General features: G+C 42.0%; 3 protein-coding genes and 1 pseudogene across 3 annotated transcripts; all 4 read right to left on the reverse strand.

Annotated features, from left to right (window-relative positions):
* Positions 1 to 4071: 4071 nt before the first annotated feature.
* On the reverse strand, positions 4072 to 6486 carry LOC147464034 (cytokinin hydroxylase-like). The gene is made up of 2 exons (XM_086530035.1): positions 6040 to 6486; positions 4072 to 4503 (listed from the first exon to the last, which is right to left on the reverse strand). The coding sequence occupies exons 1-2, from the start codon at positions 6484 to 6486 to the stop codon at positions 4072 to 4074; spliced, it is 879 nt and encodes a 292-aa protein (XP_086386161.1).
* A 1511-nt stretch (positions 6487 to 7997) lies between these two features.
* Positions 7998 to 19105, reverse strand: LOC147464035 (cytokinin hydroxylase-like; annotated as a pseudogene).
* Positions 10185 to 10506, reverse strand: LOC147464036 (uncharacterized). The gene has a single exon (XM_086530046.1). It carries the CDS (start codon positions 10458 to 10460, stop codon positions 10185 to 10187), a length of 276 nt encoding a protein of 91 aa, XP_086386172.1. The 5' UTR covers positions 10461 to 10506.
* Positions 19106 to 24984: 5879 nt separating the features above from the next.
* Positions 24985 to 68113, reverse strand: LOC147464037 (protein NDH-DEPENDENT CYCLIC ELECTRON FLOW 5-like). The gene is made up of 5 exons (XM_086492496.1): positions 67439 to 68113; positions 35156 to 35644; positions 25553 to 25703; positions 25411 to 25443; positions 24985 to 25337 (listed from the first exon to the last, which is right to left on the reverse strand). The coding sequence occupies exons 1-5, from the start codon at positions 68000 to 68002 to the stop codon at positions 25282 to 25284; spliced, it is 1293 nt and encodes a 430-aa protein (XP_086348622.1). The 5' UTR covers positions 68003 to 68113; the 3' UTR covers positions 24985 to 25281.
* Positions 68114 to 144179: the final 76066 nt, after the last annotated feature.

Raw genomic sequence — 144179 nt, forward strand, 5'->3', positions numbered from 1 at the left:
GATGCAACTTGGGAGGACGAACCAACGCTCATAAAAGATTACCCAAACACATTCTTGAAATGAGGACATCTCAAATTCTTCACGTTGGGGAGGTTGTAAAGTCTCTGACCCCGAACAGAAAGAGCACCATTGTACCATGGAATGAACATAATGAAAAAAGTTACTATTTTTGGTAGTTTTTCAAATTCTGACGGTGCCATGATGTTTAGAATGTTCTAAAGCTTCAAAATGTGAATTGAAATAATTTTTGTGAAAATTTTTCAAAAATAGTAAGTTTTTGGTCACCCAATCCGTTTAGTTTTGACCGTCTCAAAAAACTACACCAATACCCCGAATTTGAAAAAAATACATTTTCGGACCTCGAGGGTTGCTAAATATGGCAGGTATTCGGATAGATACACCTTAGTTAGAACTTAGTATAGCAATTTACGACATTAAAATCCGACTCGTATGGCCCGTTTTAGCCTAAAACCAAAATTTCCTAAGGTTGTGCGTGGAGGCACCGGGGGTCGAGGCTGTGTGGGAACAGGTCCCAGGCCACTCAGAGCTTGCTTTAGTAGCTAGGGGGCGCCCTCTCTTCTTTTGGGAGTTGTGGGAGAGTTTCCATGCATGAGAGTGATTGTGAGAGTCAGTTACACTAGCTAACTGGAAACTTGGTAGGCATGTAACTGGACTTGCCATGCATAAGTGGAGTAGCTCTCAGATGCAAATAGCAAGCCAGGTCGATTTTCAGCATGGAGAGGCCTATTAAGAGTGTGCTCACACACACACACACACACTTGTACACACATCTTAGGGAGATGCTGCCGGCACACATAGTTTTTGGAGAAGAAGCAAAGGAGGGAAGTGCTACCCAATTTTCATCTTGAGAACTCCATTGGATAAGAAATTCGAGTAGATTTTTCAACCCCTAATCACGATAATATCGATTTAATTTATGTTTTGCTGCAAATCTCTCCATCATTCTCTTGATTCCTCAACTATGATGCTTAATCATAGCTATATTTCTTAATAGCCTCTCTAATTCTCCATATCATTATTCTATTACATAATCATCATCCAATAGTTAATTATGCAAGCCATCAATCTCTCCTAATCATAGATAAATGCATGATTAGTAAGAAGAAATCTCCCGCTAGTCAGCATAGTAATTAATTGTCAAGCCAGTAATGATGTGGATTTGGTCAATTTCATTCTATTACCACACAATATTGGAGTAACTAAGTTGGATTCAATTTATTCATAGATTAAGATGTAATTAAGAAATATTGATCCGTCATTAATCCACTAGGAAGGGAATATTCTCTCACCTATGCATATGATGATTTTACATTTCTCTACTTACTTTAGCAAGGTGATTAAGCATGTCTAATTCACCTCTCTAGTAATATAATTAGTAAAAATCTGAAATTCTTAATAACCTAAGCTAAGTATTTAAATTTTAGAGCCAGTTCCCATAGAACAAGTAAGGTGTTATCCCTAAAATTGCTATGTCTTAAAGAAAATCTAACCCCTCGTACAAGAGTGATTGTTCAGTGATTCTAATCTGTCATCTTGATTGTTATAGTACTCTCGGACATTAGTTCTTTTCTCCAAGTTGTCAATTAATTAGTGAGTATAAAATGACCCCGGTTAAGAGAACTCGCTTCGGTGGTACCCACGACCGCGAGGCGGGAAGAAGCAACGTGAATGGTAAAGGAAAAGCTCCCATGGACGACCAAGTACCGGCCATCTCACGGGCCATTGACGAGGAAGTGGGAGGTAGGTCACATTTTCATTCAAGTTGTTTAATTTAACATTGCATATGATAAGTTAGGAAAGAGCATATCCCTAACATGTAGGACAAATCCGACGAAAACCTCGGCATTTTAATTCAATTGTATATTAAAGTCTAAGTAGGAAAGAACGGTTGATGGATATACTGTTTGAAATAGGAAAGAATGTCTACTAGGAAAAATTTAGCTCGGCATGTTCTATTTCCAATGTTGAACTAGTCCTAATCGCGTTGATAGTAGGCTCGAACTCAACTCACTTTGTGATGAGAGATTGTCCGCTAGATGAACCCTGAACCACTTTGTTTGCTTCCACTATAGATCTAGTGGCCACCAGGTTTACCATCAGATCCGCCGTTTGAGACGGCGGGGTGGGGACCTCACAATATACTGCATATTCTAGTGGTATGGGACACTAGAATAGGTACTATATAGATGACGACATGCATAAATAACGTTGTTTGGTTTAATAATTTATTTATTTTTATTATGAGATGTTTCTAACACAAAATACTAATCACTATCTTTGACCAATATAGTTTGCAAATTCTTATCTTTGCAACTGGAGGATAGTGCTTCCCAACAAAGAGGTATGTAATGGAATTGATATTTTACTACTTATTGTAGCTGACATGTGGAAAAGACTTTACCAATCTAAGCCTATGTAAACGGATATATATTTCATATACATTCTATTATTCAAGTGCTCTTTTATAAGCTTTGGCCATTTATGACCGGTCGGCCAGTTTGTACTCACTTTGACCATTCAAGAAGTCTATTAAGTAAATACATGCAAGAGAGAAATGGTCACTCTTGCACCGGTTTGACATAAGTTTGTTATTGAAATCTATTTGCGTTTTTTAAATCTATGTGCGCTATTGTAGTCCAATTGCGTTATTTTACTTCGTTTGTTGAAGTCCTTTTGCTGCTAACACTAAGCGGTTAGCCCTAAGCGTATAACCTTCAACGATCTAAATACGAAGAAGTCCGTCCTGAGCGGTAAGCGATTAAAGACCTAAGCGGTTACCTTTAAGCGGCGAGCCCTAGTAAACTGTTTGAATACCAATTAAACTTACACGACTAGCCCTAAATCGCTAAGTGACCAAATAACAAAACTAGACGAGCCGTGTGTAGGACTAAGCGGGTCCGGCTAAACAATTTAGTACATAAGCAACTAAGCGCTCTAATTAAGCTACGTCTAACCTTCATCGATCTAAATGCGAACCAATCCTAAGCGATGAAACCACTTATTACTTAAACGGTTAGTGTTAAAGGACTAAACCTAATTAATCGAATAGCCTACGATAAGTCTCAATTACAAAAATAGTAATATAATTTTTTAATTTCTAAATTTATTTATAAAAAATAATAAAAATAATTATAAAATAACATAAATCAAAATATATCTTTCTTTTAACGATAAAATATCGTTATCTTTTTTAGTTGATGATGATTTTTAATTAATATTATTTACAAAATAAACAAAAATTTTGAATTAAAAAATGTGTATGAGTCATATATAGTGTGTTTATACTGCATAATGTGCATTTTTATTTACTTGCGTGTATTTTTATGTCAATGTGTGTGTGTGTGTGTATTTGTGTATGCAACAAAAAAGAATGTTAAAGCACTCACATGCGGCCTATAATTTGAGCAAGAAACAATTGGCAAAATGTTCTCAAACCTGCAAACACACACACACACACACACTATGTTACACAAAACACAAAAGTAAACAAATCCACAAGGAAACTTGAAAAGAAGCTTACCTTGTTGATGGGGAGCAGCATACAAGTGAAAATCTCAACTCCAACAAATCGTGAGGCAGCAGATCTACAGAAAGTGAGGAGGAGGAGGGTAAGAGAGGAAGAGAAGAAAGGCGCAAAATACGCAAGAGAAACTTGCGGTTCTATTTTTGCAGGATTCACCGATGTAGATGTCAGTATGTGTATCAGTACAAGCGTCGGTATACGCACCGGTATAGACATCGACTTGCACATCGGTGTGCACTGTTTACACGTCAAAAATCTGAAATTAATTTAAGTGATCTCTTGTAGTGTGCTCAATCAATTATATCAATTAGTGCTAGATCACATTGTTCCCTTTCAAAGGCCCTTGGTGCTTTCACACGGTCATGCTCAATAAGTGAAAATTGTATAATTGCATGTCCATTGTATTTGTACAAAGTATGGCCACTAGCTACAAATTGCTTTCTCTAAGGATGTATAGCTTTAGTGTATAGATTGATGCCTCTCAAGTCATGTTCAACAATTAATAGTTTTGACAAGATTTAATGTTATCACGGTCTAAAATGTCGAAGAATGATAGGCACGCCATGCTTAGGTTGCAAGGTGAGGATACAAATAGGAGCATGTCTATACGAAGGAGAGAGATGAAATGTGAATTGTGAAAGGAGCATGCAAAGAACAATCTTAGCCTCCATCATTGCAAAGTTTTGTCCAACACAATTTCGAGGTCCAAAAGAGAAGGGCATAAAGGCCATTGGATTTTTGCAAGCTTTCGCTACTCCCTCTGAAAAACGCTCCGGCTTGAACTCATCAGCATCTTCTCCCCATATGGTCTTGTCATGGTGGATTGCAAGCACAGGTACCCACATCGATAACCCCTTTGGAATTTCAAGATCTCCAACCTTTATACTTGAGAAAGCCTCTCTTGCAAGAAGTGTGGCAGGCGTGTAAAGTCGTAGGGACTCCAATAGAATCATACCTAACTGCACATAAAAATACACTATGTTAGAAACTTTCTTGACCTCTATTAAAAACTTTGAGAAGCTTTGAGATACTCTTTCTTGAACTTGATAACACTCACCTGCTTCAAACAAAGTAGATATGTCCTCCAACTTACATCCCAAGTTATGTTTATACTCAATTAGCTCGATGAAACACAAGACTATTTTAGAAACACATTAGGTCATAACTTATAGGACCACAGCCATGTACTAGTACATGAGAAGAACTCTTTATGTATTTACTGTTATATATACAATATCAAATATCTATGACATCCACTACTTTTTGTTTTCGAGCTTTCAAAAATAGTTCCAAAGAACAATAGAGTCAGGCAGGCATAGTTGTCTTGATGCTTTTGCCCCAAGTCTTAAGTAGTTTTCTAATATAGCTGATGATCTCCTTAAAAGACCCACAATTCATCAAGTTTCTCTTTTCATTTTACAATATATAGTAAAATAGAACCCTTGGCCATATTTACAACCTTATGGTCAGAAGGCCAAGGGTTCACCTTAAAATATATAAGTGTAGCACGTGAGTTTGGTTGGAGGGGTTTTTATATTTCAAAGTGCTAAAAAATTGTATATACAAGAGGGAACGTGTAAAAGTGATTTTTTTATTTATTTTAAGTACAGGTTTATGGAATAAAAGGGGTCTTTTAATTCATAGTGTGTAGAGGGGTTTTATGAATATCTTTTGTCAAAGAAAACTTTCAATCCCTAGAGAATTCCCAGAGTACCTAATTATGTCATTCTATACCAACTTAGAGCAGACAAGTTTCCAGGATTTAACGTCAAGCATGTTAGATGTTTCATACCTTGCTTTAATGGGTACATCTCTCTCTCTCTCTCTCTCTCTCTCTCTCTCTCTCTCTCTCTCTCTCTCTCTCTCTCTCTCTCTCTCTCTCTCTCTCTCTCTCGGGGTCTAGGCTGTCTTCAAACAACTTATCCCTGATGAGCTTCCTAGGCAAAGCGAGACTGCAAAAGTTGTGCCAATCAAACAAAGCAGAGTTTCTGGAAATCCACAAAAAAGAAAGCATCCATACTCTGAGAAAACCAATACATATACAAGTCCAAGCCAGGGATGAAGTTTGGATTGCACCAAATAAAAGCATGAACTTTGTGACTTTAATCTTCCAATAAAAGATATATATATCATATAAACATCCCCACCAGGCAAGGCATGCAGTACAGGGCAATTCCGAAACAGGTGTTTAGTTGTTTCTAGTTGCAGACATCCTCTTCCTTGCTAAGTGCTCTCCAAGAGGGAGGCCCCCTGTCCAAATCCTCCAAAGGAAAACTTTATGCTTGAAAGCTAAGTAGACTTCTCTCTCTCTCTCTCTCTCTCTCTCTCTCTCTCTCTCTCTCTCTCTCTCTCTCTCTCTCTCTCTCTCTCTCTCTCTCTCTCTCTCTCTCTCTCTCTCTCTCTCTCTCTCTCTCTCTCTCTCTCTCTCTCTCTCTATGTGTGTGTGTGTGTGTGTGTGTGTGTGTGTGTGTGTGTGTGTGTGTGACAGTGCTTACCACTTTAAGCCTGCTAAGCATGTCGAAGTCGGGCATGTCGCCATGCTCGTGTAGGAAGAGTAGAGCCTCCTGGCGGGCACGATGCTGCCAAGTGGGGTTGGAGGCCAGGAGCATGAACGTCCATGTCAACAACAGCCACGTCGTCTCGTGGCCGGTGAAGAAGAAAGTCTTGCATTCGTCCATTAGCTGCCGAGAGGTATACATCCGGCCCAGCTGCTGACGTCGACGACGCTGGCCGCACAGTGGAGGCGCAGCTTCTAGCTTGGCCGCTTCCATCTCTGCCAGCATCAGCCCTAACAGGTCCTGCCCATAATAATCATTCTTCTGCTGCCCATCCTCATCATCAATATGTCCTGCCATGGCTTGCAGTGCTGCTGCCCGGCGACCCTCGATGATTTCCATGAACAGCGACTCCACCTCCTCCTTCAACTTCCGTATCCTACACATATAAAATATAGCATAGCATTGTCTATTCATCCAACCCCACACACACACACACACACACACACACACACAGAACTTGTTTGAAAAAACGGTTCATGCGAAAGATCAAAATAGGACAATTAAAGAATTCAAACCCCGACGTATATATTACAAGAAGTTTTGGACAATTTCCCACATTGTGATTTATCTCAACATCATGAGCTTCTCTGAGGCTGAAGGTGTGAGGGAGGCGCCGGATACTTAGCTAGGTATGATTGGGGCAAGGGACCACCGGTCCAGTGTAGGGCCGGTGGTCCCCTACCCCCACTCGTACCTAACTAGGTATGCGGTCCTCGTCACTATATGGCACGGTTCTAGGCCAGAGGGGATCTAGGGCTCAAATTTGAAGGCGCGAGGAAGCTTTAATCTCTGCTATCGGATCATAAAGAGAACTAGGGGTGAACTGTGGATGGGTGAACTAGGGGTGGAACTAGGGGCGGATAAGCTAGGGGTGGGTGAACTAGGGGTGTTTAAACTAGGGTGTGATCATGTGTCATGCCAACATGGACATCGACGCGCGCTAGCGTGGTGATAGAGCATTCGTGTGACAACCGAGACGTTCGAGGTTCGACCCACACCCCGCGAGGCAGGTGAACTAGGGGTGAACTAGGAGTGAAAACTTGGGGCGCCCATTTGTGCCCGAGTTCACCCTAGTTCACCCCTAGTCATTTAAAGTGTGTTTATATTGCTTAATGTGCATTTTTATTTACTTGCGTGTATGTTTATGTCAATGTGTGTGTGTATTTGTGTTATGCAACAAAAAAGATTGTTAAGCACTCACATGCGGCCTTATAATTTGAGCAAGAAACAATGGCAAAATGTTTCCAACAAAATAAATCTAAAAACCTGCAAACACACACAAACACACACACACACACACTATGTTAACAAAACACAAAAGTAAACAAATCCACAAGGAAACTTGAAAAGAAGCTTACCTTGTTGATGGGGAGCAGCATACAAGTGAAAAATCTCAACTCCAACAAATCGTGAGGCACATATCTGCAGAAAGTGAGGAGGAGGAGGGTAACAAAGGAAGAGAAGAAAGGCGCAAAATACGCAAGAGAAACTTGCGGTTCTTTTTTGCAGGATTCACCGATGTAGATGATGTCAGTATGTGTATCGGTACAAGCGTCGGTATACGCACCGGTATAGACATCGAATTGCACATCGGTGTGCACTGTTTACACGTCAAAAATCTGAATTTTTTTTGTAAAAAAAGACTTGATTTTCCTCCAGATTTATCTACACATATATCCGACGCCCGCCATTGTCGACGTCAATAATCTGACGTCAAAATTTAAGTGATCTCTTGTAGTGTGCTCAATCATTTATATCAATTAGTGCTAGATCACATTGTTCCCTTTCAAAGGCCCTTGGTGCTTTCACACGGTCATGCTCAATAAGTGAAAATTGTACAATTGCATGTCCATTGTATTTGTACAAAGTATGGCCACTAGCTACAAATTGCTTTCTCTAAGGATGTATAGCTTTAGTGTATAGATTGATGCCTCTCAAGTCATGTTCAACAATTAATAGTTTTGACAAGATTTAATGTTATCACGGTCTAAAATGTCGAAGAATGATAGGCACACCATGCTTAGGTTGCAAGGTGAGGATACAAATAGGAGCATGTCTATACGAAGGAGAGAGATGAAATGAATTGTGAATTGTGAAAGGAGCATGCAAAGAACAATCTTAGCCTCCATCATTGCAAAGTTTTGTGCCAACACAATTTCGAGGTCCAAAAGAGAAGGGCATAAAGGCCATTGGATTTTTGCAAGCTTTCGCTACTCCCTCTGAAAAACGCTCCGGCTTGAACTCATCAGCATCTTCTCCCCATATGGTCTTGTCATGGTGGATTGCAAGCACAGGTACCCACACCGATAACCCCTTTGGAATTTCAAGATCTCCAACCTTTATACTTGAGAAAGCCTCTCTTGCAAGAAGTGTGGCAGGCGGTGTAAAGTCGTAGGGACTCCAATAGAATCATACCTAACTGCACATAAAAATACACTATGTTAGAAACTTTCTTGACCTCTATTAAAAACTTTGAGAAGCTTTGAGATACTCTTTCTTGAACCTGATAACACTCACCTGCTTCAAACAAAGTAGATATGTCCTCCCACTTACATCCCAAGTTATGTTTATACTCAATTAGCTCGATGAAACACAAAACTATTTTAGAAACACATTAGGTCATAACTTATAGGACCACAGCCATGTACTAGTACATGAGAAGAACTCTTTATGTATTTACTGTTATATATACAATATCAAATATCTATGACATCCACTACTTTTTGTTTTCGAGCTTTCAAAAATAGTTCCAAAGAACAATAGAGTCAGGCAGGCATCGTTGTCTTGATGCTTTTGCCCCAAGTCTTAAGTAGTTTTCTAATATAGCTGATGATCTCCTTAAAAGACCCACAATTCATCAAGTTTCTCTTTTCATTTTGCAATATATAGTAAAATAGAACCCTTGGCCATATTTACAACCTTATGGTCAGAAGGCCAAGGGTTCACCTTAAAATATATAAGTGTAGCACGTGAGTTTGGTTGGAGGGGTTTTTATATTTCAAAGTGTTAAAAAATTGTATATACAAGAGGGAACGTGTAAAAGTGATTTTTTATTTATTTTAAGTACAGGTTTATGGAATAAAAGGGGTCCTTTAATTCATAGTGTGTAGAGGGGTTTTATGAATATCTTTTGTCAAAGAAAACTTTCAATCCCTAGAGAATTCCCAGTGTACCTAATTATGTCATTCTATACCAACTTAGAGCAGACAAGTTTCCAGGATTTAACGTCAAGCATGTTAGATGTTTCATACCTTGCTTTAATGGGTACATCTCTCTCTCTCTCTCTCTCTCTCTCTCTCTCTCTCTCTCTCTCTCTCTCTCTCTCTCTCTCTCGGGGTCTAGGCTGTCTTCAAACAACTTATCCCTGATGAGCTTCCTAGGCAAAGCGAGACTGCAAAAGTTGTGCCCATCAAACAAAGCAGAGTTTCTGGAAATCCACAAAAAAGAAAGCATCCATACTCTGAGAAAACCAATACATATACAAGTCCAAGCCAGGGATGAAGTTTGGATTGCACCAAATAAAAGCATGAACTTTGTAACTTTAATCTTCCAATAAAAGATATATATATCATATAACATCCCCACCAGGCAAGGCATGCAGTACAGGGCAATTCCGAAACACATGTTTAGTTGTTTCTAGCTGCAAACATCCTCTTCCTTGCTAAGTGCTCTCCAAGAGGGAGGCCCCTGTCCAAATCTCCAAAGGAAAACTTTATGCTTGAAAGCTAAGTAGACTTTTCTCTCTCTCTCTCTCTCTCTCTCTCTCTCTCTCTCTCTCTCTCTCTCTCTCTCTCTCTCTCTCTCTCTCTCTCTCTATGTGTGTCTGTGTGTGTGTGTGTGTGCGTGTGTGTGTGTGTGTGTGTGTGTGTGTGTGTGTGTGTGTGTGTGTGTGTGTGTGTGTGTGTGTGTGTGTGTGTGTGTGTGTGTGTGTGTGTGTGTGTGTGTGACAGTGCTTACCACTTTAAGCCTGCTAAGCATGTCGAAGTCGGGCATGTCGCCATGCTCGTGTAGGAAGAGCAGAGCCTCCTGGCGGGCACGATGCTGCCAAGTGGGGTTGGAGGCCAGGAGCATGAACGTCCATGTCAACAACAGCCACATCGTCTCGTGGCGGTGAAGAAGAAAGTCTTGCATTCGTCCATTAGCTGCCGAGAGGTATACATCCGGCCCAGCTGCTGACGCCGACGACGCTGGCCGCACAGTGGAGGCGCAGCTTCTAGCTTGGCCGCTTCCATCTCTGCCAGCATCAGCCCTAACAGGTCCTGCCCATAATAATCATTCTTCTGCTGCCCATCCTCATCATCAATATGTCCTGCCATGGCTTGCAGTGCTGCTGCCCGGCGACCCTCGATGATTTCCATGAACAGCGACTCCACCTATCTCCTTCAACTTCCATATCCTACACATATAAAATATAGCATAGCATTCTCTATTCATCCAACCCCTCACACACACACACACACAAACACACACACACAAAACTTGTTTGAAAAAACGGTTCATGCGAAAGATCAAAATAGGACAATTAAGAATTCAAACCCCGACGTATATATTACAAGAAGTTTTGGACAATTTCCCACATTGTGATTTATCCAACATCATGAGCTTCTCTGAGGCTGAAGGGTGAGGGAGGCGCCAGATACTTAGCTAGGTATGATTGGGGCAAGGGACCACCGGTCCAGTGTAGGGCGGTGGTCCCCTACCCCCACTCGTACCTAACTAGGTATGCGGTCCTCGTCACTATATGGCACGGTTCTAGGGCAGAGGGATCTAGGGCTCAAATTTGAAGGCGCGAGGAAGCTTTAATCTCCGCTATCGGATCATAAAGTGAACTAGGGGTGAACTGGGGATGGGTGAACTAGGGGTGGAACTAGGGCGGATAAGCTAGGGGTGGGTGAACTAGGGTGCTTAAACTAGGGTGTGATCATGTGTCATGCCAACATGGACATCGACGCGCGCTAGCGTGGTGATAGAGCATTCGTGTGACAACCAAGACGTTCGAGGTTCGACCCACACCCCCGCGAGGCAGGTGAACTAGGGGTGAACTAGGTGGGGGTGAACTAGGAGTGAACTACACCAATACCCCGAATTTGAAAAAAAATACATTTTCGGACCTCAAGGGTTGCTAAATATGGCAGGTATTCGGATAGATACACCTTAGTTAGAACTTAGTATAGCAATTTACGACATTAAAATCCGACTCGTATGGCCCGTTTTAGCCTAAAACCAAAATTTCCTAAGGTTGTGTGTGGAGGCACCGGGGTCGAGGCTGTGTGGGAACAGGTCTCAGGCCACTCAGAGCTTGCTTTAGTAGCTAGGGGGCGCCCTCTCTTCTTTTGGGAGTTGTGGGAGAGTTTCCATGCTTGAGAGTGATTGTGAGAGTCAGTTACACTAACTAACTGGAAACTTGGTAGGCATGTAACTGGACTTGCCATGCATAAGTGGAGTAGCTCTCAGATGCAAATAGCAAGCCAGGTCGATTTTCAGCATGGAGAGGCCTATTAAGAGTGTGCTCACACACACACACACACACTTGTACACACATCTTAGGGAGATGTTGCCGGCACACATAGTTTTTGGAGAAGAAGCAAAGGAGGGAAGTGCTACCCCAATTTTCATCTTGAGAACTCCATTGGATAAGAAATTCGAGTAGATTTTTCAACCCCTAATCACGATAATATCGATTTAATTTATGTTTTGCTGCAAATCTCTCCATCATTCTCTTGATTCCTCAACTATGATGCTTAATCATAGCTATATTTCTTAATAGCTGCTCTCTAATTCTCCATATCATTATTCTATTACATAATCATCATCCAATAGTTAATTATGCAAGCCATCAATCTCTCCTAATCATAGATAAATGCATGATTAGTAAGAAGAAATCTCCCGCTAGTCAGCATAGTAATTAATTGTCAAGCCAGTAATGATGTGGATTTGGTCAATTTCATTCTATTACCACACAATATTGGAGTAACTAAGTTGGATTCAATTTATTCATAGATTAGGATGTAATTAAGGAATATTGATCCGTCATTAATCCACTAGGAAGGGAATATTCTCTCACCTATGCATATGATGATTTTACATTTCTCTACTTACTTTAGCAAGGTGATTAAGCATGTCTAATTCACCTCTCTAGTAATATAATTAGTAAAAATCTGAAATTCTTAATAACCTAAGCTAAGTATTTAAATTTTAGAGCCAGTTCCCATAGAACAAGTAAGGTGTTATCCCTAAAATTGCTATGTCTTAAAGAAAATCTAACCCCTCGTACAAGAGTGATTGTTCAGTGATTCTAATCTGTCATCTTGATTGTTATAGTACTCTCGACATTAGTTCTTTTCTCCAAGTTGTCAATTAATTAGTGAGTAAAAATGACCCCGTTAAGAGAACTCGCTTCGGTGGTACCCACGACCGCGAGGCGGGAAGAAGCAACGTGAATGGTAAAGGAAAAGCTCCCATGGACGACCAAGTACCGGCCATCTCACGGGCCATTGACGAGGAAGTGGGAGGTAGGTCACATTTTCATTCAAGTTGTTTAATTTAACATTGCATATGATAAGTTAGGAAAGAGCATATCCCTAACATGTAGGACAAATCCGACGAAAACCTCGGCATTTTAATTCAATTGTATATTAAAGTCTAAGTAGGAAAGAACGGTTGATGGATATACTGTTTGAAATAGGAAAGAATGTCTACTAGGAAAAATTTAGCTCGGCATGTTCTATTTCCAATGTTGAACTAGTCCTAATCGCGTTGATAGTAGGCTCGAACTCAACTCACTTTGTGATGAGAGATTGTCCGCTAGATGAACCCTGAACCACTTTGTTTGCTTCCACTATAGATCTAGTGGCCACCAGGTTTACCATCAGATCCGCCGTTTGAGACGGCGGGGTGGGGACCTCACAATATACTGCATATTCTAGTGGTATGGGACACTAGAATAGGTACTATATAGATGACGACATGCATAAATAACGTTGTTTGGTTTAATAATTTATTTATTTTTATTATGAGATGTTTCTAACACAAAATACTAATCACTATCTTTGACCAATATAGTTTGCAAATTCTTATCTTTGCAACTGGAGGATAGTGCTTCCCAACAAAGAGGTATGTAATGGAATTGATATTTTACTACTTATTGTAGCTGACATGTGGAAAAGACTTTACCAATCTAGGCCTATGTAAACGGATATATATTTCATATACATTCTATTATTCAAGTGCTCTTTTATAAGCTTTGGCCATTTATGACCGGTCGGCCAGTTTGTACTCACTTTGACCATTCAAGAAGTCTATTAAGTAAATACATGCAAGAGAGAAATGGTCACTCTTGCACCGGTTTGACATAAGTTTGTTATTGAAATCTATTTGCGTTTTTTAAATCTATGTGCGCTATTGTAGTCCAATTGCGTTATTTTACTTCGTTTGTTGAAGTCCTTTTGCTGCTAACACTAAGCGGTTAGCCCTAAGCGTATAACCTTCAACGATCTAAATACGAAGAAGTCCGTCCTGAGCGGTAAGCGATTAAAGACCTAAGCGGTTACCTTTAAGCGGCGAGCCCTAGTAAACTGTTTGAATACCAATTAAACTTACACGACTAGCCCTAAATCGCTAAGTGACCAAATAACAAAACTAGACGAGCCGTGTGTAGGACTAAGCGGGTCCGGCTAAACAATTTAGTACATAAGCAACTAAGCGCTCTAATTAAGCTACGTCTAACCTTCATCGATCTAAATGCGAACCAATCCTAAGCGATGAAACCACTTATTACTTAAACGGTTAGTGTTAAAGGACTAAACCTAATTAATCGAATAGCCTACGATAAGTCTCAATTACAAAAATAGTAATATAATTTTTTAATTTCTAAATTTATTTATAAAAAATAATAAAAATAATTATAAAATAACATAAATCAAAATATATCTTTCTTTTAATGATAAAATATCGTTATCTTTTTTAGTTGATGATGATTTTTAATTAATATTATTTACAAAATAAACAAAAAATTTGAATTAAAAATGTGTATGCGTCATATATAGTGTGTTTTATACTGCATAATGTGCATTTTTATTTACTTGCGTGTATTTTTATGTCAATGTGTGTGTGTGTGTGTATTTGTGTATGCAACAAAAAAGAATGTTAAAGCACTCACATGCGGCCTATAATTTGAGCAAGAAACAATTGGCAAAATGTTCTCAAACCTGCAAACACACACACACACACACACACACTATGTTACACAAACACAAAAGTAAACAAATCCACAAGGAAACTTGAAAAGAAGCTTACCTTGTTGATGGGGAGCAGCATACAAGTGAAAATCTCAACTCCAACAAATCGTGAGGTAGCAGATCTACAGAAAGTGAGGAGGAGGAGGGTAAGAGAGGAAGAGAAGAAAGGCGCAAAATACGCAAGAGAAACTTGCGGTTCTATTTTTGCAGGATTCACCGATGTAGATGTCAGTATGTGTATCGATACAAGCGTCGGTATACGCACCGGTATAGACATCGACTTGCACATCGGTGTGCACTGTTTACACGTCAAAAATCTGAAATTAATTTAAGTGATCTCTTGTAGTGTGCTCAATCATTTATATCAATTAGTGCTAGATCAGATTGTTCCCTTTCAAAGGCCCTTGGTGCTTTCACACGGTCATGCTCAATAAGTGAAAATTGTATAATTGCATGTCCATTGTATTTGTACAAAGTATGGCCACTAGCTACAAATTGCTTTCTCTAAGAAGCTTTGAGATACTCTTTCTTGAACCTGATAACACTCACCTGCTTCAAACAAGTAGATATGTCCTCCAACTTACATCCCAAGTTATGTTTATACTCAATTAGCTCGATGAAACACAAGACTATTTTAGAAACACATTAGGTCATAACTTATAGGACCACAGCCATGTACTAGTACATGAGAAGAACTCTTTATGTATTTACTGTTATATATACAATATCAAATATCTATGACATCCACTACTTTTTGTTTTCGAGCTTTCAAAAATAGTTCCAAAGAACAATAGAGTCAGGCAGCATCGTTGTCTTGATGCTTTTGCCCCAAGTCTTAAGTAGTTTTCTAATATAGCTGATGATCTCCTTAAAAAGACCCACAATTCATCAAGTTTCTCTTTTCATTTTACAATATATAGTAAAATAGAACCCTTGGCCATATTTACAACCTTATGGTCAGAAGGCCAAGGGTTCACCTTAAAATATATAAGTGTACCACGTGAGTTTGGTTGGAGGGGTTTTTATATTTCAAAGTGTTAAATAATTGTATATACAAGAGGGAACGTGTAAAAGTGATTTTTTTATTTATTTTAAGTACAGGTTTATGGAATAAAAGCGGTCCTTTAATTCATAGTGTGTAGAGGGGTTTTATGAATATCTTTTGTCAAAGAAAACTTTCAATCCCTAGAGAATTCCCAGTGTACCTAATTATGTCATTCTATACCAACTTAGAGCAGACAAGTTTCCAGGATTTAACGTCAAGCATGTTAGATGTTTCATACCTTGCTTTAATGGGTACATCTCTCTCTCTCTCTCTCTCTCTCTCTCTCTCTCTCTCTCTCTCTCTCTCTCTCTCTCTCGGGGTCTAGGCTGTCTTCAAACAACTTATCCCTGATGAGCTTCCTAGGCAAAGCGAGACTGCAAAAGTTGTGCCCATCAAACAAAGCAGAGTTTCTGGAAATCCACAAAAAAGAAAGCATCCATACTCTGAGAAAACCAATACATATACAAGTCCAAGCCAGGGATGAAGTTTGGATTGCACCAAATAAAAGCATGAACTTTGTAACTTTAATCTTCCAATAAAAGATATATCTATCATATAAACATCCCCACCTGGCAAGGCATGCAGTACAGGACAATTCAGAAACACGTGTTTAGTTGTTTCTAGCTGCAAACATCCTCTTCCTTGCTAAGTGCTCTCCAAGAGGGAGGCCCCCTGTCCAAATCCTCCAAAGGAAAACTTTATTCTTGAAAGCTAAGTAAACTCTCTCTCTCTCTCTCTCTCTCTCTCTCTCTCTCTCTCTCTCTCTCTCTCTCTCTCTCTCTCTCTCTCTCTCTCTCTCTGTCTGTGTCTGTGTGTGTGTGTGTGTGTGTGTGTGTGTGTGTGTGTGTGTGTGTGGTGTGTGTGTGTGTGTGTGTGTTGTGTGTGTGTGTGTGTGTGTGACAGTGCTTACCACTTTAAGCCTGCTAAGCATGTCGAAGTCGGGCATGTCGCCATGCTCGTGTAGGAAGAGCAGAGCCTCCTAGCGGGCACGATGCTGCCAAGTGGGGTTGGAGGCCAGGAGCATGAACGTCCATGTCAGCAACAGCCACGTCGTCTCGTGGTCGGTGAAGAAGAAAGTCTTGCATTCGTCCATTAGCTGCCGAGAGGTATACATCCGGCCCAGCTGCTGACGCCGACGACGCTGGCCGCACAGTGGAGGCGCAGCTTCTAGCTTGGCCGCTTCCATCTCTGCCAGCATCAGCCCTAACAGGTCCTGCCCATAATAATCATTCTTCTGCTGCCCATTCTCATCATCAAAGCGAGACTGCAAAAGTTGTGCCCATCAAACAAAGCAGAGTTTCTGGAAATCCACAAAAAAGAAAGCATCCTACTCTGAGAAAACCAATACATATACAAGTCCAAGCCAGGGATGAAGTTTGGATTGTACCAAATAAAAGCATGAACTTTGTAACTTTAATCTTCCAATAAAAGATATATATATCATATAAACATCCCCACCAGGCAAAGCATGCAGTACAGGGCAATTCCGAAACAGGTGTTTAGTTGTTTCTAGTTGCAGACATCCTCTTTCCTACTAAGTGCTCTCCAAGAGGGAGGCCCCCTGTCCAAATCCTCCAAAGGAAAAATTTATGCTTGAAAGCTAAGTAGACTCTCTCTCTCTCTCTCTCTCTCTCTCTCTCTCTCTCTCTCTCTCTCTCTCTCTCTCTCTCTCTCTCTCTCTCTCTCTCTCTCTCTCTCTCTCTCTGTGTGTGTGTGTGTGTGTGTGTGTGTGTGTGTGTGTGTGTGTGTGTGTGTGTGTGTGTGTGTGTGTGTGTGTGTGTGTGTGTGTGTGTGTGTGTGTGTGTGTAAGTGTGTGTGTGTGTGTGTGTGTGTGTGTGTGTGTGTGTGTGTGTGTGTGTGTGTGTGTGACAGTGCTTACCACTTTAAGCCTGCTAAGCATGTCGAAGTCGGGCATGTCGCCATGCTGGTGCAGGAAGAGCAGAGCCTCCTGGCGGGCACGATGCTGCCAAGTGGGGTTGGAGGCCAAGAGCATGAACGTCCATGTCAGCAACAGCCACGTCGTCTCGTGGCCGGTGAAGAAGAAAGTCTTGCATTCGTCCATTAGCTGCCGAGAGGTATACATCCGGCCCAGCTGCTGACGCCGACGACGCTGGCCGCGCAGTGGAGGCGCAGCTTCTAGCTTGGCCGCTTCCATCTCTGCCAGCATCAGCCCTAACAGGTCCTGCCCATAATAATCATTCTTCTGCTGCCCATCCTCATCATCAATATGTCCTGCCATGGCTTGCAGTGCTGCTGCCCGGCGACCCTCGATGATTTCCATGAACAGCGACTCCACCTCCTCCTTCAGCTTCCGTATCCTGCACATATAAAATATAGCATAGCATTCTCTATTCATCCACCCCACACACACACACACACACACACACACACACACACACAGAACTTGTTTGGAAAAACGGTTCATGCGAAAGATCAAAATAGGACAATTAAAGCATTCAAACCCCGACGTATATATTACAAGAAGTTTTGGACAATTTCCCACATTGTGATTTATCTTAACATCATGAGCTTCTCTGAGGCTGAAGGTGTGAGGGAGACGCCGGATACTTAGCTAGGTATGATTGGGGCAAGGGACCACTGGTCCAGTGTGGGGCCGGTGGTCCCCTACCCCCACTCGTACCTAACTAGGTATGCGGTCCTCGTCACTATATGGCACGGTTCTAGGCCAGAGGGGATCTAGGGCTCAAATTTGAAGGCGCGAGGCAGCTTTAATCTCCGCCGTCTAATCATAAAGTGAACTAGGGGTGAACTGGGGATGGGTGAACTAGGGGTGAACTGAGGGTGAACTAGGGGCGGATAAGCTAGGGGTGGGTGAACTAGGGGTGCTTAAACTAGGGTGTGATCATGTGTCATGCCAACATGGACATCGACGCGCGCTAGCGTGGTGATAGAGCATTTGTGTGACAACCGAGACGTTCGAGGTTCGAACCACGCCCCGCGAGGCAAGTGAACTAGGGGTGAACTAGGCGGGAGTGAACTAGGAGTGAACTTGGGGCGCCATTTTTGCCCCGAGTTCACCCCTAGTTCACCCCCAGTTCACTGCGTGATCCGACGGCCGAGATTAAAGCCACCTCACGTCCTCAAACTTGGGCCCTAGATCCCCTCTGGCCTAGAACCGTGCCATATAGTGACGAGGGTATGTATGCGGTGCCTCTTGAGCAAAAGCTCATGATGTTATGCATTGTATGAAAAACAGTGAGAAAGACCGTTTTCCTACATGAGAAAATATTTAAATCTTCTTGTGATATAATTACGGAAGAACAACTCTCCTACTTCAGTTGTTTCCTAGCTCAGGGTATGACCAATTAGGGTATTAGGGGACAATGATTAGTTAAATGATGTATGACAACCTTCCCAAACCAAGGCACAAGAAGATTCATAAATTTTCATATGTAGGAGAACGGAGTCTTTTACAATGTTTTTCATACAATGCACAACGTCATGAGCTTCTACTCGAGAGGCACTGCATACCTAGCTAGGTACGATTGGGGGTAGGGAGGTCGGGGACCACGCCCCCCTCCCCCCACCCCCCAAATAGGGCCAACGGTCCCCTGTCCCCAATCGTATTAAGCTAGGTATGCAATGCCTCGATCCCTCACCGAAGCTCATGATGTTGAGGTAAGTCACATTGTAGGAATTATTGCGAGAATTTGTCCAAAACTTCTCGTGAGGGTCACACGCCCCAAATCTCTAGTGCCATCGCCTAGACATTTACTGGCCATCATGGATGTAATTGAAGCTCACTAATTTATCTAGTTGTAGTTGAAACTTATTAATTGATCGCTCACAAAATACTACTAGGACGTTCTCAAATTTATTAGGAAGCAAAGACATAACATTTTTTTAGCTTCTAGTCCACAAACAGAAAAGGCTTATGTGAAGCTAAACTGAGTTTAATTGGAGTCAAGGCATCATGTACAACGTGTACAATGAGGGTGCCAAGTTGCAGAGTTCAATCTACATTAGAGACAAGACTACAATGTTTTACTAGATGCCTTTGCCTCTTTGTACAGAGGCATTTTCATGTTTGATTGTAGTCAGAAGCATCATGTGCAATGTTGAATGTGTAAGTTGCAGCATTCAATCCATATTGAAGCAGTGTTCGGGAAAAATGATTTCGGGAAAAATCATTTTTCCAAACATACAAATTTCCTTTCCTTGAGTTTGCCAAGATGAAGTTTTAGAAAATTAGTGGTATTTTTTGGGTTTTACACTATTTTTCTCTATTTTGGGCCAGAATTTTTCCTTTTCCCCTTGCCATCAACCGGCATTATTGAAATTGAAAATGGCACGATATTAAGCTGAGACACATTTTTCCCGAACACTGCATCGAGGCATTATACAATGAGGATGTCAAGATCAATGCTTTTTTATGCTAGTTGGTGGACAATTAGTTTTTCAACCATGCACAAGCATAAAGCATGCAAAAAAATTTAACGGCATTAAATAGGTTAATACTCTGAGTTTGACAACTCTAAATTTAACGGCATTAAATAGGTTAATACTCTGAGTTTAATTGCCCGAGCACATGAGGCACCCTACCAACTAAATCTATCAAATCACATACATTAGACCTTGGCCATGAGAAAATCTTTGCTTGGGAATTTTATTCTAATGTATTTATTATTTTTACTATATTCATTCACATGTATTTACTATTTTTAGTGTGTTTACAACATTTCAAATCTGTGAAAACTTAAATCCACAAATTAATTATATATTAGTGCAAGTTTTTTATTTTGGTATAGAACATAACACAAATTAATAATTATGTGAGGATATCTTTACAAGTTTTAGGAAACAACCTAACCCCTAAGTGGGTTTGTGGTTATATTCAAACACTCTCCAAATTACATTACATTAAATGCAGTTATGAAAGCTATTGTGCATAAATGATTAATTTGCACAAAAATCAAAGAGTACATTCAAGCTAGCATGTTTATTGTCATGCCGTCAGCACTAAGTAACACCCACATTTATTAAGGAGCGGTAAAGGGATCCACAATGGGGAAGTTCACGCACGAAAGCCAAGGTGATTGCAACCACACAAACTATTTAAAATCTAAACTCGGACACGAATTAAACCTCAAAAACCTTGGTAGCCTGCGTTAACTCACAATATAACCTCATAAAAACGTGAGGGGTTACACAACGTGCACGCGGGTGAGTTGGTCAGCCTTGTGACACAAAACCCGATGCGCGAGGTCATGGTTCAAATTTGGGTCGTGAAAGGGTAGTGGAGTTTCCATGCCGCCTTGATTTTTGCGCTCGCCAGGTTTAGTGTGCCTCGAGGTCGTCCTTCACTTTCCGCTTGTCGATCCCTTAACCCCTCCTAATAAATGCACGGTCCCACTTAGTGTCAAGGTTGTCCACTTGAGTCTTGAGCCAATTCAGTATACTAGGTGAGGAAACTACAATGATGTATCATGTATTGCAAGAACATACTAGGTCTACCCGAGCGTTCATTAATTAATTATACGCTCAATCCCTACTCCCACTCTTCTCAAACTAAAGCCACAGTTTCCGCCTCCGAATTTGCGTCGGTTCCCATGCACGACCTCTCCTGCTTCGCTAGTGCCATTCTTGTTCCCGTCCCAGATAGAATCCTAATTATCAACCTACTCTTAAGACTTTCTCACCCTAGTATCTGCAAAATTTAGTTAGGTTTTTCAAATTCTATAAAAACTTGGTAAGGTCCATGCACTCTAGCAATAGGTCCAAAAAGGGAGCTTCTTTTACATCCCAATAGAGGGAAGCTGATCCCATGGCTTCCCTCTCGCATGCACACCCATACACGTGAACTTGGAAAGGGTGTCCATGGTGCTCGCTTCCTTATTTTACTTGAAGGCAAATTGCATAGACATGACATTTGCTTCAAGTTAAAGAAGAAGATGATGCCCTGCTGTCACCATGCTTGCACTCAACTCAACAATCATCAATGTGGAGTCATGACGTTACAAGAGAGAGTGAGCAACCTCCTTCGCACCAATAGTATCGCCAATCCCTAAGGACTAAAGCATATGTGGACATTATCATACAAAAATTTAGTATCGAATGATACGAATACTCTTGTGCATCAAAGACATTCAAGACCAAAATTTTCTCTTGGATATGATCATACGGGACTAAAGCATATGTGGGCATTATCATACAAAAATTTAGTATCCAATGATACGAATACTCTTGTGCATCAAAGACATTCAAGACCATGAAAGACCAAAATTTTCTCTTAGATATGGTCATACTCCTATAGTATTAGAGAAGATAATTTGGTGATGTTCCATACAAACTATTTTAATAATAATAACTTTGGACATTAACCCGAATAGTCATGTGAATGAATTGTATATGGGAGTAGAATATCATAATGTTGGCTTGAAAGTTTTTGGTAGAATTCACAAACGCACTCTCTTTTTTACATGTGTCAAAGTATATGTTGTGTTACCAAGATTAGCATATATACATAATGTCTATAGAGAACCTATTGTTAAGTGAAACCGCAAGACCATACAAAGCTTCTATCCAAGTTCATCCCAAGAAAGTACTTGATAGCTATCCATAAATATTTTCTTCAACAAAGAAAATAACGTCCTGGAGGGGAGGTTTTATGTAATCATGTTAATGTATAATGTGAGTTTGAAAGGAGGGGCTTTGAAATGTAAAAAATTCAGGTAATTTAACAGAGATACATTAAAATAATGGGTTTTTATTCAATTTTGAAAAAAAAATCTAAAATAAAAAATCATTTTATTCATTCAAACATATTAAAGAGAGATTATTTTAATACCCCATGAACGCACATTATATAGGGGGTATTGAATGATGAACCTCCGGAGATGACGTCATAGCCACATTAGAGCTAGGTGTAGACATACCAAATGTAAGTATGCTTTTAAGGTGACTTTGATTCACCAAGGGATCTAGGAAAGGGTTGAGACAAAGGAGACAATGGAGATGGCCTAGTTTAATTAAGCATTAGGTATGAAGGCTACCTTGTAAATTATCTCAACATAAAAATCACTCCTTAAATTAGCCTATATCACATATGTTCAAGAGATTATTAATACCTTTGAATCATGCTTAATTTACACGATGGGTGCACTCTTTCAAGAAACCTTACCCAATTTGATACATACACAAATAAAATAGATACAATCCTTTCCCATTAACCCACTTGATTTAGTACAAATTTGTGGAAATGATACCCTGATATTAAAGCTCTACATGATGAAAAACAACTATATCTTATAGAGTCTTCCTCTTTCAGAAAGATTACAATGAAGTCATAGCTTGATAATTTAAGGCTTACCCAAAGATAACTTTTAAGGTATATTCTATCTTCAAAATTTAATTAATAAATATATCTATTCACCCATTTTAAATAATTACAAGTCCTAAAAAGTATCGTATAAAAATACCAATTTTCAATTTTGATTCTTATCTGATATAAAGGGGAGATCAGATTGAATCTTTCATGGATGCTTTGATTCTAGAATAGTAACTTATAAATTGCATGGTGTACAATGAACAATTAGAAGCACTAAGATGACTAAAAAAGCCACAATTCATAGTATCGAAGATAACTACAATTTACATTCATAGTCATAGGAATCATGTGGTTGAATTAGCTTGGAATGGTAGTTTATCAAACCAAAAAAAGAAACATATCTCAAAAAATGCAAAATAACATAGCATGGAAACTTAGAAAAAAATAAACTCTTACTAAAATAAAATTTTCTTATCATTAACTTGAAAATAGAAAAGGTAACAAATTTTGAAATGTACAGTGCTTAAAATCCAAGAAATTAATTACTTTAAAATACTACAAGCAAGTCAACTTGACGATCTCAATTGTGGGAGAAAAAGAGAATCAAATGTCAAGTTTATTTATGCTTTAACTTTGTTTAAGAGCAACAGTGAAACTATTTTGAAAGAGCCACATGTCATTCAAAAATTTAATTTTCCTAGATTCAATTTTTGTTTCTAGCGTGTTTACTTCATTCACATTTTCTTTAGTATTCAATAACTTATCATTTATTTATTTGATGGTTCATGAGTCAAAATTTGTGTGTGTGTGTGTGTGTGTGTGTGTGTGTGTGAGAGAGAGAGAGAGAGAGAGAGAGAGGACCTAACACCAATTGAGGGCTACCCTTCCAAAAGAAACTATATTTATGACTCTTCTATATAAGACTAGAATTGAGTTCTCCAAGCTTGAAAGAGCATCAAATTCCTCTAGCATCTCATACTAATTATATTTAGAGTTTGATGACTCAATTGGGAAGCATCTCTCTCAAGGTGGATGAGGACATTACCACACTAATGCGGGAACTTTGCATGCTGGGTTCTCGTTTTCCATGTTTTTGAAGCTTCTTTAGACCGAAGGCTAGCCATTGATGATACAACTTTTGGAGGCACGCAGAGACACATTGAAGCTTTATGGTCTCTCAAAAGTCTTCATCTTCAAAAGCATAATTAAAGTGGCATAAAATTGAGGACCTTGCCAATGTCACCAAAGGTCCTATCATGGGAGAAAAAGGGTATTTGCCTTCCTCCATCCTTGAAATTCTTTAGATGACGAGCTCTCTTCCAAGCAATGTAAGAATGACGATGCCCTCTACACTTTCTTTGAAAGACAATTTACATATGTATGAATCACCGTCTGAGCTTTACCTTGGATGTCATGGAACTATCCTTGTCATCTACAAGAGAGAGTGCCAATCTTGCTCAAAAGAGTTTCCTTGTTTAGTAATTGGAGGATAATTTAATGATTCAAGGAGTCTCTTCCTACCACTGGATCACTAGAATTGACCGTGAGTCTCTTCCTACCACTGGATCACTAGAATTGACCGTGATTCTTGTAGATGTGGACTTATTTGCATCCCAAAGCACACAAAATCTATTGGAATTAGTGCCCAAGTTGGGGGACATATCACTTATCCTAAATGAACAACCAAAGAGGTAGGAAGTGTTTCCATGTGCGTGAAGATCCCATTATTTGCATCCAAACTGGACACCTATGGCGAATCAAACTATGGTAATCTTTAGTAAGTGCTCATGGCAATACATGTGTCAGTCTCTCTCTCTCTCTCTCTCTCTCTCTCTCTCTCTCTCACACACACACACACACTTTTTTTGTAAATCAATTTGATTTAACTTTCTGTGGGAAACCACAAAGAGAGGAAAACCCACCAAAAAGATGTACAAGGAAAGTCTCTCTCTCTCTCTCACACACACACACACACACATTCAAGCCAGTTTTTCACCATCCGCACTCCTTTAGGTACAATTTCTTTAAGGGCCAAGAGGAGAAATGTACACACACACACACACACACACAAATTTATCAGAGCGCTTGAGCCTTGCATTCACCACTCGAAGCAAGCACGCTCCCTTAGCTGATTGCTCTCACAAAAGTAAGCATAGTTGTGACACAAAGCTGTAATTCTTTGAAACGAATTGGCACTGCAAGCTACATTTTCCATAGCTGAGCTGAATGGTTTATTGGCATGTGCCAGTAGCGCTATTAGGCCGAGAACTTTGGAAGACATTAACGTATTTTGTCCTTCAATGTAGCAGATATGAAACTTAGAAGCCATCTATTGTAAACCAATAAGATGCAGGGCTTGCACAAGTACTGTAGGCGATGGGGGGGAGAGAGAGAGAGAGAGAGAGAGATTGATTGATTGCACAAACAACAAGGTGCATTGTTGAGATAAGAGAAATTCTCATCGGTTTCTCTACAATCAGCTCTTTTCCCGCATACTCTCACTTTGATTACTTACAAGAGTAGACTGATATTAAGTGCTCATAGGACTGCTGAGAGAAAGGGCTGCTTTTTTGATGAAAATGCGGCAGGTGCATGATAATGGGGCGTCGTCATGGTATCACAGCCTTAAATCTGGATCGATACGACACTATACATGTGAAGAAACCTGCATCAACATGACAATGTTAGAAACTATATCAAAAAGCAAAGAAAAAGTCGACCAAAACCAGTGAAGCCACCTTGTAAAGTGAAACTCGGCTTGGTGAGGGCCCCTGAAGTCAGGCTAGTTTGGATAACCAGCCGATCATCAAACTCATTCTACAGCATTGTATCGAAGCTCACAGCTTCCTTAATTCACATCTGGAAGCAGAATCTGCGCACCTCTCCAAGACTCTCCCTTATCTAATGTTATTGGAGAAAGAACTGTGCTGTAAGCGACTGATATGAAGGGCTTGTCTCCATCCGTGACTGGACTGGACACCACCAGGTTCTCAAACCCACGATTTTCAAAGAGTAAGGACCTTCGCAAACCCTGCAAAATTGTAAACAGCTGGGACATGGGCCTTATTCATTCATAACAGGCATTTCTTTAGAAACGCAGAACCAAACAAAGGAAAGAAACCTTAAAGCAAAGCAGCTCAGAGACAGCTCTCCATATTGATATCTTTCAATTCTCCAGAGACACTACTTGCTGGCCTGCCTGAGGCTTTTGTTAAGAGAGAAAATTTTTGCTACCCCTTCACAAGCTGCAGCAACCAATGATTGCCTTGCTTTGCATTGCAAGCTGTTGTCTCTTTCCTTATCAGCTAGACACAACTTTAGAACCACAGCATAAAAGGGGTTTTTATATGCCATCATCATGACACAGACTTTTACTAAGGTTTCTGCCATGTAAGCCTCAGATGTATATATTATATAAAGGAGCATGCAAACGCCCACAAACACATACATTATTATCACTGATGAAATGAAGTTAGCCTCTGTCCCGTTTCTGATGAAGCCTTGGCCCTGTTGTCAAAGAAAATCAGAGCCTCTTGATCTCGTACTTTGCCCTACGCTTGGAAGAGCTCAGTACTCTCGTCCTCTTTATCCTGTGGTATCCCCTTAAAATCTGAGATCAATCCTCCTTTAGTCTAACCCTTCTCTTCTTGTCTCTCCTCTACTGCCTTCGCTGTCTCCACCTTGTCCACTGGACTTTCTTCCTTTATCAAGCACTTCGCTGCAATATGATTGGTCTCTCTACAAGTGTAGCACTTTCACCACTTACTGATCCCACTCTGCCTTCTCTTCTGATGTCAAACAAGGAACTTCTTCACCTTCTTCCTACACTTCCTCAACTCTATCCAACGGCTTCTCCTTACTCCTCATCTACAAAAGCCAATGATCCCATGAGCAAAGCATAGCCGTCCTGTGCATGGGCCATCATCCCTTGTATGCTCGCGACCTTCTACTTCAAGCAATACCTTTCCGACTCCAGAAGCAGACCGCAACAGTATAGCTCCATCTCGAGAGAGACCATCTAAAATGAAGCGAGGGGAAGAAAAGAACTCCAAAACCTCTGGTTGTACAATAAAAGAGCGTCGGTCTTCTTCATCCCTGGGCGCTTCCAAACTGTGAGAGTATGTGCCTCATAAGCAGGTGCCAACCATAGGACAGGCTGACGCAAACAACTGTTTGAATCCCACCCAAGTACCTGGTGCATGTCCATGAAGCAATAAAGTCAGCCACCACTGCCTCTCATTCCCCTTCGGAAAGAGGTAGCGTTTCTGATTTTGGAAGCTTCCCTGAAGTTGCCTCCTGAGAAAGCTGTGCCAAAGCTTTCGTTTCATCTCAAAAGTCCTAAAAAAGTATCCAACTTTACGTTCTGGCCTCCTTCCTTGAAATCTTTCTATGTCCCCAAACTCTCTCCGCTCGCTTCATAAGTAGCCAATGGTAGATAACGCTCATCTAGTTGCACTTCCCATTATCTACTTCCGCAATTTATTTTGCTATTGGCCGTTATTTTCAGCTTCAACCTCACTACGTCATCTTCACTTGGTGTGGGACGGTCGGTTCGTTTTTGAGCACCGGTCCTTTCTAGCTTGGCGCTCATTTTTGGTTCTCTAGATTTGTTAGACTTTTTTTGTTTTGTTTTCGGAGTCGGGTAGGGCATGCCCGACCGCTCCCCCATACACCAAAAAAATATAGAAGAAGAACGACCAGGACTATGCACCCGGAAACCAAAGGTAGACACTTTTGTCACTAGTTTCCTCTGGACTATAACGAGAGGCCAGATATCTACACTCTTAGGGCCATGACTATCCCTTGAGAGACCCATTTCGCCAACTTGATTTGGGCGTGACAACAACCAAGTACCTCTGTTCAGAGGCCCAGGTACTGCGAGACTTGCTTTGGTCTTCCCTTTGGAGTTGCCTCCTCCAGGTAACTTATCGCTCACCTCACTAAACTACTTTTGAAACCCGACGGTTTTCCCCTAGGAAATGCCATACCCGTTGTTAGGTGCAGCGGAATGATTGTTTGCGCTTTGCTCAAGATGAGTGCTCCGAATTGTGCTCAAGGTTCCTTTTGTTCTTATGGAAGGTAGAGCCTTCCGTTCTTAGTGAGAGAATGCTATGATCACAACAAAGTGAATGGACACTGTACATACAAATGTATGAGACTGAGAGATAGAGAGAGAAGAGAGATATGACACCAAAGACGTAAAACCCTCCTCCAAAGGCCCCACTCTCGTCGGCGAGAGTGGTCTACTTATTGATTGCACAATCTGGTACAAATGGTATGCATGTGACTGATGCAAGTCTAGGCTATGTCGACGATGACGACGGTGATGACAAAATCGACCTAAGGGCTGAAATCTGCAATCTTTCTACTACTGTCCAAAAACGCTATGGGCTGAAATCTGCAAATCTTCTATTTGCTGAATTTCGACTCTATGTCGGTGACAATGTTGATGGCGACGATGCGCGACGACGCGCTGAAAAATGAAAACGCTGATCCTAGGGCTGATTCTGTCGCGATAGATCTGCAAAACGCTGAGGTTGCTGGCAGATGCAAAAACGCTAGGGCTTAAAATGAAGTCAGCTTTTCATGAAAAATCCGCATACATTCGTGCTCATTCATGAGCGAAACGTGCTAAACATACAATATGTCATGCCTAGGAAAAGGGATCACATAAGGACGTTGACTAAAATACAGGAAACGATCATGAATGAAACATTCGAACAATGCGTGCGTATCAATCATGCGAACACAAAATACTTCCTGTGATGGTTCTTTGGACCTAGGCTCGGGAGCCAAGATCAGTTCTTCCTGAATGATCGAATCCTCCTGTGGGGGTTCTTTGGACCTCGACTCGAAAGCCAAGATCGGTTCTTCGTGATTGATCAAATCTACAACGAGGTTAGCTTCGCTAGAAAAAGCATCCACAAACACATCATCCTTGTGAACAATCACATCATCTTCATGCAACTCATCATGCTTGTGAGAAATCACATCTTTATCATTCAAATCATCATGCAAATCATGTCTATCATGCTTTGGAGAAGAAGAGACTGAGAGAGTCTCCTTTTCCTGATTCTCTTACATCTGTGCAAAGATCAGAGCAGCTAGAGAGGAGGGATACAAGGCATATCACTAGGAAAGGTATTCTAAGTGATCAAGCAGGTTGTCCTAACTTATGGCTAAGTGACGAGGGGACCCCTAAGGACACAAGGAACTTAAAGCAAATGGCTGGCGTACAGAATCCCACATATAGCGCTGACTGTATGGATCTCCGCAATTCGCGCTGACTGTTCGTACGGCCTGCCGGAAATTGCACTGACAGCTTTTTGCAGACTTTGACGCCAAGTTGCTTTTGAACACTAACTGCTTTTGAGTTAGTGCTTTTGGGCTTTGCTTTTGGGCATCCCTTACCTTCAAATAAGTGGGCAAGGCCTCACTTCTCAGAGCATTTGGACGCAAAGTCTGAGAGTGAGCACCTACCCACTCTCTTGTACTTTGAACACAGATTAATACAAAAAGAAATATGGAAAGGGGGTCTTTGGGACCAATACCTCTTGGCACGGAACTACGCCGGGCCGTGTCGACCTAATTGTGGATTGTAAATTGTCTCGAAGTGATCTCTGTTATGTCGAGGTAGAATCTTGACTTGATGTGTCCAAGTTTGTTACAGTGGTATTAGAGCGCGGCCAATTTCTCTTCTACCGGAAAATCCGATCCTTTACTTGCGGCACTTGTGGATTCCAACAGAAATCAATCGACTTCTTCTGCATCTGCGAATGCGGGAGGAGATCACGGAGAAGATTCTATGAGCAATCAGAGGAAGAGTACGGCCCACCTCGGCCTACTCAGTTCGAGATTGAAGAGATGGGACATCGACAATTGGTTGACGAGGCAACAAAGCAGATGATTAAAATTGCGAAGGATCCAAAATTTGCAAAATTTTGCCCCAGCAATCCCTCGCAGAAGTACACACCCAGTGGTGGCAGAAGGCCACAAAGCCACCCATCAAACCGGCACTCAAGAAACCTCCTTCTCCAAGGATGTTTACAAAGCAAGAATTAGAAGAGGTGGTTCACACACAGATTAGCCGACTTTTGGACGCAAACAAAAAATCCAAAAAGCACGATAAAAAGCATAAGAAAGGAATGGACTTCCCGGGTTGTTTGGGTCATCAATCTTCTTTTGCATCGGCGAGAAAGTAGAAGAAGCATGTACGATTTGAAGGACTACCCAGGTTCTTCTTCTTCTGACAGTCCTAGCTCTCCTGACTTGAGCGAAGAAGACAGAAAAGGCAAAAAGCGAAGCAAAAAGCAAAGCTTTGAAAAGGGCAAGAAAAAGGCGAAGAAGCGTAAATTTCGCCCAGTTTCTGACAGTCCTATAGGGGACTCGTCCTCAGACAGTTTGGACTCCGACGATCACATGTTTTATGCAAAGAAGAAGCATTTCCATAAAGCCAACCAATATGACTTCCTCGAAGATAAAAGCAAGAAAGTAAGAGAATTCAAAGAAGTGACAATCAATTAAGTTTGACTCTTTTTCTGGATTTCGAGATGCTCCCAAGGGCTTTGGCCTTCATACAGCAGTTTGACATAGCTTTCTCTAGAGGGCATTACTCAGAGAACTCCAAGATTCGGAGGGCTACATCTTTCTTCAAGGGAAATGCTCGAACATGGTGGTCCACCCTTCTATTGAGAAAGGAAGCTCCAGTTAAATGGTTGAAGTTTAAGAGGCTTTTAATTTCTTCTTGGCTGACTCGGGAGTATGAACGAGATATACAAACTGCTTGAAATCATCTTCGAATGACCAAGGGAGATTCTTTGGACACTTATTGCGATAGATTTCGGAGCTCTTTTCTACCAGCCTCTTCATTTAAGAAGGTCTCGTTCAAAGAACAGATTGAGCGGTTTTGCTGCGAACTTCCTACACAGATCCGAGACTACTGCTTGGAACAAAAGTCAAATTCTATTCAAGAATTGATGGGTCATGCGAAACGGGGTTTTGCCACACATTCGAGCAATCTGACTTACCCCACTGATGAGATCGGAGAACCCAACAGACTTCTAATAATGTAAGTAGAAAGAGGAAGAGTTCCCAAGAAAAGAAAGACAAGGATTCACGACCCCGACTCACTCTTCGAGAGAGGGCCAACTACATCAAAGAGGGGAAGTGTTTTGGATGCGGGGAACATGGGCACGTCTCCACGAAGTGCCCTAAAAAGGCACAGCAAGAACAGAATGAAGACAGGTCAGAGAGTTCAAGAGCAACTGAGGAACATGGCAGAAAAGGCAAGATGAAAGCAGGACTGGTTCCAAATTGCATGGATACTCACCCAAGCATGATTGATGAAAGTAAAGAACTTTGCCGAGCTTGGGGCAAAGTGAAAGATCAAGAAGCTGTCACGAACTGCTGACGTGTCAAAGCCCTGAAGAATGGAGCCAACTTGCAGATGCCGCCAAGGGGCCTATACCCTAAGAAGAACAAGTAACAGAAGAAGAAGTCCTACCAACTTATGGGGACCCCGTCCGAGGGGGCCCCAAGTGACATAACGGATTAAAATAAAGCAGGACCTACACACAAAGGCTTGCGCATGAGCTGATGACGTGGCAGTTGTACGAACACTGCAGATTTTTTGATGGCTGATGACGTGGCAGACTGTACGGATCTCCGCGTTTTGCGCTGACTGTTGACGTGGCAATTGTACGGATTTCGTGATTTACGATGGCAGCTTTTTGCATTGCTTTTGAACCAGAAGCTTTTTGAGTTTGAAGGCTTTTCATGTAAACTGCTTTTCATAGGCCAAAGGCCTTTAAATATGTGCTAAGGGCTCATTCTTTGGCATGCCTCCTAGAGAAGGTGCAGAGTCTGGAGTACCGGCTTGTACTGAGTTGATGTGATATAAAGAAATACTGAAAGGGCACCAAGGTTTGGGGCCAATACTCTCTGGGGTGGAATTCCGCCACTCCATGTCGCGTGTCGTCTCTCTTTTTTGTTCAGTTGTTATTTGTAGTGCTTAAAGTTGTTCAATCTGTTCTTTTCTATTGGCACACGGTGGTCGTCTTGTGACAACGGTATTAGAGCATCAGTCGTGTGCTTCTCTGAAAGCATCCCGGTCCTACCAAAGAGGAGACAAAGAAAACCAAAGACTGATGGAATTTTATTTTAAGTATCTTCGGCCCCCGACCCCGGGCTTATTTATTTGAAGTATCTTCGGCCCTCGACCCCGCACTTATTCGCCACTCCCACCCTTCATAAATCGCACATCAGGCGCGCTTCCGTCTTCACCGCTCATGTCTTACAGGGCATAAGCCAAAAACATCACTTGCAAGAGGACTTAAGATTTGTTTCGAGTCACTATTTTTCTCAAAAGCAGTGCCAAGCAGATGTTGATGTCTATGGCTACCAAGCTGCACACTTCCAAGGACTTGGCAAGCTTTCAAGAAAAAAGTTATATGGTTTCTGACATCTTCCTTTGGAGTGCAACTTCTGGCAGAGTGGGATATCCTGAAATGCTTGCCATGGAAACCCTAGCAGATTATAACTTAAAATTCCTCCACATCTCTTTGTAGATGTCTCTTCACGAGCAATGACCTTGGAGGTCCAATGTGATTGCTATCTTGGGACTACCATCGCCGCCAAAGAAAACACTGTCTGTCCAAGAGCTGATGGACCATGCTGTGCTCGGCTACGACCTTATGGAATGAACCTAACCCTAATTTTTGGTGCAGGTTTTAGGATGGAAAGTCATTCGACTTTTTGAGCTCGACTGATGTTGAGAATGCTTTTTAAGTTTGAAAAATGTTTGAGAACTTGTTTGGTGATCTTGTTGGAATTTGTTTGAAATGGATGGTATCGGTTTTGAACCTGTTTTGGTGCCAATTTGAAATGTTCGACTTTGGTTTACTACCATTGATTCATGATTTTTACTCCCGGGTGAGAAGTGAAAATACTGTTTTGGTATTGTTTGAAACTCGGAACGACGTAGGCCGATGCCTGGGGAGCGTTTCGTTCTATGTTTGAAAACCTCGGAACAACGAGGCCGTTGTCTGGGCAGCGTTCCGTTGTATGCTAGAAACCTTCGAACCACGCACGCTGGTGCCTGGGGAACGTGATGGGAACCATGAAACCGCCTGTAACCTTACTAAAGGGCGTAAAATTAGGCTTTCACCCAATCTATACGTGTTATTTTACCTGTACTTTATGACACAAAGTAATTTCACGAATAGCGTGACTGAATCCACAACTTGGTAGCTAAAGTGCTCCAAGTAGACAATGACACCTTGTTGGCCCCAAAGCTTGGTGGCGCCCCTTTTGGTATTTCTTTATTCCATTGAACTTGGATGGAAAACCTGTAACTTCTACAAGCGTGTCCCACTTTTATTGGGCTGCAGATTTTCTACTCTAGTCAAATTTCGGCAGCATAACGACAATAGAAGGCTTCAGAGACAAAATCGCCATGTAGCAAATGCCTTTCTACGCACATTAGAGCGCTTTTACAAACCTGGCGAGAAAATACAGCACGCTAAATTCTCTGTTTTTAGCCTTTGAAATGCACTAGAACACCTATTTAGCAGTTCCCTAGCTTCCCCGAAGCTCCTTGGACTTTTAGGCATAAAAAAGGGTCAAAACCCTAAGCCTGCAAAAATTACAGCAACCTATAATTCTCTGTTTTGAGCTACGTTTTGCGTGCCGAACGCACCTGTAGGTAGCCATTGAGATCCTGCAGGTGTAGGGATACTTGCTCTTTGATTTAAATGAGATTTCTTGCGAGAAATCTCTCTAAATCAACCTGTACTTGCTCTAGATTAGCAGTTAGCTAATCCGATACCTGTGCAAGAGGCTCTTGCCTCGGTAATCAAGCATAAATTTCGCCAGATGAATAGCCCTTGAGCTCGGCATCACGATTCTGTATTCAAAACGGAGAGAGGTGCACGAGAGCGGAATCGTTGTGCTACATAAGACAGAGGAGAAGCCAAGCTTTCCATTAAAGTTGTGATCACCTGCACACTCTACTCACACATACACAATAGCTCACAATGAACTTAAATCAACCTCTTCTCTTGTTGAAATCGATTTTGGCCGCTCCCCTTGCTGAGGTGTCCGTGAAAATGGCTCACAGACTGCCAAGTGTCCATTTTGTCCATTTGGTTTAAATTCCTAGTACCCACCAACTTACGAAGTCTCGCCAAGGGCCCCAAATGACTAACTGAGCCTAGCCTCCCTTTTACTAGTCAGATTTCAGTGTTGATCGGCTCAGTCGTCTCGTGGCTGCCTAGCCTTGACTCTTGCGGGTGAAACTCTCGGCCATCAATCGTTTCACACTGGCCATGCAATGTTCGGGTATAGTGATTTCAAAAAGAGTCCCAAAAATTAAATAAAAATCAAAGGAAGGAAACCAACATATAAGGTTAGTGTTTGTCACAATCTCGTGAAATCCCGTGCTGGGACTTTGCTTTTCTTCATCTCCCTGTAGACTAAGAGTTAGAGGAGTGTTGTCTCTATCGGATTCATTGCAAGAACCCATGTGCTGCAGAAAAGGATCGGATCCTTCAGAGAAGAAGAATCGTCTGAGCTTTGATATCACTGTTACAGGCTTGGACACTCCAAGCGAGAAATCAATCGCAACACACAAATAAAAATTGCAAATAACAGAACTTGGATAGAGAGAGACAGAAGAGGAGAGTCCACATGGAACATCGGAGTTCCATCCCTAGAGCCTTACTTGTGCCCCACAATTCAGCAAAAGGCAGACTAAGCATCTTTAAAATACTATTTTGCCTATAAAGCCGAGCCAAGATGTCAAAGAGCAATGAAGTCCAAGAGAAAATGCCCCAATAGGGGTGATGGAAACACAGATAAGGTGGCTAGCAATGAATTACACTACTATTCTAACTCCATTTCTAGGGGATGGGCGATACACCCACAAGAAACAGGACCCTAGAACACTAGCACACCACATTGCCATGAGTAAAATCACTTATACAACAATTCTGTCTCTTCAAGGTGTTCTTACATCCAATGGTATGCCCCAAATGGCATAACTGATACACTAAACAGATATCGGTATAATAGCTGCCTGATCTGCATTGTGTACCTTGCACAAACTCACACTGGTCTAAAAAGCCTAAACTTTGTACATATCATAGCTTATGAAAGCTTGAGCTCTATTTCTGACCATCATAAACAGAAACACACAAGCTTTGATAATTAAACATACACTTCAAGCAAATGGAGATCACTGATATTGACGAGAGTTATCTACGTTGAGTGAAAACAAATTTTTCAATGCTTTGATTCAATAAAACAATGCAATAATATATCTGTTCAGGATTTTCATATGTAACATGGATACACTATCTAATAAGCAACTCTTTTGCTTTGCCCAATCTAAAGACAAAGCATAAGAATTTGCAATACATCCAACAAAAGGTACATGAGTCAATCCGTACTGAAGCCTTGACAGTACCACAAACATCAAACTCTTACCTCATCTGTTATTCGCATCTTATTTGGAGGATTGGAGTAGACTTTATGTACTCCATTGGTGACAGAAATAATTTCCCCAGGTTTCTCCGTAAACCAGTGCATCTGATCTTCATTTGAGTTGCCTTCACTGTGTTTTTGCACCTCACTTATGCCGTTCGGTGTCTCGGACTGTTTAGATTTATCCTGCTGAAATGGGACCACAAACCTTTTCAGCTTCTCAAAGAAAGACCCATTTTGATTGCCTTGAGCAGCCTTTAGAGCAGCTTCACTTGGACTAAAATACTCGCAACCATCCAATCCGACACAACAAACTGCTTGCGAAGACCTGATTGCGAATGCTGTTGAGACAGAAGCAGTAAACCTCAAAGGTCTTCTGTCCTTATTAGTGAGCGTAAGAGCAGATGCAAGTCCTTGATTAGTAAGGGTAATAATGTTATGTAGCTTGAAGTGACAGTCATCTCGATTTTCATTGGCACACCTTAGAGTCACCTGCATGGGTTCAACCATGTACCTTTTGTAAATCACTAACCCAGAGAGGAAGAGAACACAGTAGAAACCCTCAGACTGCAAGAATAATGGCAACACACACGCAATGAAACAATTTTAAGTTGAGACATAGAACAACTCTAGTATTTGCATCCTATGAGCAGCTTTGAGATTCACATGATAGTCTTTGCCACTTAATAACAATATAAAGTCATCAGCAATAATTCATATTATTTTATTTTTATTTTTTTGTGTTGAAAAGATCCTTCTATGAGTTTTGAAATTGTCTAATGTGCTACATCTCCCCTAGCAAGAAGGTAAACAGTACAAAAGAAAAAAAGGGGAGAATCTTGTTAAAGGGAGCCTCAATGTATTTGACATAATTTATTTGAGTTGCATAGGGCAACTTTCTGTGGGAAATATATAAGGGCCTTGGGCCTCTTACTTTGTATCTAACTGATCAGAGTTGATTGGAGCTCTCTCTCTCTCTCTCTCTCTCTCTCTCTCTCTCTCTCTCTCTCTCTCTCTCTCTCTCTCTCTCTCTCTCGTGCATGTCCGGTGCCGAATGTGTGTCACATCTATGCTTCCGCACGCTATTCTGACATGGTATCAGAAGTCTTCGGCTTGTGATCCTCAACGATGGAGGAGGTCATTTGTGAAGCAGACAATGATAACACAGGCTTGGATCAGCTCTATCATACAAGACCACAGGTCACCCCGAAGAGGAATTTGGAATTGCAGCCGACTAGCTCTATTGATGCTCCATCATTGGGTGGGCTAGCCCATCAAGGGCTCAGAAAACGCTTCGTTTAAGAACTATAGCGGCCATTGAGCCCCCCAACTCCTAAAACTGCATGCGGGTTTGAATTGCACTAGCAGTCAAAGACTGAAGATTTTCGAAGATTCAATGCTTTTCCAGAGTTCTATCAACATCAAAAGTCATTCCTTTAACCGAGGCTCTCATTTTAAATGAGAGGGAATGTCATGATTGTGACTATGTTACAGTATTACATCTACTCCTAGTTGCAGATACACAAAGTGCTATGCCAAGGAGAACCCCTACGCTTGGATGGTCACGACCCTTCGCTCAAGAGACATGCCTCTTCGCCAAAAGCCACACTCCTTCGACGACTTGTCACAACCCTTCGCTCTACTGTTGCGACTCTTCGTCCAATGATTGCAGCTCTTTGCCGAAAGGATGTGTCTTTACGTCTAAAGTCATGTCTCTTCACCATGAGACCTGTCTTTTCATTTGTGTCTCTTCGTCTCCTATATAAGGAGCCTATTGTGCTCAGTTTTTATTCATTCATTCAAGCATTCAATCAATCAATCAATACACATTCAGTCTCTTGAGTCTCAGTTCGATCTTAAGTATGAAGTTTTAGTCTTAAATATAGGATTAGCACCACTAATCCTCACACTCTGGCAACAGAGCAAGGGGGCCCTTGAGGATGGTTGGGACCCGACATCCGGTGCCGTCCCTTCCTCTCTCTCTCTCTCTCTCTCTCTCTCTCTCTCTCTCTCTCTCTCTCTCTCTCTCTCTCCTTCATTGTGTTCGGTTCAGTTTCTCTTTCCAAGTGAAGTAAAGTAACCTTGTGTTTGTGTGGAGTACTAGATCCGAGCTATATCCTTAACATTTCCACTGCACATTACAAGTGTTTCTTTATATTTCTTCAACATGGTACAACTCCCATGGCTCTGCTCTGCATCTCCCGCGGGTAGACTGCTAGAGTGAGAACCCATGGGTCTTATTTAAAGGCCCTAGGCCCAAAAGCGAAAAGCATTCAAATTCTAAAAGCATCTGGTCTCAAAAGGGTGGAGTCCAAAAAACTGTCAGCACGTTTCACATAAATCCATACCGCCACGTCAGTAGCCTGTCAGCGAGAATTGTGGCAGTCCATACAGTGCTGCGTCACCATGTTAGCACGAATTGCAACAATCCGTACAGTGTTAGTCAGCATGTCAACGCAAATTGCGGGCTATCCGTACAAGTCTGCCACATCATTGGCTTCATACGCAATTGACTTTGTGTGTGTGTGGGTGGGTCTGGCTTAATTTTAACTGTCTTTGGGTCGATTGGGCCCCATCAGACGGGGTTCCCATAAGTTGGTTGACTTTTATTTATTTGCCCCGTTGTTAGGTGCAGCGGAATGAATGTTTGCGCTTTGCTCAAGATGAGTGCTCCGAACTGTGCTCAAGGTTCCTTTTGTTCTTATGGAAGGGAGAGCCTTCCATTCTTAATGAGAAAATGCTATGATCATAAACAAAGTGAATGGGCACTGTGCGTGCAAGTGTATGAGACTGAGAGATAGAGAGAGAAGAGAGATACAACACCAGAGACCTTGTAAAACCCTCCTCCGAAGGCTCCACTCTCGTCGGCGAGAGTGGTCTACTTATGATTCCACAATCTGGTACAAATGGAATGCATGGGACTGATGCAAGTTTAGGCTATGTCGACGATGACGATGGGGATGACGAAGTCAACCTAATGGCTGAATTCTGTAATCTTCCTACTGTCTGCTGTCCAAAAACGCTATGGGCTGAAATCTGCGACTGAGGCAAAAACGCTGTTTTTGGGGCTGTTTTCTGTGGGTCTTTGACGCTGAAAATCTGCAGGTTTAGGGTTGAAAACTGATGATCTTCAAGGCTGAAAATTGAGGTCTTTCTTGGGCTGAATCTGCTACTTCTTCATGGGCTGAATCTGCTACCTTTCGGGGCTGATCTTGATGGTCTTTTAGGGCTGCAATCACTGCATGTGCCGGATCTGCAAGGCTGAGGCTGAAACCAAAAACGTTGGGCTGTTGTAAACCAAAAACGCTAGTGATGCTGGTTTTTCCAAAAACACTAGCTTCTCTGTGACCTCCGGCAATGAAAGACGATGCTGATGCAAGCACTAGTGACTGAGGATGGCGATGTTCCTTGTTGAAAAACGCTAGGACAATGGAGCCCGGGGGATCTTGCTTGAGGGAGTCGCCCCCAAGGGTTCTTGCTTGAGAAGTTGCCTGTTGAGCGGTGGAGCTCCTGCTACCTCTTCTACCATTTAGTGTCAACTTTGGTTTGCTTTTACCCAATTTGCCCTACCTACTTTTGTTGGAAAGTCACTTAAATTAATAAGCGAAAAATGCAAAAAATAGATAAAATAGGGTAAATGCACTGGAAAATTTCCCTGATGGAATCTGATGGAATCTGATGGATTCTAATGGGAATACTGATGATCATGCTGTGTGCAACCAACGGATATGCATCTATACTAAGTGACGGGGCATGCACGGTCTACGAATAGACTCACAAAAGTACCAGATCACTTCTAATCTAGACTGATTGAACCCTGATCATGCTGTAGCTTGTCCACGGACACATAGGGCTGGATGTGTCACATGACATCCCCTCCTTTTCAAAGTGAGGTACTGGTACCGAACTGTATGTCGTCGAGGGAGATCGCCAACAACATCCGGAATCCTGGAAGGGACTCTTCACCGGCCCACTCTGATGTGTGGGTCGTGCGGTACTTGAACTTCATAAAGGTCTGCAACGCTTGCTTCTTTGGGCCGCGCCGAAAGCGACACAAAGTTTTTTGAGTTTCCTTCGATGCTTCAACTTCGTCGAGAGTCATGCTTCTTTCTTCTTCAAGAATCTCCGTGGCTGAAAATCCCTGAAACCATTTCCAACACACAACCATGAACATATCTATTCCATGTAAAGTGAGTGGAAAAAATCGTGTCTTCCTCAAAGACTGTGCATGCAATGTAGATAAACAAATAGATGGAGTGACAAACCGTTCATCAAACACATGCAAACAATGAGATCGAATCTTTCTCTTTTGATCTAGAGCAATCAACGGTGCCAATTCACAACGGAAATGCCCATGCTTCGTGCTCATACTTTCATGTGCTCGTTCTACGAATGTGTCATGCCAAGGAAGAGACATGGAATGTGACTTCCTTGAATGCATACTTTTCAGCTTTTCATGAACAATCCGCATACATTCGTGCTCATTCATGAGTCAACGTGCTCAACGTACAATATGTCATGCCTAGGAAAAGGGATCACATAAAGACGCTGACTAAAATATAGGAAACGATCACGAATGAAACACTCGAACAATGCGTGCGTATCAATCATGCGAATACATAATACTTCCTGTGAGGGTTCTTTGGACCTAAGCTCGAGAGCCAAGATCGGTTCTTCCTGAATGATCGAATAGTCCTGTGGGGGTTCTTTGGACCTCGACTCGAAAGCCAAGATCGGTTCTTCGTGATTGATCGAATCTACAACGAGGTTAGCTTCGCTAGAAAAAGCATCCACTAACACATCATCCTTGTGAACAATCACATCAGCTTCATGCAACTCATCATGCTTGTGAGAAATCACATCTTGATCATGCAAATCATCATGCTTGTGAGAAATCACAACTTGATCATGCAAATCATCATGCTTATCATTGTCAATCAAATCATCATCATGCAAATCATTGTCATTCAAATCATCATGCTTCTCACAATCATGCAAATCCTGTGTGTCATGCTTTGGAGAAGAAGAGACTGAGAGAGTCTCCTTTTCTTGAATCTCTTGCATCTGTGCCTGAGCTTGAGAAACGAGTCGCAAGAACTCTTCCCTGTATTGGTTGCTCTTTCCTTTGACGGCGGCTGCAATTCTTTCTTGGTGTCTGCGCTCTATTTCTGCTCTTCTTTCTGCATGTCTGCGTTCCATTTCTGCCATTCTTTCTGCATTTCTTGCTTCACGTTCTAACTTCCTTTCCATAAACATCTTGTGGAAAGCCTCCATAGGAGTTAGTGCAATCCTTGACATAGATGGGGAAGGTCAGAAAAACCTCCTGGTGGGGAAAATTCTTCTTCGCCTCTCTCATGCTCATCACCTCCAAGCAAAGTATCTATTCCGCTTCGAGTGATGACCATTCTGAAGTCGTCGGTTCTTGTGGGTTCTTGTGGTCTTGGGTTCTTAAGTTCACGAGGAACTTGGGTTCTTGGGGATCTTGGGTTCTTAAGTTCACGAGGAACTTGGGTTCTTGGGTTCTTGAGGGTCTTGGGTTCTTGAGGTTTTCTTTCGCTTGCAAACCGCGTTTGAGAAGGATCTTCTCTTCACCCGAGTTCTACTCCTTTCCGTGGGCGCACCCCTTTGCGGCCTTGCGCTCACACCAAGGTTGCTTTTTCCCACCTCACGTCGATTGGCCGGCCGCTAAGTGCACGGTCCGCTCTCAATGAGTGAAAAGAGGCACAAGGGGAGGCTGGACAAGCCCTTCTTTCCTGGATTCCTGTCACCCTTAAAAAACACGATTAGGAATCGACACGTCCAAGCGAACTTGGGTTCGTGCGATCGCAACAAGCAAAAAAAATTCTTGTGATTCTTGTGGTTCTTTCCTTGAGTTATTCAGAACACTACCAAAGCTCTGATACCAATGTTAGGTGCAGCGGAATGAATGTTTGCGCTTTGCTCAAGATGAGTACTCCGAACTGTGCTCAAGGTTCCTTTTGTTCTTATGGAAGAGAGAGCCTTCCGTTCTTAATGAGAGAATGCTATGATCACAAACAAAGTCAATGGACACTGTGCGTGCAAGTGTATGAGATTGAGAGATAGAGAAAGAAGAGAGATACGACACCAGAGACGTAAAACCCTCCTCCGAAGGCCCCACTCTCGTCGGCGAGAGTGGTCTACTTATGATTGCACAACCTGGAACAAATGGAATGCATGGAACTGATGCAAGTTTAGGCTATATCGACGATGACAACGGGGATGACAAAGTCGACCTAATGGCTGAAATCTGCAATCTTCTTACTACTATCCAAAAACGCTATGGGCTGAAATCTGCGACTGAGCCAAAAACGTTGTTTTTGGGGCTGTTTTCTGTGGGTCTTTGACGCTGAAAATCTGCAGGTTTAGGGTTGAAAACTGATGGTCTTCAAGGCTGAAAACTGAGGTCTTTCTGGGGCTGAATCTGCTACTTCTTCATGGGCTGAATCTGCTACCTTTCGGGGCTGATCTTGATGGTCTTTTAGGGCTGCAATCACTACATGTGCCGGATCTGCAAGGCTGAGGCTGAAACCAAAAACGCTAGGCTGTTGTAAACCAAAAACGCTAGTGATGCTGGTCTTTTAAAAAACGCTAGCTTCTCTGTGACCTCCGGCGATGAAAGACGATGCTGATACAAGCGCTAGTGACTGAGGATGGCTGGCGATGTTCCTTGTTGAAAAATGCTAGGACAATGGGGGATCTTGCTTGAGGGAGTCGGCCCCAAGGGTTCTTGCTTGAGAAGTTGCTTGTTGAGTGGTGGAGCTCCTGCTACCTCTTCTGCCATTTAGTGCTAACTTTGGTTTGCTTATATATTTTCTTACCCAATTTGCCCTACCTACTTTTGTTGGAAAGTCACTTAAATTAATAAGTGAAAAATGCCAAAAATAAGTAAAATAGGCTAATGCAAAATTCCCCTGATGGAATCTGATGGATTCTGGTGGGAACTCTAATGATCATGTTGTGTGCAACCAGAGGATATGCATCTATACTAAGTGACTGGGCATGCACGGTCTACGAATAGACTCACAAAAGTGCTAGATCACTTCTAATCTAGACTGATTGGACTAATTGAACCCTGATCATGTTGTAGCTTGTCACGTGACACCCGTACTCGGCAGGACCTGTAAGTTGGTGTCACGAGGACGTGGCAATTGCTAACTTGAGTTGTTGATTTCTTTCCGATGATTTTTGTTTAATTTTTGGGACCCTCTTTTTGAAGTTGCAAATGGCCGGAATTGTATGGCCAGTGTGAAACGGCTGATGGCCGAGAGTTTCACCCGCAATCAGGAAGGGCCACCACGCGTTGGTCGGGCCAATCGGCACTAGAATCCAAGCAGTAAAAGGGTGTCCAGGCTCAGTTCAAAGTTATTTAGGCCCCCGCTACACTTGTCAATGGGTACTAGGAAACTAACTCAAAAGAAGCATAAGGGACACATGGGGCTCCAGATGCATCTGCCAAAAGTATCAACAAGAGGGGGCGCCCATTTCAAGAGAGGGGGCTTATTTGACTTGATTTTTGTGCTACAGTGTGCGTGAGTAGTGGGTGCAGGTGCTCACAGCTTTAATGAAAAGCTTGGCTTCTCCCTTTCTCTATGTAGCGCGACAATTTGCTCTTGCGCATCTCTCTCTCTCCACTTTGCACATATGGTAATGCCCCTCTAGTTGGGCTTCTCAGATGAACATGTACAATTATGGGGGTTTTGTGCGTGTTTGCCAAGGCAAGAGCCTTCTGTACAAGAACCGGATTAGCTAATTGCTAATCCCCTTCAGGTACGCACATTTCCATTGCCAAGGAATGAGAAAACAGAGAATTTTCTCACGTGAAAACTTGTCCGATTTACAGGGGAACTGTCCCATTGCGTGCGCGAGCAACTGAGACACGTGTAAGCGTGCTCACTCCGCTCGAAACGGTCCAAAACAGAGAATTACAGCCTGCTATGTTTTTCTACAGGTGTAGGGTTTCACACCTAAACTGCAGGGAATCGCCTGGGGAGCCTCGGAAAGGCCTTGGGATGCGTGTATAAGGCAGTAGGCACCTAACAATGGCAAAACAGAAAATCACAAGATGCTGAAATTGACCTGCAGCTCACTAGAAAGCTTCCCATAGGGGAAAGTGTCCTTGACGTGTACTTTTGACCTACACGGATTTTTGCGCCGTTATGCTGGCGAAATCGGATCAAAAACCTGCAATTATAACCATGGACAGGTTTGGACAGCTTGGTGAGGGTTAGATAAATGCGTTTGGATCGTTTATTTGCCAGGAGAGCCTCTGGAAAGCATTGGGTGCCTGTACAAGAAAATTTAGAGAGATTTCGCGCGAGGAATTCGTTAATTCAAGGGGCAAGTGACCCTACAAGTGCGAGAGCTCGAGGGCTATCCACAGAAGTGATCGGCATGCAGATCGGAGCGCAAAACAGAGAATTCAGAGAGCTGTAATTTCTCGACAGGTTTTGTAAAGTGCTCTAAAGTGTGTGGAAAGTCACAGTGGACTTGGGATTTTGTCCGTGGAGACTTCTATTGTGGTTATGCTGCCGAAATCGGGTTAGAGTAGAGCAATTTCAGCCCGATAAAAGTGGGACAGCTTGTAGAAGTTTACAGGTTTTTCTCAAGTATAATAAGAATAAAGAAATACCGAAAGGGGCACCAATATTTGGGGCAAACAGGGTGTCGTTGTCTACTTGGTAGAGCTCTAGCTACCAAGCCGTGGTTTGTCTTGAAGTGTTGAATTCCAGTGAGAAGCTTATTCGTGAAGTTCCTTTGTGTCGTAAAGTCTAAAGTAAAGTTACGGGTGAAAGCCAAAGTCTACCGCCCTACGGGCCGGTTTCAGTTGGTGAAAACTTCTTCTGCTTCTTCTTAGGGTTTAGGCCCCTCCACTTAGATCTGCAAGTTGGCTCCGTTCTTCAGTGGCTTGACACATCAACAGTTTGTAACATCCCCCCTTCTTGAAAGAAGAGTCATCGTTCGCAGTTACAATATATCTGCAAAACAACTCAAGTTAGCTCAAAAATTTCCGAGAGACGATCAATTTTCTCATTCCAGAACAGAGCACTTGATATCCTGGGTCATTGGCTTCCCTGAAAAATCTCATCCAATAAGGAGTATGTTCTCATTCCAGATTGGAGCTCTTGATATTCTCGCATAGCAAAATTAGCCATCACACCCAATCTCAAACAGGTGTGTCGATGCACTAAAATTACATAGCTAGGCAATCTCACCCAATTAGGAATATTCAATGGTTGGTAAATCACAATGCAACACAAATGCTCACATATGCATGTTACAAGATTTTGAATAACACCCCCCGAGACAAACGGTCTACGATATGAAGCTACTCAATGACTACCTCATCAATCCCCCCCCCAAATAACATAAAAAGGTCCGGGCCATGAGCTCAAAGGATTGATACAACCAAACGCTCCCCAGAACGTAGCTTGTATAATCGACCTGTACAACGTAGAGGACGGTACTATTTCAAATACCTGTTAACATAGAACACAATTGCGTCCAGCAACTAGAATGTCACTGTGCACACGAGACCAACACCTTTTAGGCCCCAAAATTGGTGCCCCTTCTTTATTAATCAACAGTTGACAATCCGTACACTTAGGCCAAACTCTCACAAAGCTGTCCAAACCTGGCAAGGGCTGAAAACATAGGTTTTTGACTTGATTTTCGCAACACAACGGCCCAAAAACCCTTGTAGGTCAAAAAACACCTGTCTAGGACGGATTCCCTCGCAATTTAGGAGCTTTTTTGTGAGCTCACAAAAATTCAGTGTGCTGTAATTCTCTCCTTTTCTGCTGTCGGGTGCCCAAAACCCTGTATACGCATCCCAAGGCTCTCACAAAGCTCCCCTGGTGTTCCCTTGCAATGTAGGTGCGAAACCCTAAACCTGCAGAAAAACAAGCAGGCTGTAATTCTCTATTTTGGATCATTTTTAGCGGAGCGGCCTACACGTATCCCAAGGGCTCCCGCACACAATGGGACAATTCCCCTGTGAATTGGACGAGTTTTCACGCGAGAGAACTCTCCAAACTCGCAATCTTCGCGATGGAACTGTGCATACCTGTGGGGGATTACTAGTTAGCTAATCCGGTTCCTGTTCAAAAGGCTCTTGCCTTGGCAAACGCGCATAAACCCCCAGAACTACACATATTCATCTGAGTAGCCCAACTAGTGAGGCATTACCATATGTGCCAAAGGGGGGAGAGAGATGCACGAGAGCAAATCATCGCGCTACATGAGACAGAGGAGAAGGCAAGCTTTCCATTAAAGCTGTCAACCTGCACCCACTACTCACACACACACTTTAGGTCACTGAATGAACAAAAATCAGCCCCCTCTCTCTCTTGGGCGCCCCCTCCAGCTGAGGTGCCCTGCAGGTTGCTCTACAACTGCCAAGTGTCCAATTTGCCCCTTTGAGTTAATTCCTTAGTTCCCACTCACTTATAAAGTTGTAGGTGACTTTCCGAGTGGCCCAGATTTCATTTGGGGCACACAGAGTTCCATACTCATCAGAATTCAGTGCTAACAGATCCGACCAGTCCCAGACTAACCGACCTAGACTCCCGATGTGAGAAACCTGTTCGGCCGCAATCGTTTCACACTGGCCATGCAATGTCCACTTGCACCTTTTCAAGGGTTTCGGGAAAAACAGGTAAAAATATAAATAAATAAAAAATAAGTAGCACATATTTAGAGAAGGAAATAGGAAAAATACACCTCCTGTTGACAGCCTGTGTCGCTTGGAGGTTTCAGCATACAACCAAAAGCTCCCCAGACATCCCGTCTTCGTCATTTCGAGGTTATCAAGCATACAACGAAACGCTCCCCAAACATCCCCTTTGCGTCGTTCCAAGGTTTAGACAATACCAAAACAACATTTTTCACTACTCCAATTGGGAGTAAATCACCAAGCACTGAACAATTGAAATCATCACCAAGACACGTTTAAAATAGATACCATTTATTTCAAACAAATTCCAAACAAAATCACCAAATAAGTTCTCAAACAAAATTCAAAAAACTACTAAATCAAAATGAAAACGCATTCTCAATGCCAGTCGAACTCGAAAAGACGACTGGCTTTCCATTTTGAGACTTGCACCAAAAATTAGAGCTAGGTTTGTTAGGTGCAGCAGAATGAATGTTTGAACTTTGCTCAAGATGAGTGCTCCGAACTGTGCTCAAGGATTCCTTTTACTTACGGAAGGGAGAGCCTTCCGTTCCTTTAGTGAGAGAGTGCAATGATCACAAACAAAGTGAATGGACACTGTGCATGAAAGTGTATGAGACTGAGAGATAGAGAGAGAAGAGAAATACGACACCAGGGACGTTGTAAAACCCTCCTCCAAAGGCCCCACTCTCTATGGCGAGAGCGGTCTACTTATGATTGCACAAATCTCTACAATGCTTTGACTTGCTGATGATGTCGACGACGATGACGACGACGACGAGACAGGCTGAAATCTGAAAACGCTAAGGGCTGAAATCTGCAAATCTTCTATCTGCTGAATTCTGACTCTGTGTTGGTGACGATGTCGATGGGCGACGATGCAACGACCAAGCCCTGAAAACGAAGATGCTAAAATCTGCATTTCCGGGCTGAAACTGACCGTGCAGCGAGTGTCACGTGACACATCCCAACCCTATGTGTCCGTGGACAAGCTACACCATAACAGGGTTTCCGTCAAAGTCCAGTCAAGTTAGATTAGAAGTGATCTGGCACTTTTGTGAGTCTATTCGTAGACGGTGCATGCCGAGTCACTTAGAGTAGATACATATCCTCTGGTTGCATAAGCATAAGCATAAGCATTTCCATCAGATTCCATCAAAGTCAGTTTGGGGATTTTTCAGATGACTTTAGCTTATTTTTTCCCTATATTTAACATTTTTCACTTATTTATTAAGTGACTTTTGTTGGGTACTCAGTAGGGCAAATTGGGTAAGTTAATTTATAAGCAAACCCAAGTTAGCACAAATCGACAGATGAGCCAAGGAGCACAGCATGCTACCAAGCAACACGTGTTCACTCCCTCTCTCAGCAAGACCCTCTCCAAGCATCTTGGTGAGGCCCATTTCCCCCGCATCATCCTCAACTTGGGATCGCCCATTTCTCTGGTTGCCTTAGCGTTTTTCCTCCCATGCAGAGATCGCCAGCAAGCAGTGAGAGCTAGCGTTTTCGCCTTGGTCAGATCAGCGTTTTTAGCAACTACTAACGCCATACAAACCTCAGCCAATTCAGCGTTTTCATCAAGCAATTTGCAGCAGATCACCATAGCCGGGTAAGGAGTTATTAAGCACTTGAAAACCTGCAAATTTCAGCAAGAAAAACTCTGCTGTCCCAGCGTTTTTCAGCAAGGAACTTTCCCCCAAAAACGCAGCTAAAGAGCAGATGACAGCAGCGTTTTTCATCATCTTTTCAACCCCGACAAAACAGTCATTTTTTCAGCCATTAAAACAGCGAGAAACAGTCATTTTCAGCCACCAAGAAAGTCACAGATTTCAGCCTAAGTCGCCGTCGTCGTCATCGACATAGTCCCATTGCATCAATCCATTGCATTCGCATTGTACGTTTTTGTGCAATCAAGTAGACCACTCTCGCCGACGAGAGTGGGGCCTTCGGAGGAGGGTTTTACAACCTCTCCGTGTCGTATCTCTTCTCTCTCCTTCTCTCAGTCTCATTCACTTGCATGCACAATATCCACTCACTTTGTTCGTGATCATAGCACTCTCCATAAGACAGAAAGCTCTCTCTTTCCCTAAGAACTAAAAGGAACCTTGAGCAATAAAGATCACTAATCTTGAGAAAATACAACATTCATTCCGCTGCACCTTACATTGGTATGAGAGCTTTGGAAGTGTTCTGCATTACTCAAGGAAAAGAACCACAATAATTTTTTTGCTTGTTGCGATCGCACGAACCCAAGTTTACTTGGGCATGGCGATTCCTAATCGTGTTTTGTTGAAGAGTGACAGGAATCCCAAGAAAGAAGGGCTTGTCCAACCTCCCCTTGTGTCTCTTTTCACTCATTGAGAGCGGACCGTGCACTTAGCGGCCGGCCAATCGACGTGAGGTGGGAAAAATCAACCTTGGCGTGAGCGCAAGGCCGCCAAGGGGTGCGCCCGCAGAAAAGGGTAGAACTTGGGTGAAGAGAAGATCCTTCTCAACACGATTTGCAAGCTCAAGAACCTCAAGATCCTCAAGAACCCAAGATTCTCCCGAATCAAGGACCTCAAGAACCTCAAGACCCTCAAGAACCAAGTTCCTCGAGAGCTTAAGACCCCAAGATCATAGTGCATGGTCGTCACCCGAAGCGGCATGGATACTTCGCATTCAGGTGATGAGTACGAGAGAGGCGACGAAGGATTCTCCCCACCAGGAGATTTTTCCAACCCTCCCCCTTCGCCATCTACACCAGACCCTATGGAGGCAATGGTCAAGCAGATGATGGCCATGATGGATAGACAGGAAGACAAGCGCCTTGCCTTAGAACGCGAGCGCCTTGCTCAGGACCGTGAGCGCGATGACAAAATTGCAAGAATGACCACAGATCAAGCAGCCAAGGACCGCGAGCGCGACGAAAGAAACGCAAGATTTTCCGCACAACAAGAAGAAAATCGGCTTGCTCTCAAACGAGAGCGCGCTGAACGAAATGAACGAAAAGCAGAAAAGGAGGCCGAGCGTAAAGCTCAAAGGGAGCTTCGCAATCAAGAATTTATTGCCCAACTCCTCGCCTCGAAGACCGAACCACCCAAAGACCGTGGGAGTTTGTCAAGTGGCGCAAGCCACGATGCGGATTCACACAATCCAGTCACAGAGAAGTTGACTTTCAGTAAGTATGACGGTAAGATGGATGCTACTGTTATTCATTCTTGGTTGCATCAATTTAATGCTTATTTTGCGACAACTAAGAAAACAGGCAATAGCAAAGTTTTGACGGCAGCTATGTACCTTGCCGGTGATGCCATAAATTGGTACCAGGCATGGCAAGAGGCACAGCTAGCCGCGCACCTAGAGGCAGCCGACGATCTCACGCCCCTCTCTTTTAGTTGGGCTGATTTCCAAGACAAGCTCAAAGCGCGGTTTATGCCACCTCAGTATCTTGCACGATTGAAGGACGATTGGCGAGCTCTCAAGCAAAATGGTATGCCGGTTATGTCTTTCTCTAATCGTGTTTTGCAGCTTGGCACTCAATTATGCAAATCGGATGCGAAACGCAAGGAGGCATTTCTTTACGGATTGGACAAGTATCAAGTATGATGTCGAGGTACTCGATCCCATCGATCTCAACAAAGCGGTAGCAATTGCTCTCGCCCACGAGATGAAGCACAACAAAGGAAAGCCTAAGGAAAACAAGACTTCTCAAGGAACCCCGCAGAAGTCTCAGAACACATAGAATGGTAAGAACGGAAAGAACGGTAAGAATGGTAATTCTTCTAGCCCTTCTTCCTCTAATTCCTCGGAAAAGAACTTTAACAATGAATCTAAGGGTAAAGCTAAAGCACCTGCAAAACCTAAGCTAACCCATGATGAAAAAGCTTCACAAGGAATTATAGGAGGATACATCACAGCTGAAGAACAAGTGATTTATGCTAAAGAAGGTAGATGTTTTCAATGTCACATTAAGGGTCACATTAAGAAAAACTATCCTAAGACAGTCCCACCTAAAGAACCAAAGGCACCCGCAACTACCACAAACTCTATCACAACACAACCTGCATCTTCTCATGACTCTGACACACACATTGATGAATCTCTCATGAAGTGTTATGGTCATGTAAAAGGACAGCGTTTTACCATATTGTTTGATCCAGGCAGTATGCATGATGTCCCCCTCTTGTTGAGAGAGCCCGCCTAGAGGTTAGTCAGAAATCTCCTATCGAGGTTTCTGGCTTCGCTCCTGGTATGGACTCTCTCATCACGAAGGAGTGCCTTGATGTGATGTTTACCGTTCAACAAGCTTCTTTTCGTAGGAAATTTCTTGTGTCTCCTCTCTCAGGATGTGATATGATTTTAGGCATGAAATGGTTTCGTGAACTGAACCCTCTCGTTGATTGGGAGGCTCTAACTCTCACTTTGCATGCCAAAACAGATTCCCCCCTCATCATTCGTGCTGAGGAGGGCTTGCATTCTTTGCCTCTCATCTCGCATGTGCAGGTAAAGCGTGAATTACGACGAGGAGCACAAGCGGCATTCATATATGCCGCCCCAGTTTCCCAGAGCATTCAAGCTCCAGGTAAGTATTCGGAGTTGTTTACGAAATTTAAACATCTCTTTTTGCAAGATGATCTTCCACCTCGTCTCCCACCGAAGCGGCCGGAGGACCACCGCATCGAGCTTATGGAGGGAGCGTAGCCGGTCAGTAAGACTCCCTACCGTTTGAACAAGTCACAGGAGGAAGAGTTAGAGCGACAACTCACAGAGTTGGTGGCTAGAGGATTCATACGTCCTAGTGTAAGTCCTTTTGCTGCCCCTATTTTGTTCGTTCGCAAGAAGGAAGGTTCGTCTCGTTTGTGTGTTGATTACAGCGCATTAAACAAGATGACCGTCAAGAACAAGTTTCCGATGCCTCGCATTGAGTATATCTTGGATAGGCTCAATGGGGCAAAGGTTTTCAGCAAGGTCGATCTCAAAAGTGGGTACCATCAGGTACGGGTATTCAAAGGCGACATTTTCAAGACTGCCTTTCGCACCGAGCGAGGGCAATGGGAGTATATTGTTATGCCTTTTTGATTGACAAGAGCCGTGGGTACATTCAATCGTCTCATGGTAGGTCGTTTCGGCGACATGGTAGGTGTATGTGTGTTCATCTTTTTAGATGATATTCTCATTTTTTCTGCATCGTGGGAACAACATGAAATGGATGTTGAAAGGGTATTAACTCGTTTGGATGAGTGTCAGTTGTACATTGTAGCTAAGAAGTCTGAATTTTTTCTTACTGAAGTCACTTATCTGGGTTATATCATTTCTACAGAAGGCGTCAAGCTAGACCCCGCGAAGGTGGAACAGGTTCGTAATTGGGATTTGCCCAAAACTGCATATGATGTGCGTTCTTTTCATGGTTTATGTCAAGCATATAGTTCGCACATAGAGAATTTTGCACGCATTGCTGCACCTACGACTGATGTTTTGAAAGGGGTAAAGACTCGTCGTCAGCGCGTCGACTTGCCCGAGGCAGCCATTGAGGCTTTCGCAACTCTCAAGGTTATGGTGACAGAAGCACCGTGTCTTATCTTAGCCTCTTGGGATGATCCCTTTGAGGTATGGACGGATGCGAGCAATGTCGCCATAGGCGCTGTGCTCCAGCAGCATGGTCGTCCTGTAGCTTTCCTTAGCGGGAAGCTCAATAGTGCGGAAAAGAATTATTCAGTTTATGATAAAGAACTTTTGTCTGTCATTCACTCTCTTAAGCATTGGAAGCATTTTTTGTATGGTAGAGAGTTTACAGTGCGCACAGATCATCAAGCCCTCAAGTGGCTACAGTCTATGCCTAGTGCACATTGGAGTGATCGCCAAGCGTGGTGGTCACACAATTTTTTGAGCAATTTGGCGGTTTGATTTAGTATGTGCCTGGAAAAGCTAACCCTGTTGCAGATGCGTTGAGTCGCAAAGGACAGATTTTGTCTCTTGAGTCAAGAACCATATTTTGTATACAGGGTGAGTCTTTTGACAGCATGAAGAATCAGTATGCAGATTCGGAGTTTGATAAGTATTGGTTGCAAGCTCTTGCTTCCTAAGGGCCCAGCAACAATCTCATTCGTGATGGATTGTTATTTTTTCGTCAGCATCTATCTGTGTTGCCCTCTCTCAGGCCAGTCATATTGCATGATGCACATGACTCTCTCACGGGTGGGCACAGGGGTATGAACACATTGGAAAAGATTGAACGATTTTTCTATTGGCCTAAAATGCGAAAAGATGTGTTTAGTTATGTCACACATTGCACTATATGTCAAAAAGTAAAAGCTCCTCGGGGTAAGCAGCAAGGCCTCTTGCTTCCGCTGCTTATTCCCAAGTGACCTTTTCAAGATATCTCTATGGATTTTGTGACTAACTTACCACCAAGTCAGCATTCAAGGAACACTCAATGTTTAACTATTGTTGATCGTTTCAGCAAATTCTGCATGTTGATTCCTTGTAAGGCCACAGTTACTGCACAAGATGTTGCACGATTGTTCATAAAGCATTGGTACCCCCTCTGGGGTTTGCCAAAGTCCATTGTTTCAGATAGGGATGTTAAGTTTACGTCCAACTTTTGGCGTGCACTCTTTGAAAATTTTGGCACAGAGTTAAATTTTTCATCCGCTTTTCATCCACAGTCAGATGGTCAAACGAAAATTTATAATCATTTGGCTTTTGATGTGTTGAAGTCTTATGTTCATGATCAGCAGTCTCAATGGGAGCTCTTTCTCCCATTGGTACAGGCTATTCTCAATGATTCATTCTCTTCTGCTATTGGTCGAACTCCGTATGAGGCAGCTTTTGGCCGCCGATTCCAGTCATTGTTGACTCGATCGGTCAGTCAAATGCCTGATGCCAATGCTGAGAGTCAGTCATTGGATGAGATTTCTGAGAGAGTGAAGCTTCGGCTAAGCAAGGCTCAAGAATCTTATTCTCGATAGGCTAACAAGCATCCTCAGGAGGTCTCGATCAAGGAAGGAGATTGGATGTATCTACGAATTATGAAACAGCGTCTCAAGCAAGTTGGAAAGAAATGTCCTAAGTTATCTTTTCGTATGTATAGTCCATTTCCAGTCATCAAAAAGATTAATGAGGTTCAATGAAATTGAAGTTGCCTAACTCATGGTCAATGCACAACGTTTTTCATGTTTCTTGGTTGAAAGTGTTTCACGGAACACCTCCAAAGGACGTTTCGGAAGAAGAAGAACCGGAGATCATCGATGAAGTAGAAGTCATGGAGCCGGAGCAAGTCTTGTTGCATCGGTTTCTTCATGGTTCGAAGAAACAAGTACGACAATATTTTTTGAAGTTCAAAGATCGAGGAACCCATGAAGCGGTGTGGGTAGACGAAGAGTTCTTCAAGGATTATCCAGAGTTGTTGGCAGACTACAAGGAAGCCATGCAGCTCGGTACCAGTACCTCACTTTAAAAAGGAGGGGATTTCACGTGACACATCCCAACCCTATGTGTCCGTGGACAAGCTACACCATAACAGGGTTTCCGTCAAAGTCCAGTCAAGTTAGATAGAAGTGATCTGGCACTTTTGTGAGTCTATTCGTAGACCGTGCATGCCCAGTCACTTAGAGTAGATGCATATCCTCTCGTTGCATAAGCATAAGCATAAGCATTTCCATCAGAGTCGGTTTGGGGATTTTTCAGATGACTTTAGCCTTTTTTTTCCCTATATTTAACATTTTTCACTTATTTATTAAGTGACTTTTGTTGGGTACTCAGTAGGGCAAATTGGGTAAGTTAATTTATAAGCAAACCCAAGTTAGCACAAATTGGCAGATGAGCCAAGGAGCACAGCAGGCTACCAAGCAACATGTGTTCCCTCCCTCTCTCAGCAAGACCCTCTCCAAGCATCTTGGTGAGGCCCATTTCCCCCGCATCATCGATTGCCCATTTCTCTGGTTGCCTTAGCGTTTTTCCTCCCATGCAGAGATCGCCAGCAAGCAGTGAGAGCTAGCGTTTTCGCCTTGGTCAAATCAACGTTTTTAGCAACTACTAACGCCATACAAACCTCAGCCAATTCAGCGTTTTCATCAAGCAATTTGCAGCAGATCACCATAGCCGGGTAAGGAGTTATTAAGCACTTGAAAACCTGCAAATTTCAGCAAGAAAAACTCTGCTGTCCCAGCGTTTTTCAGCAAGGAATTTTCCCCAAAAACGCAGCCAAAGAGCAGATGACAGCAACGTTTTTCATCATCTTTTCGACCCCGACAAAACAGTCATTTTTTCAGCCATTAAAACAGCGAGAAACAGTCATTTTTAGCCACCAAGAAAGTCACACATTTCAGCCTAAGTCGCCGTCGTCATCACCGTCGTCGTCATCGGCATAGTCCCATTGCATCAGTCCATTGCATTCGCATTGTACATTTTTGTGCAATCAAGTAGACCACTCTCGCCGACGAGAGTGGGGCCTTCGGAGGAGGGTTTTACAACCTCTCTGTGTCGTATCTCTTCTCTCTCCTTCTCTCAGTCTCATTCACTTGCACGCACAATATCCACTCACTTTGTTCGTGATCATAGCACTCTCCATAAGCCAGAAAGCTCTCTCTTTCCCTAAGAACTAAAAGGAACCTTGAGCAATAAAGATCACTAATCTTGAGAAAATACAACATTCATTCCGCTGCACCTTACAGCGAGGAACTACTGCGGGAAGGTGAGGTCTACGAGGTTCGGGACTTGATCGGCGGTGTCTAAGGGCTAAAAACTGAAAATGCTTATGGTTCTTGATGTTCCGTCGCGGTAAATCTGCAAAACGCTAGGACTGATCTGCAAATAAAAAACGCTAGGGCTGAAAATGGCTCTGTTGTCGCCGGATGGCCTGCAACTGCAAAACGCTAGGTCTTTTGTTGAGTCTTCTGTCGCCAGGGATCTGCAAGTGCAAAAACGCTGGCTGATCTGGTCCAAAACGCTAGGTGGTTGCTGTGGAGCAAAAACGCTAGGCTTGGGGTTCTGCTGAGAAGCTGCCTATTGAGCGTGTGCTCATGCTGCCTCTTCTGCCAAAAAGTGCTAGTCTAGGTTTGCTTATATACAAACTTACTCGATTTTCCCTACCTACTTTCCAACAAAAGTCACTTAAAAATAATAAGTGAAAAATGTCAAAAATAGGTAAAATAGGCTAAAATCACTTCCCCTGATGGATTCTGATGGGAATGCTTGTGATCATGCTGTGTGCAACCAGAGGATATGCATCTACACTAAGTGACTGGACATGCACGGTCTGCGAACAAACTCACAAAAGTGTCAGATCACTTGCTAATCTCGACTGACTGGACTGAACTGAACTCTTGCTATGTTGTAGCTTGTCCACGGACACATAGGGTTGGATGTGTCACGTGACATCCCCTCCTTTTCAAAGTGAGGTACTGGTACCGAACTGTATGGCGTCGAGGGAGATTGCCAATAGTATCCGGAATCCTGGAAGAGACTCTTCGCAGGCCCACTCTGATGTGTGGGTCATGCGGTACTTGAACTTCATAAAGGTCTGCAACGCTTGCTTCTTTGGGCCGCGCCGAAAGCGACAGTCTTTTGTGGCTCCTTCGATGCTTCAACTTCGTCGAGTGTCATGCTTCTTTCTTCTTCAAGAATCTCCATGGCTGAAAATTCTTGAACCCATTTCCAACACAAAACCATGAACATACCTATTCCATGTACAGTGAGTGGAAAAAATCTTGTCTTCCTCAAAGACTGTGCATGCAATGTAGATGAACAAATAGACGGAGTGCCAAACCGTTCACCACACACACGCAAACAATGAGATCGAATCTGTCTCTTTTGATCTAAAGAAATCAACTGTGGCAATTCACAACGGAAATGCCCATGCTTGGTGCTCATACTTTCATGTGCTCTTTCTATGAATGTGTCATGCCAAGGAAGAGACATGGAATGTGACTTCCTTACATACATACGTTTCAGCTTTTCATGAAAAATCTGCATACATCCTTGCTCATCCATGAGTGAAACGTGCTCAACATACAATATGTCATGCCTAGGAAAAGGGATCACATAAAGATGCTGACGAAAATACAGGAAACGATCGCGAATGAAACACTCGAACAATGCATGTTGACCAATCATGCGAACACATAGTACTTCCTGTGAGGGTTCTTTGGACCTAGGCTCGAGAGCCAAGATCGGTTCTTCTTGAAGAGGTTCTTGGGACCTAGGCTCGAGAGCCACGATCGGTTCTTCGTGACTGATTGAATCTGCAACGAGGTTAGCTTCGCTAGAAACAGTATCAACTAACACATCATCCTTGTGAACAATCACATCATCTTCATGCAAATCATCATGCTTGTCATTGTCATCCAAATCATCATGCTTATCATTGTCATTCAAATCATCATCATGCAAATCATGTGTGTCATGGTTTGGAGAAGAAGAGACTGAGAGAGTCTCCTTCTCCTGATTCTGTGCAAAGTGCGCCTGCACTTGAGAAAATAGTCGCAACATCTCTTCCATGTGTCGGTCGTTCATTGCCTTTCTTGCTTTCTTCTCGCGATCAAATTCGGCTTGTCTTTCTTTGTTTTCTGCTTGTCTTCCGTCGCACTCACGATCCAATTTGGTTTGCTTACTTTGGCTTCCAAGCGTGCTTGCTCGCGCTCACGCGCTATGGCTGCCATTCTTTCTTCGTGTTCACGCTTCATTTCTGCTTTTCTTTCTGCTCTTCTTGCTTCGCGTTCTAACTTCCTGTCCATAAACATCTGCTCCAACTCCTCCATAGGAGTTAGTGCAATCCTTGGTGTGGATGGGGAAGAGGGAGGGTCGGAAAAACCTCCTAGAGGGAAAAAATTCTTCTTCGCCTCTCTCATGCTCATCACCTCCCAGCGAAGTATCCATTCCGCTTCGAGTGATGACCATCCACTGAAGTCTTGGGTTCTTGTGGGTTCTTGTGGTCTTGGGTTCTTAAGTTCACGGGGAACTTGGGTTCTTGGGAGTCTTGGGTGCTTGGGTGCTTGAGTGTCTTGAGGTTCTTGCGGTTCTTGAGGTTCTTGGGTGCTTCTTTCGCATGCAATCTGTGTTAGAGAAGGATCTTCTCTTCACCCGAGTTCTGCTCTTTTCCGCGGGCGCACCCCTTGGCGGCCTTGCGCTCACACCAAGGTTGCTTTTTCCAACCTTATATCGATTGGCCGGCCGCTAAGTGCACGGTCCGCTCTCGATGAGTGAAAAGAGGCACAAGGGGAGGCTGGACAAGCCCTTCTTTCTTGGGATTCTTGTCACTCTTCAAAAACACGATTAGGAATCGACACGCCCAAGCAAACTTGGGTTCATGCGACCGCAACAAGCAAAAAAAAAATTCTTGTGATTCTTGTGGTTCTTTCCTTGAGTGATACATAACACTGTCAAAGCTCTGATACCAATGTTAGGTATAGCGGAATGAATGTTTGAACTTTGCTCAATATGAGTGCTCCGAACTGTGCTTATAGATTCCTTTTACTTACGGAAGGGAGAGCCTTCCGTTCCTTTAGTGAGAGAGTGCAATGATCACAAACAAAGTGAATGGACACTGTGCGTGAAAGTGTATGAGACTCAGAGATAGAGAGCGAAGAGAAATACGACACTAGGGACGTTGTAAAACCCTCCTCCGAAGGCTCCACTCTCTATGGCGAGAGCGGTCTACTTATGATTGCACAAATCTCTACAATGCTTGGACTTGCCGACGATGAGGACGACGACGAGACGGGCTGAAATCTGAAAACGCTAAGGGCTGAAATCTACAAATCTTCTATCTGTTGAATTCTGACTCTATGTTGGTGATGATGTCGATGGCGACGATGCAACAACGACGTTGTGAAAACGCAGATGCTGAAATCTGCATTTTCCGGGCTGACACTGTAAACCTTGCGGAAACTGACCGTGCGGCAAGGAATTGATGCGGGAAGGTGAGATCTGTTAAGTATGGAGCCTGATTTACCCTTTGTAATTTTCTGTGGTAAAAGTGCACATTTGTAAGGCCCCCATTATGAGGAGAAGCCATCGTGAGTGAAGGAAAATCACTCACCGGAAACCAAAATTTTCACGAACAAGAATCAGGGGCAACTTTAAAGGAATATTCTTCGCCGGAATATTATGGCCGGACGGCGGCCGGAAAGTGGTCGGAAAACAATCGGTCGGTTGGCCAGTGGCCGGTAGTCAATGGCCGATGGCCGGTGGTCGGAAGTCAATGGCCGGTGGCCGGTGGCCGAATTCAAGAGCGGACTTGTCTTCTCAAGGGCGGCCACACATGGGCGGATTGGAGGGTCCGATTTGGACTTATTCGCACAAGGGCAGCTACACATGGCTGTCTCTCATAAGAGAGGGCAACCCTTTTGGCCTATAAAAGGAGGCCATTTCTACACACATTTCATAGTGTGAAGTTGATGCAACAAGGTGAGTGTGAGGTGGTGAGAGTGAAGCAAGGCGGGAGCTCCATTAAGGGTATAATCCCTTTGTAAATTACTTCTTGTTTTGAAGTACTAAAGCCATTGAGTGGCTGCTTTCCCGTGGACGTAGCCCACATTGGGTGAATCACGTATATCGTGTGTACTCTCTCTCTCTCTCTCTCTCTCTCTCTCTCTCTCTCTCTACTCTATAATCTCGTGTATGTAAATCTGTCTCTCTCCATTAAGTAATCTACTCAATTATCTATTTAGCTACGTCTTATTTCCTAACAACTGGTATCAGAGCAAGGTTTGCTTGTAGCTAAATTATCTCAAGGAAAGATTTCCTTGAATTGAGTGGGAGTTATGGCGGAGAAAGGGAAGCTCAAGATTGAGAAGTTCAACGACAAAAACTACCAACATTGGAAGATGCAGATTGAAGACTCTCTCTACCAGAAGGACCTCTATTTGCCACTAGGTGGTCTTGCGAAGAAGCCTGCAACAATGGCAGATGAAGCATGGATTGTCCTTGATCGAAAGGCACTAGGAACAATCCGGTTAAGCTTTGCGTCAACGGTGGCCTTCAATGTTTCGGAGATGAAGACCACGGAGGACTTGATGAAGTCACTTGACGACTTCTACGAGAAACCATCGGCATCCAATAAGGTATTTCTTATGAAGCGCTTGTTCAATCTAAAGATGACAAAGAATGGTTCAGTTGCAGAACACCTAAATGACTTTAACACAAACATAAGTCAACTTCGATCAATGAAAATCAATTTCGATGACGAAGTGCGAGCTCTCCTTATACTATCATCTCTACCAGATAGTTGGGACAGCCTTGTGATGGCTGTAAGTAATTCTATCTCTGGCACAAGTACTCTTAAGTTTGATGATGTTGTGGGTGTTCTCCTAAGCGAGGAAATGCGAAGGAGAAGCACAGGAGAATCATCAAGTGCTGCACTATCAGTGGAAACAAGAGGAAGGCTTAAGGAGAGGTTCAAAAACCAAAAGGGTCGTGATCGCTCAAGGCGGAGCAAGTCACGCACAAAGTCAATTCTTGAATGTTGGAACTGCGGCAAGAAAGGCCACGTCAAGAAGGATTGCTGGTCCAAGAAGAAGAAGGAGACAGAGTCTCAAGACAACAAGCCAACATCGGAGGCCAATGTGGCAGGTAAAGTAGAGCAAGATGCTCTAATTCTCTCATTAGACAATGTGTCTAATTCCTGGATAGTAGATTCCGGGGCTTCATTCCATGCGACACCACACAAGCAACATTTCCAAGACTACACTAAAGGTAATTTTGGGTATGTATACTTGGGAGATGATGAAGCTTGTGAGATTGTCGGCAAAGGTACAGTTTCTGTCAAAACTGCTAATGGAAATGAATGGAAGCTTAAAGATGTTAGGCATGTTCCTTCTCTTCGCAAAAATTTGATCTCTACAGGACAATTGGACGATGAAGGTCACAACATTGCATTCGGAAACAAACGGTGGAAGATCTCAAAGGGATCTTTGGTGGTTGCCAAGGGTGAAAAAGTCGGTACACTTTACTTGTGTACTGTTAGCACGCAACCTTCAGCTTGTGTAGCAACTACAGAAGTTGACAGTGCGGTGTGGCACTACCGACTTGGGCATATGAGTGCCAAAGGAATGCAAATCCTTCAAACAAAGAAGCTTCTACCAGGTTTGAAAGAAGTGGACTTAGAGTTCTGTGAAGATTGTGTTTATGGTAAACAAAAGAGGGTAAAATTTCAAAAATCAGGAAATGAAAGAAAAAATAAAAAACTTGAGTTGGTTCATTCTGATGTTTGGGGTCCTGCAAGTACACCATCACTTGGTGGCTCATTGTACTATGTAACATTCATAGACGATGCGACTAGAAAAACATGGGTTTATGTCATGAAGAATAAATCCGATGTATTTTCCATATTTCAAAGGTGGAAAGCCTTTGTGGAGAATGAAACAAGTACCAAGGTTAAATGCCTCAGATCCGACAATGGAGGCGAATATTGCAGCCAAGCTTTTGAAAGCTTTTGTGCTAGCAATGGCATTCGGAGGCAAAGGACAACCCCAAGGACACCTCAACAAAATGGGATTTCGGAAAGGATGAACAGGACAATCATGGAACGAGCACGAAGCATGCGGCTACATGCAGGCCTACCGCTTGAGCTTTGGGTAGAAGCTGTAAGTACGTCTGTGTACTTAATCAATCGGTCACCCTCAACGGCATTGGATGGGGGAGTTCCAGAAGAGGCATGGACAGGTAAATCGGTGAATTATGCATTTCTCAAAGTGTTTGGGTGTGAGGCTTTCATGCACATAAATAGAAGCCTAAGATCAAAGTTAGATGCAAAGTCCAAAAAGTGTTTCTTCATTGGCTATGGAGAAGGAGACTTTGGGTATCGCCTATGGAATCCTGAAGATGGTAAAATCTTAAGGAGTAGGGATGTAATTTTTAACGAACAAAATATGTACAAAGATTACTTGGAAAGAAAACAAACAAAAGAAACAGGTGATGAGTACATGGAGCTTGAGGACGGTGAAGACTCAAGGACTGCAAACGGTGATAATGTGCAACAACGTCAACCAAATGAGGAGCCTCAACCTATTCCCCGAAGATCTACAAAAGCAAGTAGACCTCCAGAAAGGTTTGTTCCTTCCTTCAACCATCTCTTGATCTCAGATTCTGGAGAGCCGGAATCATATGAAGAAGCTATGCAACATGAATCCAAAGAAGAATGGACGAAGAGCATGCAAGTGGAGATGGACTCACTACATCACAACCAAACATGGGAGTTAGTTGAGTTGCCTAAAGGTAAGCGGGCACTTCAAAACAAATGGGTGTACAAGATAAAGGAAGAAGAAGGTGGGAAGAAAAGGTACAAGTCTAGGCTTGTGGTAAAAGGTTTTTCTCAAAAGAAAGGTATTGACTTCAATGAAATATTTTCTCCTGTTGTAAAAATGAACTCAATTAGGCTTGTCTTAAGCCTTGTGGCTGCTCATGATCTAAATCTCGAGCAAATGGATGTAAATACGGCATTCCCTCACGGTGACTTAGAGGAGGAAATCTACATGCTTCAACCAAAGGGGTATGAAGTAAAAGGTAAGGAGAAAATAGTTTGCAGATTAAAGAAGAGCTTGTATGGTTTAAAGCAAGCATCAAGACAATGGTACTTGACGTTTGATCGATGGATGTTGGATCATGGATTCACAAGATGCAACTCGGATCACTGCGTCTACACGAAGAATTTGGGAGATGGGAAATTCATCATCCTAATGTTGTATGTTGATGACATGTTGATTGCAAGTGCTAACATGCAGGACATCAAAGACCTAAAAGAGGAGCTGTCCAAATCTTTTTCAATGAAAGATTTAGGTGCTGCAAAGAGGATACTTGGTATGAAAATATCAAGGGACAGGACGAAGAAAACAATAAAGCTATCTCAAGAAGATTACATCAAGAAGGTACTAGAAAGGTTTGCAATGCAAAATGCAAAACCAGTTTCTACACCTTTGGCTGGTCATTTTAAACTAACGAAGGATATGTGTCCAAAGACACAAGAGGAGATAGCCTATATGTCTAAAGTTCCATATGCTGCAGCGGTAGGTTCTCTAATGTATGCTATGGTCTGGACAAGGCCAGACATTGCACATGCAGTGGGAGTTGTGAGTAGGTTCATGGACAACCCAGGTAAAGAGCATTGGCAAGCTGTGAAGTGGATACTTAGGTATCTAAAAGGGACAACAACAAATGCTTTGTATTTTGGAGGAACTGATATTTTTCTAGAAGGGTATGCTGATGCAGATATGGCAGGTGACAAAGATACTCGAAGGAGCACTACTGGCTATGTGTTCACGGTTGGAGGCACAGCAGTAAGCTGGGCTTCAAAGCTGCAGAAAGTGGTTTCACTTTCTACCACGGAAGCAGAGTATGTAGCAATGACGGAGGCAAGCAAAGAAATTCTGTGGCTTCACAGATTCTTAGAAGAGCTTGGATTCAAACAAGACAATTGTGTCTTGTACAGTGATAGCCAAAGCGCTATCCATCTTGCGAAGAACTCAGCCTTTCATTCAAGGACAAAGCACATTGAGGTGAGATATCACTCCATACGCACTCTTTTGGAAGAGGGACAACTAAAGCTAGGAAAGGTGCATACAAGTGAAAATCCTGCAGACATGTTTACAAAGGTGGTCAACAAGGAGAAGTTGAGCTTTTGCTCATCTTCAATCGGCATTCAAGGATAAGAAGCCAAAATGGAAAGCAGTCACAGGTTTGGTTTGGAGATCAGTCTCCAAGTGGGAGATTGTTAAGTATGGAGCCTGATTTACCCTTTGTAATTTTCTGTGGTAAAAGTGTACATTTGAAAGGCCCCCATTATGAGGAGAAGCCATCGTGCGTGAAGGAAAATCACTCACCGGAAACCAAAATTTTCACGAACAAGAATCAGGGGCAACTTTAAAGGAATATTCTTCGCCGGAATATTATGGCCGGACGGCGGCCGGAAAGTGGTCGGAAAACAACCGGTTGGTTGGCCGGTGGCCGGTAGTCAATGGCCGGTGGCCGGTGGTCGGAAGTCAATGGCCGGTGGCCGAATTCAAAAGCGGACTTGTCTTCTCAAGGACGGCCACACATGGGCGGATTGGAGGGTCCGATTTGGACTTATTCGCACAAGGGCGGCTACACATGGCTGTCTCTCATAAGAGAGAGCAGCCCTTTTGGCCTATAAAAGAAGGCCATTTCTACACACATTTCATAGTGTGAAGTTGATGCAACAAGGTGAGTGTGAGGTGGTGAGAGTGAAGCAAGGCGAGAGCTCCATTAGGGGTATAATCCCTTTGTAAATTACTTCTTGTTTTGAAGTACTAAAGCCATTGAGTGGCTGCTTTCCCGTGGACGTAGCCCACATTGGGTGAACCACGTATATCGTGTGTACTCTCTCTCTCTCTCTCTCTCTCTCTCTCTCTCTCTACTCTATAATCTCGTGTATGTAAATCTGTCTCTCTCCATTAAGTAATCTACTCAATTATCTATTTAGCTACGTCTTATTTCCTAACAAGATCAGCGAGGTTCGGGACTTGATCTGCGGTGTCTAAGGGCTAAAAACTGAAAACGCTTATGGTTCTTGATGTTCCGTCGTAGTAAATCTGCAAAACGCTGGGGCTGATCTACAAATAAAAAACGCTAGGGCTGAAAATGGCTCTGCTGTCACCGGATGGCCTGCAACTGCAAAACGCTAGGTCTCTTGTTGAGTCTTCTATCGCCAGGGATCTGGAAGTGCAAAAACGCTGGCTGATCTGGTCCAAAACACTAGGTGGTTGTTGTGGAGCAAAAACGCTAGGCTTGGGGTTCTGCTGAGAAGTTGCCTGTTGAGCGTGTGCTCCTGCTGCCTCTTTTGCCAGAAAGTGCTAGTCTAGGTTTGCTTATATACAAACTTACTCGATTTGCCCTACCTACTTTCCAACAAAAGTCACTTAAAAATAATAAGTGAAAAATATCAAAAATAGGTAAAGTAGGCTAAAATCACTGGAAAATTCCCCTGAAGGATTCTAACAGATTCTGATGGGAATGCTTATGATCATGCTGTGTGCAACCAGAGGATATGCATCTACACTAAGTGACTGGACATGCACGGTCTGCGAACAAACTCACAAAAGTGCCAGATCACTCGCTAATCTGACTGGACTGAACTGAACCTTGCTATGTTGTAGCTTGTCCACGGACACATAGGGTTGGATGTGTCACGTGACAAGGTTTCTTCCTAAATTTATAGCCAACTGTAACAAACTGCTGAGGTGTCGACCTACTGAAGAACGGAGCTACCGGCCGAGGGGCCTAAACCCTAAGAAGAACAAGTAACAGAAGAAGTCCTACCGACTTATGGGGACGCCATTCGATGGAGCCCCAAGTGACAGGATTAAAATAAAGCAGGACCTGCACACATACACGCAAAAATTGATGACGTGGCATATTTTTGAAGATTGCGTTGGCATGATGACGTGGCAAGCTGTACGGATTTCCGCGTTTTGCGCTAGCTGATGACGTGCCAGGCTGTACGGATTTCCGTGATTTACGCTCTTTTTGGCTTTGCTTTTGGACCAGATGCTTTTGAGTTTGAAGGCTTTTTACTATAAACTGCTTTTGGGCCTAGGGCCTTTAAATATGAGGTTAGGGCTCATTCTCTTGCATGCTTCCTGGAGAAGGTGCAGAGTCTGGAGTACCGGCTTGTACTTTGATGATGCAATATAAAGAAATACCGAAAGGGGCGCCAAGGTTTGGGGCCAATACTCTCTGGGGTGGAATTTCGCCACTCCGTGTCGCGTGTCGACTCTCTCTTTCAGTTCAGTTGTTATTGAAGTGCTAAAAGTTTGTTCAGTCTGCTCTTTTCTATTGGCACGTGGTGCCCGTCTTGTGACACCAACCGCAGCATGGTCCAAAAGCTCTTGAATGATCGAAACTAGCTTGATCAGACAGTGTTCTTGTAGCGGTGATGATAGTCCCAAGATATAGCAATCACACTGGGCCTCCAAGGTTATCGGCTTGAGAAGAGCACCTGCTGAGAGATGTCAAGAAATTTCAAGTTGTAATCTGCTAGGGTTTTCGTGGCAAGCATTTCAGGCTACCCCACTCTGCTAGAAGCTGCACTCCGAAGGAAAATGTTTGAAGGCATGTAACTTCGGCCAAAAGTTTTCTTGAAGCTTGCCAAGTCCTTGAAGTGTGCGGCTTGGTAGCTATAGATATCCACCACTTCATGGCACTGCCTCTAAGAAAAACAGTGGCTCAAAACAAAAATCTTTGATCCTTCTCTTGCAAGTGATCTTGGGTTCTTCATGGCTTATGCCCCATAAGCCAGAGCCATGAAGACGGAACTGCGCCTGATGCACGATGGACTAAGGGTGGGGGTGGCTAGTAACTCTGGGGCAACAACACGAAGATTTTTCATAAAAAATTCTCAAAAAAAAAGAAAGTGCCATCTTGCTCTGTCTGCTCTTTGGTACGACCGATATGCTTTGAAAAAAGCACACGCCTGAAGCTCTGATACCACTGTAACTGGACGGGCAGCACGTGCCAACGGAAAAGAACAAACTAAACAACTTTAAGCACTTCAAACTACACTAAACTGAAAGAGATGCACAATGAGGAGTAGCGGAGTTCCACCCCAAAAGAGCACTGGTCCCAAACCCTGGCGCCCCTTTCAGTATTTCTTTATATTTCTTCAACATGGTACAACTCCCATTGCTTTGCTCTGCTCTACATCTCCTGCGAGTAGACTGTTAGGGTGAGAGCCCATGGGTCTTATTTAAAGACACTAGGCCCAAAAGCAGTTTACATGAAAAGAATTTAAGTTCTAAAAGCATCTGGTCCCAAAAGTATGGAGTCCAAAAAGCTATCAGCGTGTTTCACAGAAATCCGTACTGCCACGTCGGCAGCCTATCAGTATAAATTGCGGCAATCCGTGCAGAACCACATCAATATGTCAACGTGAATTGCGGCAATCATACAGTACCACGTCAGCACGTCAGCGCAAATTGCAGTCATCCGTACAGGCATGCCACGTCATCAGCTTCATATGCAATTGACTATTTGTGCGTGTGTGGGTGGGTCCGACTTTATTATGATTGTCTTTGGGTCACTTGGGCCCCATCGGACGGGGGTCCCAAATTTGGTAAGACTTTCATTAATTTGGCCCCCACTTAGCGAGGGCCTGTAAGTTGGTGAAAACTTCCTCTGTTGCTTCTTCTTAGGGTTTAAGCCCCTCGGCCGGGGTCCGTAGGTTGGCTCTGTTCTTCAGTGGCTTGACACGCCAACAATTTGTGATAGTCTACAACAGATCAGCCTCAGCGTTTTCAGATTTCAACCCTTTCCCTCGCCGGAACCGGCTCGGATCTACATTCGCTAGCCTCTTCGTTGCAGTCCGGTACTTCGGCAACCCATCGAGCCTCTCCTCGGCCATTTCCTCGCCGGCATTGAGTGCTTCCATTGCTGTCCATCATCGGCATCGTCAAGATCTGCGTTTTCAGCCCTTCATTTCTCTCACATCGGGAGCACAATCAGCCCCAGATCTACCCCTTGGTGGCCATCAGCAATTCTACATCGAGACGGATCGAAAGGTGCACCAAATCAACCCCGGAGGTGCTTCATCTTGAAGAGTTACTGAGGCGACATTCTCCATTCGAGTCAGTAGAGTTTGCACTTGAGGTATGCATGTGTGTACATTCCATTTACGCAATCTAAAGCAAATACCACATTGACAGCCGTGTGGGGGGCCCTTAAGAGGGTTGGTTGGGACCCAAGTGGGTCTCTCTCTCTCTCTCTCTCTCTCTCTCTCTCTCCTCTCTCTCTCTCTCTCTCTCTCTCTCTCTCATTCCCTCTCTTCAGGGAAAGAGGAAGGAAACATCATTCTAGCTAAAAGCAATCACTAACGCAAGCAAAAGAAGTAAAAGATAGGTGGAAGTGTAAACCTAGATCTTCATCATTTCAATTCCGCTGCACCTGACATTTAAGTTGCAAGAGGTTTTTTTCTTTTAAAACTCTAACCCCTTAGGCTCCATCGGCCATCTTCTAGGTTCAATTTCTCTTGTCCCTTGGCCATTCCTTTCTAGTTGGATATGCCACATCATCACTTTGTGACAGGACAATAAAAAGTGTTTAATATGTATTTTCGGGGACAGGCAAATAGTTCAAGTATAATACAGAATGTATTTATCGGTTATTTACTATACACGGTTGTACCATTCAAATGATGGTAGTAAGTTTTGGTGCCATTGGCCTTTTGGTATATCAATAGAATATTCATTCTCTCTCTCTCTCTCTCCTCTCTCTCTCTCTCTCTCTCTCTCTCTCTCTCTCTCTCTCTCTCGTCCAGCTGCTACGGAGAGACGAGCCCAGATGATGGCTGACATCTACCACATTTTATATCCCCTATTAGCACAGGATGGAGCTAGCCAGCTTGATGCATCTACATGAATGCACTACCCTCAGCATATAGACATGCACATATCCCTAGTACTAGAGCTCCATCCCCCTCCACATAGATCCCATCATACACCAGGGACCAGTTTGGACTGTTTTGTCTTTCCCGATAGATGGAGGACACACACATATATACTTGATTTGACTAATAGGCCGACTTTGGCCTCATATAGACGATAAAAATCTCTCTCTCTCTCTCTCTCTCTCTCTCTCTCTCTCTCTCTCTCATACACAATGTACACCTGAACGTGCTCCTTTGGATCGACTGCCACCGACTGTACTGACCAATTGTTATTGCAAAGGCTAATGTGAGGATCAAGAGAGTGAGCTAAAGAGGGAGCCATGCCACCAGTTACAAAAAACTGCTGAGGAGTAGCCCCATGTACACTTCTATCAATGCCGTTGACGGAGCTTTCTGACACATCAGTATACAACATTTCTTCGCAGCTACCATGCCAAAGGCGGCAGCTGTAAGATGTGATCCGTGCCTCTGCCAATAGTAGGCGTACTGAGGTACCTGATGCCAGTTTGAGCTCTGCCACAGTCCTACCAGCAACATCCGAAAATTGCAGATTCTCTGAGCCAAATTTGTCCTGCAACTTTGGAGCTTGAAGTGGCTTCACCTCTTCGAGGCCCCTTGCGGAGCAATCGACCTGTAAACATATCCTGCTTGGCCTTGACTGAAGACCAAAAGGCTGATGCCATAATGATTTTGCATAGAGCTTGCTCTGTCTGCTTTCTAATCTTCGAGTAACCTTCACAAACGAGCAGGCAGGCGGCTTTAACGAGGACGCCATTGCCTCCATGCAAGCTTCAAAAGTATCTGGATCACCAAAACGTTGTACAAGGAAAGGCAGAGTGTAATTGGTTCATATTCTTTAGCAAGAAAACTTTGCAGAGTGGATCTTATGTCAGTATGGTGGACAAAAAATTGAGCTCCGTGCTCGGAGTGCTCAGTGAAAAATTAAGCTAAAAATATTAAAGTTTAGCTTTGAAATTACCCAACATTGAGTCTGAGTCTTTTCAAAAGCCCCAGTAGTCTAGTAGAGCTTGAGTGTCAAAGGCATCTTCTAGAATAGCCTCTAATCATAAGCTTTGATTGGCACTCTCGTCTGTGGACAATCTTGGTTGATGATTCGCCAGAACCAAGAAAAATATACTTTTTTGACTTTGGTCCCTAGGCCAAGCTAACGTCTCATCGACTTTGGAGCACCGCAAAACAATTTATAGCGGAGAAGAATTCAACATGCACATAATAATGCTCACTAAGCTTTTGGAAAAGTGAATCTAATTTTTAGAATAGACAACCAAAGTGATGGTGTGTAAATGAGCAATTTAATTTCAAAATCAAGGTATTGATGTGTTTCTTGAAAATCATAGTTATGAAAATTGAGTAAACTTATTGCAAAGACAAGTTATAAAAAATTGAGTAAACTTACAAGTTATTATTGATAGATTTAGGATGGATTAGTGAGAGCAGCACAATGATTAGAAATGCATCACCGCGGAACACTTGAGACCCAAAGTTTTTTGAGTTGGACTATTCTAAAAACCATGTATAGCCAAGTAAGAATGACTCTTTTTATACCAAGCATGTGGAGCTTGCTTTGAGCCATACAAAATCTTCTTAAGCATGCACACCTTGTTTTGTTCCTTTTTGAACAAAACCTCGAGGCTATGCTACTTGCACTTCCTCATGCAAATCATCATTCAAAAATGTAGTCTTTATGTCTATTTGATGTACATTCCAACCATTATGAGCCGCCAATGCTCAAATGCTACTAATGGTTGTCATACGACAAGTGGGAGCAAAAGTCTCATCAAAATCAATGCTCCCTTGAGCACACCCTTTTGTCATGATTTAGCCTTATAGTGATCAACACTACCATCATGCTTACTTTTTTACTTAAAGATCCACTTATAGCAATGGCTTTTTTGCTAGGGGTAAGTCACACAAAGACCATGTGCCATTCTTCACAATAGCATCATACTCAAATTGCATTGCATCCAACCAATTTTCCATTTTTTGTGCTTCGTCAAATGACAGGTTCTTCCTCCCTCTAGCCTACTCATTTTTATCCCTATCATCATCAATTACATCTTGTAAATCTACATTGAAAACTAGCTGATTTGTAACATCATTTAAAACCTACATAGGCTCCACAAGTGCTTCATTAGGACTTATATTCATACTCCCACCATTGAATAGATGCAACAACGTATGGTATGCATTTTGTGAGCTCATATATGTCTCCTTGGTACATGCTAACAACGATTGAACTGCATTGTCCACAAAAAATAGATTTCAACTAATCACGTTATGCTTTGTTTGTGAATGATATAACCTGTAACTTTTGCTTTCTGAACTATAACCAACAAAAATACATTTCGAAGCCTTATCATCCAATTTTTAGCATTGTTCCTGAGTCACCAAAGCATAAGCCAAGTAAACAAAGACACACAAGTGTCCAATAGATGATTTCTTGCCATGCCAGGCATGGAGTGATCGATGGCAATGCTTTAGTGGGACTCCTGTGTAGTACATAAATAGTGCACATGATAGCCTCAAGCCAAAATAGATGTGGCAAAGCTTGGCTCTTGATTATGCATCATGTCATCTCTATAAATGAAATGTTTTCCCTCTTATCAACACCATTTTGTTGAGGAGCATAATGCTTTGTACATAGGCGTTTATCCCATGACTTGCAAGAAATGCATTGAATTATTTAGCATATATTCTCCCCTCGATCAAGACGAAGGATGCCCACACTACAATAAAATACATTTACAGCCATAAACAAAAATTTATTTAAGCATGCAAACACTTTTGCCTTTTCCTTAAGCAAATACATCCATGCATGTATGGAGTAATCATCAATAAAACTCATGAAATAAAAATGATTTGTAAAAGACGAACTATGCATCGGGCCAAAAATGTCATTATGGGCAAGCTAAAATTTGTGAGTAGCCAGTACAAAACTATCCTTAGGAAGGATTGCTCATACATGTTTCAATGGTGGCTCAAGAGGGGGCAGCAAAGCAACCATCTCAGATTTTTGCAAACGCGGTAAACTTCCAACTTTCAGATGTAAGCATTGAGCTTGTAGAACATAGAAAATAAAGTACTAGATACACAATAGTATCACCAAAATTGGGATCATGCACATTACATTGGTCATTCACAAAATTGACAACAAGACCAAGTTTTCCAAGTGTAGATTCAGACAAAAGGGTCTTTTTTATCCCAGATGCATACAAAGCATCCAAGAGCTACCACCTGCATTAGTAAGCACAATATTCCCAACTCCCTTGATGGGATAAGAGGCATTATTGCACACATGACAATATTTTTCACCGAAAACTGTCTCAAGAGAAGTGAACAAATCACAATGAGGTTTAATGTGCTTACTTACACCATTGCAGAGTAGAGTATATAATCCATAATTTTGCGATACATGCATCATAAACACATAGGTCATATTAACATTGCACACAAAAAAGCCCGTTTTACATCTTGTAAAAGATTTTCTAAATCTGCATTGGAAGAAGCGCTTGCCTTTTTCTTTCAAACCTTTGTAGCCTTATGCTTTAAAACATTGCTTGATGAAATGATCATTTATCCTACGGTAATGTTTCAACTTCTTCTTGCCTCTATTGCCAAACTTCTCATACCTATTTCTGTTTGAAGAAACAACATATGTGGGGGCAGGCTATTACCAGTAGAAGCTTTGGAAGTGGAAACAACAACATTTTCTTATGGTGTGCAGACACAAATGACTATTAAATAATACGTTGCTTAGTCATATTTTAATTTAATTGGGCCCCTTGCATCAACATAGAGACAAGGACATCGAAATTCACATCATCAAGTTTCCTCTCTATCACAAGCCTAAAGGTGAAGGCAAAAGTCTGATAAGAATCTGACAAAGCATCAAGAATTGTATGCACAAGAGAACTATCAGGAACATGTCACCAATGGAAATTAAGTTTCATTGGGAGCTTTAGTCTCTACAAGAAATACATCCATGTCATCCTCCTCATACATAACCTTGGACTACATGTCTTTATGTAGGTAAGCCATTTTGGTCAAATTTGACCCTGCATATAGAAAAGCTAGTCTATCCCATGCTTGCTTTGTTGTTTATGATGAAAAAATGTATAGAGTAATGGAATGTTGAAGAGAACATGCAATAAATGCACAAGAATTTGCACATCCTTATCATCTCAATGTTCCTTTTTAGCATTAAACAACACAACTAAGTAAAAGAACTTCTAGAACCCGCACGATCATTTGTAGAATGTGTATCCATAGAACCTGGTCTTACATCATAACCTTGCACAATGTTCCAAACACCCTTTGCAATAAGAACACGTTTCATCATGCATGCCAAAAGTGGGTAGTTGTCTCCATTTGATTTTTCCTCAGCAAAAAGCATGCGAAAAACATCATTGTTGTTAGCCCCCTTGTTAAACATGGCTAGTGTGTTGCGTGTAGAGGAAAAACTACACAAAAATAACATGTGCTATATAGCACAACCCACCGAAGACTATAAATTTCTATTTTTGGAGGAATGTGAATTGTTAAAACCTTCACAAAAGAATGTGCTATATAGCACAACCCGCTGAAGACTATAAAGTTCTAGTTTTGGAGGAATGTGAATTGTTAAAACCTTCACAAAAGAATGAAATTGCATGCACAATATTTTCAATAGTGGAAATGAAGGCCGAAATGACCTCAAATCAAAATTGTGACAAGATCAAAGAATTGTCCCAAAGATTATGTCACCCTGTAAACACTCACTCAAAATCACCAATTGGAGAACATCAATGGAAAGGGTGTTGAAAATCCTCCCTTGAATGTTGAAGCCCATTTTGATACCAATCTTTGTTAATATGGTTGCACAAATGCATGCAAAGATGGACAAGATGAAGTAGAAGTTCAAGAGCACACGTCACAATAAGTAGTATTATTGAGTGTGCTAATACAAAGATAAAGCTTACCCTAGAATGATGGGCATATAATAGAAGATGGGAATGAGACCTCCTAATGAGGGAAAAAAATGCCTTGTTGATCCTAAGTGTGTTCATGCATATTACTATGATTGACTAAGGGATGGTACACACACCAAGATACAATATAGAGCACACGAAGGTAGTGTTTTCATGTAGATGTCAGTGTATAGGACAAACCCCACACCCCCAACAACCCTTCCCTTAGGGTTTTTATTGAACTAGATGGAACCATTTCTACCAAGCTTAAAGCCTTTTTCTTTCAAGTTTTTATAGGTTTTTGGGGGTAATACTTTGAAAATGACATGCCTTCTACCACAATCTTGATAGTAAATCATAGGAGCATTTGTTCTTTCAATGGTTGTGAGCTTGATAGGTATGAAAACCCACTAGCCTTCTATTTAGGCTGTGGTTTTGCAACTAGAGCTCTCGCTCCACCATTTGCTATGAAATGGATTGGACTTACCACTTAGCCTTACATAGCAAGGTTGGTCCTTAGTAGGTACTAGTATGTACCATCCTTCCTCCATAGGCATTGAAGAGCTACCATCATTGTAGGGAGTAATTGGAACTATTTCTTGCTCCTCTCCTTGCTCTTTGGGTTGCGTCAACTTTATAGGCATAAAATTTCCACTCAAAGAAGGAGGTTGATGTCCTAAAATAGCTTGAGGTCTCTTTATCCCTGCAATAGGCTTTGGCATTTGATAAAATAGTAGGTGGATACCTATATGCCAATTGTCCTTGTGGTCTCATGGAAAATATTGCACATTCCTATCATATTTAGGCCTATATTAGCTCTCATGCATATCATGACTAGTCCATTTTCCCCTTATTGTCTCTAAAGACTTTCTATCATCTGATTTCTCTTCTTGATCATCTCCTTGTAGTTAGCCATGGGAGGGGTTATTGTCGGCCCCTTTTGGGTAGGTATGGAAATTATCATTCTATTCATTCTCATCTCTATTTCTTGGTCATCCTCTCCATAAATCTCACAATTGTCTCCCAAATCCACCACGTCAAGCATACATGCTTCTAATGCACTGTGTTTCATGATACAAAAACTTGTGTAAAGCTTCTTGTTTAGACGGCCTTGTTGAAGGATTTTTTTTTGTGTGCATAAAAAGTCATACACTCTTTTTTCTATTAATACTTGGTTAAAACCATTTAGATGATCGTTAAAGATCCCAAGTCCCATTGTATTTCTTTAACCCTCAGGGATTCATCTAATATATACAAAAATGGGTGCCACCTGCGAGCGGGACAACTTTGATATAAAACCCTTATATGACTCATATTAGGGAATATGACCCCCCTTTTTATGCTTATACGACAATCAATGAATACATTATCATACCTCTATCTTACATATAAAATTTAGGTCTCGCATGATCTAACTAAGTAAAATTAGTCAAAGAGTGTGTAGCATAGTGACTGGCAACGTACTAAGAACCACTTCTATTGATAACTAGATGTACCCTCAAATGTCTTAGTTTGACTTTCAATCTATGTGCCGATCAGCATGCATTCTGGCTACTCCTCCAATTATGACCCATCCAAAGCTGGTGAAGATCAACCTTGACCTGCTACAAATTAGCCCTTATCTAGACCGGCTTGATGCAAAATTGATGTGTGACTTGAAAAAAAAACTTCCCTTAAATTCATATGAGTTCTAGTGCACAACGGTGACAATCGTTACCAGTCATTAACCGGGTCAGGTCCCCCCCCCCCCCCAAAATGAATATGATACCCCCTCCTTATTTTTAAGCTTGGGAGATAAAGTATTGGGACTGCCCCTAACTTATACGCTTATGTAACTTGTATTAAAAAAAACCTCCCCTGCACTTACGTGGTGTGGTAAGTTTTCCATGGTGAATCCCCTAGGCTTTCACCATTTTAAATATTTGCAAGTTTAACTCTTCTTGCATGGTCTAGTTTGATTCTCTAATGGTTTAAAGTTCACATCCCATATCTTTGAATAAGGTGGTATTGAGTTGTGAGATTTGTGTGACCCTTGGTTGGTTTGATTGTCACCTTGTTTTTTCTTATTGAAGTTATTTTTTCCTCCATCAATCTAGTATTTGGGATAAAAATCCCACTTTCATCTATTTTCATAAATTTTGGGTGATCCCCTTTCATTGTTCATGTCCCAAACGATGAGTTTGTTTTGAATCCACTTCCTTTTTTTGTTTGACATCTAGTGCTTAATAGAGTAGACCTTATATTTAGTATGTTTAACCTCATCCTCTACCATCTGATGAAGTTGTTGTAAAAACTTATCAGGAACTACAATAACAATGTATCTCCTTTTGTTTAAAGACATAACACTTGATATCTTGAAGTGACCCTAATTTGGGATGTGTGTCCATAAATATCAATTGTTTTAGCCTGCTCCCAATCCCAATAGTAAAACTAAATGTTTTGGTTATTAGTCTTAAGCCTTACCATGATTCTAGATTTGGTTAAGACCAACTCTCAACTTTCAAGCTCCAACTAAGATGTCTTCTCTAGTATTTTCTCAAGGAAACTGCCTTATTATCCATGACCACCAACAACACTATGTCATGATCATCGATTCTAGCACAATATTCTCCAATTAGATTAGATAGATTTGAGCTCCATGCTCATTTTTCATATAGTGGGCGAGTATAAAGCTCATACTAATGCTCCCGTGGTGCTGGGATTGAGAAGATGTAGAGGCCATCTCCAAAATAGAGTCGAGATACCTCTTTAGGAATAGGGTAAAGTTGACTTCTCCTGGGTGATATACTCTTCCTTGGATGCGGTACTTTCCAAATCCTTATTTGAAGCTCAATGACCCAATACTTACTAAATCTAAGGTTCATCAATGTAACCAATAGAATGGATTTATTCCTAACTTGATGTTTGTGTTTAACTTGGTTTGCAATTAGTTTAGGCCTTGATGTTCTCCTTGGACCAGAAATGAAATCCAATTCTTCTTTGGTGTTCCAGCTATTCCTCTCCTAGCTTTCAATTTTCTCCTTCCTATTGGTGGAAAAATCTACAAACCAACAATTTTCTCAATAGTCTCTAACCTCTATTCAATGTTGCCATGTTCACGTGCAGCTATACTTGCAATGAATTTTTTGTTGAACTTAATAGCATCAAATTTTAACTTCTAGCTACATCCAACCAAAAACTTGTAGATGATAGGATTTTTGAGGTGTGATTTAAGCAATACTTCTCCAGAGATGAATGACATTTTTGGAGTATTGCTTTGAGCGAGCTTTTAAAAAAAAAAACTACCTACATGCTTAGGAGAGAGAGAGAGAGAGAGAGAGAGAGAGAGAGAGAGAGTAGAGAGAGAGAAAAGAGAGAGATTTAGTATTTGTGCATGCAAAACATGATTACAATCCAATGGTCTTGTGATGCTCCCCAAAAGACCTATTCACCACCTCTACTCCTCTCTACGAAAAAGCACTTGGGATGTTGACCCCTCCTTTGGGAGGCTCCTTGAATTGAGCTTGAATACTCATAGCTTGTATCCTCTCGCTCTAAGGACCTAAAAATCTATAGGACGCTTCAAAAATTCAGCTTGTTGACATGAAAATCATAGTTGGGTGCTCCTAGGAGTTCATGCACAAAGTTTTGAAGAGTAACCATAAGAATCTTAATGGTGTCCAATGACAAATAATCTGGTGTTATCCAGATCATGTGATTCTTTGTTTGTAATGCCAAGGGAAAACACAGGGGGTCACGGACCCAGACCAAGGGGCGACTGCTAGGTGTGAAGGGGATTCTAAATCTGATGGCCAAGGGCCTATAAAAAAGGGTGATAGGGTGGAGAATCTTGATGGTAGTTCCTGGGTTCTCACACTGGTATCAGAGCTCAAGGGAAAGGGGAGCTATGGAGGAGGGGGAAATTTAATAGGGAGTAGCCTTGCATGAGTTCTTTTTTCATTTTTTCTCACATTTTCACATACAAAAGGGTGCTATAAAATGGAATTGGGGAAAAAATTTACAAATTGAATAGGAAAAGGGTGTATTTTATTTGTCAAAAAATTCACAGATTAGGAGTTTTATAAATAGTCCTCGAACACACGTCATATACAGAATTTATACATAATGACCCCTCCCGATTCAATATGACAAGGCAATTGTCAATATGGCAAGGCATGTTACTAGACCTTTTGCTAGGTACAAAGGTGTTTGGCATGGCGGTCTCTTTGTACTTCAAGAAGCCACGTATGGCAACCATAAGCCAACCATACCATGGGGAATACGAACTCCAATGGTGCCAACGATAGAGATTACAAAAAAATGGTAAGTATGTTAAACTTAAGTTTTAACTCTTTTAGGATTACTTTACCATGCCAATTGGGGGAAATTTTTAAGCACAAAATGTTTCAAAGACAGCAACAACTAGGCTACTTACAAGATGAACATCCATTTATAATAGAAACCATTACATTCCATATTACTTGCACTACATAAAGCATCACTTTATATGGTGCGCTGCTACATTTCATTCCATAGTACTTGCAGTACATAAGGCATTACTTTATATGGTGAAGCTACAACATTGCATAGGCTATTACTTGAAGTACATAAGGCACACTTTATATGGTGCAGCCGCATTCATCTTTGGAAGGCCCGGTGTTTGTAGTATACTGCCCTCTATAGGCAAGAGAGAGTTCACCAGGCATCCTAGCTACTCCTTGAGTCTCCCCTCATCTTCTTCTATGATAATTCCAACTTTCTTCCAACAGTTGATAGCAAATTGCCCCCTCTTGTTCAAGTTTAGCAACAAGCGCATGTTGATTTTATTGTGGCATCGATAAAGGCGATATAGATATGTCGTTGCCTTGAGAGTCGCTAGAAACCATTCTTTTCCATATGTGGCCCCTCCATTGGGAATGGACTCCTTTGCATCCCAAGATGACTTGATGTTGTTCTCAAGATCGTCAGACATTGTGGGACTAGTAGACAAGCTCTATGATAGCTTTTGGGAGATTGCACAAAAAACCTGAAGCGAATACCAATTTTATAGCATTTGGGAGACCATTAATTTAATATTCAATAAATTATTATTGAAGTGACACCTAAACAGCAAGTTACCCTTTGTCACATCAACAAAACAATTGCAAAAGTGTGCACCATGATGTGTTAATTGAATGGGCATATCTAAAACTAGTAGTAGGGTCGCCTTCCTAATCTTGCTTGCCAAAAATTAGAAACGAAAAATGCTACATATCTATGGCTGGATAGGTTCTGCCCGGCTAAGTGCATTAAATATATTAGCATCAGATAGAAAAAGCTGATGGATAAACATGTTCTCATTTTGACTAAGCCCTAGTACAAAAAAAAGACGTGTTTGCATGCAAGATATGATTTGTGGTTTCTCACCCGATCCATGAGTCCGGGCATGTGCACGATGGCTCCTTGCAAACACTGTACAATCCAACATGACCATCTTCGTCGTGGGACTCTACTTTGAAGACCTCATGAAAACCATCTACCCCACACATCTCCTCTACCACCTTTGCCTTCATCGCTAGCGCACGACTGATCTTGCAAGCATCATCTCTAGAAATGTTTGACCAATACCATACGTGCACACCATCCCACATTGTGTCTCATGCACTACCTTGAGGAGTGGCTGTAACATGTGACCTGATAGGTGTGTTCCTCTGGTTTTGAGCAGCAGCAACTGGCGTATGGGTATAGTTTCCTTCATTGCTAAACTCCACTTGACACCCCCCTTCAAACAATAGTTGAACCTCTCTTGAACCTCTGCATTGATTAGGTTGGTTCCAACATGCACGTGCCAAATTTGTGGTGGCCATTGAGATTGTGGATCTGTGTTTTGATCCACTATGTAGCAATGTAACACATGATCTGGACAAAACCAAAACCACTGGTGCACCACACCTTGGGGATGCTTTTGGTATCCCTCAAAAGATGGGGCCGGTATAGCAAGATTTGAACCTGCAATATTCTGCCCACACCTACGTCCTCCTCTTGGTGTGCCATTACATGTGACTGCTACCTTGTGGCGTTTGACGTATAGGGCACATTCATTAGGGAAAGTTTGAGGGCTTGAATTTGCCTTGTAAGAAATGGTAGAGAGAGAATACTTTTCATTTTTGAAAAATTGAGCAAGGAATTTTAAATCTCAAAATTTGGGGGAAACTTTTATAATTTTAGTGGATGCACGTGATGTACTTTTTGGGGCCCCAATGTAGTGTCATTTTCAAATCTTGGGAATGTGTGCCTTCCCCAAAATTCTCCCTCCCAATGCATCATTTTTCTCTTTTGGTCCAAATTTCAAATTTCCCTCTATTCATTCAGTCCTTTCTCTACACTTTTCTTTGCATCTTTCCTTGCACCATATCCAAATCATCATCTTGCCCACATTTCCATGAATCCTGCTAAAAGAGGTATCTATCATCTCCATGTCGAGTTGGAAGATGAATATTGCTCTCTGCAAAAAAGAAATAGGCTTTGTGAAACTCCTTCTTCTTCCACAGAAGCATTGAGTTTAGAATAAAAGAAGCACATTGATCTATGGACATATGGTAGTTTGTATCCCATAGAAAGAAGATTTAGGGTTTCTAGGAAGAAATGCATCAATGGTTTTTTTGCAAAGCTCTACTTTTGGACAAAGATGAAGTTCAAGTTTAGAACAAAACAAGCACATTGATCTATGGACAGATGGTAGATTGTATCCCACATAAAGAAGATTTAGGGTTTCTAGGAAGAAATGCATCAATGGTTTTTTGCAAAGCTCTACGTTGGACAAAGTCGGAATCAGTAGGGTAGGTTATCCAAATCTATTCAAACTCATCAATAAAAACCTGAAGCAATCAAGAGTAAGGGGGTCCTTGCTTCCAAAGCCATCAATTATTCAAGAGGCCATGCTGAGAGTTAATTCCAAGGTCATGGAGATGCTTGGGGATCCATTCCACATCAATGACATATATCCTGGTAAGAGGAAAGACCTCAAGTTTAACTTTTTCAACAATCTTTTCTTTGACTTGAGAACTTTGCAAAGGGCTATGATAAAATTCTATGATCTTCAACATACTGGGGTGAATGGGTAAGCCATTTTTATCTCTTCATACCACATAGGTGAAAAAATACCCTAAAAATTTTAGTGTGTAGTCAGAGAAGAACATTTGGTGGTTGGGTGTTTGAGGTTGATAGTGAAGATTTCAATGTGTTGAATTGGGTATTCTAGCACACTAGTATCTGCTATAAACAAAGCTCAACAGGGTGGGGAAGAGCTGGATGTTGAGGGCTTTGGTAGGTAGAAGGTGTAATGGCACATTTGGGGGGGGGGGGGGGGGTGGGACTAAAGTAAAGTGTATGTACATGTGTCAGGGTGCCAATGCCAAAATCCCTGTATCTATTGCATGGTGAACAAAGAGCTGAATCCTGCTAAGTGGACAAAGCCCCAGATAGGCACTCTAAAGATCCAAACTTTCAAGCTGTTTAGATATTCCCCTTTCAAATGTCCACCTCTGCACACTGCATGCACTTTGTAGAATCATTGAGAAGATTGTGCACCTGACATAGGAAACTACAACATTTATCAGAGGAAACTGCCATAAAAGCATTGAGAGGGTATTGTCTAATATTGTTCATGGGGAGAATGTTGTGATTCAATCAGACCCCAAAAGGTCATCTGGTGGAAATAATGTCCCTAGAAAAGCTTCTATTGGTGGGATGAAGGCTAGAACATTCTTGGATTTCATGAAAAGTTTGGTAGGGGTGCATCTAAAGTCCAGTTCAACCAATGGAAGGCTCATTACAATGCTGTGAAGGAATGGAGTTGATCGGCAGAGCAAGAAATGAGGGCAAAGTGTGGAAGCCCTGGATGCAATCTTTTCTTACTGTGATAAAGGCATTGGGGAAAGAATGAACTCTCCAACTTTAAGAAAGAGTTGAACATATTCAAAAAAGCTATGACAAGTGTTTGAAGCTCATAACACTTCACACACTACATGGTAATAATTATGAATTTTGATTCTTCTAATTTGCTGCAATACTTGTATAAATGCTAAATAGGTTATCTTTTTTGTGTGCAGCACATTATCTACAATCAACTCCATGTTTGTAAAGAAATATGAAAGCCTGTCAATTTGCTCTACTCAAGTATGGCGAAGTTCTACTATCAGGCAAGAACCAAGTTTTTCAAACACACTAGACATGGTGGAAGAGGCTAATAACTTGCTTGAAGTATTCGATTGTTTTTCCAGACAAGTGTGGCATGGAATAAGATTACAAGATACCAAAAAGTTATTAGACAATTTTGATATTGTTGCAGCTATAGATAGGAGTATACAAAAAAAGAAGGATGCATACAGTAGATCATCTACAAGTGAAAGGTTTTTACAATGGCTTTCTACTAGAGAGAGGCAAGGAAGCAAATGGGGAATAATACAAGGATCAGTTTTTGTTGTTTGATCCAACATCAAGCTTTTCATTTTTCCCCTCCACTTCAAGTACTCCTCCTTCTTTTAACCCTACAACTGCTTCAAGTCACCAGAAGAGGCAAGGATATAACTAGCCATTGTGCCAAAGTATGCACTTCTTGAGCCCATAAATCCTAGAGCAAGTCCAAAAACTCTAATGGATTATTGATTCTCAAGAAGTATGATCTTTTCCACTCCAACTCTTATTGGATGTGAACCTACCACCCTTGATAGAGCCACTAGTGCAAGTATGGGGAGAGTGGGAAATTGGGAAAGCTTCTTGTGGTAGATAGGTATTGTCTCCTTGTTGAGCTTCCCAATGTAATGGCCCAAACTCTGATCCCTCTTTAGATCCAACAGCCTGGAGCTCTTCCCTCTCCCCATAAACTTGTCACGATCTACAATATCAATTTGTGCAAAAAAAAACATATCAAATCAGTTAGTAGAAATGAAGTTTCAATGAAGTATCAATATCCTAACTAATGTACCATTTTACCTTAGGGTTTTCATCATCTTCAAAAATGTTCTCTTTCCAAAGGTCAATGGAAAAGCTTGGTTTATTTTTTGTGTTCTCCCTTGCAACTTCTTTGCCCATGTGTTCAATCCTCAATCTTTTCTGAATTTGTTGGAACTCCTCATGTGTGGGAAGCCCTTGCTCTTCACAGCTTTGAACATTACCTAGTGCATGCTCCCTAGCATGGGACTGATCAATAAAATTCTCAGATTCTGTATCAAGTAATGATAATGGGCATGGTGTACTATGGTCACAAAGCCTTTATCATGCTATGCCCACTCTGCCAAAATAGCAAGGCAATAGTCCTCTCTTAGATCAAAGAGGTTTTGTATATCCTATAATAGCAAATACTCCTTATTGTTTATCTTGTAGGTGGGCATGGTTACTGTGCAGAGCAAGGGATCAAGCTCTTCCTCTAGAATGTGGATGGGTTCCTCCACCTTGGAGAGGTTCCCCCGGGGTGTCCACTAGAAATTATGTAAGATAGTACGTGCGAACAAAATAAGGGATATATATTTAGGTACATTTTCAAAAAAATATACTTACATAAAGGGTTTTTTAATTGAGAAAGTGAAAAATTTCATACTTAAGGGCTAGTTTTTTTAACAAAGAACATACACAAGGGGTACATATAATACTTGAAAATATACAGGTAAGAGATTATTTAAATACCTCTTGTTTGCACGTATTCATGCAACTTGATGATGTGAAGCACGTCTGTGCTATATTCAATTTTTACATAGTGGACTCCCCAGGGAGGTTCCTTGCCTTGAACCTGAAAACATCCATCTCTTTGCTTTCAAGCCTCTCCATTTCCTCTCTAAAATCTTTAGGTGTCTCCTCTACATCTTGAACATTCACAGTTGTTGTATTTTGCAGAGATTTAGACTCTCCTTCCTATGATGGAATAAGAGTAAAACGAGCAAAAAGGAACTAGGTTCAACCACAAGCTTGCATCCATAATTCCATGCCACTGACAGGGGTTTAGGACCTTCTTCCAATCACCTTGGAGTAATGCCATATTTTTTGAGCATGTGCTTGGTGTTAAGTTGCCTGCTTTAAAATTATCATTTGAAGTGCACAAAATTGTCAATCTTGTGCTCACTGGTAAGGTCAACAAAAATCTATTGATAGTCAATAATGTCATTGTTGAAGCCTTGCAAAAAACCTTCCAGATCAAAAGGCACATTGAACATTTCTTTCACATAGGAAAACTTGGACAATTGCTTCACCTAGTATAGAAAGTCCATCAACCTATCGTCATATGTTTCTTCAACTTCTTCAATATCAAGACCCTCCAAACTTTTCCTTGAGGCCTTTTTTGCAATAGGAGCAAAATAAAATAAAATAAAACATAGCATACTTGGAAAACAGGTTGATAATATTGAGTCGCTTTATATTAATATGATGATATGTATCATCTATGAGAAAATAGAGTATTTGAAAATCTATCTGCTTGCACTGTTTTTGCATAGAGGCGACACAACATGCTTCATCGATATATTATTTATATACAACATATCTTGTCCTCTCTATGGAAAAATAGAGCACTCGGATGTATGCCCATGTGCTCTATTTTGCATAGAGGCGACACAACACCTGGACATTTCATATATAATGTCTTCAATTAAACACATTTCTTATATCTTGTAGTGTCACTTCTATGAAAAAAAGCACTTGTAAAAACGTTTGAGTGCTCGAATTTTGCATAGGAACGACATGAAGACATTGATATATCTTGTCGTGTTGCCACTATGTGAAAACAGAGTACTCGGATAGTCGGCTACTACTCTATTTTTTGCATAGGAATGACATGAAGATGAAAAAATATTTTTTATAAAATTCTTATCTAAGATACATACCATTGTGCTTCCTTAGGAGCATATTGAGATCTTAAGCGTAAAAATCCAACTCTTTGGCTTTAATATGAAGTCAAAATAACTCTTAAAATGCCAAGGGTTGATCAAAAGCATTTATATACGATCAAAGAGCTATAAATAGTATGCCAATCTCGAGACACGTGCCCAATGGTCACATACATGCCCAACTCTCAATACATGTGTCCAACAGTCATATCTAAGCATCGAAAAACGTGTAATTGCATGCAAAACGATCATATCTAAGCACCAAAAAGCGTGTAAATTCAAATTAAACCTAGATATTTGTGCACCACTATACATAGAGGCACTTACACTCAAACTAGTTTTTTTGCAAATTTTTTTTCATTAGCTCCACCCATTCATTCACGAAGGCGATTCAAGGTATTCGGACTCTAAAGGAAGTGAATTTCAACCAAACCCTTCTTTTTATCCAAAACTCTTAACTCTCCTAATACTGAGGTCACCTTGCGTAATGTCATTGGTTTTTCCTTATTTTGTCAAATGGTTTTCTATGTGTTGTGTTGTCTACCTTGTGCTACTTATTGGTCTACCATGGTGTGTTGTCCCTTTGCAGAAACAGTATACCTGGATAGAGGTCCGGCTACACAGTTTTCGCATAGAGACGACAGAACCGTAATATTTGAGTGTGTACCTTAATTATTTGAACCAACAAATTACTTTCGGTAAATTTTTCTTAAATGTGTCATCCTTGTGTGAAAACAGTGTAGTCGGACTCCTATCTGGCTACACTATTTTTGCACAGGAATGACACAACTAGTTTTAGTTTGCCTTTTTTGATGATGTCGTCCTTGTGCAAAAATAGTGTAGCCGGACATCTATTCGGCTACATTGTTTTTGCACAGGGATGACACAACTCTTAGAGTGACTCCTTTGAGCTTAATATAGAGTGACTCCTATAAGCTTATATAGCGAAGGATGTGATATAGTGGAATGAAACAAGGTTACTCTATTTAATTTAGTAGACCTACCTTAATTTATTGAACCAACAAAGAAGTTTTAGTTAGTGTCTTTTGATGGTGTCGTCGCTGTGCAAAAACAATGTAGCCGGACAGATGTCTGGCTACACTGTTTTTGCACAGGGACAACACACAGTCATTAATGTGTATGGAGAGTGTCTCCTTTTGAGTAATAAAGATAAGTGATATATTGTTGGATGAAATAGAGGTATTTCTTTGTTTTTTGTTAGGAACACTTTGATAACTTTTTTTGAATGTGTTTTTATATTCTCCTTCAAGGTCTATAGATATGGCAAGGATGAAGAAAACTACAAGGAAAGTTCCCAGAGAAAAGTCAAGCCAAGAGATGTGAATAGAACACTAGCTGATAGTAAACTAGCAGACACAGGTGAAAGCTCACAAGGAGATAAGGGAGCTGCATCTCCCAAGCAACATGCCATTGATATGAAACTCCCACCTGAAAAGACAAGGAGATTCTCTTAGAAAGTTAGATGCTTAAGAGAGATAAGGAAAGCACAGAAGGATCTTAAACTTGCAGTGCCAAGGCTTCCTTTTCAAAGGCTCTGTAGGCAAGTAACAGATAAATTTAAGATTGAAATGAGATGGACAAGGGATGCTTTGGCATGCATAGAGGAAGCTGTTGAAGACTTTTTAATTGAGCTCTTCCAAGATGCATACATATGTGCAACCCACTCTCACAAGGTAACACTTATGGACAAAGATATGATTATCTTCAGGAGATTAAGATACAAATTCAACAAAATTCTTGAGCCAATACCTCTACAAGATGAAAAGACCTTCAATATTCTCAACATACCTCCATCAAGAAAAGAAAAAGAGCCTAAAATGGTGATTGAGGAGATCACAGAGGAGGATGTTCAGGATCCCAAAGTTGACAAAGAGGAGATAGAAACAAAGGACCTTAGGGAGATTGAAGCTCAACTTCCTTGAATGCTGAGAGCTGTCAATCCCACAGGCTTCTTGGTGGCCGCTTTCTTAGAGGGCGACTTCTTCAAAGAACAAATTATATTACCCTAGATGCTGCGTCTGTTAATATCCTTAAAGACTGGTAGAGAGAGATCAATGATTGTATTATTATTGCATCCTTGAGGTTAGCCTAATCATCAATTTCTATATGGCTTTTTAAGATTGGTTATAACTAATAAGTGTTCTTTGAATTTCTTTGTAGAGTAATGATGCATGACTTCAAGCTAAATGCCCATAAAAAAGTGGACATGGTTGACCCAACCATCTCTCACTATTTGAGATTTGATTCTGACATAAGGATATGGCTCACCAACATAGATTTTGAGACTTGTGAATTGCTTCTCTGCTCCTACCATGAGAGGTATGTTCTATTGTAATCCTATGTTATTGTCTCATTTTCTCCTTTGAGACCTTAACACAGTCATCACTGGAGTTGTCTTGCCACAGCTCTCACTGAAGTCTTATAGCAACTGATATTAGTGATAAAACATGTTTCATATTGAACTCTCATCTGGGCCATCATGGAATGGTTAGGCTGTAAGTGTAACTATCCAATACTTTAGCCAGTGCTCCCATTTTTAGTTATTTTGTAACAATGATTTGGATATTTCTAAATAGGGATGCCTCAAGGTTGGTAGAGGCAATTGAGCAATGTCCTCCTATTACAAAGCTATTGGATGACATGCAAATCTTAAATCTGAAGGTAGATTGATCTTCAAATTGTAAGTAGATTGAGCTTCAGATTGTGTATTTATTTTTCCTATTTTGTTTGTGTAGCCACTTTTGCAGGAGGAGTCTTTCTCATGTGGATGGAGAGTGATAGTGATTGACTACACCTATTGCAATCCACAACCGACTATTAGGGTAAGAATTTGACCATATAAATAGCTATTGCTATTAGGGTAAGATAACACACTAATTTTTCTTTGCTAGATCAATAGGAATTGCTACATTGACAACCATGTTTGGTGGGTAAGGGAAAATCTAATTAAATATATAGTTAGTGTCCAGATACCACTAGTCAAAGAAGCACCCAAACCTCCAATGGGCCAGAGAAGCCAAAGGAAGAGGCCAAGCACCACACAAGGAAAGTAGGATACACAAAAAAGAGCAATGAAGATAAGCCAAAGGAGACGAGGCCCAAGTAGGAGAAGCAAAGGAAAAGAAGCCCACGACAAAGAATCCAAAGGAGGTTTTAAAGGAAGAGAAGACAAAGGAAGAGAGGCCCAAGGCAGAGAAGCCCAAGGAGGTTCCAAAGGAAGAGAGGCCAAAGAAGGAGGTTCCAAAGAAGCATGGTGCACCCAGAAAGACCACCATATTAAAACAAACACATGCCAAAGAGGAGCAAAAGAAGCAGACATTTGAAGAGGTAGAGCCCAAAACACCCCCAAAATAGAAAAATAGAGGAAGCTAGCGCAAGAAAGAGTCCTAGAACCCCCAAAAGTGTTCTACAAAGCAAATTTTGTAAATACATAGATTACATAATTGAGAACATCTACTTGAGAAAATTACATACTCTCTACTTGAGAGAACCTTTGTAAAGAGACATATTACATACTCACATTTTCTTGCAATGAGAAAAGTATACAAATTCTCTCCTTGAGAGTTTTCAATTTTCACTTGCTCCATTTCTCATGAAGCTCCCAATACAGTCTTTCCGTTTTTGTTGCAACTGTGGCAGCCCTTGCATTTGTCTGTGCATGTTTTTCATAGTCCAACTGTGCTGACAACAACATGTCAAGGCTCAATCCATAATCCATGCCATCCTCCAACCCTACCCCAGAGGGGCCTAAGAAATCTGCCAATTATGGTGGGATCCCTTTCAAGTATGTGAAGATAATGAAGAGTGGCTTAGGGTCTTCCATTTCTTCCACCTATTCCCTCTATTCCTTCTGTCCATGGACTTTTCTCTTCTTCTTGCCCACAGGAAATGAGGAGGAGGAGGAGGCAGAATCCCTACCCATATCTCTTCACCTATTGCTCACAGAAAGAAAAGTGATAAATCTAAACCGGGCTCTCCTCTTTATTGAAGAACTAAAAACAATACTGATTACATCAAACTAGACATCTGAACAATAAAAATAAATAAATTAAACAAGACATTACATAATTAAACAAGGCTTTTGAACCAAAATGTCATTTGTCATTTTGATATGGAAATGTACAAAATGTCAGTCTGCTACAAGAAGTGACAACTAGCATCTGTGAAAAATGCAAGTTTGATACAATTTGCATAGGCTTTAGCTTGGAAGAAGATGTACTATCCCTTCTAGCACATCCTGGCATAAAATATTCTTCTCAATTCTCCTCAAGACCTGCAATCACATAGAAAAAGTAAGAATAAGTCACACAAAAATTTCTCCATAAAAAAGGACACTATTATTTACATACCTTCCTTCCTGCTGTCTGAAAAGAAAAAGTTGAGGGTAAATCTATCTCCTCATTGTGTAAGTCCTACCTCACTTGGTGCAATGAGCACTTGGTCCTAATCTTCAATGTTGCCAAGTGTTCATTGTGCATCCACACATCAATGTCCTGAATGGGATTCTCATTGAAATCAATCATGTTTTGATCTAAAGGAACCAAGCCCCCCCCCACATGATGCCATCAACTATAAAAGGGAGAAATAATAAAGTTTTGGGTATGGATCATGTATTTACAGGTAATGGATCCAGATTGCACTTTGAAAAGAACCCCATCCACTGTTTTTTGACTCCAACCCTCATCCACAAATTCTAACATATCTTCACTTTTTCTAAGCACTTGACTCATGTCATTGTTCTAGAGACTTTCACATCAAGCTTTGCAAAGACAATGATGGGCATAAACATTGAAACTCTGCTTAGCTTGCTTGCAATGTTGGCCTTCAGACATTTTTGGATCTCAGAGAAGATCTTGCACCTATAGCTTTCACTTGTTATAGAGCTTTGCAATGGCAATTCTCCCACTTCTGAAACTAGGTAGTGAAACCTTGGTAACAGTGCCCCAATCCCCCTCATAGATTTTGAGGGGACATAAAAATGATCATAAAAAGATATCCCTCTTTCTGTCAGAGAGCCATCATGTGTTCAACCTCTGTAAAGCTCTTCACTAATGGACGCATGCTAGACATCTAAAATATCTATGACACACTCCACTGGTTGCCATTCCTCTAAGCTTGAGGGATATAGGTCTGTAATAGCATAGTAGAGAAACACAAACCACAAAGTAAGTACATAAGACAAGCATAGTGTAGAGCCACAAACCACAATCATGTAGAGAACAACAAACAAGAAGTGAAGTGTGAAATACTTAGAGTTAGCTCTTTGTAGAGGAAGATTTGAGCTTTCGGGTTGTAGAGGAAGCTCCTTGTGCATGTAAACGTGCTGCACCAAAATCTCTTTCACTGTTTTCTTGGCTCCAACTAGTCGAAAGTCCTTCACTCTCCCTTTCTAGCATGGCTAAAATGGGTTTTTGGATGAGACTTTTCTTCTCCTCTGCTGCATCATAATCCAACTACCTTTGGATATAGATATTGGAATCCAATGATTGTGCTCATCTAATGTGGCATAAGTTGTGATGGATTCAATGGATGTGCTAGGGTGTTTGGATTGGGTGGAATCCATTGCTAGAGGAGAATAAGATGGAGAGCAGATGAAGGTGAATTGAGGACAGGAAGAAGAGGAGGGAGAGGGAAGTGAGACAAAGAGGGGTGGGAAAAGGAGGGAAAAGAAGACTTCAAGAAGATTCAAAATCTTTTGGGCCCGGAAAGAGACCTTTTTGAGGTAAAAGGAACATGTATTTAAAAGTTACCTCATATTTAGCCTCAAAGAAAATTCATTTTAAGAAAGCAAATGCAATTCAAAAAGAAGATTCCGTAACAGAAGCCCTCCCCTCATTGGCTTACAGCACTCTCTCTCTAAACGTTAGAAGGCCAAAAAGAGACCTCAGACTTTCCCCAATAGCCTCATTTACCTTGTGTTCCATTATAGACTTTCCACCTAAATCTGTCATACATTTTGGGGTTTGTGACATGCTTTCCTACACAAAGTCAATCTTACAGGCCCTCCCACACTTCTTACTATCTTTGCTAACAAAGTTGTACTCTGGCTTGTGTGATGATTCATCCTCCACATTAATAACTTTATTGGGTCTTCGCTTTCGCCGTGACATCTCCTTATCCCTTGTCAGTGGAGTGCTTGCTTTGTACATTGGAGTGCCTGAAGTAGCTTTGTTCACTATCCTTCTTACTTGATTGGGATGACTTCCATGGAGTTTGGTGAGCTTTTGTATCGATGGACCCTTCCCAATGTGTTTTCCATGGCTGTACAAAATGGCCTTCGTGCTCTATAGAATAGAATTTTCTAGGTTGGTTGTACATGCATTACACAAGGAGATGGGTCTTTAAAAATCCTCCTCTGCAAGCCAGCTACCATGCTTGCTCTCCACCACGAGGTTTGTGCATGGAGTGTTTGGTCCATCAGAGCTTCTCTCTACACTTGTCATAATGCCACCCCAATTTGCAATAATAATTTTCCACCAGCTGAGCCATGAATCCATGTATGTTGCAGTCTACATAGTGACCATTCTGCCCACCATTGGCATATACAAGCCTTTACTATAGCACGCGCCTATCTCCACTTTTCACACATTTCTTTGTGTACGTGTTGAGAGACTTGCACCACATACTTTCTTGTATGTTGATTCAAGCTTTGCTTCCAATGGAAAAGGCAAGAACACTCTCGTTTGGTCATCACATTATTCTTATCACCCCCATTGAAGACAATTCAGATTGCATTCCAATTTTCTTGAGATTTGTCTGCCATGAATCCAAAGAAGTTAGCTCTTTCACACCCATGTGATATCATTACCTCATTGAGGCACTCCAAAAACAAACTTTGAGACTCCACATCTTCCTCCTTCATTTCACAAGTTGCAATAGTGAGAAGGTCCTACATGCTACAAACAAATAGTTAGATGATGTGTCATGTGTGACCTAAATTGTTGCCAAGGCTGCCCACATACCTTGGATCATAGACATGACAAGCCATGGTGACCCAATCGTTAACGCGTATGGTGTGATTGAATTGAATCCACGTGCATTGAATATTGCCGTCCATACCTTGTCTCATTCAGTTCACAAGGTCCACACTGGATGTTGGACCTACTGTGGATATTTTGAAGACAAAACATTTCTCTCCTTCCGTTCCCTGACCAGGAAACCTACTTCCGTGAAAAAAATCATATGTGCAGACTCCCTTTAGTTTGAGGAGTGCATCAATATCAAAAGAATCTTTACCATTACCCTCTGTGCAACGAACGTTGACCTTCAAAACCTATCAAGGTCAGAGTGTTGGGACTAAATATAAACAATACTTTAATTTTGCATTCAAACAAGATAATGAAAAATACACATACCAATTATCTTGCACCAAGGGTCTCAACACCTTCTTGGCTCCTGTGTGTGGGTCAATGGTCAAAATCCTTTGTACATCATTTTGGTGCTATCCGTCAGTGTCTTGGATGCACCGCTACGCACATCATGTATATGTGTGCCACGATGAGTCATGAGTTAGGTGGTTGTCTCATCCGCTATCATGACATAGTACACTACACACTCACATGATGCAATACAAAAAGCAATTGCCTTACAAAAGAGGCATGTAAGGCTCTTATCTATTATCTCACAACATTGCCCAGGTATAGGGGGCTTTTGTAGGTGGCCATTGAAATGGCTTGTATTGGCAATTAACCAAGCAGGTACAATGTTCATATGTGCACTTCAAAGATCCCAGACAAGGGCTGAGACGTACCAATCCAAGGAAAACTATATTGGATGTTTGAGGATTTGACCACAAATGAGGATCATACTTATGCTCCATTGCATCCATATGGTGCACCTTCCCCAAGGTAGGAGGAAATTTCATAACAAAGGTCTCCATTGCATGCTCTTGGAATCTTTGAAACCTACTCCACCGCTTGTATTTGCATTAAAAGCTTTGTTAACGTACCCGTTTTCTTAGTTTGGAATTTTTTTTGCCAAGCACTCCTTTTGAAGCTATTAGAAAGCAAACCTTGGGCAGAACTACTCATATTGACAATCTCCTTTTGGTCCTCTTACTTGCTCGGAGGACTATCTATTATTGCAATGGGAGTTGTTGCGAGCGAACCTGTAGGGTGCTTTTCGTAGCTTGCATTAACTTTGTATTTACATGAAGCTGCTCATCTAACACATAGGTACATCAACCCAAGTGATTTAATGTCCTTTCAAGAGGCACATGCAATTTTATATCTCCTACTTCTATCATCACATCTTGTGATGTAAATTGCAAAGGATAAAGCTTCTCCATTAAGGAAGATTCATATATATAATTAATTAAGCATTATGAAAATGATAGTTTAGCTCTCCATTAAGAAGCATTAAAGAACAAGTCTTAAGAGGAAGGTGAACAAAAAGATCAAAAGAGATTAAGATTAATTAGAGAAAACAGTGAATTATCATTACTTTAAATTGTTTATATACCAATGCATAATAAACTAGCCGTTATGTTGGAATTAGGGTTGCAAGAAAACACACACAGCTTGGAGAAGACCAAGGAAGCTCAAAGCACACAACAGAGAGTATATTACTTAATGTGCAATGGAAAGATAAGTTAGCCCTAGAGTGATGGGCATATATACAATGCACGGGGGAAAAAACCCCTCCTGAGGGGAAAAAATGCCCCGCCGGTCCTAAGTGTGTTCACACACATCACTACCACATGTATATGATGGTAAAAAACTCCCCCTGGAGTGATGCGATGAACGAGAGTTGGCACATAGAGTAAAGGGAAGTTCCATACATGAGGACATGATCAGTCCACAAAGAAGAGTAAGCCCAAAGCTTTGCAAAAAGCTTTGAACTTCTCACCAGACAATGCCTTTGTGAAAAGATCTACAAGGTTGTCCTGTGTTGGCACATAAGCCAAGATGATCTCTCCTGCTAAGAGCCTCTCCTTGACATAGTGTTAATGCACCTCAATGTGCTTTGTGCGAGCATGAAAAACTAGGTTCCTTGCAACTACCAATGCGCTCTGACTATCAGTGTTGATAGTGTTGGTAGTGTCATATCCAACACCCAAATCAACCATAAGGCGTCTGAGCCATACACACTCAACTGTAGCTGTGAAGACTGCCCTGTACTCAACCTCACAATTGGAAGTGGCCACAGTAGGTTGCTTCTTGCTCAACCATGATATGCATGAGATGCCAAGTATGAAACAAAAACCACTTGTGGCAAGGGCATGATGGAACAAGTATTTTAGGCCGTAGTGTCCAATGTACATTATGGTGTTATGAACCCACTTGTCGGATTCGATTTGGCACAAGTTGTCACATGGGATACAACATGGTCTAGGGACTCAAGGAGTTCGGTTTAGCCAGTGTGGAGCAAGGCTAATTAGGGTCCCTCTCACTCCCGTTGTAGAGTGTTTGCAGTTACCTCCACACACAAGTACATCTTGTACTTGTAGGATGTTCTTTTTTCAACCATCCTTAGTTGAGACATATTCCACATGTGGCGAATATGAGTCTCTGGGACTAACACTGGCGCCCACTATTTCAAATATGTGTCATGACAAGGTCCCTAGGTGCTGCTCACATCTTTTTCTAGACCATTTCAGCACAACGTATCAGGAGCAATTTTGGTGGCTAGAAATTGTCGGATACTTAGAATGACTTGTTTAGGTACAAGTACTACTAAACAACATTATAGATGGTTGTTATACATATGGCAAGGCTCTGAGTTATTAAAGAAAAAGTTTCATTCTTTGTTCCTAGAAGAGATTAATGTTTCATCTTCTATTATGGTTCAAACATTTCAGCAAGGCTTGAAAATGATTGCCACTGAAAGTATTTAGTTTCTTTCCAGAACTATTTACATTCCTCTTTACTGTGTGCTACGCACATCACATTCGCCATAAGTATTGGCAAGGATGATCATGGATATACAGGTTCGGATGTTTTTTGCTAAACGCATGCACACTAGGTGTTATGGGCCCTAGTGTTTAGCAAAGGCTCTTTGAGCAGCATGCATATTCATAACATTAGTGGCTTATGAAGCATTTTGCACTCCATGTGCAGTATCTCGCTGAGTTTACTTTTCGGTCTATCAATCACCAATAGAGGTCATGGCTCGATTTGGGTGCTTGTGGATCTTTCAAGTTAACCACGATGGTTATTCAGCAAATTGTTGATTCTCAGCAATGTTGTACGATATTGTGATCCCCATTTACCAGCCATCTGGAAAGACTGTCAGTAAATCATGGGGGAAACAGATCTCAGTACTGTCAGTTATCCAAGGGATATGCAGATTACAAAGTGTAATCTTGTGCTAAAGGATATGCAATGTGCTAATCATGTCGTTCCTATTTTCTTGATAGCAAGGCTATGCCTCCTTCTTATTCATAGAAAGAAAAAATTGTATTTCCAACACCTTGTGCATAGAAATTGCATGCCACTATAATCATATACAACGACCACAAGCAAATATACCAGCCTAATTTGTTTTCAAACAGAGTTGCTGGTGTTATAGCAAAAGCATAAACCATGCTTTAGTGGAATGAGTCCACAATACTAGCATGTCATGCATGCATATCAAAAAATAGTGTGATAAGCCCTTGGCTTCAAAGATAGTCTCCACAATGTGAGCAAATACCACACGTGCCTTGCACGATGCGTACTAGCATGGATACATCACAATTGGTAACTGCAAACCATAACTATGAGCTTATATCCGCTTATTGTCAAACTTGTGTTATTATCCTTGGTCCTAAATCAATGAATAGTACTGTGGCACGGAATAGAAGCCTTGCTTTACAGTAAGTTTGTCAAGGCACTTTGCTTTGCACAACAAAGAAATCTTCTTCAAATGAAAATTGAAAGACAAAAATACAAGTAGAACGTGAAATTGTTTAGCTTTGTCACCCCTCTAAGAGCAGCTGCCTTTGCTTGAATGTGGCTCATAGCCATGTATGGTGAGAAATTTAGCATTGTTGGACGTACCTTGTATACCCCTGGTTCGGATGTCTCTTGACTTGGTTCATACTGACCTTCAATAAAAAACGGGTAGACATGTTGCCAAGTTTCCCAAAGTCTGTATGCTACCAACATATTTCAAACTTTGGAAGCTTCTAGGCAATATGTCCTAAAGTGAAGCCTTGCTTCACATAAGGTCATAGAGGAGAGAAGAGAGAACGAGGCCTAAATTCTCTTAGCTAGCAGGTGCTCATGTTGACATAGAGATGTCAAAGTAAAAGAAATTGGCCTTGTTGAGCTTGCATGGAGAATTAGCCTTGCCGAAGCATACATCTTATTGACCAATCTAGAAATAAATCACTCAACAAGCTTAGCTATCAAATTTGATCTTATTGCCAAACTCGACTTGACCAAACCAATTTTTGCTTATCAAGTTGGCATGGGCGTAATTTTCGGGCAAGCACTTCTTGGCAAGTGCTTTTTGAAATCGGGCGAGCAGATTCCAAAAAGATTCCTCATGGAGTCTTACTTTCAAAAATATTCATCATCTTCTCTCTCTCTCTCTCTCTCTCTCTCTCTCTCTCTCTCTCTCTCTCTCTCTGTCTCTCTATGAATTTTTTGTTTCACTCACCTACCAAAATACATTATTTTCAAATATCATGATCTACGTTGAGCAATAAGTTTAGCAACCAAGCGGACAATGATACATACACCAGAATCATTTTCAAGAAGACAATTTAAAGGGTTTACATTATAGATAATAGAACTAAACTTGGACCTTTCAAATCAATTGATGAATAACATTGAAATATTGTTGGAGCACCTCATGTAAACTAATATGTAAAGGCATCAAAATAAGTACATGTGAGTCAATGAATACATCATAGGTGAGGGGGGCAATAGAAGGATGGTGGAGAAAGAAAGGCTCCCGCTGGAAACAAGGGTTGTGCCAATGGTGGTCGTCCAGAAGCTGCATCCACGGCTAAGGGAGGTCAAAAAAATGGGACAGGGGCTACACCAAAAGAATGGGAGGTGCTCCAAATGGAGGAAGAAGTGTATATTAGCACCAATCAATCCAATTAATAAGCATTTATTGCTCTACTTGGAGTTTGTTACCATAAATTAAAGCATGTTTGCGACTAGGTGTAGCCTCTTCATGTATAAATCAAGTTCTCAACCTTGAACACTAGTTATGGTGGGGTTGTTTACTGCTGAAATTGGAAAACAAGTCAAGGACTTAAACTTGGCTGATGAGTTATGTTAGCAAGTTACTTTCACGGAAAGTGAAAAGAGGTACTCTTTAGGGTACATCTTTGTGTAATAACTCATTTTGCATACTCATGTGTGTTCTAAATGGAGTCTACACACTATGATTGGATAGGAATCGGTAACACAAGATGGTTGCAAATGGACAACAATGTGAAAAATCAAGATGTTACTCTTGGTTTCATTGAACCTCCTGCTGAACCGTGTTATGGTCAACCAAACAGCTGGATCCATGAAGGATGCCACTATAGAAAACATTAGTGTATCATCACTCTTGTTTTCGAGGACGAAAACGCTTCTCCAAGGGGGGAGTAATGTCATGCCAAGGTAGGACCAGGCACGACCAAGGGCCAGGACGGACATGCAGTCAAGGGGGTGGGTGTGATGAGCGTGTTCCAGTTCCCTATGCCTTTCATTGCGCATCTTTTACATCCCAACAAGCTTGTTCTGTCGTAGGAAAAACAACTCTAGTAGTAGCAATACTTGCAGCAAGACTTGCAACATCCTCAACATCGCATGTATCCTCAAAATGAGGACGTACATCAAATCCTAGCACAATGTTCCAAACGCCCTTGGAAACAAGAACATGTTGCATCATATAAGCCCACATAGGGTAATTGTCCCAATCCAATCTGTCCTCAACATCAAAAATCTTGAGCACATCTGTGTTGTTGTCGGCCATGACGAATTCCCGCACCTGATATGCAAATTGCCCGAAAAGAGGAGAAACAAAGCGGGAACAACACGTGCTATACAACACAAACCGTAGAAGACTATAAGAGACCTTTTATGCAAAAAATGGCATTGACAAAAATTCTACACAAAATGAAGAAATAGCCTGTGCAGTACTGATTGCCTGTAGTGAACACGGAGGCCGCAATGAGCCCAACTCAAAATTTTGAGCAGACCAAGCTCTTCGAGCCCTCCCAAAATTTTTGTCAACTTGCGAACGCTCTCCAAAGCTCACAAAAATTGAAGAAAGTGAGGAGGCGTGTGCTGGAGCTGCTGGCGACCAGAGGACGTAACCTGCTCTGATACCAATTGTTGGAATTAGGGCTGTAAGAAAACACACACAACTTGGAGAGGATGAAGGAAGCTCAAAGCACACAACAGAGAGTGTATTACTTATTGTGCAATGGAAAGATAAGTTAGCCCTAGAGTGATGGGCGTATATACAATGCACGGGGGGGGGGGGGGGGGGGGGGGGAAACCTCCTAGTGAGGGAAAAAATACCCTGGCAATCCTAAGTGTGTTCACACACATCACTACCACATGTATATGGTAACACGTTATACATTTTATATTTTCTTTTCAAAAAAAAAAATAATAAATATTATTATTTTAAATAAAAAACATATATAAAAATACTTCAAAATTTATCACAAATCATATCGTATAAATTTAAAAATTATTATCAAATATGTGTTAAGTCAAAATATGTGTTTGTGTGAATAAGCATGTGTATGTGTGTGTGTGTGTGTGTGTGATCACGCCCTTGGGGGGGTCACTTAATTATTATGTGATTATCACATGAGTGCAACAAAAGGGGTTATTAAATTTTACACACAAAAGGGTGCCGTAAAATGGAATTAACAAAACAATTTCGAGATTGAATAGGAAAAGGGTGTATTTTACTTTTCAAAAATTCACAGATAAGGGGTTTTACAAATAGTCTTTGAACGCACATGATATACACAATTTATACATAGTGACCCCCTCCGAGCTCACGCCTTAGCACATGGCTTGAGAGGCATGTGGCCATGTTGCCACGTGTGGTGGTGGCCACGTGCAATCACACTTACTGCCATGTGCCTCTCAAGATCAAGACCAAGATCTTAGTCATCGACGATACACATGGCTACTGACATGGGTTAATAATGCCACATCAGCGACCACATGTATCGCCAACCATCGATGGTACATGTGGTATTTGCCAGTGGCCTCTAGCCATGGCTACGTGGCCTTGTGGCCCATGGGAGAGCGTGGCTATAGGGCCTCGTGGCCCTTAGTTGCCACGGACACACGTGAAAACCATGATTGGCGGCCCAACGTGGCCACACAGAGTGGTCACGTAGGCTGCCCGTGTGACCATGGACCCTTGGCATGCCTACTTAGTGGCCACTTGGGTTGCCACATGTACTGTCGACCATCGACGGTACGTGTGGTAGCTTACATGGCCACTGCACGTGGCCACACATGCTCGCCAAGTGGGTGGCCCGTACAGTTTCTGCATGCCCCTCATGAATGTGGCGCGTCCCTTCCACCTTTATGGGGTGGTGTGTGGCAGGCCAAGTGCCACTTGTCCTGCCACACGCCACCACATAAAGGTGGCATGGACAACCTACCATCACCATGTCCCCCTTGTATGCATGCGCGCACGTGCGTGCGCGCATACACACACACACACACACACACACACACACACACACACACACACACACACACAACACAACACACATACAAACAACACATACACAAATAAGCACACACACATGAAATTATTAAAATATTTATTTTATAAAATTAATTCTCAAATTAAAATTATATGGAAAGCTTATAAATAGGGGGCACATAGTCCATTTCTTCTTCATCTCTTTCTCATTCTTTAGTTCCAGGTTTCAATCTGTCTACTCATATCTTCATTTTCCTTCAAGTTCTATCTCTCAATTTACTGTCAACCTTAATCTCTCTCTCTCTCTCTCTCTCTCTCTCTCTCTCTCTTAATACAATAAGTTCACATAAGCTCTCTACTTTTCCTCTTCCTCTAAAGCTTTGTTTATCTACTGAGATCTTTATCCTTCACTATGAGGACTCAAAATCAATCCAAAAATGGTGTTACAGATGAGATTCCTATTGGTGGCACACAAGAATTGCCTACATAAACCACCCAAGAAAGCAATCAACTCAAGCGGCTAGTTCTCTAGACCGTGTCATGTCCGTTGTGACAGATGGAGTTAGAATTGAACGATCAAGTGAAGGGTTGGATCTTGGGGTGGTCACTATATATAAATTGTGTACTATATTGTGTGCGTTCAAGGACTATTCATGAAACTCCTTGTCTGTGGATTTTTGACAAATAAAATACATCCTTTTCCTATGTAATTTGTAATATTTTTTCTCAATTTCCTTTTATGATAGCCTTCTATATGTGAAATTGTGAGATTTTTTTTTTAATAACCCCTTCTGATGCACTCACATGATAGTCAAATAGTTATTAAGCCACCTCCTCGAGGTTGGATACCCAAGGGGAACTTGCATCCAAAGTAGATGACACCGGCAATGAGTTCTTTGTAGGTGGTCGATAAGCACATTTCTTTGGGTTGGATAGATGCTCATAGAGCTTCTTACCATAGCAAATTGCCATGCTTACCTCTTTGTTGCCTTCTTTCAAACCCTGCCATCCACATGCATGATGATCATGTAATGGATTTGTAGCGCTCCATTGCAGATAGATTTTACCAACTGACCATGCCAAGGTTCATTGTGAGTGAGCAAATTCCCGAGGAAGATTACAACCAGTTTGTTCATCACAGCCATTCCGATAGAGATCTTGCGATGTCATATGATTTAGATGCGGAGCTTCATCTCATCCCAAGCTTGGTCATAAAGAGATATTTTGTGGTTTGGGACGGGAATCACATGTTGGAGGCATGGATGCATTGGATGAATGAAAACAACATCCCTATGGAAGAGCCCCCTCGTGTGAAGTGTGTGCTTCTAGAGTTCAAATCAGAGGAAAAAGAAAAATTCCTACTTGTTTTAGCCATGATAAACATGTAAAATTTGAGTGGAATTTATGAATTTGTTTGCAACTCAACCCATCAATCATCTTATCTTACTTTCAAGTGTTTGATAGGGCTACGAGGATATCAATTCCTCACACTACATTGAAATTTTTTTGAAAGAGCGAGATTGGCGGCGAAAAGGGCTTTGCACTTTTGGGGGCCAACTAAATCAAAATGGTTCAAGTTGTCCATGGCTCTGCTTGCTCAACTAATTTGGAAGGTATGTGTTGAAAGATATGCAAAAAGGGAATGTGTGGATCTTGGGCATGTTATGAGTGCATGTTTTTCAATTGACAGGAAGAGTTTGATGCTTTTTACCACAACAAGATAGAAGGCCTACCACGAAAAGGGAGCTTGGATTACAATTTGGCACCAGAAGCATATGACGAGAGTATTGCTTTATTGCTTTCTCAAACGGAGCAACATTTCTCTCGAAGAGGCCTTGAAATAGTGACAATTGCAAATCCGGAGAATGGAAACTAGTTGTTTTAAAATTGCATATCATTTATCGACTGGGGCGATAAGAACACAAAAATGACACCATCTAGAGTGACCAAAGTCACACGCACACGAATCAACACTGAAGAGTAAGTTAAGTGTTTTTCATTGCTCGTTTGTGGAGTGACAAAGATTATGACCTCATAAACATTGTTTGCTTATTTGTTTTTCCAAAAAGTATTGTTTAATTGACATGCTTCAAGATGGTGATTCAACCTTAAAGGAGAATGGCATAGTGTCGATGGAGAAGGGTTGGATCCAGTGGCTTCGGTCCCATGTGTACTAGTGGCAACTAGAGAGGTGGGAGGTGGTGATTATGTTTAAATGAGGGTGTGTGCAGGTCCCTCCATTCAATATGAAAATCCTTGGGCTCTCTATCAGAGACAAGACGATTGGATTTAGGGAGTAGCTTGGGTGGTGTACATTTGATATATATGGACTTTTCCACACACATTAGGCCATACATGGCTGGGACAAGTGGAGTTCCTTTATGGAACCAATGGGATAGCGATCTTGTGTAAGCAACATTTTGTCTTGCAATCGAGTTCCTCTTGGAAGATGGCGAGATTGTGGCAACATATCGTACGGATCAACTTTCCATTGTTACTTCGACGATAGATGTATCTAGATATTGTCTGCTGAGGATACTACACATATGGCTCCTAGAGACTAGTTACATGATCGTCGAGGACTATGTAGAGGGGGTAAGTTCATCCATATAATTGTGTTGAGGCACATCAATTGGTTCTACATTGCAAATTATATACTTATTCATGTTCTTTGTAGGTTGGTACTTTGTTGTTGGCCATTTTTGCACCCCCTAGAGGTGCTGGGAGTCAACTTTCAAGGTATGATCGGGCATATGGAGAGATTGCAACCAATGTACAGGGTTTCTCTTTAGATGATGACATCTTGTGGAGAAGCTACCATGCACGGAGTTCGCACAGTGGATGCTTGATCACAGTGGTAGACCGTTTTGTAGAGGCATTAAGAGAAGTCCACCATTTACCAGGTACTTGAAACCTACTCATAGTTTAGACTTTGTTACTCCACAAGAAAATGCTTGAAAGTTGTGTGGGTGTGCAGGTGGCTACTAGGTACCTTTACCAACATGAGAGATGCTGTGCTGGATTGTTTTTCCGGAGTGGGGACATTGGCCTTATAATGTCTAGCACTGCACAGACATTGCATCAACTGTGAGATAGAATTGACCATTTTTAGTGAATGTCTTGCACCAGCTCAGTGTCTCCCAGTAGAGCTAGGCACATCATTTTGGGGAGAGCAGATTCATTCCCAGTGCAAGGGAGAGCAGATTCGTCCACAATGCGAGGGAGAGCAGATTTGTCCTCTAGAGCCACCCTTGCGTACATCTCATAATAGTCAGGTTCCCACGACATGAGCTACACCTATCTCTTTCTTTGCCCCGATCGTAGTGTGGCCCGTACATGGAGCAGCCACTCCCACATTTGCCTCAAAACCAAAGTGTCCCCCAAGATTTGATGCAAGTATGACCACATCCACTCTAGCCCTGGAGGGTCCCCCTGGAGTGGATGCAATCCCACCCACACACCCCACGAGCATCCCCACATTCGCTTTGTATCCTCACCCATATATAGGACAATTAGATTAAGAGAGTCTTAAAGTAGGTACTCTCTTGTTTTGCAAACCCAAGAAAATCTAGTATGCCTACTTTGTTTGGGAGTTAACAATCATTCTCTCATGTTCGTAGAGAGATATGATTATTTTGAGATCTAGTTGCGAATAAGATTTCTACTTGAAAAGAGTTGTTGCTTAGTTCTAGCACTGATTATGTCTCTAGGAGTGGTATTTTCAGAGGTATGACCTAGCTAATACACAATCACTCCATCGTTGTTGAGAGTTACATTTTGATCCCATCATAGTTGTACTTTCAAGGAAAGAATTCTATAATCCACCAAGGGATAGTGAAAAAATTCAACTTTCCAAATTATTCCAATCAGTATTAGACACGGTAGACTATGTTGGTTATCGTTGGTGGCTGCTAATTTGAGCAGTTTTTATGTAGAGTTCAACAACGGGGTTTGACATTATAGATTTTAACCAAGGGGTTTAAATTGCAAAGGAAACACCCAGAGTTATCAATGTAGTACTACTTGCTTTTCACGCTTTTAATTAGTGTTACTAGGCCCTTTTCACCTAGGAGATTTGGACATGTGCATTTGACTATGGGTAAGTGAACACTATGTTCAGCCTCCAGGTACACATATGTTTTGGTTTTATTTCATTATGAATACTTCTTCATTGATCTTTTCTAAGTAGGATATATGAGCTTCAATGCTTTCATCTAATTTTCTCTTCAGAGACACAACAAGGCATCATAAAGTCTAATATCTAACCAACCCAAATGATTTTCTCATATTAAACTGATCATTTAATGTGGGATAATAAACGGAAACAAGGGTTAGAATATAGACATGTGCTTACACATCTATCTCAACACGGGGCCAATGGTAAAGGGGTCCAAATGAGAGATGGTATGTTAAATAGCAAGGCTAACTAATGGAACTTAAAAGACCTTAGGGTTAGCTTCATTAAAGAATTCCAATGGTTAGTGTCAAAAGTCCTTTGACCTTAGCAAGCTAGGGCTGAGCTTGAGGTGGAACCCGACCTAAGCTTGAGGTGCTTGTCGTGCTTGATGACTAAGGTGCTTGAGGTGCTTGTCGTGCTTGATGACTAAGGTGCTTGTTATGCTAAGTTGCTTGAGAAGCTTCCCATGCATGGGGGGTAAGGTGCTTGAGTAAAAAAGAGACCCTACAAAGGAGGGGAAAAGCCCCAAAGATAGGGGAATCTTTGACTTAACCTCCCACTCACCCAAAGGGCACCCCTTTTCTCAAGGGGCACATGGAACACATGTCAGACTCTTCCTATGCTTAGCCACATGGTGTGCGTGAATGCTATAGGTTGGGCTAAAGAGGGGTCCAATGAACTTCTATCCATCCAACAAATATCTAGATATTTTCAAACTCTCTCTCTCTCTAAGATGTAAGGAGGACACTTGTCCAAAGACTACCCATGTACTTGAAATGCATGCTGCGTGCGATTGGCTAGGGGGAGAGGGGTCCAATGAGCTTGAGGCATGAGAAAAAGGTAGAACTCATCCCAAGAAATCAAGGGGTGTGCTAGGGGGGTATACACCACTCATACACTCATTTTTTGAGGTATTATCACTTGGTGAAAGTAGAGGAACTCCACCTCCTTCTCCAAGCTTGTTGAGGAGTGAGAGCCTACACCAACACTCTTGTCTATGGAATGCAAATCTAGCCAAGCGACAGATTCAATGCTTAAGCTTGCCATCTTCTCCATCTTCATTACTATGCTATTATGTATACTAGCAAGAAGAGTGATGATAAGTGAGGAACTATTTCTTTCTCCTATGGAATGTTTCTTTTTCCTCTTCCCTACCCTCATTCCCTACTAGCTCTCTCCGCCTTCAAAGGTGTTTGAGGCCTTGGGACCGAGGCTTGGGATAGTTAATGCTTTCTACAAAGTTTATGTTATGCTTGTGATGCATGAAGCTCTCCATCTTCATTGCATCACCAAGGTCACAAGGAACACAGATATTGTATTGTACCAAGTCTCTCTTGATGGGAGAAACTATAATACAAATGCCTATTGGAGGGGGGACCCGGCTGCGTTTGAATCCGATCCTCAAATGTTGTCATGTTCTTTTAACCCTCTCTCTTGTAAAAGCGTTGTTCATGCCAAGTTAACTGAGAACCACGTTTATGTTTCTACCATCAATTAATTTCACCCGCTATGCTCACAAAGTAATCTCACAAAAGTGCTTTATCTAATCCCCTAATTCCGCTACTCTCAAAGTTCATAGGCCATTTCCATTACATTGATATCGCAGCATTTGGTTTCTCTTTTCTTGCTTAAGAAGAGAGTTCCTTAAGTAGCCTATTAATGGTTGATTTTGTTAACTATATTAGGGTAAGTGGGACTGGGATCTATTATTGGTTTTGTTGAGCCCACTATGTGGGATATGGTGCACACCTCGGGAACTTTGGTCTTAATAATGGATTCTTTTTAAACTTGCCTACGGCTTTACCATTATTGAGCCATAAGAAGTTCGAAAGGAGCTATCCCTCGGCAACTCTGCTATGTTAGATCCACTCCACTACTCTCTATAATTAATCAATTCGAGCCATGGGTGTAGATACTTAAGTGCATTTTCAAAGGCTAAGAGGAGTAGCAACTAAGGTTTTGAATGGCCAAAGCATACACTAAGTAAACACATAAGTTTAATTAACATGGCTGACAATAACCAAGAGAGTAGAATGAACATTGTTAACTTTGATTTTGCACATGAAGGTGCTATAATGATGCCCCCATGTTTGTTAATTATCTTGTTACTAGGTTGCAACAAGCTATGGGAAACCCTGCTTTGCAAGCCGAAGTTACTTTGTGCTTATGGGATTTCCTTTCCTCTCCAAGATGACAGAGAGCTTAGGAGGCCTCTTGACGAGACCGCCAAAAGAAAACTCTCTCCCATATGAGAGGAGGAATCCAAAGAACAAGAAAGTAATGATGAATCCCTATGTTCCTCCGAAGACGTGGCTTTACAAAGACGGTAGACTAAACAATCGCCAACTCCTCCCAAGGGGAAACGGTTAACCCATAGTCCTTCTCCTCGTCACTCCGAAAGGGAAGAGAGGAAAAAAAGGAAGAAAAGGGCAAGAAAGAGGTCACCCTCTTCTCCTTCTCCTTCACCTTCCTCCTCTACCGATGAAAGCTATGGCTATTCTCCTAGAGAATACAAGAGGGGAGGACATTGCAAGTCTTACCCTGCATGGCGAAGGTCACAAAAGCTCAAGAAGTTCAAAGAGGGAGGAAAGAGTATCTCTTTTCTCACCTATGATGGCACCTTTGGTGCTATCGACAAAGTATCTGCCTTCATCCAACAATTTGATGCGGCCTTTGGAGACAAGGGCTCCATGAAGTCCTCCAAGGTACGCCATATAGCTATGCGGTTCCAAAAATTGGCTCGTCAATGGTGGGATAGCCTTTGGGGCAATGGCGAAGCCCCAAAGACATGGAAAACTCTACGAGTTTTCATCATGAAGCAATTCCTTACAAGCGATGCAAAGGACAAAGTGCTCACCAAATGGTGGAGTTTGAGGCTTCTCTCTCATGAGTCTATCCACAAATATGTGGACAAGTTTTAAGATTTACATCTCAAGGCTACTGTCTTTTAAAAGGTAGACTTTGCCGAGCAAAAGCAACAATTGTATGCGAGATTACCTGAAGAGATGGCCGAGTATGTCAACTCTCAACGGCCTGGTTCTATCATCGAAGTAATCCACCACACCATGGTTACTTCGTGCATCAATTTCCAACAAGGGGCTAGAGGGAATGTCAAGCCCATGGAAAATGAAAACAAAAGTGATGCAAAGGGAAAAACCAATGCCCAAAATTCTTGCCAAGGCCATTCCAACAACAACAACAACAATCAGTCCAAGGAGAAAAGAGTTTACAAAGGTAAAAATAAATTCTCTCCTGAAGAGCTTGAAACTTTTTGCAAGGATCACAAATCCTTTAAGTGTGGGGAGCAAGGACATGGTTATTGTTCTTGTCCCAAAAGAAATGCTCGCAATGAGACTCCTAGAGATTCCACTGTCGAAGCTCCAAAAGAGGATGCTCATTGCAAAGTATCACCTCTCTCCTATGCTCGGGGAAAGGTAAGGGAGCATGATGCCTTCATCTTGTTTGACCCTGGCTCTACTCACAAATTCATATCAATAGAGTTGGCCACCAAGTTTGGGCATTCAAGCTTTTGAGATGGGAGATGCTATAACTGCCGATGCTGCTTTCAAGGGACAGCAAGCCTCCATTATTCCCTTGATTGGGAAGTTAAGGCTTCATGTCCAAAGCTATGTCGATGAATAAGATTTCTTTATCTCTCCTCTTCAACATGAGGATGCTATCCTAGGGGCACCATGGTTCAGGTTCAACCGCATGGCTGCCAACATGAAGTTCCCTAAAAGGAGATCTACTTTACCTACAGGGGAAAGAATATGTATATAGATGCTAATGAGTCTGGTCGTACTATACCACTTGTAAATCCTCTTGCTCTTGATAAATCAATAAAAAGCTTAGTTTTTGCGTACATGATTTTTGTCAAAGAGTCCCTAAAAGGTCCTAATGTTTCATCAAAGGTGAATGGTAGGAATCAAGAAGAGTTAGAATTGTCTAACTTTCTAAAAGGATTCCAAGATGTGTTCATCGATGATATCCCTATGGACTTACCTCCAAAACGAGGGGTTCATGACCATCGAATTGAGCTCCTACTATTAGGAAGCTCACCGCCTAACAAACCTCCTTATCGAGTTTCCCAAGCTCAACAAGAGGAGATCATGAGGCAAGTACAAGAATTGGTAGACAAAGGGATGGTGAGGCCTAGCTCCTCTCCCTTTTGTTCTCCAGTCCTTTTATTGCAAAATAAAGATGGTACATATCGCATGTGTGTGGACTATCGCCCACTAAACCATATCACTATAAAAAACAGATTCCTCGTACCTCATGTAGAAGGTCTGTTTGATAAGCTACAAGGCTCTACCTACTTCAATAGGATTGACCTTAAAAGTGGCTACCATCAAATAAGGATAGTGAATGAAGATATCCTAAAGACCGTGTTTCGTACAACGTTTGGCCTTTATGAATATCTAGTCATGACTTTTGTTTTGAATAATGCACCAGCTAAATTCAATCGATTAATGGGGAGAAAATTTTTAGACCCTACCACAAATTCACTGGATTGTTCTTTGATGATATCATCATCTACTCCAAGTCCTTGGAGGAACACAAGCAACATCTCCAAGTGATTTTTTGAGCATTGAGGGAGAACAAGCTTTTTATCAATCAAAAGCAAAGCGAATCTTTCCTTCAAGAGATTCAATACTTAGGTCATATTATCTCTTAAGATGGTATCTGTATGGATCCATCAAAGTTGAAGGTAATAAAAGCATGGCCTAATCTAAGGAATCTACATGAGCTAAGAAGTTTTATCGGTATGTGTGCATACTATAGATGCTTCATAGCAAAAGTCTCTCAAATAGACGGACCATTACATGACTTAACAAAGAAAAATGTTAACTATTCATGGACTGCTAAGGAGAAAAATGCTTTTGAGAAGCTCAAAGAGAAGCTTACCTCCCAACCAGTCCTTATGCTTCTGGATCTCTCAAAGCCATTTGAGGTCCAATGTAATGCTTGTGGTGAGTTCTACATGCCCTAGACACATGGAAGCACTATCTATTGGGGACTCCATTCATTTTAGGAACAGACCATCAAAGTCTCCATTACTTCATGACGCAAACAAAGCTTTTAGACAAACAAATGAGGTGGGAAAATTTTCTTTCGCAATTTAATTTTCACATTGCTCACATTGCTGGTAAGCACAATCAAGTGGCCGATGCACTTTCACGAGGACCAAAAGTTAATGCTGTGTCTATAGCAACTCACAATGATCTATCTTCTATGATAGATGAGTATGCTACTGACTCTGACTTTAAAGAAATATTGTCAACCCTTGCTTTGGGGAAGAAAGAGGAACCATTCACCCTTTAGGATGGTTATCTTCTCCATGGAAATAGTCTATGTGTTACCCACTCCCTTCATAAGAAAGTCATGTATGAATCCCATGCTCCTCCCTATGCGGGGCATAGAGGCATTCAACCTACTCTTCTAGGAGTAGAGACATACTTTTATTGGCCTACCATGAAGTGGACTTACAAGAGTATGTTTCAAAATGTGTGGTATGCCAAAAAGCAATGTTTAGGATTGGTCACATTAGGTCATTTGTGGAAGGTTCACAAACCCGCAAAAAACTTGCATGATTCTTAGACTCTCTCTTCACTATACAAATTAAGTTAGATCAATGTTTAGGATTGATCATGTTAGTTGATTTGTGGAAGGTTCACAAACCCTCAAAAAACCATTACACTTGTGACTTTGTATAGTCAATCATGATTAGGTTAAGTAGGATTATTAAAAGTTTGAACGTAGATAAGGTTTGTATTAGTTAGGTGCAAAGAAAATAGAGTACAAAAGATTGTCTTTTCACCTTTTTGGCATGCATTTTCTTGTTTTTTATACCTTCAAATCCAAGGACAAGTTGTTATTTATCTTCACCAACACCATGCTCAGCCGTAGAGAGGATTTTTTACACCCAACAAGCAGGACAATAGCACCAAAATTACGTTCTGTTGCTCAGATAGTTTTGGGTATCATGTATTTTTTTTTGGACTTAGAGTGGGGCAGCTGTGTGGTCTTTAGACTGCTAGGGACACATAGGTATGCTTAAAGCCTCATTTGGACACCAATCAAGTACAAACAATTTGCGTAAAATTTGGGGTCAAAAATTAGGTTTTTCCACCAGTGAATTAGTAGAATGAGGCCTTCAATGTGGCCAACCTTGCATTTTCTTTCCAAAACACCTAACTAGCACAAAAAAATCTAAAACACCATTTTGGGCAATTAGGTTTTTTGATAAATTTGGGCAATTAGGTTTTTTTTGGGGCAATTATGTTTTTTGATAAATTTTGCTTTGATGACCCTTCTGGGCTCTCGTCTCAACGTTTGGAAGGCAAGAGTCCTTGCTAGTGTAGTCTCCAGCACACCAACAGATTCCTTACTTTCCTTCCCCAAGTCATTATCGTCGCTTTCTTCATGATCCTTGCCTTTGCCTTTGTCCTTTGTCCTTTGTAGAGCCTCTATCTTTGCTTTTGGATCTACTATCTCTAGAAAAATGACCACACTTTCCACATCTTTAACAATGGCTATTGGTATTCTTTTTGGAATCCGAAGCAACAAGTGCTTCCATACCTTTGTCAAAAATCTGAATTTTACCTTCAGTTATTAAGTCCAAGGACAAGATCCTATGCATACACTTGTTAGGTAAGAATCATAGGTAAGAATCACTCCACATTTAATTAGTTTTATAGAGATGATTGTCTCTATGTAGATAAGAAAAATCTATAGGAAGTTATGGACACAACCAACAACGCCTCTAAAGACTCTAGTGCCACTTCTTGCCATGTATTTTTGGAAGCTTTAGTGGACCAAGTGACGAGGAGATGCAACTACCAGGAAACCATACTGTTACATGAAAAATCGACCATCATACCCAAGAGCTTATGCATGTGAAAGTTGTGTTCTACAAGTGACCGCCCCACAAGAAGTTACAAAATAGGTAGTGAGTATGGTTCATGACTATCTCTATCAAAAATTCCATGTTGCCAAGCCTATCAACAAAGAGTGGATGCACATTTTAGTAACTATGGATATTTGTGCCCTAGAGCCACAAACCAAGCTTTGTGATGAGAATGGCTATGATGTAGCTCCCATAAGAATGTTGTCCTTTATTGAAGATCTCTTTAAGATACAACGAGGGAGCTAGAAAGGGAAGAAAACTTGCAGAATCTTGCTAGACTACCTAAACAATATAAGTGAGAAGTATTCTATAGTGGATTAAAAGCCCTTCAAGCCTTGATAACTCAAACAAAGAGCTAAACACAAACAATGAGGTCACTTAGATGAAACGACTCTTTACCATTGGTTTCTTACCCAATGAGGATAAATGTCTCAAGGAGCACCAAAATCGCAAACAAAAATGAATGCTTTGAAGGGTTGTCAAATGAACAAAACAATTTGACACCAAGACAAAATATCTGCTTTATGCAAAAGCATATGATTGTGTCAAAAAGGAAATTCAATGAAAATAAGGTATGGGTTGTGAAACGGCCATTGATCTACCCAAAAAAGAAACTGACCCCTTATGAAAAACCACAACAAAAAAGAGATCTAAAGTGAACCAACCACGAGAAAGTTGGAACTTCTAAAAAGAGAAAATACAAGCCTATCAAAGTAGAGCGTAGGGAGTACATTAGGGGTAAAATCAAGTCACAAAGGAGGCTTGGCAGGAATTATGGAGAGGAATGCTAGTGAAGAAGAACCAAAATTTAATCTATTCTCTCATTTCAAATGCTATATTGTTCAAGGCAAGTGAATCCTACAATGATCCTCCAATGATTTTGAAAATGCTAAGCCAGTAAATTTGGCAGGACTGGATGAACCACTCAAAATTGTTTGGAAAGCTATGGATCTAAATGAGGAAGAGGAAAATTTTCTAGTTTATACTCTCAAGGAGTATATGGATGCATTTTTCATGGTCCTCTAAGGATTTAAATGGGGTGGATCCCTCAATCTTCCATCACACCATCCCTCTCAAGGATGATGCCAAACCACACAAACAACATCCTTATACCCGAAGTTTCCCAATTGTGGTAGTTCCATAGAAAAATGGAAAGCTTAGGGGTTGTGTTAACCTCAAGAAAGTGAATTCCACCATAATTTGCAATAACTACCCTCTACCCATCTTGGATCATGCATTGGAGCAAAAAGTAAGCCACAATTTTCTTGATGGCTTCTCTAATACAAGCAAGTGAGAATAGAACCTCAAGATCAACATAAGATGGAATTTACTATAGAGTGGGGAATCTTTGCCTACCATATCATTCCCTTTGGATTGACCATTGTCCCAACCACTTTCCAAAGGCTCATGTGCCATGCTTTTAGGACATACCTTTGCGACTTCAAAGAAGTATTTATGAATGAACTCTACCTGCATTCCAAGGAGCAAAAAGATCACATTCTCCACTTAATCTATGATCCAATGCTGCACCTACAAAATCTGAGTAAACCCAAAAAGTGTAAATTCATAATAAAGCATGGAAAAATTCTTGGCCACATTGTATCCAAACATTTATTGTCATGGTTGTTGATAAAATCTTAGCTATCATAAACTTGTCAAAGCTAGCTAGCCCAAGGGATGCTCAATTCGCCATAGGCCAATATGGCTATTATCAAGAATTTATCTAAAAGTATGTGGAGATAGCACGACCTTTGCATTGTTTGCCTGTCTTTTTTGAGTAGAGCTTGTTGGTTTAAATGTAGTATGTCTCACTATGGGGGCGCTGAATCTGACTCTGAATATCATTCTCAGTACATAGTCTGGTTCTTATTCCAGTAGATGTATTCCAGTTCAGTTTCTGTTCCTTTCTCCAGTCTACTGTCTGAACTAATACATCACCAGTAGTTGAAATCTTCTAACATTGGAATTAGCTATCTCAAGAGATCAGCTCCAATTCCATTTTGGCGATCACAGTGGCTAGAGCTGAAGCTCGTTGACTGACACACTCTTCTCCCAGTTGGAAGTTCTCAGCTACAACAATGGCACCTAAAACCAGTCGTGGCCGGAAATCCACCATTCGTGTTGATCCTATTCTTGAGGAGTCGCAAGAGAATCTGACCCTAAGCAAGAGAGGGTAACTGACATTGAGGCTCATGAGGAGCATAGTTAGGCTGATGAGAGGCAGGACTCACAGCATTCCAGTCACTCTAGACGCCGACGGGCGGAGAGGGAAGCACGGAAGGCCAAAAGTTCTCGGTCCAGGCAAGGAGATGAGGGTACCAAAGGTAGTAAAGGCACTCACCACACTACCAGTAGACAGGCCAGAGAGGACACTGACACAGAGATAGAAACAAATATTGATTGGGATGCAGATACTGACAACTGTAAGAAGACTCCCAAGCACCATTCAGAATCTAAGAAGAGAAGCGGCAGAACAAGTGGTAATCAGAATGATTACACGTCTTCCCTGAAAATTTCTTTTCCAGTATTCAAAGGGGGCAAGAAGGATGATCCAGATGTTCACATACAAGCTTTTGAGCAGTATGCAGAGCTGAAGAATATTGATGAGGATGATTGGGGGGAATACTTTCCGCAAACCTTGAAGGAGGCAGCAAGAAAGTGGTACTACCATTACCCCGCTTGTCAGCTTAGATCCTATGACAAACTACTGAAAGCCTTCAGATTGGAGAATTCAGACAACAGAGGTGATGAAGATATTCTTTGTGAACTGGATAAGATCAAGCAGCGGAATCTGTCAGTCCGAAGCTATGTGGAGAAAATCAAGGAGCTGACAAGGCAGTTGCAGGAACCGCCATCAGAGAAGCGTGTGCGTGCATGGTTTCTGAATGGATTTTGCAGCAAGAAGATTAGGGAGTAGGAGGTACCAACTCCAACCAAGAAATTCAATGATCTGGTACAACGGGCACTGAAGCTGGAACAACAGGCCAAGAAGGAAAAGAGCCATAAAAAGAGAAGATCCAATAGCAGTAGCTCTTCTACTGAGAACTCTGATTCTAGTGGAGTGTCCAACAGCTCTGAAAGTAGCTCTAACGAGAGGTCCAAGGATAAGCCAAAGAAGGGATCCTGGACTAAGAATATTGAAGAGATGGCTAGGCAGATTGCAGAGATTAGCCACACTAGACAACCAGTTCGGAAAATGGAGACTTGGTGTTCGAAATGCAAATCCAAGGACCATATTTCCAATGAGTGCCCATAGTGTACTTACTGTAAGGCCTTTGGCCATTTATGGAATAATTGTGGTATCAGGATTCATCACTTTAAGAAGGGCAAAGACCTGCTATAGTGGTAGCCTATACTGAACCAGTGAAAGTGGAACCCGCCAAAGCCTCTCAGGAGGAGAGACCAGGTACCAGTGTACTGGTCAAGAGCATGGCCGATTCCAAGCGGGTACTGGCCGAGGCAGAGGGCATGGCAACTTCCAGAGACGGAGTTTGAATTGCTACACTTGTGGAAAGTACGGGCATTTCGCGGCTCAATGCCCAGACGCACCTGCACCTGCTGCGACTGAGGCAAAGGCACTGGAGGCATTCCTAGTACGGGCAGTCACAAGGAGCAAGGGAATGGTAATTGAAGAAATTCCAGATACTCCAGAGAAACCAGTCACTACTGACAGCAGCAAATGGGCTCAACAAAGAGAGGTCTGGAAGGCCAAGGGTAAACAGAAGGTGGTAGATGAATGGCAGGAGTAGAGAGAACTAGCGGCTAAAATCACGGAGGATTTAGCCAAGAAGCTGCCGGAGCAGCCAGAAAGTTCTGAAGCCCGAGTCATTCAGAAGATACCAGCCCAATCTACTGAGAAAGATCAAATGATGCGTGGCATATCTGAGACCATGCTGGCTACGATACAAGGAATGATTGGTGAACTAGGAGTTGATAGAAGAACTGGAAGCACTGCAAGGGAGGAATGGCAGTGTGGAGATACAACCAGTTCTTCAAGCTCTGACAACCAGTCTGATCAGGAGAAAGAAGAAATCCATGTTAAGATCTGTGATAGAATTCAGAAGCTTACTGGTGTGAGCTGGAAGATATCAAAAAAACCTTACCTGAAGTGGCAAACTTCATCAGACAACAAAGAAAAGCTGAAGCGGAGGCCATAATAGTTGATCTGACGGTTGTCCGAGATGATGAAGTACTGATCATTCAGGTGGACTACAAGGTTCGAAAGCAATGGGAACCTCTTTCAAGTGTTATCTTGGATGGAGGAGCAGGAGTCAATATAATGGGAGTCCATCTCTAGCAGAGGATGGGCATCACAAATCTAAATCCGGCACCCATTTAAGTGAGAATGGCAGATCACAAAGTAGTACAACTACGGGCATGATTGAAAATATGCAGATAAGAGTAGGTAGGGAAAAATTTAAAGCCAGCTCTTAGTTCTGGATGTGCAATGGGCATATGGGATGCTGCTAGGGCGCCATGGTTGAGAACATCTCATGTTGTTCATGACTATGTAAATCAAACCTTAACCATAGAAGGGGCTAGCGCGAGAATTCAGATCTAGATGGAACAATACAAGGAGTTGGAGAAAAGAGTTGAGGCCGAAGGAATTATGTCACAAGTACAAGGCAAAGAAGATTGAACGAATGCTAGCAGCTATGAACATATTTCCTCTAGCGGAGATGACTTGAATGCGGTTTTACTGAATAAAGAGTAGGCCGACAACAAGCAGAAAAATCAATTCCCAGATGAGTTTACTGAAATCAACACAAGGGAAAGATGAGTTCAGTTAACTGGAGAGGTGGAGGAATCAGCTGAACCTGGCATGGCAGAGGGGCCAGTGCATTCTGGGGAGCACACAGTGAATCAGAATGTTGATTCAGAACTGAATGGGACATCTTGGGATTATGCTGAGGAATCGACCAAGAGAAAAGGAGGAGGGCCTAATTGGTTGCTTCCAGACGACCAAGAAGTTGAAAGATGGAACCTAGACTCGGAGGATAGTCCTAAGATGATCAAGGTTAATAAGCATATCGATCCTATAATGAAGGAAAAAGGAACGCAAGATGTTCTTGAACTATAAAGATGTATTTGCCTGGGAACACACAGACCTGAAAGGGGTGGATCCCAAAGTATGCCATCACAAAATACGTTGAAGCTAGATGCTCGGCCAGTATGACTGCAAAGATACTGAATGAACCCCAACTATGCTAAGAAGGTCAAAGAGGAGATTGAAAATCTTCTCAAGGCTGGGTTCATCACACAAGTAACCAGTAGCGATTGGCTATTTCCCATAGTCATAGTTCCCAAGAAGAATGGGAAATTGAAAGTCTGTGTTGACTATAGGGAGCTCAATGCCCAAACTCTCAAAGATCCATTCCCATTGCCTTTTACTGACATGTTGCTTGATGAGATTGCAGGATACGAAATGTATAGCTTTATGGACGGTTACAGTGGCTATAACCAGTACAGATCGCTCCTGAGGATAGAGCAAAGACCACTTTCATCACCGAGTGGGGAGCTTTCATGTATCTGGTGATGCTTTTCGGGCTGTGCAATGCACCGGCTACTTTTCAGCGGTGTATGATGGAAATGTTTAATGAGTTCCTTCATCGGTTCCTCGCCATCTTTATGGATGACTTACTGTATATTCAGATGAGGAACAACACTTACATTCTTGGAAATGGTTTTCAAACACTGTCAGGAGAAGCGGATTTTTTTGAATCCATTTAAATCTGTTTTTCTAGTCTGGAAGGGACAGCTACTGGGACATGTGGCATCTCATAATGGAATAGAAATGGACAACGATAAAATCCATTGTGTTCAGCAAGCTAAAGCACCCAGAAATGCATCTGAGCTAAGCTCTTTCCTGGGTTATGTTAACTTCTATAGAAGGTTTGTGCATAAGTTTGCTTCTCAAGCAGTACCATTATATGAGCTCACAAAAAAGACCAGTAAGTTCAATTGGACTGCTGAGTGTTAGGAAAGCTTTCAGAATCTAAAAAAGACCATTATCAGTAAACCAGTCCTCAGGAAACCGAATTGGGATGTTATTTTTCATGTACATGTGGACGCTTCGGGACTCACAATGGGGGCGATATTGGCTCAGCTATATGGAAGGACTGAGTATCCTGTTTATTTTGCCAGTACAGATTCAGTCAGGCTGAACAAGGTTATACGACCACTGAGCGAGAAGCCCTTGGAATGGTTTTCAGCGCTACAAAGTTTAGGCATTACCTGTTAGGAAAACTATTTCATTTCTATGTGGATCATCAAGCTCTTTTGTTCTTGATTAATAAAGTTATTATTCAAGGCAGGCTAATACGGTGGATGATGTTCCTCATGGAGTTTGAATTCAGAATTTTTCATAAGCCTGGCAAGAATCACTGTGGAGCTTATTTTCTATCTAGAAGTATAGAGAGTTATTCAGAAGCATCCTTGAGGGACGAACCAGTGGATGCTGACTTATTTCAGCCGGAAGCAGGAGAATCAGTTGCCCCTGAATGGTATGAGGTTTATCAGCTTCTTTCTCAAGGTGCTTTTCCAGAGGACTGGAAGCAGAACCAGAAGAAGCTTTGGTCATCAAGAGCTTGAAGTTTACTATCATCGGAGGTCACTCTATTGATTAGGTGTTGATGGTATTCTTCGGCGTTGTGTGCCTATGGAAGGGAGAATGCAAGTCATTTCAGAGGCACATGATGGCGAATCTCGTGGAAATTTTTCCAATGAAGTTACCTACAAGAAGATTCTGCAAGTTGGTCTATGGTGGCAAACATTAATTGCTGATGTTAGAAGTTTTGTAAACTTGTGACATATGCCAAAGAATGGGTAGACCTAATCTGCAAATATGACTCCTTTAATGCCAGTACAACCACTGGGTGTGTTCATGAAATGGGGCTTAGATTTTATGGACCTTTTAAGAAGGTTACCCCCAAAAAGAACAAGTACATAGTAATGGCTACTTGCTATGTCACTAAGTGGGTTGAAGCTAGGCTCTTCCTGACAACACAGCCAAGTCAACTGCAAGGTTTCTATTTGAGAATATTGTCTATTGATATGGATGTCCGGTAGAGATTGTGTCAGACCAAGGAACACATTTTATCAATGACACCATGGAGATTCTACTGGATATGCTTTCAGTCAAGCATCGAAATTATACTCCTTATTATCCCAGATGCAATGGACATGCTGAAAGTAGTAACAAGACAATCAAGACTATTCTCACTAAGGTTGTGGAGAAGAAGCCAGACCAGTGGGATTTGAAACTCCAGACTGCTTTATGAATGTATAGGACAACTTACAAGGTCACTACTGGGTTGACACCATTCAGAATGGTGTATGGCACTGAAGTTGTGGTTCCTATGGAGTTTGTTATCCCAAGTCTGAGAATGGTTGTGAAGTATGGCTTAGACTTCAACCACAATATGAGAAAGCACCTTGATGAACTTATGCAGTTAGATGAACTCAGGCAACGAGCTATGTTGGAACAAGAAATTATTCAACGAAGGAAGCACTGGCATGATTGCCGAATTAAGGTCCGGGAATTTCAGAAAGGGGATTTGGTGCTTCTCTATCAGTCTAGACTGGGTCCTAAGAAGCCAAACCTGAAGATTTCCTGGGCAGGACCATTGAGGTAGACTGGGTTTTCTCCAATGGCACAGTAAGACTGAAAGATTTATCTGGATTGCTGCTGCATGCAGGAGTGTATAATGGTGCGAAGATCAAGCTCTACTATTCAGAAGCTAGAGAGCCTTGCCAGGAACAAGGTACTAGGGAGCTGGGAACTGAAGATCAAGAGATACCAGAATCAGATATTTTTGGGGTTTTTCATGTGCAGCTAGTTCCAGTTTCAGAATCAGTGCCAGTAGGATCAAGCTAGAGTGGTCCCAAGACCAGTACTAGTGTGATCAAGCCATACTGGGAACCACCCCAGTATTAGTGGGAACACAGTTTTCAATTTTTAAGCGCCCAAATGGTCAGATGGCACGCCAGTAGTAATCGTTTTAAGGATGGGTAGAAGTCTTGTCCAATGCATGTCTGCCATGACAGCATCGACGCACACAAGTCTAGGAGCGGCGCGAGTGGTGGAGCTTTTATGGCGCGAACGCGTATAACAGTAAGGAGAGTCAGAATTTTCCCTCACAAATCTCCTGCACGATGATTTCCTCCCGTTGTTCATTCGCCATCGCCAAGCTCTGAGGTATCTTCGCTACAATCGCAGACTTCGTCTTCTGAGGAGACAGTCGACTGTCGACTAGCTTTGCCAGCAACACCTGGGTACGGCTTTGAAGCATCAAGTAAGTCTTCCTCTTCCTCACCTGTTTCGTCATCTTCACAGTGTATGGGTAGGAAGAAGCGTTCGGACAAGATGCAGGAATCTCTCGATGAAACCCGAGCCATTGTCACTGCTGCAAAGACAAGCCTTCCCATCATCCCTTGCAGCAAGACTCAGTGTTACGTCTTCACTGACCAAGCTATGGCTTTGCTGCAACTGTGGGATCTATGGGTAGTTTTGCAAGCCACAAGAATCTCTTTTGACGCAGCCATCATAAAGCAGGTTCTTGACTCTTTCAATGCTAAAGATGGCAGTGCTATGGTGTATGGTAAAAAGGTGTATGCTGCACACCAGACACCATTGCTTTTGCATTTCGGATGCCAAATGAGCCCAAGCCGTCTGTGGCAACCCCACAGCAGATCAGTATAGTCCTGAAGGAGGATGAGGCTTCCAAACGAAAAAGAAAAGCCAATGGACAAGGGGATTCCAGTGGCCGGACTAGAGGCGGACTAGAGGCCTCTATTGATTACAAGTTTGTAGCTGAAGCGGTCAATCTTAAAACAATCCAACATATGTGTCAGAGAAGGTTTTGCTATGCTGCTGGCCAAGACATTGGATTCCAAAGTTTCTATTAACCTTTGTCAGATCTTGTCACACAACGTGCTTCAACAAACTGCCAAGTTGAAATCACAGAGTGTTTTTAAAGCTTGGTATGTTTGGCAATTTTTATATTGGGCAATTGCTCCAGATGCTCATGGTCAGGTCAGAATGGCTTGGAGTGAGAAGCTAGTTCCAGAATCAAAGAATATTGATTTGTCTTCAGATGAAGAAGCCACGGACAGTCAGACCACTCCGATTGGTCTGAAAAGGAAGGCCACCCAAGATAAGTTTGGCAGTTCGAAGAAATCGAAGACGACACTGACGAAGAGCAGTGCTTTTTTGAAACAGATAGAGAGTCAAGTCAAATCAATGACTACTGAAAAGGCTCTAGTTAGCCAGGCTGACAAACAACCTGCTCAGACCAGTGAATTCAACCAGTCAGTAGGACAGATTACAGTCACTACTACTGGTACTGGCAAAGACCAGGCAAAAGCAGCGACTTCTGAGAAGGCAGCAGAACAATCGGATAAGGACAAAGGACAACTGGACAAGGATAAAGGTCAACTAGACAAGGGAAAAGGTCTAGCATCTCCAACCTTACTGCGTGGTGTCTCCATCCCAAACAATGAAGAAGCTATGCACCTGGTGAAGAAGGTCAGGTTGAAGCAGCTGCAGACCCATCCCCTGAAAGGGCGTCTCTTCCTCCAGAAATCTGATTATGCAGCCTTACCCTATATGGCTCCTATTATAGTGTATGAGCCCACTGATTCTGACCCAACCACAATCACTGATGGATGTTCAGTCCTCATCCAGTCTTCATGGAACACTACTGTCCATTGTATGGGACAGATGTTGGACGTTGCAGGGTCAGAAGAAGAAATGAATAAGGTTAAAGCTGACTTGAAGCGAGCTGAAGGCCAGATTCAGAAGCTGAAGGAAGCACGAGACAGCCAAAATTTGCGCCGTAAGCTACTTGAAGCCCATTCAGAGAGATCTATTAAGCTACTGGAGAGCAAGTTAACTAGGGTGGAATCTGATATGTAGATTGTGAAGGAAGACAGGGATGAAGCACAGAGAGCTGCAGATCGGGCTGAAACGATGCTGAGAATGAATAAAGTTGACTACAACTCCTTGCTACTTTGTCATACAGCTCTGAAGGCTTCCCTCACTGACAGATATAGTTATAATAATTTGGCTGAAATTTTAAATCGAGCAGGCAACGCTATCTTTGACCTGGAGACTTGAAGTCTCTTATGGAGACTATGCAGAGTGACTTGCAGGACAAAGTGGCTGAATATAATAATGCTCTGGCAAATCAAACTATCTTGGATTATATTGAGCAGCGAATTCCCTTGAAGAAGCAGAAGAAGATAAGGAAGAAGAAGCGGATAAGGAAGAAGAAGCTGATAAGGAGGAGGATGACCAAGATGAAGGGCATAATAATGATGAGGATGATGCCTCGCCTCCATCTCCACCTCCAGGACCTGGTACTGGTGGCACATGGCCAACTGAAGGAAGTCAGACACAGCCAGACCAGAATGAAGGACAGAAGTCAGGCAATCAGCAGCCGGAATAACAAAGACCTAGTCATACTGGGAACCAGCCAGCAAACCAGTTCTAGCTCAGTAGGAAGGATAAAGGGAAAAGCAAAGTTAGGGCTAAAGAACCAGCAGCTGATCAACAGAATTTCTTATAGCTTATCACCCTTAACAGGCGATTGAGACATCAACATGCTTCCCTAACCAGGAAATATCTGGAGGATGATGATCCCCTATCTGATCTGGAACGGTTTCAGTGACTGTATGTCGGAGCCAGGGAAATGGTGGAGCACTGGGAATCAGTTTCTTTTCATGATCAAGAGACTTACCGTTTACCTGCGCATCCCAGCACAGTCCAGCTGGTGCTGGAAAGGGTACCCGAATCGATAATCACTACTGAAGAGAGAGTGACCAACCCACATTTGCAAAGATAGTCTACTGCAAATTGTCGCTCTCTAGCTCTCGAATTAGAACTTCTGCTGGGAAACAAGCCAACTTACAAATGTATGAAGGATGTTAGGGATCAGTTGAAAGAAGTTTTGGTGCAGATGCAAATCGCTAAAGGAGTCTTGGATCAAAGAGTGCGGGCCATTCTTGAAGATCAGACAGCCACCAGTAAAGGACCTCAGACTAGAATGTCAGTCGGAGAACAGGCAACTGCTCTCCGCAAACTATTTCAGCTGATCAGAATAACAAAAAAAAATGATGCAGGAAGAGAACCAGGTTGTTCTCAATTTCTTAGAATTTGTGCTTGATTCCCTAGTTCTCTTGTATGCCTTTCCAGCAAGAGAGACAGAATTGCCAAATTTTTTTCCTGCACTTTATCCTCAACATCCAGAACCAGTCGATCGCCTTACATATTTCAAGATTATTGATGAGCTCCAGGATTGGTATGAGCGATCGACTGTGGAATGGAAAAGTTGGCAAACACTGTTCAATGATGCTCTCTAGCTCAATGATATTCACAAGCTGAAAGAGGAGATGCAGAGGATCCGGTTGTGTATGGGTCAGTGGAAGATTCAGATCAGAGGCCTTACCAAGATCACCAATCAGTTCCTGCAACTTACTGTTGAGTCCTCTAAACTGCTTGAAAAGGATATTGCAGCTAAGGCAGGCCTCACACCACAGTATAGAGAGATGGTTGGGATTCTTTTTGAAGCTCCGGTCAAAACCAATCAGCCTCTTCCAGATTGATGGATCCATACTACTTCGCATTGTCACAAGCTGGCGAGAACTAAGATCACCAAAGGCAGATGCACGTTCTATGATCCTGACACCAAAACCTATCATTCGTAAGCCTTATGAAGTGGAGATGACCACAGAAAGGCGAGATCAGCTTGAGCAGGAGGCCATTTATAGACTCATTCAGAGGGAGAATGCTGGCACTGGGACTTCTTAGACGCCATCCAGGCCAAAGGGTAAAATAGAAGCTGGTTCAGTGGAAGGATACTGGGTAGTTCCATCTCAGAATTCAGTTGGTGGCTTTTCCTTCTCAGCTGGAAGGTTGATATCAGTTTGTGTAGATGATGAGAGCTCTACACCGACCCTTCCAGCTGGTTCTCTATCATTGGTTAAGTCCAATCCCCAGAATCAGAAGCAGATAGTGGATTTTTAAGCTTCAAACCAAAATAATACAGGGGAATTTTTTAGAGATTTTGGAATCTTGCCAAAATTCAAGAAAGGAGGGAAGGATGTAGATGGCTGAGATAGTTTCACTAGGTGGGAACGCTCTCTTGTGAGATGGGCAGCGAATCGGTCAGTAATTACTACGATAATTACCATGGTAAACCCAGGGCATATAAATAGGGCCCATTACATTGTAATCGGGTTAGTGTTTGGTGGCATTTGTTGGCAATTGTACTTGAGTTGTCAATCATTGGCAGTTGTTGTCGGCTATACTCTGTCTATCCCTTTGTTCATAAGCCACATCATACTCATTGTAATCTTTCATCTGTAATTCCGATCACAAACATATTCCAGTTACACTTACTCTGTACTCAGTACTCTAAATCTGAATCTGAATTTGAATCTGACTTTGAATATATTTCTCAGTACATAGTCTGGTTCTTATTCCAGTAGATGTATTTCAGTTTAGTTTTTGTTCCTTTGTCCAGTCTACTGTCTGAACTAATACATCACCAGTCTGAAATCTTTTAACACTGGAATTAGCTATCTCAAGAGATCAGTTCCAATTCCACTCCACATCCCACCGATCGTACTCATTGCTCACTTAAATGGATGATTAATCAACAAGCTTTGGTTGAGTATAGGTTTGCATAAGCAGTCATACAGCTATGTCTACTTAAAGTATGTCCTTCTACTAGGACTTGTCTCATTATAAGGACCCTTGCCAACGTGTGTAGAAAACCATCAATTACAAGTACTACACCGTTGAAAAAGAGTGTCTCTATCACATTCATGTTCTTATCAGGGCCCTTACCTACCTAAAAATCATCAAACACAGGCACTCCACTTTTGGAAAAGGGCAACTATATCAACTTTATTTGCTTGTTTCCTGATGCTTGCATAAATAGTCTCTAAGTAGTCCTATACCCGTGTTTACCTATTAATTTCTAAGTAATCCTATAGCTGTGTTTAATTAAACCAACTATTAAACGACCTCTTCAAACGGACATGAAATAAGAGTAAATTGGAGGCAATCATGGTTGTACTTAAGAGTGGATTGGGCTTAGAGTGCTTACACACTACCTAAATTACAAGAGGAGACTATCCAAATCATAGCATTGATGAAGAGTGACACTGAATCACAACTACATTACATTTAATCACCCACAACATTACTTGGAGAAGAGAGAGAGAGAGAGAGAGAGAGAGATTTCGAATTGATGCTTTTTAAATACAAGTGCATTTGTTAAGGCAAGCAGATTTTCCAACGTTGAACATATACAAGTGACGATGCCATAGGCTTCAAGGTGTACACATATGGGGTTTCAAAAAAGAATCTTTCACCCATTAGTAAATTTTTATCTAGGTTCTTGGGTGCTGTAAATGATTCTCCAAAAAAATAATCATTGAATAGTGTGTTAGCCATGATAGCACCCGTTTGCAAATTTTATGACCATCAAATTTGAAAATGTAGTAGATTTTTTACTTATCTTATGTTGTTTCAACCTCTATTCATCAAAAGCCGCCTTTAAAATTTGACAATTCACTTGTCTTTGATGCCATCTTCATGGACTACTTTGTTACCACATTCTTCCAAATGCTATTTCATTTCATCTAAATTTTGCTATAGTAGGTAAATCGGATGCTTCAAATTGGTTTGCGATAGAAGAGAATAGTTGCTTCTATCCGAAGAGGTGTTGATGTTGGACTCCATGTCGAAGCGAAAAATTAATAGCTACATTTACTTGCCGCAAATCCCATTTTGAAGCGATGTTTGTGGAAAATGAACTTGCCAAAGACTTTTCCACACCATCGGATTGATTAAATGGTTCATAAGGTCACTTCTACTCACTATTGATTTCCCGATAATGAATGATAGACACAATATTTTTAATGTAGAAGCATGCGAAGAGAAAGAGACTCAAACATTGGAGGTGTAGGGGTTGACAATCTATTGATCCTTGGTTGTGTAATTGGTAGATTCTTGAGCTCATACAGGTATGCCAACATGGCATCTTGCCTTGATAGGCGCTTCATCTCATACCAAGAAGACTGGCTACCAGTTAAGTCAAGCTAAGTGTAGATTTAGCCCAATGTATGTCTAATCATTTCCCCATCAAGCTAAGAATTGCAAGGGCTAAGGAGGAAGATTTCTATCTAGAAGGGAAGAATAAAAAACTTGTCTCAGGGACAATCTCTTCAAGGATACACTTTTTAGGTCCTTGGCTAAGATAACATTAAACAAGGTAAAGAAAGATATAAAAGTGATGATCGTCAAGCCTTACACACTCTAGTGTGTAACATCCATACAAAAATCAAAGGTACACGGCCCAAGGTGAAGAGAAATCATGCTATCAAAAGCCAAAGAATTCAAGTGGAAGCTGAAGAGCTCTCCAAATTTTTTTTCAAATAGGCAACACATTAGAGGAAAACACAGGAAGTATCTTGAAGCAAAGTCCGAGCTTGCCACTTTTCAAGTCAAAGAGATCTTAAAAAGAACAAGTTACTAGCCATAGCTCTTAACCTCATTTTGGAGACTGCCAACCGAGATCACTTATACACAACTCTAAAGGTTCAAAAAAGAAGGGACCTGATAATTACATGAAAGAGTGCATGGTGCATGGATGTGTGTGCGTGGGGTGCAGTGCGAGAGAGGGAAGAGGAGAGTGTGCATTTTTTTGTGAGTGGAGCAAGCCTCCTTGTAGTGGGGAGCTCCTTATTCTTTGGTATATGAAGAATGAGGTTAGTGTATGTACACAGTGGGCAGCTGGAAACCGGGCATCTGACCCTGGTCAAAGGAACATCGCCTTTACCCCAACATTGTAGTCATGGATGATACAGGGAATGTGGTCCGAGACAAGAACAATATGACTAGGCTTATGCTCGCCAACCTAGGCAAAAGTATAGGTCAACTAGAAATCTGCTTGTAGGAGGTCGAGGAGGTGAGAGGAATGCTACTTAGCAATGTAAATAGCACCATGTTGACAAGAGAAGCAAAATCCCTACAAAGGCCTATATCGAGAATGAATGTTGGCTTGCCTTGTTGACAATGGGGATTGGGTGGGATGGACTAAGAGAATATTTTTTCAGAGAGTTTGGGAGGATCTCAAATTCCCACTAGCTGAGATGGCAACAAGGCCTTGATTGACACAAGTACGTGAAGGGTACAATGGAGCAAGTGCTTATGCTTCAAAAACATTGATGCATCTATTGTTGATTACATGAATGCGGATTACATGGGTTGTAAAGACTGTAGATGACCTATGTCTGTCTACATATTCATATTTGCAGGTTGAGCCATTTATTGGAGATCATCTCTCCAAAACTGTATGTCTTCTTCCACTATGGGAGGCTGAGTATGTTGTAGCGGGGGGGGGGAAATAAGTTTTTTTTCTTTTTTTTTTCTTTGATTTTCGAAAGTCGGCTATCATTAGCCCTCTCCCTTTGGCTAGAGGCATTCATGCTTCTAGCCCTTCTTCTACTTCTTCAGCTGTAGAGTTAGAGGGTTCTCCCTCTTTTGGAATGTCTAGCAGGAATTCTGGGTCAAACCTAAGAAAATACCTTTTCAGTCTCCATCCATTGACCCTAGTCTTGTGAATTCTCCCATCTGCTTCCATCAGCTTATAGCTACCGTTGTCATAGCATACCCATTTCTTAATGATGAATGGCTCTTCCCATCTTTGAAATTTCTTATCCTTCCTAGTATCAAATCTGTTGTCGTATCGCAGTACTAACATGCCTTTTTTCAGTCCCTTTGCTTTAAGCCCTTGGTTGAAAGTGAGCCGACGTCGTTCTACATGTGCTGCATAGTGATTGATTGCTTCTTCCCTATCCAGTTGGAGTCTCTCCAGATCCAAGATGTGGTTTCGGAGGTTTACAATTGGACGATGTGTCTGGCTAGCCAAGACTCGTAAGCTGGCTATTTGTACCTCAATGGGTAGAATTTCCTCCTTCCATAAACTAGATGGAAAGGAGTGAAACCTAGTGATGTTCGGAACATTGTTTTGTAGGCCCAAAGAGCTTCCATGAGATGTTTATCCAGTCCCCTGTGTGGTTGTTCACTGTTTTGTGATGATTTTGCAAATCATTCCATTTATCTTCTCTACCAGACCATTGCATTGTGGATAGTATGGTGTGGAATGCCGACGTGTGATGCCTAACTTCTTCATCAGTTCTCCACCAAATCACCTCTGAATCCTAGTCCTCTATCTGACATTATCTCAAGAGGAGTGCCAAAACGGCAAACGATATGCTCAAAAATGAACTTTGCCACCTCTTGGGCTATAATGCGGGTGGTGGACGTTGGTGCAGCCAAAGTTGGTCCGCGCTATAAAGTGTGTTGTGCAGTGCAAAGGGTGTCAACAGGTGCATGGTAGAGGGATGAAGCCAGTGTGGGAGACCTCAGCAGGACAGTGGCAACAAAAATGCAGGCTTAAAGTGTTTTTTTAAGACCAGGGGGACTCCGAAGTGGGCTAATTGGGACGGCAGGTCAAAGTGTTCAAGATGCGTGGAATGTGCCCCGAAGTGTGGTATTCGAGATGCTCTAGAAGCTCGTCCAGACGGCTCGTCAAACGGAGCCCCAGTGTGCAAGATATTGCGATTTAAAGCTCGAGTGTGTAGCAGATTCCCGACGGACAAGGTAGCTGGGGACAGGTGGCCCGACTGATGTCAGTGCATATATGTGTAAAGCTCGAGTTACGGAGCATGCATGTCTTCTCGGATTGCGAATCGGAGCTATGGATAGAAAGTTATGGCCGTTTGAAGATTTTTCGGGGACCGGGTCTGAGCCCACCTGACCGCATTGGAGGATGTGCTGTCTGGCAGTTTTGCGGCCTCGCCAAGATTCTGGAAAATCGCATGCACCGTGGGGGGTCAGCCAAAATTGGCGGATGGCCGATCGGAATCAGGGGCATCAAGATGCGCCCACTTCAAGTGGACAGACAATCACGGCAGAAGAAGGGGGCAAGCTTGATTTTTTTCCAATTGGGCGACTTGCGGTGGAAGGATGTGGAATGTTCGGAATACGGAAAAATTTCTCGAGAGGTGTGGCTTGGAGAGAAGGGGATTCAACAAACTTGTGCACATACGAGCACCGACGGTGTGGGGAAACTAGGCCTAAAACCCCCTTGGCTATAAGTTCAAAAAAGGAAAAAGAAGGTTGGCCTTGGTTTTGGGTGGAGTTTGCTCAAAAGCCAAAAAGAAAAAAACTCCCATAAAAAGAAGGTTTTTCTTTGCTTTGAAAAGGGAAGAGAAAGAGAAAGGAAGAGGAGCCATTTTCGAAGAAGAAAGAGAGGAGTTTTTCTTTTAGGCTGGAGTTTGGGGCTGGAAAAGAGAAAAGGAAAAAGAAGAGGAGAAGAAGAAGAGAAGGGGTTTTCTTGTGCGCGCTCGACGATCGAAGCCGACACCCCATGATGAAGCATCGTCCATGAAATGGCTTGGAAAAGCACGTGCTCTGGAGGAGAAGAAACCAGTGGGTTTTCGAAGAAGAGGAGCTTTTTTTTTTGGTGCGCTCGCGCTCGGTGGTCGAAGATCGGATGCATGATTCTTGAAGCAACTCATAGGGCGAGTGTTTTTGAAAGAGAAGAGGCCAGTGGAGGATGCCAGAGAGAAGAAACTTCTATCGAAGTGAAGCGAATAGTGGGTTTTATGTGGAGTTGTGTGCCAACAGGGATCGAGCTCCGAGGGATGTGTATGCCCCAGTACGGATTGCTGGTGTGGCCTAGAGCAAACAGTGTGGATCTTGTACAGGGTGTTTTTCATTGAGGAAAGATGTCATTGCCATTTTTTTGTCGTCGTCTCTCCCCCTTCCCCCCTTTCTTCTTTGCTCGTCTCCAGGGTGTGTGGTGCGGTGTGTGTGAGCGTGTGCGCCCCCCCGGGCCCCCTGTGTGTGTGAGAGAGAGAAAGAGAGAGAGGTCTTGAACTGCGGAAGTGCTAGAGCGGGCAAGATCGGTGTGGTAGCTGTCTGAGGTGTGCAGAGTGTGTGTGCGTTGGTCGAAGCGCAGGCGAGGCTTTCTAGTGTGAATCGTCTTTTTTGAAGGTGTTTTCGAGAGGACAGGGGTGCTGTGAATTACCCTAAGCTATATAGGGGCAATTGCGCGTTGCGTCGGGGTGTGTTCCCCATTCCCCTCTCCAACGTTGCTTCTGCCCATCGAGTCATGTAGTCTACACGCACTATGATGTACATTTACCTGATTGGGCCCTTGGTAAAGGACAGATTGCATCTATTCCCCATTTCTCAAATGGACCATATGAAATGATAGGGGTTTGTGGCTCGTAGGTTAACGTGCGATCACTGGCCACTTGACAAGCCTTACATGTTTTACACCAATGGTGTACATCCCTGTTCAAACTAGGCCAAAAGTATCCTGCCTGTAGAATCTTCCTATTGGTGATATCTAGAGCAAAATGACCGCCGCAGACGCCGTCATGGCAACTTGAAATTACCTCTGTGATTTCACTGGAGGTTGGCACCCGCCTGAGAATTTGATCTTTGCCCTTACAATACAAGTGGTCGTCTATAAGGCGGTACCTAGTAGCCTTCCTTACCAGCCACTATTTTTGGCCTTTGGTGTGTCCTGCTGGACATTCTCCTGTATCTAGAAAACTGATGATATCAGGCATAGCATCACTACCTTGGAAGAGGGGTAGTTTTAATTTGATTCCCCCTACGGGAACGTCTTGTATTCTTTCTTTAGCTAGTGCATCTGCCTCTTGATTTTCTTTGCTGGGGACATGGAATAGTTTCACTGCTTCAAACCTCTTTAGGAGGTCCTTAACTTGGTGAAGTTGACCAAGTAAAACCTGAATTTTGCAATCCCAGGTGCCATTTATTTGCCTTATCAAAAGCAAAGCATCGCCGAACACATTTAGGCACTAAATTCTTTGTGAAATACATTGTTTCCAACCCAAGAATTAGGGCTGCATATTCTGCTTCATTGTTGGAGTGGGAGTGTAATAACTGCCCCATGGAGAATACCTTCTTGCTGTTCATTGAAAATGACCATGCCTGCTCTGCAGACTGATCCATTGTTCTCTTGTATGCTCCGTCAAAGAAAAGAGAGTGAGCTCTCTCTAGCCTAGGACTTTCTATCGTTGGTGTTTCTTCCTTTGCTTCCGTGTTGACCTTCAGCTTCTTCTCATAATGGCGATGAGTGAGAATTCTGCTAAACTAGCCCTGGTGGAGTTTTCTACTTGCATAGTGTAGTCAAACTCTTGTAGTCTAATTAACCACTTTGAGATCCTAGATGAGACATCCATGTGTCGCATTACATATGGGAAAACCTCCTCCATTCTCAGGATTACAAAGGGTCTAGGCAGGAGATAGGAGCGGAACTTTGTGGTAGCAAACATTAGTGCCAGAACCATGTGTTCTACTTCGGTAAATCCTTTTTCTGATGGGGTCATGACCCGACTAGAGAAGTAAATAGGGCACATGAAAGAAGTTTTGGGGTCCTTTTGCATTAGCACTGCTCCGAGTATATCACTTCCCACACTAGGGTTCACATAAAATGGCTCGTCCCACTTAGGAGGTGAAATAGTGGGAAGCTTAGCTAGGATTTGCTTTACCTCAGTAAACTGCTGCTCGTTCTCTTCACTCCACGAGAAGACATCCCTCTGGGTGAGTTGTTGTAGGGGAAGGACCACTTGAGATAGCAGGTGAATGAACCTGCTTAAGTACCTTCCCTTCTGAAGAAAAGAAACCAGCTGCTTGGCGGTGGTGGGTGATGATAAAGATACCAGAGCCTGAATCTTGCTAGGGTCAGCCTCGATTCCTTTTGCTGTGAAATTACATGACCAAGGGGAGTGACTTTGCTCTCACCAATGTGACACTTTTCCATGTTGAGTTGGCCACCCAAGGTTTGCAGCTGGTTAAGCCATCATAAAATTTGCTTAAATGAAGGGCTCGTGAGCTATAAATGCAAAAATCATCTATGAAAACCCGTATTGATGTTCCAAAGTAGGGTTGGAAAACAAAAGTCACATAGCGTTGAAACGTGGCCGGGGCGTTAGTGAGGCCAAAAGGCATCACTCTGTAGGCAAAACATCCCCAAGGTGTGATGAAGGTTGTCTTCTTCTGATCCTCCTCCGCAATGCTAATCTGGAAGTATCCTGAGTAGCCATCGCATACTGTGTATCGCTCGTGACCTGCCACTTCATTGAGTATTTCATCCTAGAATGGGAGGGGAAAGTGGTCCCTCTTCGTGGCTACATTGAGAGGTTTATAATCCACACAGACTCTCCACTTACCATTTTTTTTGGTGTGACTACTACTGGGAAGGCCCATTCTGAGTCTTCGATAGGATAGATGAAACCTGCTTGTAGCAAACTTCTCACTTCTTTAAGCAATGCCTCTTGTTGGATTACTCCACGTCTTCTGAGCTTTTGTACTACGGGTTTACTGCCTTCCTTGAGCTTTATGTGGTGTTGTACTACTGTAATTCCTGTGATCTTATCATAGCCATCAATGAACAAAGTAGTGAAGTTACCTAGCATGGAGACGTACTCCTTTCTTTCTTCATTGGTTAACTCATTTGAGAGCATTTTTTGTAGCTTACCTGCATCCTCCAATGAGTGCATACCTGATGATCCCTCTTGGTTTGTCGAGGTTGTTTCAGATTGTGTTAATCTGTTTGGGTCTTTAAGAATGACTCCCATTACTTCGATGCTACTGTCACTTCCGTCGGTGGTGGTCATCTCTTCTCCTGAGGTAGACGAGTAGTCGCTGGTGGACTCGTCTTCTAAAGACTCCAAGATCATGCTGCACTGCTTTCCAGTCCTCATGTCATAGAATATGGACTTCCCTTTAGCATCCTTCATCTGGATCATCCCGGTGCTCCAGTCTTGTTTAGATTCCATAGCCATAAGCCAAGGCCTCCCAAGAATGATGGGGTAGCCCTCCCCTTTGTGTGGTATGACAAAGATGTCTACCTCCACTTCTGTATTGAATGACTTAACTTTGACCGCATTTACAATGCCTACACATTTCACTCTGACATTGTTTGCCATCTTGGCTCGGCAGGGTGCCGGCCTACTTACCTCTAGACCTAGATGGTGCATCATCTTCTCACTCATGACGCATATTTGCACGCCACCATCTATGTAGACGTTTGAAATCCGTTGCTCCTTGATGTGAGCGTCCATGGTTGGCAGGATGCCGTCGAGATCCCTCCCAGAGATAGCCCCAGCTATCCTGGGTCTTGTTTCCTGGTACTTACCATTTTCGTCCATTGCCTCCTCATTATGGGTACAAGGTGGAGTAATTGGGGCCAAGTTATCTTCGGGCCCTGCATTAACACATCCTGAACTAAGTCATAGGGTTTTGCATAATCACCTAGTGAGAAGTCCATGATGTCTATCTTCCACCGCGGTTTAGCTGCTTGCTTGCTAGACTCGATCTTCCCTTTCATCTTATCTTCTCTTTGAGATGCCTCCTCATGCCTCGCACGTTTCACTCCCATAGCATCCACTTCTTCTACCTTCGCTTTTCCTTTGTGCTTCTCTCGAGATGATTCTTCTACCTTCGCCTTCCCTTTAGCTTCTAAGCTAATAACACTCACCGCTTGGTTCACAGCAGGTGTGGGGGGGGTAGTGGCGGGATGAGAGGTTGGGGTGGTGGTTGTTGTTGTACAGGTGGTCGAAGGATTTGGACCGGTGGGATTGGTCCTGGATGCCTAGGTGGTGGTGGTCTTGCTCTTGGCGGAGAGATCTGATTCTGTCTCCCCCCTCTATTGAAATTCTGCCTCCTCCGGTGTGGGCAGTAGTACATTCCATGGCCATCTTCCCCGCAGTTGTAACAGTGGTCCTCTGGGTTCTGCCTTCGTTGTCCCCTTCCTTGTTCTGGGTTTCTGCCAGATGCATGCCCTTGCTGCACCAGATGCACAGATAAACTCTCTAGTTGGTGTGATGAGCATCAGCAGTCTCCTGCTATTCTTCTGATGCCTCTTGCGGTTGGACTCTATGATTGGCTGTTGAAGCCACTGGGGTTGGTCGGGCCGAGCTTGTTTCCTCTGACCCGTTTACTCTTGCTTGCATGTGCAGCTTCTTGTCTTTAAGGCGGGCTACTTCGACTGCCAAATCATATGTTGCAGGAAACCTTCCCTTCACCTTCTCTCTAAGCGGCGACCATAGACCAACAATGAAACGGTCCTTCTTTAGGAAATTAGGCGCTCCTTTGCCTTTCTCCAGTGAGGCAACCCATCTCTCCCATAAGTCCATAAACTTTGACTCGTAGGTCGCATACTCCAACAGGCCTCCCTGCTTTAATTCTGTCAATAGCTGCCATAGCTTCTCTGAGGTTGTGCCTCCACCAAACCTCTTTACAAAAGCATCCCTTAACACATCCCATGCATTCTTGGTAGCCTGGGGCAATGCATTATACCAGGACTTGGCCTCTACTTTCATCAGTAGTAGAGGAAAAATTCCAAGTCGTGAAACGCTGTCATCTTTGTTGGAGACGACACAAGCAATGTCGAAATCATCCAAAAAGTCGGCGGGTGAGATCCTTCCCTTCTTTCCACTGAACGTGGAGAAAGAAACACTTGCCATGGTGGTGACTCAGGAAATTACAAACCCTTTTTTTTTTTACATTACATTAACAGTAGTGGCTCATAACGGCTTTTTACAGGGGTGGGTGGATAGGTTAAAATAGGATAAAAATAGAGACATTAAAGGAATGATGGTAATCTAATATGGGGAGAATGATAGGGTTCGGGGAATTGAGGATTTCTCCTAGTACTGCCGCACCGAATAGGTATACGATCTTCTGTTGGTAGAAGACTTTCCTATCTACATAGATATTCACATGCATATACTACAGGAATCTGAATGGGAATGCCGTCGGCCCGTTTTCCATCATGCACAGAGGGTGGAATACTTACTTATACTCTTACCGTACCAACGTTGATGAGTCGGCACATCCACAAGAGGTCGTCGCCTTTCATGGGCTCTACCTTTCCTTCGTTGCTCAGTATGTACGGGGTGATGGTGACGCGTCTGACCACTCCCACCCTCTTGGCTAACAACAATTGCAGGTAATTTCCGTAATCGGCGTGTTGCATGAATTCTACTCGATTAAGTTGCAACTCGTCTCCAGCCCACTGGGTTTCTCCCTTTCTCCGTGGTAGAGAGCTTTTTCAGGATAAGTTGTACAGGGAGAGGAGGAAGGTCCTCCACTCGCTTCCCAAAACAGCGAGAGCAGTAGCCGAACCACTCTTCTCTAGAACATGGGAATCTTCTTACCACTTCCTCTTCCGGATTGTCGAAGTGGATTGGTAGCACTCGCATGCGTCGTGCAAATCGGTAGGCGACCTTCCGCCACTTAGCTTCGGATGACTTCTTCCTTGACAAAGTGGGTACAACCCGGCTTTCTGAGCTTGAAGCACTTGCTTGGCCAGATGCTTCTCCCTTCGGGGTCATGTGTTTCCATACTGGCTTATCTTCTCCTTGCCTTTGGCTCGAGCAGCCCCTTTAGGCCACTTTGGAGTTATATCTTTGACTGCAGTTTCTTTAGGGAAAAGAGGTCTCACCGTTTGCTTCCCTTCCTTGACGTGAATGATTTCTTCGCGATGAATGTCGATGTAGATGACTTCAGCCCTTTCGCTGCCTTCGTTGCTGGCACTCATTGACAGTGTGCCTTGGTTGACAACAGTGATGGCACTTCACCAACCTCCCACCTGATGCTTTCGATTTATAGTTAGAACGAGCGACACGAGATGGAGAATTTACCTCTTGAATGCTGACGACACTGCAGCCTGGCAGTAGCACCTCAATGAAGGCGGCTAGTGCCTCCTTCGTCTCCTCTTCTTCTGTCCTCCAGTTAGAAAATTCCTTTAGCCATTCGTCCATGATTGATAGTGGGCGTCACTTTCAGCATTGTAAACTGAAGGGTCTTAGAAAGACCTCCTCAGTGGGGGCACGAAATGACGGACGCAAAGCGAACCCCGAACCACGACCGCCTCTAAAACGACGGGGGCCGAATGGCGTGCCTCGAGCCTGCCATGGTAAAGTGAACAGGGGGAACCATCTAGCTTTGAGCGGCTAGGACGGAAACCACGATGATATGAACATCGCAAACTTACACACACACACACACACACACACAGAGAGAGAAATTTACAAATGATGAAAACCCTCGGGGGTGTGAGGGTGAAATATTTCTGCAATATTTACAAAATGGCACGCCGTGGTGGTAGAGAGGTAGGGAGAGGAGGTGGTGCAACCTACTTGGTGCGTTCTCTAAGACGACTCAATGATTGTGAATACTTACTACCAAGAGCGTGCATACATGTGTGCATCGACCATTGGAGTCGAGAGATGGATGTGGTTCCCTTCGCATAGTGCAATTCCCAAGGCAAACCCAACACACAAGCCTCCTCCTCGTGATGGTGATAGTGTCAATCCTTCCCACTACACTCTACCAAATGCTTGGCTCCTCATGAATTGCCCCCCCCCGATAGTGACCTCTCAATGCCAATTTATAGGTGTTGGCTGCTTGGATTATGGTAATCCCAGTGCGGTTAGGGTAAGCTTAATCGGGGAGACAAAGCAAGTGGTGGGCCCGGTGTGGTTGACCCTTGCTTTGTTTTGGGAGGTTATTAAAAGATGGGAATCTCTAGGTGGGCCTTTGTGACCATCACCTAGAGAGAGGATATTTACAAAAAATGGAAGTTTACAATGGCTTGGGTGAAAACTGAAGATAATGATGAAAATAACCTATCAATTACTGGAATGGCGTCGTGGTTGCGCCTTACCGGCGAATGGTGTACTGTCGGTGAATCGATGTCGAGCGTACTTCTTTTCAGAGTCGGCCGGGGCATGCCTTCGGCGCATTTTCTCTTTTTGTTGTTGGCGGCGCGTGCTTTGGATCCTTCTTCTTTATTCGTCGATGTCGTAGTCGTTTTTCCTTTGTATTTGTGGTGCGGTGCGTATATGCGTGTGTGTGTATGTATTCGTGCATGAGGGCGGGTGTATGGATATGTATATGTATGTGGGTGCGCGAAAACGTGCGTGGGAAGGGGCTTTATATATATATATATATTATATATATATTATATAAATATATCTTTGTTTGTTTTTTTTTTTCCCTTTTCGTTGATGGTGGCTGACGGCCGGCTGCCTGCCAAATTACGCAGGGCGGATGGGGGGGAGATAGGCTAGAGAGAGAGCGTGAGTGTGTGTGCGGTGTGTGTGTGTGTGTGTAGGTGTGTGTGTGTGTGTGTGTGTATGGATGACGGTTTGCTGCGGTGCGTGAGCGCCGGGTGGGAGAGAGAGAGAGAGGGTGGTCCTGTTGTGGGCTCGTGCACAGCGCCAGGGGGGGGGGGGGGGGGGGGAGAGTGAGAGTGATGGGTGTGTGTGTGTGTGGAGAGAGAGAGAGAGAGAGAGAGAGAGAGAGAGAGAGAGAGAGAGAGAGAGGAGAGAGAGAGAGAGAGAGGTTCTACTACCGCTGTCCGTGAGAAGAGAGAGAGAGAGAGATTTTTTTGCGCAGCCTGAGCGCCCGAGATGGAGAGAGAGAGGGTGGTCCGCGCTGGGCTGAGAGAGAGATTGTGAGGGAGAGGGAGGGATAGGGTATGTGGGTAGAGAGGGTGTGCAAGGGAGGGAGTGTGTGCGGATAAGGGAGAGAGAGGGAGACTTTTGGGCGCCTTCACAGGCTCATGGGAGAGAGGGAGAGTGTGAGGGAATAGAGGGAGGAGGGCTGCGCCTTGTGGGCCGCCGGAAAGAGAGGAGTTTGGAAGGAAGGGGGGGGGGGGGGGGGGGGGTTCTACTATCTTGCATGGGAGCTTGAGGACGAGAGGAGGGAAGCAAGTCAATGGGTGGGAGTGAGGGAATATATCAGCAGGCAAAGGGGGAGGGAATGAGCCGAGGGGAGGGTGAGGCGAGTGGGTGGGGAAGAGGGGGGAGGGGTCGGGAAAGAATATTAGCGGGCAAAGGGGGGGGGGGGGGGGGGGGGGTGTGGGGGGGGGTGTAAAGGGTGCGTGTAAGAATACGGGAGAGCGGAGAGGGGGGGGTTTCCATGCGGCTCACACAGAGGAAGCACGAGAGAGGGGTCGAGGGTGCTCAAAGCTTTCGCGTGGCGGGGGGGGGGGGGCAATGAGAGTGTGGGTAGATTGGGGAAGAGGATATTAGGGAGGGGTATGTAGGGAAAATGAGGAGAGAGAGAGAGAGAGAGGGTGTTATTTATCCAATGCCCATGGGGGGGGGGGGGGGGGGGAGTTTTTTTTTCTTTTTTTTCTTTGATTTTTGAAAATCGGCTATCATGAGAAAGCCTTCTTTTGGCTTGGTTTCTTCATGGCGTTGGGATGGAGCTAACTATCTTCTTGACATGCAACTAACTATCTTACCAGGGGACCCACTCTACCACATTGGCCCTAACTCCAACCTTAGGTTGTGTGTCCCCAAAAGTGTTCTCTATAGGTCTTAGCAAATGCCCATGGGGGTATAAGAGCATACCATTTCTCAACTAAGGCTACTACCAAGTTGATTTTGATATCCAGTGGTGGCTACGAAGCAATTGTCTCATGAAGATGGTGGACTTATTTTGCTAATAGAAATAATGAGAGAGATAAGGTGAAAAATGAGCATAGTGTGTTTAATTTGCACCCAACCTTAGTTTCTATAGGAAAATCACTCGCCCTTCTAAAACAATCCATGAGACCTTCCCCTTGAGGTTCCACCGGAGCATCCTCCATTCCCCCTTGGCATTCCTACCCCACATTTGCAAATTTTCCTTCCTATAAGCTTCCCCGAGTGTAAGTCAAAATCCTAGCTACTTGCCACAATCCATGACTCATTTTGGCACTTTTCATCTTTGTGTGTGCTGTGGTCACACTTGACAAGTCTAGCCATTCAACCTACTTACACACTTGTTCATGGTTTATCTTTACGGCCTATACCTTGTCCAAAGGCTTAAGCTATTCTTGGATCTTGTAGATTTACTTACTTTTGACTGCTTGCCACTTTGTAAATACACTAAATTTTTCTTGATATCTAACATTCTCACCGCCTTAACTTAGATCATTGTCCTCAATTATCATATTGAAGGGTTTAGTTAGAAAAGAAAATCTTTTGGCGTGTTTTGTGTGCCAAAGTAAGTAAAAATTAGTTGTACTTATCTTACCATTTCTAACTTGATTTCTTGTCCAAACTGGACCTCATAATGCCCCTTGTAGTATCTACAAACTATATAGCTATATCGGGGAGACTAATGAAGTCATAGTCAATCAAACAACCCCATCAGAGATCATAAATTTGTTCAATGCAAAGACATTGAATGATCCTAATGTTCTTGATATCTTGAACTAGTTGTTAGTCTATGACCTTCTATGCAGTGGAACTTTTGCTACCCATTCTCCACCCCTTAAAAATTCATCATGTCCTCAAGGACATCTTAAAGCTTAATTTCTTGTTTATCTATATAGATACTTGACGGGTGTGTCACATACGACACTGTAAAGTAATTCACACAACTAAGTGAACTTGTCTTTCAAACATCTTGGTTTGCTTGACCAAAATAAGGAATGGTATTACCATGAGATCACAATCACCAATTGGCTCTCTTGAGCTCATATTCATTGACTTTCCTTAGACAACATATTTATTGTGTTCTAGACGAAGAGTCAAATATAATTTCTCTTTATCACAATAGAACCATTCTGCTATATCAAAGGCCACATTTTGATAGATTTTTCCAAGCTTTTGCATTGTTTTTGCCCTTGTGCCTTCTTGGCTAACTCTTTAGTACATGCTAACAAGGTCTAAATTTCATCTCTTCCATAAAGACAAAATCTCAATTAATCAAGATATGATTCATTTGTGGATGAAACACATTGTAGCTTTTGATTTTTTAACTATGAGTGACAACATGCATTTTACAGCCTTACATCTAACTTTATGCATTGTTGTCCATGCATGAAATCATAAGCTAAGTAAGTAAACACACACGAGTGATCAATGTTGGTGGATTCTGACCATGCCAGCCTCATAAGAACTAATAGATTGCAACGCTTCAATCGGACATTTATTTAATACATATGCAACACAATTGATAGCCTCAAGCCAAAATCCATGTGGCAAAGCTTTGCTTTTACATTGTGCCATATCCATTAATGATTTGTTCTTGCAATAATATTTTGTTGTGCATTATACAACAATATATATTAGTGTTTCCTCGTTGTTTTATCCTATGGCTAGTTAAATGCATTGAACTCTTTTTCCATATACACCCCTCTCAATCAGAATGGAGGGTGTCCACACTACCACCATATATATTTTCAACCATAAGTATAAATTTCTTGAAGCTTAGAAATACTTTGTACTTTGTCTTAAAGTGCATATACCCATGTATGCATGGATTAATCACCCATAAAAATCACAAAGTACAAAGTACACCCGATTCCCAAAAGAAGGGTTGTGCAACACAACTAGCCACTAACATCATTGTGTACAAGTTGCAAATTTTGAATAGCCCAAAACCTGGAACGTTGCATTTTTTCAAACTTACACCCTTCATATACATGTTTTGATGATGCTTCAAGAGGTGGTAATAAAGCAACCATATTATATTTTTGCAAATAAAGCAAATTGGCAAAATTCAAAGGACCAAAATGAGCATGCAAAGTTTTGCATCTGAAATAGTCTTCGAATCAAAAGTTACGATTATGAATCTTCCACATATTTCTTGTAACCAGTGATCTTATATAGTCCATAGAAAAAAGTACAAATGCCACAATAGTATCACCAAAATTGAGACCACACACAATACATCTGCCATCTACAAATCAAACTACAAGACCAAGTTTTGCAAGCACATAAAGAACCCAAAAGTGTGAAAGAGTTGCCACTTTTAACAAGAAGTGCAATCTTTCCAATTTCTTGAACTTGATAAGAGGCATTCTTGACACACATTGTTAGCAGCAAGCTAACTCCGATACCATTTTTTGGAGCTCTCATTGTAAAAACACTTATTATTTTGATAAATCTGGAATGTAACTCCTATTTTTTGGAAAAGCTTTGTAATTGGTGAGCCAGGGCTACAAGCTTCCAGATTGTATCAACCTGTCTTTACCCATCTTTAGTTATAGCTCCCAGATTATTAGTTTTGACCAACAAAAACCATGGCTAAGGTATAAAAGCCAATTTGTGTAAGTTATTTTGGGAGTTTTGGAAATGAAATACACAGTGTAAGCTAACGGCACTCACTTCTCTTGTTGTTGTGCTTCCTACTTCCTCCTTGGTTGTCACATTGCAGTCACATCTGTTACATTGCAACCGCAGGTAAGAGCTCTATGCATTGACGTAAGCATTTCACGGTATTTTATAGCTTTTGGCATTGCCAACCCGCAGCCTAATTTCATCATAAGTAGGAATTTACACTTCAAAATTAGAAACTAAGCATAGGCAGGGTATTGGGACATCATTGTTAAGTATTTAGATGCATTCTGGGTCGAAAACGACTAGGTCAAAAATCCATTGCTATTAATAATCGTGATTTTTGCACTTGACCTAAAGTGGGATTTGAGACCATAAGCATGTGTGCTTAGGTCTTATAAACTTGTCATAGAAGTTTTGTTACATTTGGATGTCATTTTATGCTATAACGGATAGGATTTGTTTGGTGATGAGCGATTGGCTTTTGGTGATTTCAATCACTTGAGTGTAGCTTGAGTTAGATGCAAGTTGTTTGTTGTTTTTTGAGATATTGACAACCTCTTGTAGCCTCTATGCACTAGTTGAGTCAGCTTCGTTCCATGGATTGACAATTTAATCGTGGTTCTTGCTAAATCTGCAATAAGATAGGAGTGAGGTTAGACACCCGTCCCACATTTGGCGCCGCTGCCGGCGATCGAAAGACCTAAACTAGGAAAAAACATAAGCGCCTTGTGAAGTTATTCTTTAAATTCTCTAGGATCTCCTATAGTAGAAAATTTCTTTTAGAAACCACATACCTTAGGATTGTCGTCTTTTGCTGTGTAGAGGTAGCTTGGAAGTAATCGTACTTGCTGAGTGCCTTTAGGATTGTAGGATTGTAGAAGTAGATTAGGATTTTGAAAATGATTGATGGACGAGACAAGTCTTAAGATCAAGGCTCAAAAAACCATAAAAAACAAGAAAACGAGTGTTTGTGGACACTTTCCACAACCCCATTGCAATAGAACCTAGGAGTAGGGTAACAAGAATCCGAGGTGGATTTCAGAAGATTTCTCTCTCTGAAAGAATCAATTGTGAGTTGTTATTTGAAGTTGCAAAATTTCAGGTCTATGGCCAAAAATAGCATGAAAAGACTACCAACCACTCAATCCGATTGGAGAGTATGCTAAAAAGTTGTATGAACCAGTGGGTAAGCTCAAGGACACATTGAGGTAAAAATTTCAAGAGTTTGCAAAAACTCAAATTATTTACTTTTTCTTGACGTTTTAGGCCAAATTAACTTTTGACTTGATTCATAAGCTTAAATAGCTCATAAAAAGACTCTCCATTGAAAAAGTGCAAAAAGTGTTCATTTTAAGCATAAAGTAATTAATCGCGATTATTTACTTTCAAATCAAAACTGAACAAGGTTGATACGAGTGACTCATTGCATATGTGCAAACAACTTTTGTAAAGGCACATAGAATTTGGATCTCCAAATTGATCAAAAACTGGGTAAAAACTAAAGTCTGTGGTGACTTTTCAGGAACTTGAGTTTAAATTGGGAAAATTTTTGTTCAAACTCAATGAAACTTGATTCATAGGCTTATATTGATGTGATAGACATATATATATGCTCAGTTGACCAAAAAGATGCAAAAATTTGTCAGAAGTAAATAATCGTGATATTTACATCTGTCCCATTTTTCAATTTTTTTCACCAAGTTAGCATACCACTACCTTTACCATGTTATAATAAGCCCACAAACCAAATTTGGTAAGGTTTGGATCATTGGATTGAAAATTGTGACCAAATTTGCAAATTGAGTTTGCAGATACAAAACTGATGACCATTTGAACCAAAAATTGTCCAAACTTGATGAAACTTGTCTAGGGTGCTTAAGTTGAGATACTTAACAGATCTGTGTCAAGATTGGGACAAAAACTTACAAAAACGTAGCTGAAGTAAATAATCACGATTATCTACATCTGCTTCAAACATTGATAATCTTGCACATTTGAGTATACCACAAGGTCAAGCATATCAAGTAGACTACACAAATCAATTTTGGTGAAATTTGGATCACAAAAGTGAGACTTAAGCCAGACTCTTGAAATCAGAGTCTGCAAACATGAAACAATTGCTATACTTGAACAAATTTTATCCAAACTTAGTGAAACTTGTCCAAGGGCCTTAACAGGTTGTACACTTGGCAAATCAAGCCAAAAAGTGCAAAAAATTGAGAAAAGTAAATAATCATGATTATTTACTACTGCTATATAGGGATACCAATTTTGACTTTTGAACTTGTATAGTGTTAGACCATCCTAATACATGGTTCCCGGGCAATTTTGGGTTCAATTGGATCCAAATTGGTACATGTTCACTCAGTTTTTAGGTTGCAGATTAGTCCTTTGACTTTTTGCAAAATTAGGGTATGAAAGTCTCAACTGCTAGCTCAATTAGCTTGATTTGAAGTGATACACATTGACCAATTACAATAGTTAGTAAAAACTATACAGTCTTTGTGAAATAATAGCCAACTTGATCAAAATTGATACAGGAATCAGGTTGCAGACAAGGAATTCACAGCTTGACAGAAGTTGCAATCAAGTCAAGTGGAAGAAATTGACAAGAAGTCAATCCGACGGTAAATACTCTATCTAGGGATTCGTAAGTCTTTATGAACCTTAGATCTGGTCGTGTACTAGGAAACCAAGGCATACTTGGAGAAACCTCTAGTAGAGTATCCATCGAAGAAAGTGTGAATCAAGGCAATCCCTTGCACACTATCGTTGAAGAAGTCTCATACACTTTTTTAGATTCAACATCTGAAATGTCTTCCTATTTGACTCACTCAGAAACCGGAATGACAGTGCGCTACAAACATATTCTCTCATTTTATAAGACTAATCGCCATGGAGCTCAGGTTTACCTGGACCCCAACGAAGAGTATGCTATTCGCATTGATGACCATGGTATTGAGTTTGAAGAGGAGATCAGGACAAACAAACAAGGAAAAATGTACATGGATAGAAATGGAACTCAATATTTACAAGTTGAAAACCCTGATGTGATAGAAAAATGGGGGCTAGAAGTAAACACCATAATTCCAGATATGGCAGCAAAAGAAGGACCACTAACTTTAGAATTCAAGGGATACGATCAAGTTGATTTGAAGCCTTTGAAACGGCTTAGTACAGACAATCCTAGGATCGAAGTCTATTGTTTGGAGGATAGAAACGTCAAAGATCTTCTATGGACTTCGCATGCCAAATTAGGACAACTAGCAACCATGAAGATCATCTATATCTTCAAGATCAAAGATAAAGGTTCAAAAAATCTACCAACCTACCTGTTTAGGGATTGTTAACAACAACTTTGTTATGATGACTCCTGAGGAGGTGGAACAAACCAAATACCAAGGGTATTTCATAAGGGATTGGATATTGGGCCAAGGACCAGCAAACTATTCCAAGAGAAGAACACCGTGAGAGATCTCCCGAGAGTAAAGTTAAGAAACCAAAAATCACCTCATCACGAAGAAAACCAGGTGATACTAAAGCCAATCCAGGGATACATGAGTCACTGTTTCGAACAGACTGGTTTGAAGGACTCGGAACACGACTAACTGCCAGGATATTAGGAGTTGAACCAAATAGACGTGTCAGACCAGTTGATTTTCAAAAATGGGTTAGAAAATACAGTGGATCTGGGGATCCCTATGACCACTTAGCAAGCTTTTAGCAAGTGCTAAGAGAAAACGCATATTTGATTTCCATACTCAATTTGAGGGTTTGGAATGAAATTAGAAGGAAAAGTATTGACATGGTTCCAAAACATTCCACCAAGGTCAATCATGGACTTGAATACCTTAGCTCAAGGATTTGTAGCTGCTTGTTCCAAAACGGGGATCAAACACAATACGGTAGCTCAAATCTGCAGCTTTAAACAGAAACAAGGTGAGTCTATTAGGGATTGTGCAACTCGAATGAAACAATACATTGCCAGATGCCCATAGCTAGAGATACCTGCTAAATGGACCAACCATGAGACCAATGAGTGCTATTACCGACCAAAGTATGACGAGAATGTTCAATATGTGCCTATGAGGCCACAAGGACAACCCATGTACATATATCAATTCATGGCCCCAGCTCAAAGATCACCGATGGGTATGGAAAGACCTCAATCCATGGTGGGTCAACAACCTCCATATACGGGACATAATGCAGTGCCTGTAAAGTACATGCATCCAGAGGGAGTCATAGATGAACAAGCACTAGTACCTGTTACACCCTATGCTGAGCCTAGTCCATCTACAATAATGGTAGAAGGAGAATGGTATAATTCACATCCACCACCAATGGCAGAACCTGTGACTTATGCTACACCAGAGCTTCCACCAATGTACTGTGTAGCTAATCAAGGTGCCAGACCTCCTATAGTAAGACCCATGATTAAGCCAAGATCATTGGAAAAATGAATGCCCAGAGCCTGACAAGAAACTCAAGCCAGTTGAAGCTTATTGCATACAATGTTGCAAAAAGGGAGGACACTTTCCGAAAGATTGTCCAAAAAATCCTTTAAACAAGGGTAAAACAGTATGAACGTAGTCCAAGTGATACCTAGTAGCTCATTTGAGAGTGAACCGATTGTTCCAATCAAGGTAATCACCAGAGCCCAGGCTAAGAAAAAGAAACATAACTTCTTTGATGATTCAAAAAATATAAAAATTTCCTCTCAAAAGACCAAAAGAAGCAGAAACAAAAGGTATGAGATGAGAAAACAGAAACAAAGGGTTGACATCGAGGAGAAAGCAAAGAAGCTATTCTAGGAAAAGGTGAAAGAAACTGGAAGCAAAATCAAGGAAACCACCGTAAAATCTGGAGGATCAATTTTGGGTGACAAAATTTTTGAGCCTATTAATGCAGACTTGGAGGCTTATCAAGTGGGACTTAAAGCAGTCCAAAACATGAAAAACAAATGGAAAAACTATCCTTCTCCAGACATGGAAGCAGCTAAGCTTGAAGCTTATCAAAATTTGGTAAGAATCATGCAAGAGATGATGGAAAACAAAAACCCAAGCTTGAGAATATGGCAAAACCTGAGGAGCTTGTGGTAAGAGCCAATAAAGAAAAATCCAAAATGGTGGTAGAACCCCACCTCGAAACAAAAGAGCCACAACTTTTAGTGCTGGACAACGAAGATGCCTTAGATGGAATTCCACTCGTAGAAGAAGACTGGCCAGGACACTTATGGGAAAAACTTAGAGAGATCAATGATGGGAGCCTAACTATGAAGTCAGCTCCTATAGAGGAAGTTTGGTTAGAAAATCTACCTCATAATATGGATAGGGATGTACAATCCTTGTATGGGGATTGCGGATCAAAAGCTTCAAGGATGTCTAAATCATTGTTGACCTTGAAAACACTTTACTCTTACTTGGGAGATAGCGAAGATGAATCCATAGTGTGTAAAACCACTCAAGTAAAAAGAGCGGAATAGACCCTGGAAGTAGACAACATCCATTCAATCATGTCTACACCTATCCAATGCACTCTTACCTTGGGAGAACTATTGAAAATTAGGCCATATCTATGGAATGATCTACAAAAACTCTAGAGAAGGTGGGAATAATGGGGCTAATTGCAAAAAATTTGGAAAAATTGAAACACAAAATGGACAACAAAGAGATTCGATCTGTTCCAATGAACAAATTTGGAGAATACTATGAAGGGGAAGAAGGAAACACAACCCTTCCAGTGAAATATAATGACATAGAAACCATGGCAATACTGGATAGTGGGCAGGCATAGCCATAGCCACAAAAGCAGTATTGGAATCCTGGGGACAACCAGCCATTAGACAAACTTGAATGAAATTGCAATTGGTTGATGGACACATTGAAAGACCATTAGGACTCCTTGAAAAAGTGATAGTTAATTCTTGTGGGATTGAATATCAACACACTTTTGCCATAGTAGATGTTGGAAAGAAACTCAATTACGAAATCATATTGGGAAGACCTTTCATGCGACAAGTACAACTCATTCAAGATTGGGGAAACAATTATATGTACTTGAAGCAAGTGGGATCAATTACTAGGGTTCATCCAAAAGATCACACTTATAGAGATGTCATGAAAATGACCATACAAGAATTCAATTTAGTCTCTTCAGCTAAAACTATAAGCTTCCATCTTGGTTAAACAAAGACACTCCTATTTGGACGTGCGGAGCTTCAAAAAATGAGAGCTTAAAAAGAGAAGAATTTATCTTAGAAA

Source organism: Adiantum capillus-veneris, chromosome 2 (assembly GCF_014529385.1).
Source record: "Adiantum capillus-veneris isolate H3 chromosome 2, ASM1452938v2, whole genome shotgun sequence".
Lineage (NCBI taxonomy): Eukaryota > Viridiplantae > Streptophyta > Polypodiopsida > Polypodiales > Pteridaceae > Adiantum > Adiantum capillus-veneris.

Excerpts from the sequence above, each read along its gene's own strand:
- LOC147464034 (XM_086530035.1), bottom strand. The coding sequence starts at position 6,486 with ATGTGTAGGATACGGAAGTTGAAGGAGGAGGTGGAGTCGCTGTTCATG. Across the intron at positions 4,504-6,039 it reads TGCTTAGCAGGCTTAAAGTG|TTAGGTATGATTCTATTGGA; the intron begins GTAAGCACTGTC and ends TTTTATGTGCAG.
- LOC147464036 (XM_086530046.1), bottom strand. The coding sequence starts at position 10,460 with ATGGAAATCATCGAGGGTCGCCGGGCAGCAGCACTGCAAGCCATGGCA.
- LOC147464037 (XM_086492496.1), bottom strand. The coding sequence starts at position 68,002 with ATGGAGGCAATGGCGTCCTCGTTAAAGCCGCCTGCCTGCTCGTTTGTG. Across the intron at positions 25,704-35,155 it reads AGATGCGAATAACAGATGAG|GGTTTGCGAAGGTCCTTACT; the intron begins GTAAGAGTTTGA and ends ACAATTTTGCAG. Across the intron at positions 25,444-25,552 it reads TAAGGGAGAGTCTTGGAGAG|GGGCCCTCACCAAGCCGAGT; the intron begins GTGCGCAGATTC and ends GCCTGACTTCAG.